This window comes from Cryptomeria japonica, chromosome 5, assembly GCF_030272615.1.
Source record: "Cryptomeria japonica chromosome 5, Sugi_1.0, whole genome shotgun sequence".
Lineage (NCBI taxonomy): Eukaryota > Viridiplantae > Streptophyta > Pinopsida > Cupressales > Cupressaceae > Cryptomeria > Cryptomeria japonica.
Window position 1 is genome coordinate 240,251,993 of NC_081409.1, and position 144,179 is coordinate 240,396,171.

General features: G+C 36.4%; 1 protein-coding gene across 1 annotated transcript; it reads left to right on the forward strand.

Moving 5' to 3' along the window:
• The first annotated feature begins 6,253 nt into the window (after positions 1-6,253).
• LOC131028819 (uncharacterized) lies at positions 6,254-112,199 on the forward strand. Its single transcript, XM_059220539.1, has 3 exons — positions 6,254-6,414; positions 51,918-52,065; positions 111,738-112,199. Exons 1-3 carry the CDS (start codon positions 6,254-6,256, stop codon positions 112,197-112,199), a joined length of 771 nt encoding a protein of 256 aa, XP_059076522.1.
• Positions 112,200-144,179: the final 31,980 nt, after the last annotated feature.

The following is a 144,179-nucleotide window of genomic DNA, read 5'->3' on the forward strand; positions in this document are numbered from 1 at the left end:
TTGGATGAGGTGGGTTTTCCTCGCTACCACTTGGGTTGTTCTCTTCTCACTAGTAGTCCTAATGACCACACGGGAAGACAGGCTCTCTAAAGATTAAACAAAAAGAGCCTATTGCTCAAGACACAAAAGACAATGATTCAATTTTAGTGCACCAATGGAAGTGTTTGCTAGTCTATGAAAACAAGGCACACAATAAAAATCCAAAACCCTAGCCAAGGACCTGCAACAAAGAGTTGTTAGTAGTTTGGGTTGTTTGAAATAATCACCCCTTCCTGCAAACACACAAGTTAGGTAAATTTTAAAACCCAAAATACTTTGTGAAAATAGGGGCCTTCAACCAAACGATTTAGCTTCCGAGGCAAGCTGCACTAATGTTAGCTAGATCTGAAAGTGTTAGTCTAAAAATAAACCAGATCTGAAACCCTAAATGCAAAAATCCGAAAACTGAATCACTAAAATTTCAAAATTTTGAAACAGTAAATACACAGACACCGTTACCCTCAACACAGACACGTCTGGAGCACACAGACGCGATTCTGTGATTCACAGACACGCTTAAAAGTCACAGACGCTCCTTTTAGACACAGACGCGGGTAGAAATAACATAGACGCGTTTCTGGAACACAGACGCGCCTCCCTGGAACCTGCAAAATGAAATATTGACAAAACACAGATGCGGATCCCGTTGTCGCAGACGCGCCTAAAAATCAAAGACGCGTTCCGAAAGTGCGCAGATGCGAAAATACCAAAAATGCTGCCGAAAATGTCCGATCTGCAACTTCAAAAACACAAGATCTGCAACAAGGAGGTTAAATGCAAAGGGACAAGTGTCCCACCGGGCGTGCCAAAATGTGTATGGTGAAAAATGGATAACAATAATAACAATATTGAAAGGCTAAATGAATTCAACCACCAAACCCTAGCCTAACAATCAACAAAGATCCACCATAACATATGAAGATTACCTAAGACAATGCAAATCACATGAAATCAAAAAGATTATACCATTACATGTCCAAGAGGGTTTTGATCTCCATTCTTCCTATCTCCATTGATCTTGCTTGATATATTTGCTCTCAGATTTTATGTGCACAAGAGCTCAACAAAGAACGGAATGTGGTTGTAAGTAGGATCGTAGTGTAGTCAATTGATCAAGTCATTAGCTCATTAGATCATTAGGTCATTAGAATGCTTGATTAGAATGATTGATTAGGAATGAATGATTAGGGTTCCATAATGAAGGAAGCATCTCCTTATATAGAAGACACTATATGAAATGGAGGGATAAGATTGAGAGGTATAAAAAAGGAGGTCGGCTAGGATTAGAGGGTAGGTTGAAGAAATAATAAAATAATGAAAGAGGTAGGTAGTGTAGGAATTAAGAGATGAATGACATGTGTCATGTGTAGAAAAGGTTAATGAGTTAATTAAATAAATAAAGATTTATTTAATTAATAGAAGAAGTGGGATCAATTAAATAAATAAGATATTTATTTAATTTTGGAAGAGGATAATTTAAATAAATAAATGTATTTATTTAAATGAGAAATAAGGCTAGAATCGGATAAATGAATTAATTAAATAAATAAAGATTTATTTAATTAATAGAAGAATTAGGCTTAAATAATTAAATAAATAAAATATTTATTTAATTAGACATGACAATTTTAGGTGTCTACAGATAACATTCCTAAGATTATTGAACCTCATCATAATAAGATATTATCTGCTATCCCTACAACTGATGAAATAAAAAAAAATGTTTTTTCCTTTCAAGGGGATAAGTCTCCGGGCCCGGATGGCCTTCCCATGTTCTTCTTTCAGGAATATTGGCATATTGTTGGGGAAGACACGATCAATGAATTCTTTAGATCCAAAAGAATTCTTAAGGAAATCAATTCTACTTTTATTGCTCTAATTCCTAAGGCAGTTGGAGCTGATTCTATGGGAAAGTGTAGACCAATAAGTCTTTGTAATTCCTTTTACAAGATTATTTCAAAAGTCATGACTTCTAGATTGTTGGTTGTTCTCCCCTTTGTTTCTTTGAGGAGCAAAAAGGATTTGTCCCAGGTAGGCAGATTTTGGATTCTATTATTCTTGTGCATGAGAATATCCACTCTCTTAATGCTACAAACAAAGAGGGATTCTTGATAAAATTGGATCTGGCAAAAGCCTATGATAGATTGGAATGGTAGTTTCTTTTCAGGGTTATGGAGGCCTTTGGATTTGATGAGAAGGTTATTAAAATTACTAGAGAACTGATATCTACTCCAAATTTCTCTATTCTTATAAATGGATCTCCGTCTAGATTTTTTAAATCTTCCAGGGGCCTCAGGAAAGGAGACCCTATCTCTCATATTCTTTTCACTATATTGGTGGAATGTATGAGCAGACTGATTCAAAAGTTGAAAATGAATAAAGCCATCAAAGGGTTGCAACCCTCTTCTGCTAATGTTTCCTGTACACATCAATAGTTTGTTGATAATACAATTTTGATGGGATATTCTTCTGTTGGTGAGGCTGCTGCCTTCAAAGGTGCTCTCAGTTCTTATTCCTTGGCTACTGGACAACAAGTTAATTGGGAGAAATCTGCTATTTATTTCATCAATACCCCAATATTGAGGCTGCAGAGGATTGCTTACGTTATTGGCTATAAGGTGGAGTTGCTCCTCTCTACTTATTTGGGTCTCCCTCTTGGTTTGGATCCTCCAAAATCTTTCTGGAATTCGTTAATTGACAAACTCAACAAAAAATTGGCAAGTTCGAAAGGATCTATGCTATCTCAGGCTGGTAAGCTTCAACTTCTTCACGGTACTCTTTAGAATCTTCCTGTTTATGCTCTTAGCTTGTTTAGTATACTGGTTAAATTTGCTGAAGCTTTAGAAAGAATTCAAAAAATATTTCTTTGGTCAGGGGTAGAAGATAAGAAAAGGATAGCATTGGTTGCTTGGGATAAAGTCTGTAATCCTAAGAGCAATGGGGGATTACGTATTAAAGTTCTCAAAAATTTCAACAGAGCCTTGCTTGCTAAACAGATTTGGAGGGCTTTTGGTATTAAGAAAGATTGGAGTAGGGTGTGGTTTGATAAATATATACATAACCAGCCAATTCATTCTCTTCTCTACTCTGAAGATATCCCTACTAGTTCTTTCATATGGAATAGTATGATCAAATCTATAAAAGTTGCTAAAGCTGGAGTTGGTTGGGTCCTTGGCAAAGGTGATAAAATCAGGTTCTGGGAGGATGTTTGGATTAAAGATGAACCTCTTTTAAACCAGGATTGAAGCCAATTCATTGAAGAATGCAAAAGGATGTATGGTTCTATGGTTTGTAATTATTGGAAGGAGAATAAATGGGTTAGACTTGATGTAGTTTATGCTGGATTTTCACTGCTCCAGCGGGATTTGCTATCCTTTTCTGTTAGTAAAGATTCTGATGATGTGTTCCTATGGAAGAGAAATCCTAGGGGTAATTTCACTGTTGCCTCTGCTTATAAAAAAACTATTACTCAGGCCTGCAACCCAATATGGACTAAAATCTGGAATAGATTCCTCATTCCTAAAGTTAACATGTTTTTTTGGTTTGCAACTCACAACAAGATTCTTACCATTGATAGCTTGGCTCGAAGAGGATTCATGTTTCCTAATAGGTGTGAGTTATGTTAGAAAGAGGCATAATCTATGGATCATTTGTTTATTCATTGTTCTTTTAGCTGGGAAATCTGGAGTAAAGTCTGGATGCAATGGAAAGTTGATTGGGTTATGCACAATAGCCTTAAGAAAGTCATCTTGCAATGGATCTTCCCTACCAAACTTCCTCTCATTAAGACCCTCTGGTCCTTTGTCCTTCCTATGACCTGTTGGTATATCTGGAAGGAGAGAAACAATAGAATTTTCAGGAAGGCTAAGTGTTCTTCTCAGGTGGTTTTTGAAAAGATTTGCAGAGCAATTAAAGAAAACATCAATACCATTCACAAAAACAACATGCAATGTAGCTATTTTAACATGACTGATAATGAGAAAAACATCCTTACTGAATGGAAGCTGACTCACAAGCTCTGTAAATCTGATATAAAGAGCAGGAGAGATAATGTTGTTTGGAGGTTCCCTTTTCATGATTGGATTAGGTGAATTTTGATGGTGCAGCTAAAGGTAATCTTGGGAAGGCTGGAGGGGGAGGAGTCATCATAAATTCTTATGGTTTTTGTGTTGCTGCTATTGCCTCTCCCTTTGGAGTTCAAAACAATCATGTGGCAGAAGCTTTGGCAATGTTAAAATGTCTCCAACTTGCTTAGAGTTTTAAATTTTAAAAAATATGGCTGGAAGGGGACTCTCTCAATATTATTCAGGCTATCAAAGGTATTAGTTCCCCTTCTTGGAACATTTATAATATCATTGATAATGCTAAAAAATTATTAGATGCCTATGATAGTGTGATTATTTACCATACCCTAAGGGAAGGTAATAGGGTAGCTGATTTATTAGCTAATGAGGGGGTTTTTTTAGAGGAGGATACTAAATATATCGGAGAAGTTTCTTGTAAGAAGGGAGTCCGTGAGCAATTATTATTTGATAGAGTCCATGTTACAAGTTAATTTCATTATTATTTTTCTGGGTTCGAATCTCAAAGACAAATATTGGAGTGATGTGGAGTGTCAGTTGATTACCTATTTAAGACATTGTGATAACGAGAACCGGTGTGACGGGCCTAATCATATTAAGTACTGGTTTATATTGAATGTCTTAAAAGACTATTCGAATAACAAGAAAATCACCCTATTTTTCAATTCCAACATCTGAGTTTGATTCGAGTTGTCTTGTTTCTTCAGCATTTGGGTATTTCATGCTCTGTTGAGGGTTTCGACCTAAATAGTCATTACATTATGTGGGGTAATCTTAATCGCAATGAGGCTTCTAGCTGTGATAATTGGAAAAACAAAAGGAAAATATGGTGAAGGTTGCACTGATATGGATTCACTGATTACATGGAAAAACTGCACGAGAGTAAAAAGTCGGTGTCACATGGTTTTGCCAAGGGCTGGAGCAATAATAAAGTCACTCTGTTTGGCCAGACATGGAAGCTAGATGAAGATTTGGTGGTGGAGGTTACAGGATTGCAGAAGGAAGGCACAAAATTTTACAGATACCTCAAGTTCTCAGTGGAAGCTACCAAGAATTTCCCTAAAAATAATGAAGAAAGGGCTTGGCTTGCTAAGAAGGACAATGTGTCCTACTACCTCCCTCACTAGGTAAAATCTTTTTGGTAGAAAATGTGGAGAGTTTTAATGGAATACCTAACTGTTGATGGTAGGTTTTCGAAGGTTTACAATTACCATTTTGTCATCCTAAACCATTTTTGCCATGGCTCAAATATTTCGTTGCCCTTCTATTTAGCTTCTTCCCTTAACGATATCCTGGCCGGCCATGCCAAAAAACCTAAATCCTACCCCATTTCTCACCAACACCTTATTTTGTTAATTTATGAGCGTTTGAAGGGTAAATCTAGGGCTAATAGGGAAGATAATTTGGTGGAGAATGCCCACATTTTTGAGGGTCATGATGGCTCTAATTCTGATGAAGATTCTTCTAATCTTCCTCTGCATAAGAAATTGAGGGTTGGGGATGAAGCTAAAGAAGACATGGGAGAGAATGTTGGTTTAGAGGAGGAACAAGGGAAGGAGGTAGATGAAGAGGCAGAGAATGAGTAGAAGAAATAGGTTGAGGGTGAGGAAGGGAATGAGCAGAGAAAAGAGGATGTTGAAGAACAAGAAGCGAAGAATAACCCTTATGTCTCTGATAGCAGGAATGATGTTCAACACAAAATGGAGGAGGGAAACCCTAGGTCTGTGGGCTCTTCTTTGGTTATGGAGAACATGGACTCCATTCTGAATGCTGCCAGAAATAGTACCCTAGAAATGTTCAGTTTTCAGAAATGGGTAATTGATAACATCTCCAATATTCAGAATAATAAAATTGAGAACTTGATTAAGGATACCAACACTAAAGGTAAAGAGGATGTTTCGGAGGATACTAGTGAGGCAGAGAACGAAGAAGAAATTCTGGACTGATCGAAAAAAGATATGATTAAGGGAGATTTGAAGCATCTTGAAGATGTGGTCAGAATCATCAAAGAAAAGGGAGAGGTTGATAATGAACTTATAATCAACTGGATTACAAAAACTAAGAAGGCCTTGAAGAAATTCATGAATGCTTTGGTTGCTTGTTTGGAGAAGACCAAGCAGAATAAAGAGACGATGATCATTGATGACGTGCCAACCACTAGTTCTGTTCTTCACTCTTCCAGACGCAGAACCCGACAAACTACCAGTGAGCTGGAGTTGAAGACCAAAGACACCCATCAGATGCAGGACCTGAAAGAGGTAGCTAATGCTATGATGATGCTGGTTAAGGATGCGTAAAAGTCTATAAATATTTTCATCTAACATGTAATCTATTTTTAGGTTGCCAGTTTCTCACTGGCCTTTTGCTGTTGTTTTCTCTGTTATTCTTTTGCAACCTTTCTTTCTTTTTCCCATTCTTTCTAGTTTCTCTTATGCTTATCTTCTCGTTATGTAAGAGGGTTTCGGGTCCCTTAAAACCTGATTTTCCTTAATCAAAAACATGTCTTGCTTGTTGGCTCTACAACTACAACTATCCAATCCCTTCATATTAGGAATGTGCCGTAGGAATAACACTACAAAATTTTAAATTAGTAGCCTACATGAATTCCCTTCAAAACTAGTGCCCAAGATGAAGAGGTAACCAAAAGACATCAATCTGTTAGCTAGAGGAGTACATAAAGTAGTTGGGAGGGATATTTTCATTAATGGAGAATAAGTGGATAGGTTAACATATGACCACTATATTTGATGCTAAAAAACCTTCTAATATTTTATTAAAAATGAGACATTCCTTTGTAGACCAACCATATCGCTAGCCTATTTTCTTAGATTTTGATCCCCAAACAATTTTTGAAACTTTGAGCAAGATCTAGAATTATTTCACTAGTTTTCCCCTTCTCATTTGTTGGAGGTAGATTGGGTACTCAAAACTTTGATGGAGGTTCTTGGTTCTTAGTTCATTAGAATGCTATAATGAACTAATTCTCCTTGTATCTCCATTTTGGCTATATTAGCCTTTCCCAAAACTTGTCAAGCACTTCTATTATAGTTTCCTAATTTTTTTTGCCTAGTGGAACTCTTTTAAAATATACTAAGCATGATCTTGAGGGAACTAATGTTTATAGGTCTACTAGAATGGCCATTTTCCAATATCCCACCAAAAAAAAGTTAATATCTCTAGTAATTCTCTAAGAAAGGGTGATGATTTTAGGGAAGAATCTATGTCTAGGGATAGTTAACTAGAGCCTTCTCATCTTCGGTATGAAGGAAATAGTTTTTTAATGAATCAAATGCTTCATATTGTGATTAAGAGGAGGGTATTTTTTAGATTGAAATGAAGGATGTTCTTGAAACTCTTCTATGGGATGGAAAAATCCCTTAACACTTCTCATAATTTCTAGTACATTGGGACTGAAGATACTAATGCCCTGACAATTTAGCCACAATTGTGTGTGTCCTATTCGTGCAAACATCAAAAAAAGTTGAGAATCTAAATTTTACATTGAATGAAATGGAGAATAAGATGAATTTGATGATTAATGTTTATACTAAGGTAATGGATAGGCCTGCTACCACCCTTTTAGTTTTTGAAATCCAAAATTATAAGAAATATGCTAAGGATGAAGATTGGCTATAAAAAAATGAGGAGATATATATTCTCCTCTAGGACGATTGGGGTACTCTTATTTCTTAGTCTAGTTAATGTGATTATTGTTTTTACTATGCTCTCCTATAACATTGGTCCTTTTTGTTAATGTATTGATTAAGTGTTATATTTAGCCTATGTTGGGCTATTTTTGCTATGCCCTTTGGGCTCTATTTGTATAGGGCTCAATACCCCAATTTTTTTTTAGATTAATAAAAATAATTTGTTTTGACATTTGGAATCTTGTCAAGAAATTCAATGTTATTGGAAACCATATCAAATACTTGTCACATACACAACTCTTAGTGCTTGTTTAGAACTAAATGCTCATTAGGAAATGAAAGTAATTTTAAAACCATTACAAAATTTTCATGCACAATAGTTCCTACTCTAAGACAGTTCATTTGTTTTTTTTAATTGTGTAATTCAATAGAGAAGAGGAACATGTTGGGGCTTTTGGACTTTGGGTTTTGATATTAATTTTGAACCTTTGAATTTTTAAAAGATTCATTGATATTGGGTTACGAGATACAATTGAGACTTGGAACCTAAGCTTCCAAATCTAAAAGGGAGTTTGAGGTTTCCATAGGAATATGGAGGTCAAGGGTGCAAAGGAAATTGGAACTAGAACCTAACATTCTAGGTTCCAATTAAGGCATGAAGTATGAAAGGGATCAATATTCTTTACATGTCAAGGAGTGGAATTCAAACAGAAATAGGGATCTAGAACATGAATTTATTGGTTCCTTTTAGAACTCAATTTTAAAAAGAACCAACGGAAAATACTTTTAAGGAGAAAGAAAGGGGTGGTGATAGGGAGGACTCTAGATTGCTTGAGGTAGCTTGACTCACTCCAAGGCCTTTTTCCTAGCCTAACCCAAGAATACTCCTCTCTATTCCCCTATTTCACTCTAGGTCCTCACTACCGAGGGTTGTTACTCTGCTCTTTGTGAATTCACTTTCATAAATCCACCAACTCACTATCCCACTCAATCTAACTAGACACCTTGCAGGGTTTACTCCACCATTAATTATACCTACAACTTCTCCTAAGTTGTTTTCTCCTCATGTTTGGATCTTCTCTTCCTTTGATCCCATCTTCCCCTGGTCTAAGGATAATAGCCTAGACTCCGGTCTACCCTGCAAGTGATTCCTCTTGGTCACTGATACCTAGTCGGGCTATCATCAAGATCGCCTAGGGCTAGTCTATTGAAACGACTGACGCCATTCCCCGGTCTGCTACAAATAAAACTCTACTGTACATGGTTGGCTCTTCTTGACAACCTCCAATGGTCGTGTGAATCCCATGATGGAGAATCAAGATAAAGCCATGTTATAACTACTTGTCACCAGCAGAAAACAAGAACAGAAAGACAACTTTATCTACAGAGCCGAGCTTGACATGACTTCAAAATTGGAACTCACAAAACATAGAAAAGTAACATCTACTCTATCACACTGGCATTTAAAGATTTAAGCCATTATTTACAGTTTACAAACACAAATTGAACTCTGAGAAAAGAAACCAAAAAATGATCTTCACATTGCTATTCAAAAGAAGTTTGTTCCTATGGAATCAACACATCCGACAATCCCAATCCAACCTCCTTCTAACCTCTTTACAAAATTCCCATTGGGTCTTTTATAGCCTCATAAACATGTCTTGAATCATCCCTAATAGACGAGATTCAACATGACAATTTGGTTTCTGACTGTAACTGACTTTGTATTTCCATTAGGTCATCGGGATAGCATCAAAACATTCACTCCGATGACCGATGATAGTTTACAAAGTGCACATTTCCTCATCAGGTTATCAGTGTAGCATCAAACACCTCTTGCCGATGGACGATGGTGTGCTACTAACAGAATGTGTCCTTATTGGGTTATCGGTGTAGCTCTAAACATGTTATGCCAATAGTCGAACGCATTCTCCAAACGGTATGCTTTTCCATCAGGTTATCAGGGTAGCTCTAAACATGTTGGACCGATAGCCAATGGTGCACTCCAAACCGTATGCCTTCCTATTGGGTCATCAGGTTAGCATCAAACATCTCTTGCTGATACTCAATGGCTCCACTCCAAACTCACTCCACTCACTCCAATCCGCTGGCGACCTCATCAGGTTATTGGGGTAGGTAGAAAACAATCCCGCCGATAGTCGATGGGTCCACTCCGGTATTATGCATACTCATCGGGGCATCGGTATAGGGTAAAACTAGTTGTTCCGATGGCTAGTGGTTGCGCTCCACATGCTGGTGGTGTCATCAGGGTAAGTCTCACCGAAAACATGAATTTTTTAAAAGAAAACAAAAATTCACTCCAAGATCCCTATAAACAACCTAATGGACTTGAACCAGTCCTTATGCCAAAATTGAAAAGGGTATTTGCTCACCCATAGGTGCTCCTGCACTAGGTGGAAGGAGATTTTAAGTCTAGGGAAGATCCTAAAGTCCACAAGGAATTGAAATTTAATTTATATATAATGAATGAAGGGAATAGAGAAAATGGAAGTAGAAACCCAACAATATATGCAAAATTCTTATTGGGACCTAAATTCCAAAATGGAAGTGAGTAGGATTTGGTATGTGTGATAGGGTTAAATACAAAAAAATTGAAGAATAAAAAGGTAAGGACAAGACACATGAAAATGAGGTTCCAACATTTCATCTAGTTGGGTACACATGTACCTCTTAATCAAAATCTAGAGCTCAAGGAGTAGACCATAAAATTCAACTCAAAAAAATGTAAATAAGGCATAGGATCAAGACATTAACGCATGAACATGGCCAACATGGTTCAAGACAACGTAGGAAAACTTCAAGAAAAAGATTAAAATATAGCTTTGTGTAAGAATTGGCTTAAAAGCCACCTAATAATGCAAATGAATGAAGGAAAGCAAAAACAAAAATCATATATGAGATAAATAAACTGTATTCAACTCAAGAGAACACAAATAATACAATGAATGAGAATGGCCATGTATGAGAGCAATGGGTGAGTATATATAGGACTTACCACCCAAGAGACTAAAAACACTACCAATGCGGGATAAAGTGAAAAATTCCCTAAGTAAACTTAATTAAGTGTGAAGAGAGCTATTATGGAGAACTAGCTAATAAATAACTAGATGGAAAAATAACCCTATTCACGCTAACACCCCCCCCCTTGAGTGCAACTTAGCGAGAAATATAGACAAAAAAGAAAAGATGGGTCTTGACAACTAGGCTCAATGAGGTACCCATGTACAAAAAATCTTCTCAAACAAAAAAGGAAGGAGAAAACCAAGTGGGAAAAAAATCTCCCCAAGAGAAGAGGAAAATACAAAAAAATCTCAAAGAATAATGTGAAGGATAATACCCCATGTGATTAAAAACATCCTCATTCCGTGAGAGAAGTTGAGATGAATCACAAGAAGCCAAAACTGTAGCAACACAAACATCATCAAGAGTAACAGTAGATGTGATCTTGGTGAAAGGGAACTTAGCAATTTTTATTTATTTTTGTTGAGTTTGTTTCCAGGATGTTGGAATCATGTGTTTAGTTTTGTAATAAGGCCAAGAGGCCATAGATTGTGTGCTCAAATTATTGTAAGGGCCCTAAGAGTCTTTGTTTGGCCAATGTTGGCATGTGAGCTCTTAAGGGTGTTAGGTAGAGCACTTAATAAGATAAGTTGTTTTGGGTTAATGTAGGTTGTTTGATATTATTTTGAAATTTTTAAGGTCATATGAGTCATTTGAAAGTGACCAAGTTTGGGTTTGAGCAAAGTTTCTCACATATGCAACAAATTGCAAAAGTTGCAAAAGTTGCTCATAGCAACTTTGCAACATTTTCATACTCCAACGGTTAGTTGGTTGACACAATCAGTTGTGAGCATTTGTAACTACTCCAAGGCTAGTATTTGTTGAAGGTGGTTGAAGATCTAAAGGTAAACAAACAAGTTTTGGTTTCCCATCTGGTGTGTTCTACCAAGTTTTTCTTGTTCTTCACAAGTTTATATGACTTGTACGGATCGAGAATCACAAAATAGGGACATGGATTATTATTCTAGTGTCTTACTTTCATTTCTTTTTTTTATTTGGAGTCTTGAAGTGTTGTAGTTTGTGAATAAACTCCATTTTGTTGCAAGCAGGTCCAAGGGCCCTAAAAACCAAGGTTTTTGGAGCAAAGTGGCTCCAACCTAACATTCCACGGTGGATTTACACTCTGAAACCTTGTGGAATGTTAGGTTGCAATATATTCTATGTTTCCCTTTTGTTTTTGAGATAGGGGAAGCCAAATCAAAGATTTGCCACCATACCCTAAGCTTGGCACGTTGAGTTGGCAAGCGTTAGGAATAATAGATAACAGGCCCTAATTGGGTGAATCTGGTGGGTGGAGATGAAGTATGATTGGAGGGGAATTCCATATGGACGCACAAACCCCAAAATATCATCAATTCACTCAGGCAATCAGATTGGTGGAGTTTTGATCAATCTCTATTTTTAAGGCCTCGAAAGGGGCAATTAGGCCTAGTTAACCAATAAGGGTTAGAGATGTTAGCAACCAAACCCACCTCCAGTTTTGAAATATTGTATGTAAACTCCAAAAGGGTGTCTATAATGAAAACGAGTTCATATGTTTGTTCAGGAAGTTTAATCAGTGAATGAAGAATACCTCGCTGAGTGGGCTACTAGAACCAGTTAGGCCTAAAAGTGCAGTTTGTTTGTAAAACACCAAATCAGTAAGTGTCAAATGCTCCTAAGTAAGGAATAGGGTTGGGAATCCATCCAAAGTCATCCATCCTAATGTTCATAGTATGGGTAATGAAGATCATGTGGTAGAGGGGTTGAACTCTTAGGTTGAGTGTGAAAGAGTCTGGGAGAACAAGGTCTCTGAAGCAAGAAAATTGAACTCACAAACAACAAGAGCTTATCCTAGCCTAAGGACCTTGGGAAGGTCAAAGAGGGTAATTCTTGTAGAACCTTGGAGGGTGTGAGGTTTAGAATCATTGGATGGTTCTTGTGTATCTTGCAGGAGATACTTAGACAAGGTAGCACAAACCGGTGAGAGACAATTCACTCTACATCAGATTGGTATTAGAACCAATTGATTGAACAAAGTGGTGTATGTCAGAACTAGAGGTAGAGTCAGAAGTGAGCAACATGCCACCAAAGGTAATAAGCCAAGAGGCCATCAAGAAGTTGTTTCAAGACATGCTTAGTGAAGCCCGGGAGCAAGAAACCAAGAAAGGCAAGGGTAAGGTCACTGGATGGGGTGATGAAACTAATGATGAAGATGCATATGTGATAGGGGTCATAACAGAAAAGAAGGAGTTGGACAAAGATCAACATATCTTCTTGGATGCCCTCAAGTCACTCTTTAAAGACAACATAGAAGGTTTACCTATCTACAATGGAAGCCTAAATGGCGAAGAGTTATTGTATTGGATAGAAGCCTTGCACAATCATTTTGAATACAAGGAAGTTGCAGAAGAAAAGAGGGTCAATTTGGCCAAGTCAAGATTGAAGGGATCAGCCCTAGTGTGGTGGAACATGATGCAAGAAGAAAGAGAACAAATCAGGATAAAGAAGATCATCTCTTGGGAGAGAATGAAGATTAGGATTAAAACTCAATTCTTTCCTATAGATTATGAGGTGAAGATGCACAAGAAGTTGCAGAATTTGAAAAAAAGAGATATGGATGTGAGTACTTATACAAAGGAGTTCAACAAACTTACCCTAAGATCTAGGAAGCAAGAGGAATAAGTGGAGAAGGTTGCAAGGTACTTAAATGGCCTTAGACAAAACATTCAAGATGAGATCACCATGATAGCACCTGACATAATATATAAATGCTTTCAGTTAGCCTTGAGGGTAAAAGATAAGATCAAAAGGAAAGGTGAACATAATCAAAGGGGCAGAGGTGGAAGAGGTTATAGAGGAAGAGGCACCTTTGGAAGGGGCCATATTCCTAGCAATAATGATGAAGGAAATCAATCAGAGAATGGTGGTGATAAATAACTATAGAGGCAGATTTTAGAGACAACTCTAGAGGGAGAAATAACTATAGAAGAAGATTTGGCAATTCAGGAAGAGGAACCACAGTCTTCACTGGTAAATGCTACCATTGTCATCAAGTGGGGCATACCATGAGACAGTGTCCTAAAAAGACTTCAAGCTCTCACATGGGAGACAAGAGAACTCAGTTGGTGCAAGAAGAGGATTGTCAAAGTGTTACCTCACCAATTAGTAAGGCAAGACCGGTCCTAGAGGTAGAGAACCTGATGCTAAGAAGGTTCTTGTTGAAGGTACCACAATCCAAAGAACCTACACAAAGGAAGAAACTTTTCAAAACCACCTACAGATCTCATGGTGAGATTTGTAAAGTTATAGTAGATTCAAGGTCTACTAAGAACATTGTAGTAGTTGAGATGGTATAAAAACTAAAATTGAAAAGGCTGCCACATACCACCCCCTATAAGGTATCTTGGTTGAGTAAGGGTCAACATGTGCTTGTAGATGAGAAATATTGGGTAGAATTTGAAATTGGAGATTACAAGGATAGTGTGCTATGTGACATATTACCCATGGATGCATGTCACTTACTGTTAGGATGACCTTGGCAGTATGATGTCAAAGCCATACATGATGGGGAGAATAATTCCTATGTTATCGCCAAGGAGGGTAGAAAGTTTGAAATGGATCCCTTGATTGATCAAGGAGAAGAAAGACATATTGGATCAAGTGTTATGTTTCTTAGTGGGAAATAGTTCTTGAGATTGTTGAAACATGAAGGGAACCGAGCATGTGGTCTCGTAGTGAAACCCAAAGAAGAGACAAAGACTAAAACCAAACTGGTGATACCGCAAGAGGTGCAGACCTTACTAGACCGGTACACAGATATAGTTGTCAATGAGATACCAGATGCCTTACCCCCTATAAGAGATGTTAACCATCAGATAGACCTCATACCTGGTTCAACTTTTCCAAACAAAGTTGCTTACAAAATGACACCTACTCAAAATGAGGAAATAGCAAAGCAAGTGCAGGAATTGCTAGATAAGGGGTTGATAAAGAAGAGTTTAATTCCATGCACAATGCCTACTATTTTGGCACCTAAGAAAGATGGTAAGTGGAGGATGTGCATTGATTCAAGCACCATAAATAAAATTACAATTAGATATCGGTTTCCAATGCCAAGGATTGAGGATCTAATGGAATACCTAGGTGGAGCTTGCTACTTTTCTAAGGTGGATTTGAAATCAGGCTATCATCAAATTAGGATCAAACCTGGTGATGAATGGAAGACAACCTTTAAAACATATGAGGGGCTATATGAATGGTTGGTGATGCCCTTTGGGCTCACAAATGCACCTAGCACCTTCATGAGACTCATGAATGAAGTTCTTGCAGAGTTCATTGGTAAGTTTGCCATTGTTTATCTTGATGACATTATGATTTTTAGCAGGTCAAAGGAGGAGCATATCAAACATCTGAATCAATTTTTGAGGAAGATACATCAAGAAAAGTTGATGATCAACTTGGATAAATGTGAGTTTTTAAAAAATGAATTGGTGTATCTTGGTTTTGTAGTTTCTCAAGGTTGTTTAAAAATGGATCCATCAAAAGTGGAAGCAATAGTAAATTGGCCTACTCCTAAGTCAATAGGAGATGTAAGAAGTTTCCAAGGTTTAGCTTATTTTTATAGGAAATTCATTAGAGGTTTTAGCCATGTGTGTGCACCTATCTTGAACACCATCAAAGGTGGGATAAAATGTTAGTTTAAGTGGACTAGTACAACAGACAAGTGGTTTGAATTGTTAAAACAAAAGGTAGCAGAACTCCCTTATCTTAGGCTTCTTGATTTCAATCATCTCTTCATTGTGGAATGTGATGCTAGCAAGTTGGCTTTAGGGGCCATTTTGAGCCAAGAAGGTCACCCAGTTGCATTTTTCTCTGAGAAGCTCAATGAAGCAAAACAAAAGTATTCTACCTATGATCTAGAGTTATATGCCATGGTGCAAGCACTCAAGAAGTAGCGACATTATTTGTTACCTAAAGAGTTCATATTCTACACTGATAATCATACACTTAGTTTTTTGAATGGGCAAGAGAAATTGAATCAAAGACATCTCAAGTGGGTTGAGTATTTGCAGGCCTACACCTTTGCCATCAAACACAAGAAAGGAGTCATTAATAAGGTAGCATTTGCCTTAAGTAGAAGGGTTCTAACCATTCAAGAAGTACAACTACAAAGTGTGCGGTTAAATGACCTTAAATATCTCTACCAAGGTGACAAAGATTTTGGTGAAGCATATGATGTTTTCTCAAAGTTTGCTAATGCTTGTCATGTTGCCTATTCTAATTTTATGTTGTAGGAAATCTTGTTGTTTAAAGGACACCTACTTTTCATACCACAGTGCTCTATGAGAGACAATATCATCAAGGAGAAGCATCAAGGCAGTCTAAGTGGACATTTTGCTCTTGACAAGACCTTAGAGCAGGTTGGCAGGTTCTACCATTGGCCTAAACTATAGTTAGATGTTAGGAGGTTTGTGGAGCAATGTGCTATTTGTCAAAGGGATAAGGGTACTTCCAACAATGCAGGTTTATATCATCCTCTATCCATACCAACAAGGCCATGGGAGTGTGTGAGTATGGACTTTGTTCTTGGTTTACCTAGAACTCCAAGAGGATATGACAGTGTCTATGTCATAGTGGATAGATTCGGCAAGATTGTAGACTTTGTGCCTTGCAAATTTACTAATGATGCCTCCTACATAGCAATGTTGTTCTTCAAAGAGATTGTAAGGATCCATGGTTTACCACTTAGTATTGTGAGTGATAGAGATACAAAATTTGTGAGCCACTTTTGGCAAACCTTGATGAAGAAACTTGGTACTAGCCTTTATTTTTCATCTGCATACCATCCACAATCTGATGGTCAAACTAAAGTAGTAAATAGGTCCTTGGGTAATTTACTGAGATGTCTCATCAAATAGCATGGTCAAGTTTGGGATCTAGTATTGGGACAAATAGAGTATGCCTACAATGACTTTGTCAATAGAAGCATAGGCTAGAGTCCATTTGAGATTGTATATGGGTGTCATCCAAGGGTTATTTTAGAACTTAGAGACCTCAGGTCTATGGACCATAGGAGTGCTCAAGGTGAAAACTATGTAGAGAATATGAAGGAGATCCATGAACAAGTCAAGAAAACATTGTAGCAGAATAATGAGAAGTACAAGACACAAGCAGACAAAACAAGAAGAGAAGTACACTACAAGATAGGTGATCTGGTTATGGCCTATCTAAGAAAGGAAAGACTTCCTAAGGGACAACCTAGTAAACTGTGCATAAAGAAGATTGGACTTCTTAAGGTTGTGCATAAGTTTGGCAACAATGCCTATGAGGTAGAACTATCACCAAACTTGGGAATATCGCCAATATTTAATGTATGTGATTTTTTCCAGTATAAAGGAACTCAATTAGCTGTAAACCAAGAAGAGACTACTGCTACTAAAGAAGTAGATTGGATACAAGACCTGCCTCCAAGCCAACCGGTGACATTGGACTGCATTTTGGACTCCAAGGTTGTCAAAAGGACTAAGAAAGGAGTCTACAAAGACTACTTGGTTAAATGGACCGGTCTCCCTGAATCTGAAGCTACATGGATGTCTGAAGGAGATATACTGAAGCATGGAACCACTGTTCAATCCCTATCAACTCAAGGGACTTGAGTTTTTCTTACCCCGGGAGTATGGTGTAGGGGTACTTAACAGTTTTTATTTATTTTTATTGAGTTTGTTTCCAAGATGTTGGAATCATGTGTTTAGTTTTGTAATAAGGCCAAGAGGCCATAGAGTGTGTGCTCAAATGATTGTAAGGGCCCTAAGAGTCTTTGTTTGGCCAATGTTGGCATGTGAGCTCTTAAGGGTGCCAGGTAGAGCACTTAATAGGATAAGTTGTTTTTAGGTTAATGTAGGTTGGTTGATGTTGTTTTGAAATTGTTAAGGTCATATGCACCATTTGAAAGTGACAAAGTCTGGGTTTGAGCAAAGTTGCTCACCTATGCAACAAATTGCAAAAGTTTCTCATAGCAACTTTGCAACATTTTCATACTCCAATGGTTAGTTGGTTGACACAATCAGTTGTGAGAATTTGTAACTACTCCAAGGCTAGTATAAGGCTCGGAAATACCGATGATAATAAGTTCTTGAAGATGGTTGAAGATTTGAAGGCAAATAAATAAGTTTTGGTTTCCCATCTGGTGTGTTCTACCGAGTTTTTCCTGTTCTTTGCAAGTTTGTGTGACCTGTATGGATCGAGCATCCCAAAACAAGGACATAGATTATTATTTTGGTGTCTTACTTTCATTTTGTTTTTGATTTAGAGTCTTGAAGTGTTGTGGTTTGTGAATAAACTCCATTTTGTTGCAAGCGGGTCCAAGAGCCCTAAAAACTAGGGTTTTGAGAGCAAAATGGCTCCAACCTTATGTTCCATGGTGAATTTCCACTCTGAAACCTTGTGGATTCATAAGTTACAATGTATTCTATGTTTCCTTTTTGGTTTTGAGACAGGGGAACCCAAATCAAAGATTTGCCACCATACCCTAAGCTTGGCATGTTGGGTTGGCAAGTGTTAGGAATCATGGATAACATGCCCTAATTGGGTGAATGCGGTGGGTGGATATGAAGTTTGATTGGAGGGGAATTCCTTGTGGAAGCACATATCCCAAACTATCATCAATTCACTCAGGCAATCAAACCGGTGAAGGAGTTTTGATCAATCCCTATTTTTTAGGCCTAGAAAGTGGCAATTAGGCCTAGTTAACTGGTAAGGGTTAGAGATGTTAGCGACCAAAAACACCTCCGAGTTTGAGATATTGTATGTAAAATCCAAAAGGGTGTCTGGAATGACAAAGAGTTCATAGGGTTGTTTAGGAAGTTTGACCAGTGGATGCAGAATACCTCGTCGAGTGGGCTATTTGAACTAGTTAGGCCTAAAAGTGCAATTTGTTTATAAAACACCAAACTGGTAAGTGTCAAAAGCTCTTGATTAAGGAATAGGGTTGGGAATCCATCCTAATGTGTGTAGTGTGGGGAATAAAGATCCTATGTTAGAGGGGTTGAACTCTCAAGTTGAGTGTGAAAGAGTGTGGGAAAACAAGGTCTCTGAAGCAAGAAAACAAAACTCACAAAACAACAAGAACTTATCCTAGCCTAAGGACCTTGGGAAGGTCATAGAGGGTAAGTCTTGTAGACCCTTGGATGGTGTGAGGTGTAGAATCATTGGATGTTTCTTATGTAGCTTGGAGGAGATACTTAGACAAGGTAGTATAAACTAGTGAGAGACAAATCACTCTACATCAGATCTCAATAGGAGGAGATGAAATGAAAGGCTCTAGAATTGGAACACGTGAGAATACCCAAGTTGAACTAACCAAAGTTCTCCTCAATATTTGAATCCACACTACAAGTGTGATCATCATTTGAAGAATCAAAGTCATCAATAGGAACACAATCTAAGAAGGAGTACAACCAAGATGTATGATCTACCACCCCAATAGAAATGATCATGCCACTCTCCAAGTCTTTTATGATGACTGAATCAAGAGTGAACTCCACAGTCTTCCTTGCTAGACCATGAGTGATTTGATATATGGAAAGAAGATTGTTTGTCAAGTGAGGTATGCACAACAAATCATTAAGCCATCTCCAATATCAATAGATACCATCCAAATTGCATTCATATATGTGTGATTGCCCATCAAAATAGGTGGTGTACGTTAGGAAATAGGAAATCATCACAAAACATTATAAATACTAATCTATCTCAATCACGAAAACTAAAATGCAATGATCTATCCTAAAACACACTCAATAGAGATATGAAAGTAAAACATTCAAAATATAAATATTATGCAAACCATATGCAGATCTGAATGCTTCTTCATGCGGCTCCATTGTTCTTCTTTCTTCTCCAAATAGATTTGTTTGTGGATCTCACCTTCAAGTGCATACACCTAATTGTGAAAGCAAGATTGACATTGACACAAGAATACTCGAAGCGTAAATTCAATAGTCTGATTAGGGATTATTAGGGTTTTGATTGAAGAAATTCATCCAATTTATAGACAAATTGGAGAGATGAACAAATTAGCATGATAGTGATTCAAATGGAAATTCAAATCAAGAATAGCAAAATTATGACACGTCTATGACAAATTGCTATGCAAGGATTTATGACAATTTATGACAATTTCTATGTCAAGAATTTATTGATTGTCAATTATGACAAATTATGACAAATTTCTATGTCATTCCCATGAATTTAGGAGAGAAATAGGAGGAAATTGAAATTAAGAATTTAGAAAATTAGAAAATTAGAAAAAGAGGAATAATTAGAAATTAAGAATTTAGGAAAATGAAAATTAGAAATTAGGAATTAGGTAAATTAATTAATAATTTGTCATTTATTAATTAATTCACAAAGAGGAATAATTAGCCAATTAAATGAACATTTAATTGCAATGAGAAGACTTAGGATAAATAAATAATTTATTAATCCTAGAGGAAGAAATGACAAACAAGGTTAAATGATTAAATCACAAAACCCTAGAAGATAAATTAGGTCTTGATGAAAGATAATTGACTCGATCATGATTTGATTTTGGATTGATAAATGACCAATGTGATAAATGATTTGATTGAGAAAATGCGCCAATTGACGAGGAACAATGACAAATTGATCCAAATTGACATAATTGAGACAAACAACGATCAATGACAAATCGGTCGCAAAATGACAAGATCGAACAAGAGGAAAAGAATCGATGACAAAATAGATTGCAAAACGACAATATTGAAAATGACCACGATCAATGATGAATCGATCGCAAAATGACAAGATCGAACATGACAACGACCGATGACAAATCAATCGTTAAAACGACAAGATTGAAAATGATAAGGATTGATGATAAATCGACAAGATTGATAAGAGTACAAGGATCGATGACAAATTGATCGCAAGATTGACAGGAGGACAAAACCCTAATTAGGATTGACGATGTCCAAAATGATGACAAATAAGCACGCATATTGATGCAATAGGATAAGATCGATTAAAATCATGACTGGATAGTGTTGTTGACAAGACCAAATTCGAGAGCGAGACGAATGAAGAATGTAGAAGAATGACTCGATGTTCGCAAATGATAAAGACCAAGTGCGAATCATAGGAGAAATGTTAATGCGATGCAAAAACCTAAAATGAGGCAATGCACAAATGTTAAAGTATGACTCCGCAAGCGTTGACCATTTTTAGGTGTCTACAGGTGGCATGTTGCAAGGGTCAAATGATGAGAACATAGACTGCGAAGATTCTATATGATGAGAAGCTCCTGAATCTAGAAGCCATTACCCTAAATCATGACTTGTAGTACCATAAATAGCTTGTCCTTTATTCTTACTTGTCCCAAAAGTGTAACTCTTTTATTAATCAAATTTCATTTGTTTGAAAGAAGAAACCGGAGTAGACATTCTAAAAGGAAAACTAATTCTATTCTTCTCAAAGATGCTTCAATTCATCAATGTCCTTATAACAATAGTGTTCTTCATGTCCTTTCTTCTTGCAATATGCACAAGTAGGCTTCACCTTCTTAGATGATTCCCTTTTCAAATAGGATGTAGAATCTCCTTGTTAAATAGAGGCATAGGTATCCATTTTGGGGGAAAATTATGCACGTGCTTGATCCTTTTATGGTTTCTCCTTAGACTTATCTTGTTTCTTGTCAGGATTCTCTAACTCTTTCTATCCCTTTGACTAACTAGCCAATAAACCCTGAGACTAAGATGGCTTTAAGAGACCTATGGATAGAAGTGTGCCTTTCTCTTGCATCAATCATTCAGAAAAAGAAGCAAAAGAAAGCATTGTATAAGAAAAGCAAATAGTCAATCTATGAGTATGAAAACTAGAAACAAAAGCAACCTATTCAAGTCCAAGTTTGTCAAGAGTACTTAAGACAAGCTGAATGTCCTTTTTCTCTATACCACATTCTCTACATTATGCTCTCAAATAATTAACTTTTTTTACAAACTCTTTGATGTTCTCAAAAGACCTAGGATCAATTGCCATTAGCTAATTATCAAGTTGGTATCCCCTAACTTAATCAGTTGTCCCATACACAGTTTTTTAATTTGTCCCATGCATCAAGTGAATTATTACAACCATCAAGTTGAAACATTATATGAAGGGACACTAAGCTCATAAGACAACCTCAATATTTTGTTTGCTCAATCATCTAGACCATTTTATCCTTAGCATGTATGGGTTCACTTATCTTTTGTTCAACATATGATGCACAACCTTGTTGCATTAAGAGGTTCCATGCATTTTTTTGCCAAGTGTTGTAGTTATATGGTGTTAGCAACCGAAACTTATCATTACCCATTTGTGAAAGGAAAGGAAAGCACAAGCATAAACAAAAACACAATCACAATAGGAGTGATCCTTGAATTACTCAATCAAGAAGGCCCCCTAAAGTAGAAAGATTTGGCACTTTATAAGTAGTGCGATTACAATGGCCACTAGCTATAGAAAGCTAAGTGGAGTTGATTTTAATGCCTTTACAAGTTCTCACAAAATGAGATATATTGATATTACAGGTTTAGGTACTAAACCAGTTGAAATAAACAACACTACTATGAAGTACTAAAAAAAAATTGCACTTTCAAACAAAGAATCGTCTCGATTTGAGGTTGTACACAAAAGATATGGCAAAACAATTTTACCATTAGCAATCTAACAACTTGTGGCACAAAAATTGAGATGGTTGTATAGAAATTTGTCACAAAATTTGGCAAAAAAATTGAGGTGATCATAAAAAAATTTGGCATAGAAATTGATGCAATCATTTAGAAATCTAGCACAGAAATCAAGACAATCATAAAAACATTTTGCATGGAAATCAAGGCAACCATACAAAAAATCTAGTAAAAACAAAAAACTAAAAAAAACTCCAAAAAATTTTGATCTCTGATTTTTTTAAAAATTATATGAAAATAGGGGTTTTTGGGCTTTTTGGATGTAATGGTGCAATCTATTTTGCCTCAAAAGTGCCTCAATTTTTAACAACCCACAAATATCTTTAGGAAGCTTAAAAAATCTTGCAACAAGCAAACCAACACAAGAATCCCCTAGAAATTATTATTTTCTCCACACTTTTCTATTTCTCCAATTCAATAGAATAACATACTCTTGTGCTTTGAAAAACAACAACCCTACACTCAGATTTGTTAAAACAATGCTAATCCACAACTCATAACTGCTCTAATGCTATGTAAGATTTGGCTGAAAAGCCACTCAAGAATGAAAATGAATGAAGGAAAGAAAAAACAAAAATCAACTATGAACTAATTAAATTGTATTCAACTCAAGAGAATGCAAAGCATGCAATGAATGAGAATACCCATATGAGAGCAATGGGTGAGTATATATAGGACTTACCACCCAAGAGACAAAAAACACTACCAATATGGGATAAAGTGAAAAAGTCCCTAAATAAACTTAACTAAGTGTGAAGAGAGTTATTGTGGAGAATTATCTAATAAAGAACTAGATTGATAAAGAACCCTATTCACACTAACAATTTGAACTCAACTGTCAAAATGAAGAAATTGTATTGTTAAGGAGAAATAGTGTATTATATATCGATCTCACAAAAACAACTCTATGAGGTCTCCATTAAGGATTCTAAGGTAAAATATGGTTTGACCACATCCACCAAGAATATGATAGGGGAAAACCTAGATGACATCAAATTTTCATGTTTTCTCTTATCTTCAGATCTAGAATTTTGCATGAGGACAAGATCCCTAATTTGAATCTCTCTTTTGATAACCCTATTATCAAAGAGATATTTCATTTTTGTTTCCTTAACAAACTTCTCTCATGGGCCATCCTTTTTGTTTCTTCAACATTTATCAACTCATTCACTCTTTGGAAAATGGCACTTTCTTCTTTCCCTTCATCTATCACAGTAGTTTATAGATTGATAATTCAAATTTTATTGACAATTTTGCCTGCAACTAAATAATAAATAATAACTCAAATGGACTCTGACTAGTAGAATTTATGTAAGTTATTCTATCTACCCAAATACAAATATTAGTTTATCATCCCATATTTTACGATTTGCATCCAAAGTTTTCTTGATAATATTCATGTGCTTTTCTTACTAGACTCAATCATCCATTTTCCTATGAATGATAAGGGGATGAAAGTGTTAATGATATCTAGTATTGAGAGTATATATCAACAAAATTATGAGACCTAAAACACATAGAATCATTAGTAATTATTATTGAGCATGCCAAACTTGGTTTAGAAAATCAACCACTGCTTTTGATATAGCATTTTTGGAATCAAGGAACACTAAGAGGGCCCAGGGTGAATCAGTGTTCTGCAATCTTTAACATTATAAATCTGATTCTTCAACCATCTAATGCAAATTAACAAAAGAAAGATGTAAAAACATATGACAAGCATCCACAACACCACAATGCTAGATTTATATGTGGAAAATCCAGTTAAGGGAAAAACCATAGTGGAAACACACCCACAATGAGATAATACCCTGTTAGGAGTAGGTGAAATATTACAATGGGAATGCACATGCATTCAAGCACACTACCTAGAGCTCACTGCTCAAAATTACAATAAGGGCTACAACCCGAAAGGCTCACTACCTTACAAAAGGATTACAAAAGGTACAAGAAGGTTTGAACTATTGAATATTATCAACAAATGCCTGAGTATAGTTCTGGATAAGCACAAAACACATATTCTTACTTTGCTCTACTACTCTACTCTGTTCTAATATTTTGCATCATACCAGAGCACAAATATTTCAACCGTGCACGTGAAACTACACACAGTTGCTCATACTCACTTTCCACATAATCATCGATATAAAAAATGATCAAATCAATCAGTCTTATATATCCGTAGCATCAATTTAAGTTTGTTTCATGTCGGCTCAAAAACCGCATAACACACAAATGAAACGTGTTACCCAAAGTTGGCTCAATCTGATCCAAAACAACCAAGCGAACCAAAATAAATTGTCCACACAGTTCCCACATGTCGTCTCAACATCGTCAAACATGCAAACAACTGCCAAAATCACTCTGCATGACCCACACAACGAATATTCACATGTTACTGCTGATAACCACTGTTCTAGCAAAAAAAATTGACTACGGGATCTTCCAATTCACTTAATACTCAACATTGGAGGCCATACACCTGGAATAAGGTCATTTACACATCCATAATGCATCTTTGAGATCTGTAAAGAAAAATACACAGTACAAATGATCCGCTAACCAACAAAATGTATACTATATCAGATACATTGTTCTTCTCACCGGACCTCAAACAATCTCCCGATATGAATGAATTATGACTTGCAGATAGAATATTTGACACTAGTTTCCATCAATGATAACATTTAAACATCAATGTAGTGTCTCTTGCCAACAATCTCCCCCTTTGGCATTGATGGCAACACTTAGTGAAAAATGACTAAGTGTCGTACCAAAACCAAGATATATACATTGCAACCAAAAATCTGATTACCAGACTCCAAAAATCAACACTCCCTCTAAGATCACAATTCTTCACTCCTCTTCTCTCCCCCTTTGACATCAATGGAAAAGGTAGGATACCGAAAACCAAAAATCCAAGCCAAAAATGCTATTTACATATACACAATCCTCTTATACTCACAAAAATTTGAAGATGTCTGCAAAAGAATTCTTCAATGAATTTAGGCGGTTATCCCAACCTTTTTTTAGGCTCTCCAAAACATTTATAATCCCACTGAACAAGTATGCAAGTGCCTCTATCAACTTGAGATCTGTTGTCTCCTTGGATTTCATGGCACTTTGTGTATTTTCAAGACCACTAATCATGATATCCAACTTGGGAGTAATGAGACTCCTAAGTTCACAGACTCTGCCAATTATTTTCTCTTTTTTCCAGACTCAAACTCCTGATTTTATCCAGCAAAGATATCACTTGGTCTTTGTGACTGCTCAAGGAGACTAATAAAGGATCAAATGATTAAGACATCTGTGCAAGTTGATCATCATGCTCTTTAGCCTTTTTCTCAATATCCATAGTGAATTTAGATAATAATAAACATGACTTATATATATTTCCTCCTTCAGATAGACTATCCTGAATGCCCTTTACACACGTATCTAGAGTGACTCTGTCATCGATATTCATCTTCTTCAATGTCTGAAGCCTTTTTGCATTAAACTCATTTTGGACCTTCTCTTTAGCAGATTTTTCAAAGAATTGAAAGTGACTATCCACGGGGTTAATTAATCTTTTCAATTTCCCGGATGGAGTATCTGATGAGTCCTTCTGAAATGATGGAATGAGTTTCTCTAGTACATCAGACACCATATTAAGAAACTCACCATCCTCTGTGTGGGATTTAAGAAAGTCCTCACTGGCTTTCACTTGAGCAAATGCTACCAACTTGAGAGCCTAGATAGGGGACAAAGAAGCTAGGTTGATGGGGCCTTGTGTGAATTATGGATCCTCTACATGGATCTACTTCCCCTTTACTGATTTCTTAGTGTCTCTTTCCTCAACTTCAACCTCAACCTTGACCTCTACCTATTCCACTTCAACATTCTTCTCTGCATATGCTTCCTTTTCAAGAACCAGAGGGTTATCAATCATGTCCTTACCCTCATATGCTTTTCTTGCATCCTCTCCACCTTTGTCAACTGCATCTTTAGATCTAACTTATTCCAGATCAACAGTCTGGACATCTGGGGCACAAGTCTCATTCATCTGCACTTCCGAATTAGTGTCACCTTGTTCTTTTGCCTGATTTACTTCATATCGATTATTTGATAAAACTTTTGTCAAAATATTTTATGTTTCCTTAGAAACTTCATCAATTTTACTAAACATGATCTTGTTTACTCTGTGCTTACTTTTGAATTCATTCTTGGCTAACTGAAGTAATATGTCTATCTCTTCCTTAGAAATAACTGAATGGATATTAACTAATACATATTCTTTCAAGTTCTCATCTTCCTTATTTGTTATTTGTCTTCTAGCATCCAAAAAGTCATACAAGCTCTTGGGTATGACTGTCATTGATTCAATTAGAGCTTTTCTATATACATTTTATTATTCTACGGTTGCTTCCTCTAGAGTTCTTTTACCGGATTCATCAAAAATTTCATACCACTCTGATAGTGGCTTTAGATTACCATTCCTAACACCTTCATTAACAATCTCACTCAAGGTTACTTTTCAAGGATATGGGAGGCTTAACTTCGAGTTTACCTTTCCTTAGAGCCTCATCAAGTTTAGATTTAGATTTCTTACCAGATTTAGATCCACCAGATGGCTTCTACTTAGAGATCTTGGTGACCTTAGCAACTTTTGTTTTGACTTCCTTGACTACTTCATTTGACTTTGTCTCCTCTTTATCAACAAGAATCAATAATTGGGCTTGTCATTGCTTCCTCTTTCCTTCACCAGATAGTTTAGGTGAATTAACATGTTTCTGACCACTGGAGGAGGGTACAGAGCTCTTTGGTTGCTTTGGCTTAGGAACATGGGCTTCCCATTTAGCCTTCTTAGACTTGACTACATCTTCTTTCAGAATGATTTTCTCTCTAGCTCTCTGGACTGCCTCTTTGGTGATCCCCATGCTTTCTGCCAGCTTCTCTACCTCCTTCCTCACCTTCTTTTAAATATCTAGCTTCTTGAACTTAGAGTGTAAGTCCAAGCTCTTCTACTTGTATGTTCCAAACCTTTCTTCAGTAGATTCCATCGATTTTCTTAGTAAGTGTTGAGCATATGCATCAAGAATGTGTCCTTCCACCTCATACCCCATGGGCATGATCCATGATGTTTTGGGCTCCACAACTTCCATAAAATAGATTGTATTTTCATACTTCTCCAGTATCTCCTTAGGAGTTCTCTCCCTGCTCCACATCATGCTCTTGAAAGTCTTGAAGTATCCCCAAAGAATACCATTCCGGACTGTAGAATCTTTGAGGCCATGAAGTGTTTCATTTATTTGTACTGTCACTGGCTTGTCATAGGCCCACTCAACTTTTCCAACTCCTGGAATCTCATTCATGAAGTAGAAGTACAAACATATGATCAAGGTTCCAAATTTAAATACATGTTTCTTATCCAGTTTGATCTTCTTCAAATTGCTTAATATCTCACTCCGGAGCAACTCACATAAATCATATTTCTTATCTTCCTTCAACATCTAATAACAATCATAGATGGTTGTATCGGATACTAAATTATCCCAACTAGAGTGATATATCTTATATCCCATCACCATATATGCAAATCTGACATCATACTCAACAATATCACTGATTGTGATTCACCTTTTATCAAATTGTGAACCAGTAGCTTCTGCTACCATTTGATTCTTCACATTCCTCAAGGCAGACACCTCACTGACTGAGCTAAAACATGTTACCCCCTTCATTGCACTCTCAGTAATATTGTAGGGTTTTTCAAGCCATACGAACTCATCATGCATTCTACTCAGAATGTCTTCTACCCATTCAGGCCCATCGAACACCAAAATTTTTATGAATTACGTGAAAACCTTCTTCTCAATTGACTTAAATTCAGGCTTCAGGATTCCCATTACTTCAATCATGTGTTGAGTGTATAATTTCATCATTTGGGCACTCCTGAGATCCTTAATGTTATAGTGGATGTAAGCCCTAATATCCTCCACATGCAATAGTTCGAAGGAATTGATGAAAATGCACCACTTGGATCATCCTCCATTGACTTATACAGATGCTTCTTGAAATTAGTCCTTGCCCTATCAGTGATATCTACCACCAACGAGGTCGCAATACCAGAAGATGCCATATCTGAAATTTTAAGATCCAAACTAAAAAAGTGTTAGCCGATAATACCTTTCAACCAAATGCAAGATCGTGCGACAAATCCTCTTCTCACTCTGAATTTTTGGAAATTTTGCTTCATTGTGCTCTTCTGCTCTTTTGCTTTGAATGCAAAGTGAGAAATGAAAGGTTGATTTTATTTTTATCCTCCACATACCTAGCCTCTAGGTATAATAAATTCACTTAACCCTAACATTTTTGGATGCCCTGCATTCACATAGTTCTCCCAAAAGATCATCTACGGATCATCAAGTCTGATAAGAAACTTTCAGAAATCCATCTATGACCATCACACATATCTTTGCAACCTGCTGGAACCAAGTATAGATCTCCAACAAGGGGTTTGTAAGCTTATCATGAAAACCTCCCCCTAAGGCCAAATTCCTTAGCTTAGTTATAGGATGAGGTTCCAAAATCAAAATCAAGTGCGGACTCATTTACTGCATTATCATCGCTCTTCTTAACCCAAGTCTTCTTCATTTGATCTCTGATCTCTTCAACTTTTTCTTTCCCCTTCTCATCTTCCTTCACATTCTTGTTCTTGTCTTTCAGACCTCTCCTATTCATATTTTTGCTTTTGTAGTACTTTTGAATGTGACCAGATTTGTTGCAAGCATAGCAAACAACATTTCCTTGCATAGGTCTGAAGTTCATCTGATTTTCTCTTGATCTGAATTGATTAACAATATGTCCAAACCTACCACATGCATAACATCTGACATTTATTCTATTTTGAAGGTTATTCAACACACTTCTTCATATATTTTCCTTATGACCATACTTATTGCATTTGAAACATTGACTGGTAAAAGTGGACCATTATCGTTCATCCTATTTCTGTATTGACTAGCCATACGACCAAATTTATTACAAACAAAATAGTTACCATTGAACTTATGAGCATTAGGTTCCCTTATCGAAGGCTTTCTTGAGTTGTTCTTTTATTGTGCTGATTTGGAGCTTTCACCTTTCTCAAATACAAGACCTTGAGTGTCATTAGGATTCTTTTGACTTGCAAGCATCTCATCTAGTCTAGCTGAGTTGATCTGGAATTTTTCCTTGTACTCATTTGCAACTTCAAGGTCAAACTTAAGAAGTAGGACCTTCTTTCCAAAATCTTCCTCATGTTCTCTAGCATCTTGAAGGTCACTCATCAGTTGACCATTCTCATTCTCAAGTCTGCAACATTCTTCAATTTTGAATTTCAAGGACTAGGCAAGCTTTTCCTCATTCTTCTTCCTTTCTTCAATTTCCCTTGTTAGTTTCATCACAATGGCTTACATCTCATTCTTTTGAACTGCATTGTCTCAGACAAGCTTCTCACATTCTTTTGTCTTTTCCTTCAGGGCTTCATCATCCATTCTTAGACTCTCTTTCTACCTAAGTTGATCAACAAGCTCCTTTCTCTTTTCCTTGGACTTATTCAATTTCTCCTTTAATGTCCGAATGAAATTTTTGGTATCCTTAAAATTTGTTTTTAATTCATGGACTTTGGCTTTGGACTGATCAAGATCATCAAGTGCAACATGTAGTTGTTGTCTAAGACCACTATAATCTATTAAAACACCTTCCCAAATCTCCCTCAAGTTGTTATGCTCCTTCCAAGGAACTAGGATTTGATACCAATTGTTGGAATCAAAGAACACTAAGAAGGGGGTAGGTGAATCGGTGTTATACATTCTTTAACATTATAAATCCGATTCTTCAACCCATCTAATGCAAATTACCAAAAGAAAGATGTAAAAATCTAAGACGAGCATCCGCAACACCACAACACTAGATTTATACATGGAAAACCCGATTAAGGGAAAAACCACGATGGGAACATACCCATAATGAGATAATACCCTGTTAGGAGTAGGTGAAATATTACAATGAGAATGCACATGCATTCAGGCACACCTCCTAGAGTTCATTGCTCAAAATTACAATAAGGGCTACAACCCGGAAGGCTCACTTCCTTACAAAAGGATTACGAAAGGTATAAGAAGGTTTGAAGTATTGAATAGCGTCAACAAATGCCTGAGTATAGTTCTGATTAAGCACAAAACACATATTCTTACTCTTCTCTGCTACTCTACTCTGTTATGATATTCTGCATTATACCGAAGCACAAAAAAATCAACCAAACACGTGAAAATGCACACAATTGCTCATTTACACTTTCTACATAATCATTGATATCAATAATTATTAAATCAATTAGTCTTATATATTTGCAACATCAATTTAGGTTTGTTTCATGTCAGCCCAAAAACCACATAACACACAAATGAAACGTGTTACCCAAAGTCGGCTCAATCCAATCCAAAACAACCAAGTGGACCAAAATAAATTGTCCACACGCTTCCCACATGTCGACTCAACATCCCTGAACACACAAAAAACCACAAAAATCACTCTACATGATCCACACAATGAATCTTCACACGTTACTATTGATAACCATTGGTCTAGCAAAAAAACCTGTCTATCGAATCATCCAATTCAATCAATACTCAACACTGGAGGCCATAAACCTATAATAAGGTAATTTCACATCCACAATGCATCTCTAAGATCCGCAAAGAAAAATACATAGTACAAATGATCTGCTAACCAACAAACTGTACACTCTACCGGATACACTGTTCTTCTCACCAGACCTCAAACAATCTTTGGGTATGAATTAATTATGACTTGCGGATATAATATCTGATACTAGTTGCCATCAATGACAACATCTGAACATCAATGTAGTGTCTCTTGCCAGCATAGTATATCTTGTAGGGATTTCTTTGACCCATTTGGTGAAATAATCAGTGGACACAAATATATACTTGTATCTATGCTAGGATTCTATGCTATATTACCTATAAATTATATACCTCACTACTACAATGGAGCCTCCATTGAAATGATATTAATGGGTTAGTATGCTTGAAAGTTTTAGCTTGCCAAAAAATCCTTGATAAGCATTACATTTTTTTTCAAATTTGGCCATATCTTTAAATAAAGTTGGCCACCAATAACCTACACTCAAGATCTTCTGAGTGCTTTATCTTGACATAAAATTTCCTCCACCCATCGTTTGATGACATTCCTATATAACCCTTATATATTGCTCCTCACCTAAACAACTTAGGATCAGTACACCATCTAGGCTTCTCCATATTAAATGATCCTCAAGAAACACATACCTTTGAGCATCTAGATTCAATTTACTCTTTTTTTAATCACTCAAATTTGGTAGAAAAATTAAGTTATCTAAATAAAATATAATTTCATCATACCAAGGATAGTCTTTAAATTGACATGAAATAAAAGATAGACTAGATTTCGTTAGATGAACCTCAAATATGTCTAAATTTACATCAATTATTAATTCAACTAGACCCAAAATTCTAATCAACATTGTTGTTTTCACCTCCATGTCATACTCCTAGATATTGTTTACCTGCCTACTTATATTGGTTGATGCCTACTATTGCATGAAGATATCTCAAACTTTTATATGTGGCATAAAAGTGGTGATCATGGCTCCCACAAGATAAGGTTTGAAAGTTTTCAATACCTTAAGAAGTGCATATTCATGCTTTTCCTTTATATAATAGTTTAATTTAACACCTCGTATGGAGTAAAAAAAGATGTTGGTTGTTCATAACTTTCATCATTTTTTTTACAGCACAACATCAATAATAGAGTAGAGAGGTAAAAGAGAAAAGATAAAAAGATCTTAAGTAATACAAGATTGCAAACACCAATTCCTTTTCAATCCATCCTTGATTTCTAAGGAACCACTTGATTCTTTGTACCAACTAGATGAATATCCTTTCATTAGAATGTTGGAGATGGCCTTTATTTTTTCTTTAAAGTTAGGAACAAACATACTAACAAAAATTATATGCCTAAAGAATAATTGGATTGTCTTAACTATTTTGGGATGTGGGATAAGATCAATGATCTTAAAACATTCTAGATCAATTTCACCCCTTCCTTGGATAAATATATCTAATAGGATTCTCTTCTTCTACACCTAATATGCATTTGTTGGAATTAAAATAAATCTCATACCCTAGTCATCTCTATAAGATCAAATCCACGTTATTGCTCTTACAATTCCAACCCTTGAAGCAAGTATTCAAGTTATCTATGTAGATAACCATTATGTCATTTATCAAGCCAACAAAGCCTACATTCATGGTTCATTGAAATATTGTCACTTAAGAAATTGATGCAATGATGGAACTATTATAATATGATTTTATTTTTTAAAGAGATACTCTTTTCCATCTTCACCTTTTTCCATCATGTGTTTCCAGTCATTGATATGACTCTTCAAGTGGCCAGTCCAATTTAGGAACTAATAAATCTATTGATCATCATTGAAGACCTACCAATTGTAAACATTATTGAGAATTATAGGCTTTGTAATAATTTTAAAACAATATCTATATTGTGGAACTGACAAGGATGTATCAAATATCGAGCTAACACAAGAGGACATAAACTACCTCATTCTTTGTTCTTTCATGATGTCAAAATTATTAAACATATTAATGGTATTCACAAATTACACTCCTATATATATCCAATATTTTATCTTTAGGAGTGTATGTGTCTCTAACCTGAGGCATCAATAATTTTGAATCACCATGGAATCTCATGCATTTGATCCCATATTTATTAGGCATGTTTAAGCCAAGCAACAAAGCCTCATATTCAACTATTTTATTGGTGTATTGAAAGTTCAATATAAATGTGAACTTATAATTTGTGTCATCAAGTAACACCAATACATAGGTTACACTATTTTCATCCCTCAAACAGGCACCATGAAAATATATGTTCCACATGAAATTATGTCTTAGATATTGATGTGGAGGAAAAAAATTAAGGTCTACTTGTTTTTCAAACTCATTACCATATCCAATGCACCAATATGGCTAAATAATAAAGTAACAAACCTCGTTCTTTGATTGATCCTGGTTCTCTACTATATTTCACATTTTATTTCACTTTTTACGTAATTGGAATTCCCTTTTGTGCAATGGTATATTATCATAATACAAGTCAATCTCAATTCCAAAACCAATTTAGGCTAACCATTTCCTATACAACAGCATGCCCCATTTGGGTGGACAATAAATAGTGATAATTTCCATTGAATATTTTTTACCAAGTATGTAGCAAGTTGCACTTTAACTTTATTAACTAATCCAATCATATTAAACTCATGAGAATCCATAGAAAAAAAATTGCCATAAGATTTTGAAACTTGCAAGCATCGCATAGATAGATGCTCTAGAATCTAGCATATAATCATGTAGCAACCCATAATTTATTAGTAAGGAGGTGTTAAAAGGATCAATTATCTACTTGTTATTTGTATAAATAATGCCAAAGTAGATATTAGGGGCCTCTTAGACATTATATTCATTTTCACACTCACTTGATTGACCAAAGATAGTAGGAGCACTACATATTATTTCTCTATGTTCATGGATCTTCATGAATTCCCCAATGGAAACTTGAACCTTGACTTGACTAAATTCTTGATCCATGTCAATTGGTTTATATGTTGGAAAGAGGGTGGATGGTGGAATAGTCACACCAAACATATCAAGGATGGAAGGTACTACTTGGTCACAAGAAAATAGTTTGCTTAATATCTAGTTAATGTTGATCTCTTTTAATCACTCTTTGTTTCTCTTTTATTGCTTACTTAGCATGAGTTTTCTTGGCATTATTTCCAAAAACCTTTGTGTTCTCCATATTGCTGGTTCGGTTATTTGAAGTGATGAATCTTATTTTTTTGTGGTGACTTTATTGCATTTCTATTTGTATTATATTATATTCTATTATTCTTTTTCTTTGCTTGACCTACATTTTCAGTTTGTATAGCTATAACAACAACACCTCCAACTTGATTGTTAACACCTACTTGCATTTTTTGCAATGGGTATTCATGACTCTAAACTTGCAATAATAATAATTCAATGAGAGATATCTTCAACAAAAGGTTTATCCCTCTTATACCATCATTGCATCAATTTCTTAGGTTGATTAATGTATTTGTTTGGTAGCAAATATGGAATATGATGGCTATCATGATCATACTATAATAGTTCCTCTTTCTCATATACATTGTGTTGATTTGCGTTGTCATCTTCATAATAGTCATGTGTACCTTTCTTTTTTTGGAATTATTTCTCGTCTTCAAGTGTCATAGAAAAACTACAATTTTGTGGACATGAGTAAAATGCTATATGTCACATTGAAATGAAACATGCTAAATATTCACGTGATCCTTCCTTAAGGGATTGGAGGTGTGTCACTCTAGCATCATTGGTTTTCATTTCTAGAGACCATTTTATTATCATTTGGTCCATTTTTTTCAACCCAATCATAATTTAAGGTTTGTTATGCAATGTTTAAGCTTCTTTGAGGTGAGTGACAATAGTATTTGAAGGTATACCTTCTCATATTTTACAACCTATGATGGTGAAAAATGGGATTGGGTAGTTTAGGACCGAATCCCACTTTCATCCATACATTGGAATACAAAATAGCCTAAGGAAGTGATTCACTTAGACTGCCTCTTGTGAAAGTGTCAATGGACACTTTTAGGGTTTCTATTCCTTCACTAATATGAAAGGGAATGAGTCAAATGTGAGGGAATGACAAACTAGGATAAAGGAATGAATGAAAAGAACTAGAACAACAGAAATAATAGTCTGATACAAAGATGAAACTAAAACACAAAGTACAGATCTAGAAAGGGAAATTTGATGTGCACCTGATATTGAAAACTAAGCCTGATCTGACTAGACAAGACTATTGGGTGCTCTATTATTGTATTGAGCTAAAAACTACAAGTCTACAAATTGAGCCGATTTGGACCCTGTCTGCCAAAATTTGTACTTGATTGGGGGGGACTAGGGCGTTGGGCAGTCTGGTCTTAAGGAATAGGGCATTGGGTGCTTTGATCCTTGATATTCAAGCCTTGGTTCTACAAATTGGTATGTGATAGTTGACTGATACTTCTTGGAAGTTTTCCACTCTAGTGGAAACTTGTACGTGTACCTGTAATCTAAAAAAGGTTTGTTTGTGGCTATATAGGGTTTTTCCTTAGTCAAACCCATTGTTTTGGTGATTTCCACCTCCAGAAATAGCCAATAATATATTGAAAATTCTGTGCGCCCTAGAATGTCATGTATTTGTAAGATTCCTATGAGCTAAAATGTGAACTAGAGCTCTACCCTATGTTTTGAGTAACAACCCTAAATGAATGTAATGTAAATGCTTCAATCACAAATGCAATGTAGATCTAAAGCAATAATTTAAATCTGAAAAATGAATGTTACGTAGATCTGAAACTCACATAGAGATATGAAAATAACATGAAACCATACCAAACCCTAAGGGAGAGGTACACACCAATCAATAGTTGGCGATCTCCTTATTATTCTTCAATATATCCTAAGCTTGCTTGAATGACAAAAAAGGTTGATGAAGGCTTGATGAATGATGAATTTTATGATTGTAGACTCCACATAAACATGTACCTTCACCTCACACAAGGATCTCCTTCAATTCCTAGAGTTGGATCCTCAAATGAGGAAAAGAAAAGGTTATATCGATGAAACCCTAACTTTAATTTTGATAATAGGCCAAATAAGAATTGATAAAAATTGACACAAAGAAGGATTTAAACATTATAATACCACCAAAATAATCTCCCAAAATTTAGGGAGAAAAAGACCAGACCAAAATCGTGGACCTATCGGTCCAGTCGACATAATTCCAAAATTCTAGGGATGTAAGATATCATGATTATAAAGTCAAATCCAACATGGTAGATCAATCCAAGGTGTTTATATATGCGAAAATATGCCTTGAAGATGAGAATTGGGACTTTATTAGGATTAATTAAAATAAAATAAAAAAGGGTTCACTTAGGGTTAAGGACCCAATTTTATAATATGTGAATTGATGAGGGAGGACTTAAGATTTAATTAAATGCTTAAAGGAACCTTGAAAATGCAAAATACAATGGAACACACTAAGGTTGGTGCTAACTTAAGCCTTGAAAATGGACAACCCTGATTAGGGGTGTACAATTTATGATGCTACACAACCTTATATGATAGATCCTTCATTGCCTGAATTAGTTTGTCCAATTTATTCTCAACAGTGAGAGATTTACCAATAGTACCTGCACAAATTCTCTAAAGTTTTAGATAATCTCTTTTAACACCTTTACTAGATGGTCTCATGTTATTCTCTATATTTCTATCTATAATATAATATTTCTTTAATGCTTTATTGTTCTTATTAAGTAAGAGATAGCTATGTTGGCAGTTGTTGTCATTGATGACTAAGTGTTTTTATTGATGTCAACCCTTAGCTTGTGTGGCGTCATTGATAATATGGTGATTGTTGTCACATGGTGCAATTGTGCGCATTTCTATAATGGAGATTGTTGGAGTAGTTGTCATTGATGACTAGGTGTTGTCATTGGTGATATGTTGATGATGAGATTTATGGTATATGTTATTGAAGAGTATTGTAGTTAATATGTTATAGATTAATGTGTTAGGTGCTAATAAGGTGTTGTGGATTCAAATGAATGTGTAGATAGTTGATGATTGAAGGTGTATCTTGTTGTGGATGTTCACCTTCTTAGTGTTGATGTTTATACTTGGTATGATATTGTTGATGATGTTTATACTTGGTATGATGTTGTTGAAGATACTATTATGATGATACCATATTTAGATGAGGATTAGAAGCATTAAGTTGAGGATTAAAAGTATTAAGATAAGGATTGAAAGTATGATGATAAAATGGATATGTTGTTGATCGTGTCTTTCTTGTTGCTCTTGAGTGATCAAATTAAATGTTTCTACAAAGTGTTCTGGCCTTGAGAAGTTGAAAAAGTGTGTGAGTGTAAGAAAGTATGTCAAGGACAGTCTATCTGCATTCATCCATATTTTTTTCTATGTGTTGGATATGGTTGGTCATTTCTGTTGCTAGGATATGTTGTTGTCATTGATGTCAAAATATTCCTGTGATTTATTCCGGTGTGATTGGGAAGATTTTCTGATCCGGTTTTGTAGTGTTTGGTTTGCTTATCACTATTTTGCAGAGGTTGATATTTCCTCTGGTATATTATGGTGTGATCAGATTCGATGCTGAGCTTTTGGGATATTGTTTTGGTTGATCTTATGTATCTTCATTTCGGTTGGTTCATGGTTTGGTGCTCCACAAGTTATCTTTCTTCGCGAAAATTGTTGATTGGTTGTGTTCTTGAGCTTCTGGATGTTGACAGATGAAGATTTGAAAAATGGTGTTGGTGCAACTGTTCCAGATGATTCTAACATGCTTCCTAGTGTTTCCTAGTTGCATCTTATTTGTTTTGGTGATCCACATTGATCATTGTGTGAGTTCTTGGTGGTTTTCATCAACCGGTGATGATTTGTGTGTTATGTGGTATTTCTGGTGGTGTAGCATGTTGCGGTTGATCTTGGCATGATTTTCAGTGGATTTGATCATTTGGGAATTTGAATTAGGACCATGCTATGTTATGTAAATCATTATATTGGTCTGATGGTCGATCTTTGTATTGTGTGATGTAATCTTGTAATTGAAGGTTGAGGGTTTAGCCAACTTTGTTATCAAGAAGGTTGATGAATTATATATGTAGGTGATATAGTCATGTAGTTTGGGTGTCGATGTTGTGTCTACATTATCAGAGAGAGGTTTGTGTGAGAACACGTGATTTATCATTTGGTGTTGCAGGGAAGACATTTATGCTTAACAAAAACTATAATCAGGCATTTGAAGATGTTATTCTTTCAGTTCATTTCTTTTGGATTGTCTAGTCTGAATCTTATTGTAAGTCAGTGAGACTTCCTTGAGGGTTGTAGCCTTCTGGGAAAATATCTTTTGAGCAGTGAGCTCTAGGAAGTGTGCTTGAATGTATGTGCATTCCCCATTGTAATATTTTCACATACTACTGTAGAGTATCATCTTACTATGGGTAGGTTCCCATCGTGGTTCTCCCTTAACCGAGTTTTCCACATTAAAATCTTGGTGTTGTGTGTTGTGCTGTTAATTTGCTTATCTATCTTATTGCTGCAGTTTATCAGATATGTGTCTTCTAGTTAAGTTTTTTATTCCAGTAAAGACTGATTCACACCCCCCTCTCCGACTTCCTTTTTGGTTGTTGCTAACAATTGGTATCAGAGCTAGATCCTCTAGTAGAAGCTTAACCGCTTGAGGAGATCCGGGATGGCAGCTCAAGGTGTAATCTTTAAGAAGGATAGTCTAAGATTTGATGGAAGTAACTATGCTATATGGAAGGACCGGATGGAAGTGCACTTGAAATGTCTTGGTGAAGATTATTAGAAGATCACAAAGAATGTCTATGTGTTACTACTTATCAGATTGCCATTAGTTTTATGTCAAAGGTATACTATATACTCTAGTCGGTTATCTATTACTGAAATATTCAGTCGGTATGTACAGTGTAGTCGGTTACAGAAGAAAGCAGTCACAGAATGCAGTATACACCAAGCTGTCTACCTAGTATCTTTACATTTCTACCGAGTAGCAAGATGACACACCGAGTTGATTTACACCGAGTGAAACGTGTTACCAGATTCATTGAACCTGGACATGCACATGAAAATGTGTTACAAGATCGAGGCACATCTAACCGATATCACATTGGAAATTGCACTTAAAGATTGTGTATGATTTTGAGGTTATCTAACCAATGAAATATTTTGCATGCTTATTCATTCAATAAATCGTGTTTGTAAGATCGAAGCAATGAATTGGATCACCGTCATAAGAGATCTATTTATACAACATGAGTTAAGAGTTAAAAGGTGTGTGCATGAGTGTGAGAAGACTGTTACAGAGACACAGAGGTCACCGAGAAGGTTTTTAGAGAATAGTCAAAGAACAGAGTAAACAGAAGGGTTTATCGAGTTACTACATGGGTTACCAAGGTATGCTATAAGCAAGGTAACTTATTCTGAGCACATAGAATCTGCTATAACATTCCAGATGTAAAGTTGTAGATATTTGTAATGATTTTATTGTAATATTGTGAAGTTGTAAGAGAAACCTTTAATAGGGTAAAAGACTCTAATCAAGTCTATAAATTGTAAAGCCTCTAACCAGGTGCAACATTTAGATGAAGTGTTGTAAAATCCTTTAGCAAGGTAGATCTAACAGATCTTGTTACTCCTAACAGGGTATGCTATCAGAAATAGCTAAACATGTAGCTCTAATCGAGCACTCTTTATTATTGCAGTAGTGAAGTTGTGGGTGCCATCCCCACTGCAGTTTTTCTCTCTAACCAAGAGTTTCTGCGTAACCAAAATATATGTGTTATGGTGTGAATCATGTATGATTGTTATCTATTAGTTTTAGTTTTATATTATGTTACTCCACTATTTAGTTTATGCATAATAGTAAAGATATTGTTGAAGAAATGTGTTGAAGTACTAATTCACCCCTCCCCTCTCAGTACATTAGCTTTCCATATTGGGCCTAACAATTGGTATCAGAGCTCAAATCTTGGAAAAGGGTTTAACTACCTAAAGAGAAAGATCTTATCAATGGAAGGCTATAAACAATCTCGGAGGATTGTGTATCTACAAGAAGAGATGGATCATGCGAATCAAGTGATTGCAGACATGCAAAGGCAAATGCAAAAATCTCTGAAAGTGAGAAGAAGATTATCTGATGATTTGCAGGACTCTCAAGAGTTAGTGGAACAAATTGAGACATCATCTGAGAACAGTATATCTAAAGAGATTGAAGAAATGATTGGAGTATTGAAAGAAAAGAACATAGCACTGGTTGATCAACTAAAAGCAATGAAAATAGAACATGAACATTTCAGCACACAGATGACTGAAAATCTAGATGCATTAAGAACAGCTAAGGATAAAGTAAGAGATCTAGAAAGAGAGAAACAACAACTTGAAGTCTTAGTATCTGATAAGAATGATGAAATCACAAGGTTGACTGGAATTCAAGAAAACCTATCAGATCAACTAGGCTATGCACATCATGAAGCAATTTTGAAGAATGATGAGAATGAAGAATTGAAACTTGAAGTATCAAAGTTAACCGATGAACTTGAAATAGAGAAGAAATCCAAAGAAACACTAAAGAAGAGTTATGAAGCATCAAAGATGTTGGATGAGCAACTGAATGCAAGAAGACCCACAACAGATGCAGGACTTGGTTACAAAGGAAAAGACTCTACCGAGAAAGGAATTCATACTACCGAGAGAGGAGAATCATCAAAGAAAGCTGGAAACAAGAATAACATCAAAAGAAAGAAGCCTATTTGCAACTCCTGTGGAAATCAAGGTCACACTGCTAACATATGCCAAATCAGAAAAGGTAAGCAACCGAATGCCACTAAGTCCAATGATTATTGTTACAATTGCAATAAATATGGTCACACATCTAATCAATGTAGGACAAAGTCTGTTAACAATTATTAGAAGGCAAAACTCAAAGGGTTTTGTAAGAACTGTAATAGAGATGGACATAGTACCGAGAAGTGCTGGTTTAAACAAAAGAGCTATATGTGGTATACACATTGAGCAAATGCTAGAGGTTACCGAACTCACACAGATCCTTACCAACAGTATTCTACAGTACCATGGGATTACAATACAAGGATATGGTGTGAATGTTGTGGAAGATATGGACATATTAGTGCTAACTATTTTATACGGTTTGGGATGTACAACCAAAGATCATGGATAAATCCTGGTATGGCACGTTTTCATTGTCACAAAGTGGGACACTTAGCTGGAGATTGCAGAGATCAACCTAGAAAAGACACTGAAGAAATAAAAGAAAAATTAAAGATGATTTGGAAAAAGAAGGAAATTGTGTCAAATGGAGAAAGCACCTTACCTACCAAGTTAGGTGCACCTATTCCAAATTAATCGGTAAAGTTATGAAGGGACTACATTCTTTGAAGGTTAAAATATTAACAGTTCCTATTCAATTATGTACTAAATTCAAAATCTGCATAGTTAAGATGTATTAGTAAGCTTGAAACTCTATCAAAGTCTTTTGAAGCATTTAACAGGAAACTTGTCAAGTCAGTGAATACAGGAAGCCTGTCAAGTTGGTAAATGAAGGAAGTTTGGTTACTCGATTAAAACGAAAAAAAGGAGATTAAATTGGTTGAAGAGGAACCGAGTGCATTTAATTTTTTTTTTTTGACCTAACCTGCACGAAGCCCGATAAGGTATTTTGTGTACTTAAAAGCATTTTTGCGGTCATTTACACTTACCAAGTTTTCAAGAAAGCAGAGCAAGAGATTCAAAGGTGATCAAACCTCCTACAAAGAAAATTCAAGGTATTTACATCAAATCTCAACACATTGTTAAGCTGGTTTACTGAGCGTATCTAGTTGCCATTATCTGCTAAGTATAAAGCGTCTGTCGTTTGAAATCCTGAAACCCTAAGGACTCTTTGTTAGTTTTTTATCTGAAATCTTCAAATGGTGCCCAAGATCCAAGATCCCATAGTTGTCAAGAATGTAGAGAAGCCCTCACTAAAATACTCTTTGACTCCCAAAGTCGCTTCTGAACCGGATGACAAAACTGCCTTTTCACTTATCCCAGATAGAGTGTTACTAGTCGAAGATGTGAGATTCTTCACCAAATGTCGTGTTGAAGAACTCGGTCATGTTGAAATCAGAGACACCTATGATGAGCTATGTACTGATGGTATATTGAACAACAAGTATGAGCACATCAAAGTCAAGGGATTAACTAAATCCCTAACCTATCCTCATGTGTTCAAACCCTAGTGGGTCAAGATTGTTCTGAGTAGAGTTCACGATGATTTCATGTGGCTAGAAGAACAACCATTTAAGATTACCAAGGAAATCATTCATCTGATTACCGGTTACCCTATCTATGATCATGCCCAAGCCCAGAAGATGATATCACAGAAGGAATTGATCAGTTTAACCAGAGTGGAATCTGATTGTAGAGGATTGAAATTGAATAATGTCACAGATGAAGAACTAAAGTTTGCCATTATAGTAATGGGCTACTATTTCTTCCAATCAGCAAGGGAAAACAGTGTTCCCTGTGTAGCAGTAGACTTGGCTTACAAAATTGTGAAAAAGGGAATGAAAATTGACCTATGCGAGGTATTGCTGAAGAACCTATTTGAAAATCTAAACACCATTAGGAAGCCGAAGAAGAACAACTCGGCTAATACTCTAAAATTTGGATCACTACTAGTATGCATGTTCTTCTACTTTGAAAAATTCTTTCCATCAGTCGGTAAAGTTGTTTGGGAGCTACACCTGCCTATCACCCATCGGATTAATGACTTCATTAAGAAGTTAGGTGATAATTTCAATAATATCATGGATGATTACTTCAGTAAATTCCAAGAGAAAATGCATAACAGATATAGGATTCCACCCCAGCTAGTAGAGAAATACAAAAATGATACATATTTTGAAATTGACACCGATTACTATTATGTGAATGCTGTGGAACCAAGGACTCAATCTTTCTCACCAATGGGTTACGAGATTGATTTTGACATCGTAAAATAGCAAATTGATCCATTTCTTACATTGCCAAGACATGCTACCGAGCTGAGGTATGGTACCTATGAGGAAGTAAAAGAAAAGGTAAAGATGAATATTGTAGTACCCAAAGCTACAAGAAAGGCAACAAAGATGATTAAGGCATTGTCTGAGAAATTCAGAGAAGACTCTTCCTCTACACCTATCAAAGGCACCATTGCCATTACCGAAGAGGAATTTGAAGCCCAAGAGGCAGCTATAACATTGAGCACTGAATTGCCTAAGGGTAAAGTATTAAAGAGAAAGAAACAAGACACATCAAAAGTCTCACCAACTCCACCTCCAGTAAAGCAACCTAACACTAGAGCATCTGCAGCTTCACTGAGTAAGAAAACAAAGAGTGTTACTGTTCCCAAGGTAACAAAGACATACAAGAAATCTACTCGGAGACTCATTTTGGCAAAAGAGTCTAGTGATACCGAATCATAAGATGCAAGCAAATTTTAGATTGTCAAGAGCAAGAAGATAAATGTACATAGTGTTGAAAACTTTTGTTCTAATCTGAAAGAATATGGAGGATTTGGAGGATTTAGATATGCTAAGTATGAAACCAGGAACAATGATGAAAAGAGACAAATTGAAGAAGCTGTCATCTGCACACTTTTAAAGTTCTGGTTAGCTCCATTGGAACTAGCTAAGTCACTTCCAAATGAACTATATCTGCATATTGATAATAGGTGGAAGTATGCAATGGACTCAGAGAAACAAATCAGAGAAAGAAGTCTAGTCCATCTCTTTCCTGATATGTTAGTAGCTAAAATAAAGGAACATTTGACAACCTACAATTCAAAGTTTCTTGTCAAACAGAGAGCCTTAAAACTGATGAATGGGCTATATATTGATGAAGAAAATGAGATAAAAGCAAAGTGGCAAGAAATCTTTAAAATCAAGGATTCCGGTGAGCAAGCTACAGTTGAAATCATTGATGTCATTGAGCAAGGTCCTGATGCTACCAAACAAGACCCTGCTGACACCATTCAAATAGATGAAGATGTCATGGATTCAGAGGCCCCGGACCAGGAAATGATAGAAGGCACTGCATATGCAAAACTTGTATCTAGTGAATCAGTCTTGGAACAAGTTCAGCCTTATCCACTGGTCAAGCAACCTGTCTCAACCAAAACTCCTCAGGATACAGATCAAGGCACTGAAGGGCACAAATCTGCAACAGGAGAAGGTACTACTCAAGAACAAACATCTCAAGCACCTTCTGGCACTAAGAATGTTGCAACTGAGACACCAAGTACTGAGACACTGAAGGACTCTACAGAGGCTAAAGGAACCAATCAAAGTGTTGCCTCTACTGAGCAACCTACTGAGGGTAACCAAGCCTCACAAGCAATTGTCTTAGTTCTATTGGTGAAAGGTAAAGAAAAGAAAGTGAAGAAGCATAGTTTTAAAGTTGATTTGTCAAAACCAATAGTGTTGCCTAATATAGACATAGCAAAATTAAAGGGGCAAGCACTCATTGATTTCGGTGAACTGTGCAAAGCAAAGGCCGAACAAGAGGAGCAAATGGCCATTCAAAAGAAAAAGAAAGTACTTCAGAAGGTAAAAGCACTCCTAATAGATATGCTACCTGAAGCTACAGTATCAACTGATGCAGCCATCCACATTCAACTGGATGAACTCCCAACAAAGATAGAGACATTTGGAGTAGATGCATTAGAGTATTTGAGCAATTTGAAAGACAAAGAGCTCACTGCCAAAATGATAGAAGATGTACAAAAAGCTATAGCTATTGGTAAAGTTAAACTTGTCAAATTTATTGCTGAGTTGACTCCTCAACTCAAGCACATTCATTATTTATTTTAGAAACTCTGCACATTTTCTTTATTCATTAAAGACATTAAGAATAAAATAGAGGTGATTGAGAAAGAGATCATCGATCCCTCAAATAAGTTGACCATCGATCCATATTCAATTCAGAATTTTTATACAAAGCTTCAACAACTCATGGCTCAACAATTGGACTTGAGAAATGACGAACACAAGATCAGGATGGACATAATGACACTTCAGACATTATTCCTTCCACATCTTTTATTAGTCCAAGAACAGATCAACCGAGCCACATACTTATCTACTACTCAAGAGGGAAGCACTCTAGATGGCTTAATATCACTATTGGTTGATATTCAAGCACAAAATTCTTTAATGGACAATGTAAAGGATGCACTCTCTGTCGCTCTCACCGACGCCCAGACCAAGTACAAATCCATTTTTGATCAGTTACCGCCACCGAATAGAAATTAAGTTTTTGATGTTTGTCAAAAAGGGGGAGTGATACCATATATTTGGGGAGTGATACAGTTTTGATACAGTATTGAGAGAATGATATAGTTTTCAGAGTATAGTATACAGCGGGAGTATACCGAGCAGAATAACCTGAGTATCCAAGAGCCGTATATAGAACAGTAAACAAAACACACAAGAACAGATCACCAAGCATGCAAAATCAGAGTTATGTACAGTATATCGACAAAGGGAGTATATCTGATATATTATTTTATTGACTATTGTATATACTATCAGTATAGTCATTTTGCAAGTATATAGATTATTGAGTTATAACTTTGAAAGTAGTTTTTTTTTTGTCAAACATCTCAACTAATGTCAAAAGGGGAGATTGTTACTACTTATTAGATTGCCATTAGTTTTATGTCAAAGTTATACTATATACTCTAGTCAGTTATCTATTACTGAAATATTCAGTTGGTATGTACAGTCTAGTCGGTTACAGAAGAAAGCAGTCACAGAATGCAGTATACACCGAGCTGTCTACTGAGTATTTTTACATGTCTACCGAGCAGCAAGATGACACACCGAGTTTATTTACATTGAGTGAAACGTGTTACTAGATTCATTGAACCTGGACATGCACATGAAAATGTGTTACAAGATTGAGGCACATCTAACTGTTATCACATTGGAAATTGCACTTAAAGATTGTGTATGATTTTGAGGTTATCTAATCAATGAAATATTTTGCATGGTTATTCATTCAATAAATCGTGTTTGTAAGATCAAAGCAATGAATTGGATCACCGTCATAAGAGATCTATTTATACAACATGAGTTAAGAGTTAAAAGGTGTGTGCATGAGTGTGAGAAGACTGTTACAGAGACACAGAGGTCACCGAGAAGGTTTTTAGAGAACAATCGAAGAACAAAGTAAACAGAAGGGTTTACCGAGTTACTACATGGGTTACCGAGGTATGCTATAAGCAAGGTAACTTATTCTGAGCACATAGAATCTACTATAACATTCCAGATGTAAAGTTGCAGATATTTGTAATGATTTTATTGTAATATTGTGAAGTTGTAAGAGAAACCTTTAACAGGGTAAAAGACTCTAATCAAGTCTATAAATTGTAAAGCCTCTAACCAGGTGCAACATTTAGATGAAGTGTTGTAAAATCCTTTAGCAAGGTAGATCTAATAGATCTTGTTACTCCTAACAGGGTATGCTATCAGAAATAGCTAAACATGTAGCTCTAATCGAGCACTCTTTATTATTGCAGTAGTGAAGTTGTGGGTGCCATCCCTGCCGTAGTTTTTCTCTCTAACCAAGAGTTTCTATGTAACCAAAATATATGTGTTATGGAGTGAATCATGTATGATTGTTATCTATTAGTTTTAGTTTTATATTATGTTACTGCACTATTCGGTTTATGCATAATAGTAAAGATATTGTTGAAGAAATGTGTTAAAGTACTGATTCACCCCTCCCCTCTCAGTACATTAGCTTTCCATATTGGGCCTAACACTATGTTGTTCCTCAGAATGGACCATCTACTCCTAATGAGTTCAAGGAAGAAGAACATAATATTAGTCTGAAGGAAGCATTGCTTAGTGCCCTGATTGATTCTAAGATGACAAATGTAATGGGTTTTCAGATTGCTAGGTAAAGCTTGAGGTGTTGTATGAAGGTGATAAACAAGTGAAGGTTTCTAAGTTGCAGAGTTTAAAAGGAAAGTATGAGACATTTAAGATGGGAGATGATGAGAACATACACTCTTTTATGGCTAAGGTGAATTACCTTGTCCTAGGTATTAGATGTGTCGGTGGAACCATTGAGGAAGATGAAATTGTTACTAAGCTGTTCAAATATTTGCCTTCTGCCTATAAGCATAAGGTTGCTGCTATTGATGAGATCTAGAGTGTGACTACAGTGACAAGAGATATGTTGGCTGGAAAGCTTGCTGCATTTGAGCTGAGTGAATTTAGAGAATCGCATGGAAAGTGTAAGACAATATTTAGAGTATCTCTATCTATATTCGGTAAGTAGAAGTATGATCCTGATGAGTGCAAAATATCCAGATATGAAAGAGAGAGAAGAGAGATGGAAGAGCAAGAAAGGGAGCTAGATGAACTTGAAGCACTGATTGCCTGAAGATTGCCTAAATGTGTTAGTAAGTATGATGGAAACTTGACTTTGAAATGTTTCTCTTGTAACAAGATAGGACATTTTGCTTCTAGATGCTCGGAGAGAATGACTAAGTATGACAAACATGATAAGTTTGATAAGCATGATAGGAATGATAGATATTGGAAGCATGAGAAGTATGATAAGCCTTATAAGTCTAACCAAAAGTTTAGAAATCAAAAGAATTGTTATTATGTTGTTGATGAAGGTATTACAAATGAAGAATCTGAAGGAGATGAGCTGCTAAAGTTGAAGAGAAAAATGAATGGGTGTGTTGGCATGTTGGCATAACTGATGGAGATGATGGTGTACCGATAAAGGACTGTTGGTGATGATATAATTATGATATGATGCTTGATGATCAACTATTTTTGTTTCCATTGATGGAAACTATATTTGTTTATGCTTGGTATGTCATCTAAGTCTATCGGTTAAGTCTAACTAATAATGGATTGAATTGAATTGAGTTGGAAAGCAAAACTGCCAAGTGACAGTGAACCAGTAAGTAGGAACAAAGAAGGAGATGGTTGCGGTAGTGATCCGTATTGAGTCAAGTGTTGCGGTTTGGAATGTGTGCTTATGACATCATAGTGAGTCTATGACATGAACCACATCTTGTTTGGAGAACCGTAAGTCATGTTTGTAATTGATTGTTGTATAATCAACTAGGGTTTGAGAACCGGTAACAAGATCTTTGACCGATGATGATTTATGGTTTGGCGGTGATTCTTTTAATATTCATAAGTTGATGATGACGTGTCAGAATCCGTGTGAAGAGATAAGATGTTGTTTTGGCGTGTACAAGGATCAAATTTCTTGGGAAACAGCGAAGTGCTTAGCAAAGTGTGTTAAGGGTTTGACGGCTTATCAAATCGATGTGCGATGATGAGTTATGATAATCCAATTGCTATAATTGTCTTGTAATTTGTTGTAATGATCTATATGATGATCTGTAATGATTTGTAATCATATGATATGATCTATGATGTAGATTCATTGTAGGTTAGAGTTTGGTAACTGAACTAATTGTAAAATGTATTTAGGTTGAGTTTGAGAAGGTGAAGTGTGTCGGTGATCAGAGAAGTGTGTGTGCCGAACCAGATTGAGATGTTTGCATGAGAGAAGCAGATTGGAGCTAACGAGGATCTGTTATAACAAGCTATGAAGTGTTGAGTCCAAAGCATTTATCTATTGTTTCCTAATAGTTGCAACAACATTAAAATCCCTTAACCGGACAAGTCCTAACAGGCCTGATCTTGTAAATCCCTTCACCGGGTGGCTCATTAATTTGAGTTTAAATCTTCCAATGAGGTTGCTCCTAACAAAGCTAAGTTGTAAAATCCCTTGATTGGGTGACTCTTAATAGGGTCTTCTCTTAACCAGGCATTATTGTAAAGCTCCTAACAAGGTGCATTCTGAAAGAGTGCATAGTTTGTGGGTACCAATTCCCACCGTGGTTTTTCCCATTTGGGTTTCCACATGAAAAATCCTTGTGTTCATGTTGTGGATAGGTTGTTAAGTTGTTGATTTGATGTATTTACTATATTTTCTTAATGATGAACACTTAAGTTGCTACCAGTAATGTTTTGGTAAATCTGATTTGGAGATTGTTTGATCAACTACCAATATTGGTTATGAACTATTTTTGGTGAAGTTTTTTCAGATTGATGAAAGTTTGTAATTTATTGTTATCACTGATTCACCCCCCCTCTCAGTGTTAACCAGATCTTCGTATTAACAATTGGTATCAGAGCATTAGGTCTTCTTTGTGCAGAATCTTAACCACTTGAGGAAAAGATCAGAGGAAGATGATGAAGAAAGATGGTCCCAAATTCACTAAGGACAACTGTAGAATATGGAGTGATAGAATGAACATATATATCAAAGGTATGGGTGCTCAGTTTTGGCAGCATGTTATTACTTAGTATGTACCTGCTAAGAGTCCTCTGTCTATAGATCAGTTGAAGGAGCAACAAGAAAAAATTCAAGCACTAGAAGCCATAGTAAGTACACTGGCTGATACTGAATATATTGATGTCCATGGTCTAGAGACTGCTTTTGAAGTTTGGGAGAAGTTATAATTAATCTATGGTGGTGATAAGAATGTTCAAAAGGCTAAATAAGAGAGTCTTAGAGGAATTTTTGATGATATGAGAATGTTGGAAGGAGAAAATATTACTCAGTATGGACAGAGGATTAAAGAAGTTGTCGGTGGAATCAAAAGTGTTGTTGGTACTATAGAAGAAGACATTGTTGTGAGTAAGATGCTTAGAACTCTATTCCCTGCCTATGCCATCAGAGTGTTTGTTATTCAAGAGGCGAGGTCAGTTACTAAGGATAAGGTTACTGTTGATTCTTTGATTGGTAAGCTCACTACTTTTGAGTTAAATAGTTTTGATAATAGTGTACCTAAGACAAAATCTGCTTTTAAAGCCTGTATCTAGTGTACTGGTGAGAAAAGGAAAAAATGTTTGTCAAAGTCATGAATGCAAGTCAAATTATCATGGCGGTAGTAAAGCTGATGTGGATGATGAAGGTAATTTGATGGAATTTGAAGCTATGTTGGCCGAAAGACTTCCTAGAGGCCCTGATAAGTACAAAGGTAAGTTGCCTCTCAAATGTTTCTCTTGTAACAAGATAAGACATATTGTTGCACACTGTCTTAGTAATGATCAAAGGGAAAAGTTTAGAAAATATCAGGGAAAAGGAAAGAAACAATGTTATGTTGCAGTTGATGAAGGTGCTACTGATGAGGAATCTGAGGATGAATACGATTAGGAGATTGTTTTTGTTGTTGTTAAGGAATATTTTTCTGATAAGAAGGCTTTAGTACCTCACATTGACAATAGTGATGAATGGATTATTGATAGTGGTTGCTCACACCACATGACTGGTGATAAGAGAAAGTTTATTTTTCTTAAAGAATTTGATGGCGGTGTATTAAGATTTGGAAACAATTCACCTTGTATGCTTAAAGGTAAAGGTTCTATCTCTTTGAATGGTACACATAATGTTGATGATGTATTTTGGGTTGAAGTTTTAAAACATAACTTGTTGACTGTTTGTAAGTTGAATGACAAAGGTTATCATCTTGAGTTTAAGAGTGGAGTTTGCAGGACCTTAGGATGCAAAGGAGAACTGATTGCTACTTGTAAGAAAACTAAAGGTAACTTATTCCATCTGAATGCTAATGTGAACAATTTTTTGGTTGCTAGGGTTGAAGATAGCTGGTTTTGGCATAGAAGGTTTTGTCATGTGAACTTCGATAATTTGATTAAAGTCATCAAATCTAGTATGGTGAGACGTATGCCACAACTTGTTAAACCAGATAATGTGTTGTGTAAAGAATGTCAGTTGGCTAAGATGTCTACATCTTCTTTTAAGAGAAAATCTTTTTCTTCTGAGCATATTCTAGATTTGGTGCACACTGGCTTATGTGGTCCTATCAGGACTAGAAGTTTTTATGGTGATAAGTATTTTATGATATTTACTAATGATTTTTCTAGAATGATGTGGGTTACTTTTCTAAAGGAAAAGTCAGACGCTTTCAACAAAATCAAGGCATTCAAGGCCTTAGTAGAAAAGGAAACCGGTAAAAAATCTTAAATGCCTGAGATTTGACTGGGGTGGAGAGTTTACATCAGATGAGTTTGTGAGATATTGTGATGAAAATGGAATAAAGAGGTAGTTATCTGCTCCAAGGGCACTACAATGGAATGAAATTGCAGAAAGAAGAAATAGAACCATTGTTGAAGCAAGAAGGACCATGCTGATATAGGGAGATGTACCAAAGATGTTTTAGAGAGAAGCAATCAGTATTGTTGATTACACATTGAACCGGGTATTGGTGAAGAAAGGTAATAACAAAAAACCTTATGAGTTATGGTATGGTAGAACTCCTAATGTTAGTTACTTCAAAGTTTTTGGCAACAAATGTTTTATAAAAAGAGATGATTATACTGGTAAATTTGATGCGAAGAGTGATAAAGGAATATTTCTTGGCTACTCCATTAAGAGAAAAGATTTCGAGTGTTACAACAAAAGGACAAAGAAGATTGTGGAGAGTGTGAATGTAAAAGTTGATGAATTTCTTGATAAAACTAATGATACCAGGAAATCTGATCCAGCAGACGATGAACAAAAACCTATGTTTATTGAATTGGATGTACAGAAAGATGTTGAGCAGAACAATGTAGATGAAGATGCTCAACCGATAGATGAAGAAGATGAAGAACAAGAAGAAGTTATTGCACTAAAACAGGTAATTCCTAGGTATGTAAGGTTAAATCATTATGAAGACCAGATAATAGGTGAAAAGAATGCTAGAGTGTAGACTAGAAGGAAAATTAGAGAAATCTCTTGTCTGATTTCCACAGTTGAACCGAAGACAGCTAAAGAATCCCTTAAGGATGATGACAGGTTAAATGCAATGAATGAAGAACTTGATTAGATTGAGAAAAACAACACTTGGTCACTTATTCCTAGTCCCGATGATAAAAATGTGATTGGTACAAAATGGGTATTTAGAAACAAGTTGAATGAAGATGGAGAAGTTGTTAGAAACAAGGCAAGACTAGTATGCAAAGGGTATGCACAAGAAGAAGTGAAGATTATGGAGAGACCTTTATACTAGTTGCTAGGCTTGGAAGTGTTAGGACCTTTATACCTAGTTACATTTGAAAGAGGAGAGGAGAATTCACTAGATTCAACCTTCAAAGATGAAGATTGAATTTTGAATGAAATGGGAATGATAAGTTGATCCCCTCTTCCTTATTTAAAATGGAAAGGAATTGATTGAATCGTGTAGTGCAAAAGTGACAAAGAACTGATTATAATGTAAGATTGGAACATGGGATGAAGCTGTGCACCTAGATCTAGCAGTAATATGTCGAGACAAAGTTGCCTTGCAAATTTGAGGAAAAGTTGCTCGGATCATGGCCGAAACGTACATAGTCCTCCAAAAAATCCACAAAATGAAAGGGGCTTTCCCGCCTCTACAAATGGAGCCTGAATCTGAAAGCACAGCTACACACTTGGAACCTACACATAGAAAAGAGAGGAAAATGGGTTGGGATTGCGGGTTTGTGGTGCAGAGAACCTTCTACTACACCTCTATTTCAAGCACATGAAGGTGTCTACATGTTCATTTTTGATGTAATAATGGGTCGGATCAATGATCACCCTTGATGTAATTGAGTGCCTATTCGTATGGTCAATAATCTCTTAAGTGAACATATAAACCTAGAGGTCTATTAGGCCATGAAGGCTTGGAATCTGGATTTTCAATATTGGTGTATCTAGGATGTTGTCTTAGGTGTTTGGAGTCTAAAAATGACAAATAATGACCTTGGATGTGTTTCCATAAGGTCTAAGGGTTAATAACCAATGTTGTCCTAAGTTACAAAATGTTGCATTTGTTGTCAAGCAACTTTTCAAAGTTGTCGGTAGGATGCCAACTACCCGTCCAACAGTCCTAACTATTCAAAAGTTGGTTATGGACATTGGAAAAGGTTTACATATTCTTGGACAGCCATGGGAAAGAGAGAGTAGAGAGTAGAAAGTTTTGTAAAGTTTGGTGGAGAAAGTGAATAGAACAAGTCTGATTTTGCCATAACAGTGACATTTTTCTGTATTGCCCGTACAGGGTGTGAGATCTACTGATGAAATTTTGATTTTATTAGGAAGAGCCCTAAAATACCTTTCCAATGCACTTGGTCTGACCTCTTGAAGTTAATTTTAGAGGAAGCTATAAGCGTTTTACCCTCTGCAGGTCTGAAACCCTCCATTTTCAAGGGTTACAATACAAATGGGACCCTAACTTGCAATCTACTCATTGGGATTCGATGGCCATTAGTAGAATGCAAGTTAGGGGCATGTATTTTGAGATTCTAGAGGGGTGAGGTCAAAGGAGTTGGTTGGCAACCTTACCACCAAGCCCTAGTCTAAACTGTTGAGGGTTTAGATTAGATTAGATGAGTATCATTGAGAATACTCTGAACAATGATGAGATGATGAGTTGAATTGATGTAATTGGAGTATTTGGACATAAAAGAAACCTCTTGAAGAGTTGTAACCTTCCTATGATCCCATTCTCATATACCTCCTTTGTAAAACTGGTCTAACTTAATCAGTTAGGCCTGTGACCCAAGTAGGTGTTGAAGAGTGCAGGAATAGGGTGGAATTCCAATCTTTTGAAATATAATAGTAATCCCAAAAGGGTGTCTGAAACATAAATTTGTTTAGGGTTTTATTTAGTATTATTGGGAGGAAAATCCAAAAAGATAGTGAAAGAGGGATACTAACCGGTAGGCATGTCTAAGCCTCAAAAGCCAATATTTGCCTTGTGCTCCAAAGTATCATTGTGGAAGAGCTTAATAGGTCTTAGGAAGTGTGTAGAATTGTTTTGTCATCCCTTGTTAGGGGTAAGAGTTTGATTTCACACTTGAGGTGTGGTTGTAGCCTTGAGAGAGACTCAAGGGATAGAAGACCAAGGTGTGTAGGTGGGTTTATCACCCTACTGCTGCCAACCTCTGCATCAGGTGGTATCAGAGAAACAAAAGAGCCTTGGGAAGAATAATCAATGGAATATGCAATAGAGAATAGTGAGGAGATTCCCACTAGACCCATGACAAACATGGAGTTGGCCAAGATAGTGAGGGAGTAGGCGGCCAAGAATAAAAAGATGGAGGAGGAGATAGAAAGGTTGAAGAAAGACCAGGCAGGAAAGGGAGTTGCATCAACATCTAATGGAGAAGGAGAAGAGGAAGAAGAGAGACTATTGATGCCGGCAGATCAAAGGCAATTTGTTGAAGCCCTTAATAGGGTAGGAAGAAGAGACAATAGAGAAGAACTACCTACATTATCTGGAAAGATGAATCCAAAAGAGTGTATGGATTGGATAGAAGCAATGATCAATTATTTTGAATGTGAAGAGATACCTAAAAACAAAAGGGTAAAGGTGGCTAAATCCAAAATGAAAGGCCCAACTCTTAGTTGGTGGAGTGTTCTACAAAATCAAAGAGATGAAGAAGGAAAGAGACCTATGACCTCATGGAAGAAGATGGAGATAGAGATCAAAAGGCAGTTTGTACCTAAGGACTATGAGATAATCTTACACAAGAGATTACAAAATCTAAGGCAAAGGGATTTGGATGTCAGTACTTATACTGAGGAGTTCCACAGGATGACCTTCAAAGCAAAGATGCCAGAGAGTGATATACAAAAGCTAGCAAGGTACATGAATGGTCTAAAGTTCCGTATTCAAGATGAACTCAGTTTGTTCAACCCTAAATCAGTGCACAAGTGTTTTCAGATGGCACTTAGGATTGAGGAGAAGCAAAAAAAGAGAGGAGAACACAATAATAGAGGAAAGGGTGCAGGTTTCAGAGGAAAAGGTAGATTCAATGGAAGAGGATCATCTCCTAAACCCCAAGGAGAGTCTAGCCATCAGGAATAAGAGGGAGAATCAGGGAATAGAGGTAGCTTTAGAGGAAGGAGGGGAAATGGTAGAGGAAGATTCAGTGGAAGACGACCTAGTGTCTTCACTGGTAGGTGTTTTTCATGCACCCAAGTTGGGCATCAGTCATTTAGATGTCCTGAGAAGCTAAGCAATGGTAGCCAAGGAGGTGATAGGAGAGAACATTTAATAAATGAAGAAGATAGTCAAAGAATGACCTCCTACCACACATAAAATTCAAAGTCTGTAGATCCGGAGCAAAGAGAACTCTTGATGATCAATAAGACCATCTTGAAAGTGCCAACCATCAAAGAACCACCTCAGAGGAAATCTCTTTTCAGAACCTCTTGTAAGGTACAAGGCAAGGTATGCAAAGTCAATGTGGACTCAGAGTCCACAGATAACATAGCTTTTGCTAAAATGGTTACTAAGCTTAAATTGCAAAGAATACCCCATTCCCATCCCTATAAAGTGTCTTGGTTGAACAAAGGTCAACAAGCCTTGATTAGTGAGCAAGTTTGGATAGAATTTTCAATAGGTGAATACAGAGATAGGGTGTTGTGTGATGTAGTATAAATGGATGTTTTTCATCTGCTACTAGGAAGGCCTTGGCAATATGATGTAGATGCTAGGCATGAGGGAAGGAAGAATGTTTACACCCTCACCAATAATGGGGTGAACTTCACTATGACACCTCTTCCAGATGACAGTAAGGATAAGCACATTGTGACTAGTGTCATGCTAGTGGATGAGAGGGAATTCATGAAGGGTTTGAAGAAGAAGGATAGTCCTTGTTTTGCCTTAGTTGTCAAGCCTAAGATTGAACCTAAGAAGCAGCCTAAGAGCCAAGAGATAGAAAGGAGAGTAGGTCATAAAGAGGTTTAAAATCTGCTAAACCAGTATAAGGGGATAGTTGCAGACAGTACCACAAATTCCTTACCCCCTCAAAGGGAAATCAGTCATTGTATTGACCTCATACTAGGTGCTAAACTACCCAATAAGGCAACATACAATCTTACCCGTGAACAAAATGTAGAAGTTGCAAGACAAATCCAAGAATTGGTTGAGAAAGGGTTCATTAGGAAGAGCATAAGTCCTTGTGCAGTCCCTGTAGTACTAGCTCCTAAGAAAGAAGGAACATGGAGGTTGTGTACCGACTCTAGGGCCATCAATAAGATAACAATCAGATATAGATTCCTAATGTCAAGAATGGAGGACTTGATAGATTGTCTAGGAGGGGCCAAGTACTATTCCAAAATTGATTTGAAAATCATCAAATAAGGATCAAAGATGGAGACCAATGGAAGACAACTTTTAAGACCAATGAAGGCCTATTTGAGTGGATGGTAATGCCATTTGGACTTTACAATGCCCCTAATACATTCATGAGACTCATGAATGAGGTTCTTAAGCCCTTCATCAATCATTTTGTAGTAGTGTATCTAGATGATATATTGATTTTTAGTAAAGATAGGAATGAACATCTAACACACTTGGATTTGGTGTTGCAAAGGTTACATGAGGAGCAGTTGAAGATCAATTTGGATAAATGTGTCTTCTTGTAGGAATAACTAGTGTTCCTTGGGTTTGTGATCTCTCAGGGAAATTTGAAAATGGATCCATCTAAGGTGGAGGCAATCGTAAACTGGCCAACCCCTCAATCAACAAGTGAGGTAAAAGGTTTCCATGGGTTAGCAAGTTTTTATAGAAAGTTTATTAAGAATTTTAGTGGGGTTAGTACACCAATGATAGAAACCATAAAAGGTGGAAGGAAATGTCAATTTGTCTGGACTAAGGAAGCTAGATCTTTTGAGTTTTTGAAAACTAAGATTTCAGAGCAACCTATTTTAGTACTCCCTGACTTTCATAAGGTTTTCACTATTGAGTGTGATGCATCAAAGAAGGCCATAGGAGGAGTCTTGAGTCAGGAAGGTAGGCCAGTGGCAATTTTCCAGTGAGAAACTAAATGAGGCAAAGTAAAATTATTCTACATATGACCTCGAGATGTATGCTATGGTGCAAGCTCTTAGGAAGTGGAGACATTATCTCTTACCTAAGGATTTTATTGTATATACTGACAACCATGCTCTAAGTTTTTTGAACAGGCAGGAGAAACTAAATCACTGACATATGAAGTGGATGGAGTATCTCCAAGCTTACACTCTCACTTGTTGGTATTTTGATGATGTTTAGTTGTGATTGTCATTGATGGACACACACTTATTTGATGTATGAGTTATTCTCAACCGATAGTTGTTCCAACTGGTATTGTATGTCATTAAATGTATATTCTTTGTTTGTTGAAGACTATCAGTGTTTTGCAAAAGATGCTTACCGGTCAAAGCATGACCGAAGACCCCAAGTGGTATGAAGACCTCAAGCAGAATGAATACCCTGAGCGACAGTTAATATTTTAATCGGAACACTATGTTCCACTTTTCCAGTCTTTATTTTCTAACCAGTAATTGGTATATTGTGTTAAACTAGTATAATTTTAATGTGTGATGAGTTATCATCCACTGACACTTTGGCGGTGTTTCTGTGTCGTGTTACCAAATGTGTCTAGATGCACTATACCTAGGAAATTGTAGCCTAATCTTATTGGATAGACATGAAATTAGGTTCCTATATGAGGACATCATGTCTAGGGTTTTAAAGTTGTTGATGTGTGCGAGTGTTGGAGAGAAGATTAGGTCTGTGCGAGAAAAGGTATCTCACCACAGAGATTGAGAGTGCAAAATATAGAAGAATGAAGTAATGCTGGAATGCATTAATAGGGAGTTGTCAAGGATCTAATCAAGCGTTCTGTGCTACTATCTAGATCATTCACTTGTTGATTACTAATATCTTCGACAAGTCTGAAACACTGGGTAGGCCCAGTGAAGCCTATTGTAAATCCTCTAACAAGGTGGTTCACAGTTGTGGATCTGAAATCCTCTAATAGAGTAGTATTTAACATGACTTATCTCCTAACAGAAATTTGGATTCCTAACAGGATCTGTTCTGGTGAAGAATGTTGTAAGGCCTTAACCGTTCTGACCTTAACCGATGTAGTTACTATTCTGTAGATAGTTGACTTGTGAGTTTTACTCACCATGGTTTTTCCCATTTGGGTTTCCATGTCAAAACATCTTGTGTTATGATGATTGCTCTGTTAGGAATCCCACAGATACTGAGAGGGGAGGGTGAATCAGTATCTAACCGGTGAGTAGAATTTCTTGAATTAAAACATGCAAATATTATAATAGTGTACTGGTATGCAAGAAATAATGCAATAAACATAATTAAGAACATCCACATGAAAAGCACACCATAACACAAGGTTTTAATGAGGAAACCCGATGTGGAAAAAACCTCAGTGGGATTTGTGACCCACAATATTCATTCACTAGCCAATAAGAGAATATTACTTACAATAGGGGCCTGCACATGCAGGAAGGCCAACTACCTAGAGCTCACTACTCAATGGGAAGTCTCACTAACTTACAATGAGGATTATACAAATCCAATATCTTGTACTGCTTTACAATAGCATATATAATGCCTGATCCAGTACCGGTTGCTGCTCTGCTTCTTACATAAACCCTTAGCCTATATTTCACATAATAGGTCTGCCTAATATTTTTCCTTTTGTGCTTTCTCACATATTACAAATGTCTACAATGATCTCTTTTATATATAAAAGTCATTTTAAAATTTGCCAAGTTAGCTTACAAAGTTTTTACAATAATAAACAAAATATAATATAACAAAATCCTGTCAGCCTCTGTGCTATTATACTTCTTTTCTTTGTGTCGGTGCCGGTGTCCTAAGTGCCGGTGTAGAGTGTGATCTGCTGATGTTGGTATAATGCCTTTGCCGGTGCCATAGGATTGTAAGGTTGCCATCAATGACAAAACCTTCAATCACATACAATGTCTCATTGGAGTGTGCATATGCCAACAATCTCCCCCTTTGGCATTGATGGCAACACTCATGAGAAATTTCAAAAGTGTATCCAAAAATGTGAAGTCCAAAAAATGTTACCAAAAATGTGTGTGCTCCTCCTGAGCATATGATTCCTGTGATATTGAATTTTCTCATCCCACTACTCCCCCTTTGGCATCAATGACAAAGGTTGTCAAGATGTCAGTAGAGTTTGTAGTTTCAACCTTGTAACTGGGTGGTTACAATTTGAAAAAGATCTCCCAAAATCAAGTTTATACTGTCCATAAACTTCTTGCTATCCTTTATTGTTGTCTCTATTCTCTTCACTGTACCGGTGAGATGCTGCAAATGCTCTGCCGATGTTTTCTGTCCCTGTATTAGTGCTTCAGATACTTCCTTCCGTAGTGATGCTAGATAGTCCAATCTTGGACTTAGTTTTAATCTCAAATGTTTTGCCTTATTCACTATTCTTTCTATCTCTCTTTCCAATTTAAGTAAATCTTCTTCAAAATTTGTTATCTTCTCCTCAAAAACTGATAGTGTATCAGGTGAGTTAACAAAATTATTTGCAAGTTTATTAATCTCATCTTGTACCTTGCTCATCTTTTTGTCTATATCCACAGTCAAAAAGTTTGTCTTATAGGTGTCTTTGTATAGAGTTTTGTACTCTTTCAATAAATTACCCAATTCCGATAGAAGTGTGTCAAAATCTCTGTTACACTTCTTTATTTGCTCATCAAAGAATTTCTATTTTTCAATTTCTACTTTATCCTTTAATGACTCTTCCTTTATTTTCTCAATGTTTTCTGTAATATATTTACACAGTGTATCAAGTTGTCCTAAAGAATATTTATTGTCTATATTACAGTTAGGAGCAATTACCTTCAAAATTGGTATGGTATCATTAATTGCCTTGTAAGCTTGTGAGCTGCAGTCTGTTATCTTTTTGATTGAATCTAATAGTACCTCAGTCACATTAGTTGATTTGTAGCCTGATGATGAACCAAAATTCTGAGTACCATTAGTGGAAGTAACCAAGCTTGTATTGACCTCTAGTAGGTCTGTTTGTGTCTGCATTTCTTTAAGCAATGGTTTTTCTATTTCTCCAGTTGCCGGTGGCACTATTTCCTTATGTTCATGTTGTTGTTGTTGTTGTTCCTGCTCCGGAGCCTTTTGTTATGTTTGTTGCATTGTCTCAGTCTGAGTCCCTACCTTTTGCTCTTTGTCTTCTACTGGTTTCTCCTATGTGTTTTCAGTTTTCTCATCTACTGGAGGCTCACTAGCCATGTTAGTCTTATCAGCTGTATCTTTGTCTACCACTACGTTGATATTTTGAGTATCAACATCCATAGTACATAAGACTTCAGGATTAGGATTACGATCCTCTATATCCATACTCTCAGCTGTCGGTTTATCTTCTATAGCTGTTGTTTTTACCAGTGGAGTAATCAAAGGAGGTGGGGGTAAGTTGTCTCTAACCTTGATACTAGGTGGTCCACCAACTTTACCTTTACCCTTGTCTCTATCTTTCTGATAAACTTTTATGGGTTTGGGGTTCCTATATTCTTCTTGTTTTTCTTTTCAACTAGGAATATATCCCATCCATTTTTAGTTTCCTCAGTCACCTCATTAACTCTTCCAACCATTAAAGCAATGTGTCGATGTGTAGTAGAAAATACTTACCGGTTGGCTTGAGCAATTAGGTCATCAATTTCTTTGGGTGAATTTACCGGATAAACAACAAGTAGCTTTTCAATCTTTATTTTCTTGTCCAGTTCTATTACTGCTTGTCTTCTTGCTTCCAGTCTCTTAAATAGTTTATCTGGAATTTCATTTACTACTTCCATCAAAAACATCTTATACATATCCATATGCAATATAACACTATTTTCAACTTGTTCTTTTTCATCAGCTGTTAAAGTGTCATATATTTTCTCTATATTTTTCAATTTACCTTCCTCTGTAATTTCATTCAGCAGTATATCAAGAGGGGCCAAGTCTTTGTTTGTCCTCTTCTTCTTTTTGGGTGTCAGTTTCTTCTTCTTTGGTGTAGCCTTTCTTACCAAAGATCTCACTACTTCTTGTTTTTGTCTTGTTCTCTTGGGTGAGGGTGTGGTTACCGGTGAGGGATCTCTTTTCCTTACAACTCTTTTGAAAGTTGCAGACATGTCACTCCATGAAGAAGTACCTACCGGTGATAGGTGAGTTTCAGGTTGTGGAGCTGCTAACTCATCCTTTGTTATACCGGTTTTCTTCAACACATCTTCTTTGATGGCCTTTGCTTGTCTGGAACCTTTCCTTACAACTGTCTCAACTTTTTTCACTCTTTTCTTTGATTGTATTTGGCTTTCAATAGTTTCTGCACTACCAAATATTTCTTCCTTAGGTTCTCTGGGGGCTTCTAGAAATTCTTTAGCATATGTTTCAATTATATGATCATCTGTTTCATAGCCCATCTCAGTTACCCAAACTGTCCTAGGGATGACTGCTTCCATCCAGATTTTGTCCTTCTTGATTACAAAGCATATTTCATCTTTGTATTTGTTGACAATCTTTTGTGATAACCTGATTCTTTTCTTCATTTTGGCTTTTAATGCTTGAAAGAAGTCATGAATATTGCTTTCCTTGTTTTCTCCCATGTTATTGAATAGTTCTGTTAACTATTTACCTACAAGTATATCATATCCAAGTTCTTTGTAGCCTATATCGGGAACCTATTTGGTTATATGTAGCATCAGACATACTAACAGATTTCCAAACCTGAAAGTTCCTTTCTTGTCCTTCTTAATCTTTCCAAGGTTGTCAATTAATTCATCCTTTAACCACTCACATATATCAATCTTTGCATTATCTGTGACCATATCATAAGCACTCTTAATGCATAAACTTGAAACTGAATTGAGTCTATTTGTATGGGTAGCTTTATACCCTAATTGTTACTACTTATCAAATTTCCATTAGTTTTTATATTCAAAGTCATACTATATACTCTAGTCGGTTAACACTACCGAATCATGCAGTCGATATACACAGAGAAGTCAGTATGCACAATCTAGTCGGTTAAAGAGGAAAGTAGTCATAGAATGCAGTACACACCGACCTATCTATCGAGTATCTTTTCATGTCTACCGAGCAGCAAAGATGACACACCGAGTTGATATACACTGAGTGAAACGTGTTACCAGATACATTGAACCTGGACATGCATATGAAAACATGTTACAAGATCGAGGCACATCTAACCGTTATCACATTGGAAATTGCACTAGAAGATTGTGTATGATTATGAGATCAATCTAACCAATGAAATATTTTGTATAGTTATTCATTCGATAAATCATGTTTGTAAGATCGAAGCAATGAATTAGATCATCGTCTTAAGAGATCTATTTATACAACATGAGTTAAGGGTGTATGGATGTGTGTAAGAAGACTGTTACAGAGACACAGTGGTTACCGAGAAGGTTTTCAGAGAACGGTCGAAGAACAGAGTAAATAGAAGGGTTTATCGAGTTACTATATGGGTTACCGAGGTATGCTATAAGTAAGGTAATCTATTCTGGGTACATAGAATCTGCTATAACATTTCAGATGTAAAGTTGCAGATATTTGTAATGATTTTATTGTAATATTGTGAAGTTGAAAGAGAAACCTTTAATAGGGTAAAAGACTCTAATCAAGTCTATAAATTGTAAAGCCTCTAACCAAGTGCTGCATTCAGATTAAATGTTGTAAAATCCTTTAGCAAGGTAGATCTAACAGATCTTGTTACTCCTAACAGGGTAAGCTATCAAAAATAGCTAAAATGTAGCTCTAACCAAGCACTCTTTATTATTGTAGTAGTGAAGTTGTGGGTGCCATCCCCACTACAGTTTTTCTCTCTAACCAAGAGTTTCTTGCATAACCAAAATATATGTGTTATGGAGTGAATCATGTATGATTGTTATCTATTTGTTTTAACTTTATTTTATATTACTGCACTATTTTGTTTATTCATAACAGTAAAGTCATTATTGAAGAAAAGTTTTGGAGTACTGATTCACCCCTCCCCTCTCAGTAAATTAGCTTTCCATATTGGGCCTAACACTAATATCATGCTGATAAATCTCACATTAATGTCTGTTACATCATTAACTCTTAGGGACCTTTTGTCGAATGTTGCACCAGTTAGGTTTGTAACTAGGTCATTGGATACCTTCTTGGTTTTATCTAGCCTTTTACCGGTGGTCGGTAACCCTGTGATAGCTTTCACAGCTTCCTTAGTGATTTTGTGGACTACATCTTGTTAGGGATCCCACAGATACTGAGAGGGGGGGGGCGTGAATCAGTATCTAACCGATAATTAGTATTTCTTAACTTAAAACATGTAGAACATAATATAACAGTGTACCGGTATGCAAGAAATAATGCAATAAATAGAATCAAGAACATCCACATGAAAAGCACACCATAACACAAGATGTTAACGAGGAAACCTGGTGTGGGAAAAACCTCGGTGGGATTTGTGACCCACAATATTCACTCACTGGCCAATAAGAGAATATTACTTACAATAGGGGCCTGCACATGTAGGAAGGCCAACTGCCTAGAGCTCGTTGCTCAATGGGAAGTCTCACTGACTTACAATAGGGATTATACAAATCCAATATCTTGTACTGCTTTACAATAGCATCTTCAATGCCAGATTCAGTACCGGTTCCTGCTTTGTTCTTTACATATACCTCTTGACCTATATTTCACATAATAGGTCTACCTAATATTATCATATATGCTTCTACTCATCTATATCAAATTTCTACAATGTTCTCTTTTATATATGAGTCATTTTACAATTTGCCAAGTCGGCTTACACATTTTTACAATAATAAACAAAATATAATATAACAAAATCCTATCGGCCTCTATGCCAGTATACTTCCTTTCTTTTGTGTCGGTGTTGGTGTCCTGAGTGCCGGTGTATAGTGTGATTTGCTGATGCCGGTATAATGCCTTTTTCAGTGTCATAAGATTGCAAGGTTTCCATCAATGACAAAACCTTCAATCACATACAATGTCTCATTGGAGTGTGCATATGCCAACACATCTAACCAGAAAAATTCACCATGTACCCTGCTTAAGACTATCCTAATCACATCCTTGGGGAATTCAAGTATGCTAAGGATCTCTGTAAATCCTAGGGTTTCAATGATCTTGTGTTCATCTTTTACATTGCCAGTTTTATCACATATCACAGTTTTAAACATGGTCTTAATCTCTTCATCTCCTAGTTCCTCAATGTTGCAGTGGATGTACATTCTGGGGTCTTTAGCATAAACAACTCCCTTGGGAATTTGAGAAAAAGCACCTAAGGTATCATCTTTCTTTGCTACCTCGGGAACTAACTGAAATACCAGCCTAGGTCTTTTTATTACTTTGACAATAGTAGGGTTTGCTATATATTCAATTGCAGAGATGGATGCCATGATTAAATACCTTTCACTACCTTTAGGATGGATGATTGCTTGGAGTGTTCTTGCCTCTTGCTCGAAATGCCTTAGCTCGAAATCTTCGCTCTCTTCATAGGTTTGAAATCTCATTGAAATGGAATGGAGCCAAGACCTTAATTTTATAGTGTCTTTTTGCCATCTACCACATTAAATGCATGTCGATTAAGTATTCTCTTAACATTGTTTGTTGGTAAAAAGTAATTTTCAACTTCTTATCTCTAACTGAGGGAATAATAGCACATGTGTCATTAGATTGTCAAACCCTCAATTAAAATTTCTTCAATTAGATGAAGAGCTTCCTGTCGGTGGTGCATTGCTCTGTCCTGCCGGTGAAACATCACTATGTCCTTCCGGTGAAGCATTAATTTGTTCTATTGGTGAAGCATTGATTTGTTCTACCGGTGGAGGAGTATTCCCAATATTTAGATCAGCTTTTCTAATCCATTGTTTTGAGAATTCTTGCTTAACCTCTTCAATTTTTTCTTTACCTTTCAAGATAGAACTTTTGTTGTCTACCGGTGTTCCTTTACTTCTAAAGAATTTTGCAATATGCCCAATCTTGTTACATGCATAACAAGTTACATTATTCTTTTGAATAGCTTTCCCATAACCTATGCCGGTTTGTGTTTTGCATTTATTAGATAAATGTCCAAATCTTCCACAAACATTATATCTCACATTCATTCTGCAATTTTCAAAGTTGTGACCAACTTTGTTGCATTTAGAACATTGACCGGTGGGTGTGTTGATATTCTGATAATTTCTAGATCTACATTGATTTTCTCTATGACCATACTTATTACAGTTAAATCATTTTCCATTGAATTTATAAGCATTAGGTTGTCTTACCGATTTGTTGTGATCCTGAGTATTTGCAGTACTGGAGCTTTCACCAATTTCAAAGCCAATTCCAGAAGTGTCACCTTTAGGTTTTTGATTCTTCAGCAAGGTGCCAAGTTCCTCTGAGCTTTTCTTGAATTTTTCTTTATGTTGATTTGCAGTTTCTAGTTCTCTTTCTAAGACTTCTTTTTGTCTCATTAGTTCATTTGAGTCATTCTGAGTATGCATCAGATCTGTCTTCAACATGTCATTTTCATAGCTAAGTCTTGTGTTGTCATTTGCTGCATCACTTAGTCTTCTGGTCAATTCTTCTTCCTATCCTCAATGTCATTGCAAAATCTCATAGTCATATCCTGCATCTCATTCTTTGTTGTCATGTTCTCTTGTTTCAACTTGCTTATCATATCATTAAGTGATTCCTTTTCATCATTCTCATTTTGCAATTTTTCACAAAGTTCTCCCCTCTTATTTCTTGCAATAGTAAGATTTTCTTGAAGTGCCTGAATGATATTCTGAGCTGCCCTTAAATCATCTTCTAGTTTGATATTTTTCAATTTCTTTGCATCATAGTCTGAAAGAGCTCCTTCAAGTTGCTTCATCAGATTCTCCATCTTTATCGGTGTCAAGATCTTCCTCAAGCTATTAGGCTTCTAAAAATATAGGACCAGGCTCTGATACCAATTGTTAGGAATCCCACAGATACTGAGAGGGGGGGGTGAATCAGTATCTAATCGGTGAGTAGAATTTCTTGAATTAAAACATGCAGAACATATTATAATAGTGTACCGGTATGCAAGAAATAATGCAATAAACAGAATTAAGAACATCCACATGAAAAGCGCACCATAACACAAGGTTTTAACGAGGAAACCTGGTGTGGGAAAAACCTTGGTGGGATTTGTGACCCACAATATTCACTCACTGGCCAATAAGAGAATATTACTTACAATAGGGGCCTGCAAATGCAGAAAGGCCAACTGCCTAGAGCTCACTGCTCAATGGGAAGTCTCACTGACTTACAATGAGAATTATACAAATCCAATATCTTGTACTACTTTACAATAGCATCGATAATGCCTGATCCAGTACCGGTTGCTGCTCTGCTTCTTACATAAACCCTTAGCCTATATTTCAGATAATAGGTCTACCTAATATTTTTCCTTTTGTGCTTTCTTACATATTACAAATGTCTACAATGATCTCTTTTATATATAAGAGTCATTTTACAATTTGCCAAGTCAGCTTACAAAGTTTTTACAATAATAAACAAAATATAATATAACAAAATCCCGTCGGCCTCTATGTCGACATACTTCTTTTCTTTGTGCTGGTGTCGGTGTCCCGAGTGCCGGTGTAGAGTGTGATTTGCTGATGCCGGTATAATGCCTTTGCCGATGCCATAGGATTGTAAGGTTGCCATCAATGACAAAACCTTCAATCACATACAATGTCTCATTGGAGTGTGCATATGCCAACATGTTCTGCTATGGGTGAATGCTTTATTTGCTATTTGTCTTGTTTGTGTTTTAATTGGTTTATTGTTTAAGTTATTGGGTATACTAATTCACCCCCCGTCTTAGTATTCATCATCACTATCCTATATAAGAAAGGAATAACTAATAAAGTTGTCGATGCACTTAGTAGAAGGAACTTAGCAATCCAAGAGATTCAATTGGAAAGCATGTGAATCAATGCCTTAAAAGACATGTATCAAGGGGATGAAGATTTCAAAGAGGCCTATGAGGTTTGTAAGGACATGAATGATACGTATCATACTAATTTTTCTAATTATATTCTCCAAGAAGGTTTACTTTTCAAGGGCAGTCAGCTTTGTATTCCTAATTGCTCCATGAGGGAAAATATTGTAAAGGAAAAACATTGTGGGGGTTTGTCACGACACTTTGGACTTGATAAGACACTTGAATTGTTTAGGATATTCTACCTTTGGCCTAGGATGCAGTGAGATGTGAGAAAGTATATGACAGAGTGTGTGGTATGCCAAAGGGCAAAGGGGACAAATTCAAATGCAGGTCTATATACTCCATTACCCATCCCTACAAAACCTTGGGATTCAATTAGCATGGACTTTGTCTTAGGTCTTCCTAGGTCTAAATCAAGATATGACAATATATATGTTGTTGTGGACAGGTTTTCAAAAATGGCACACTTTTTGCCTTGCAAAGTTACACATGATGCTTCCAATATTGCAGGTTTGTTCTTCAAGGAGATAGTTAGACTTCATGGGTTACCCTTAAGCATTATATCAGAACAGGATCCTAAGTTTGTAGGACATTTTTGGAGGAGTTTGTGGCATAGGTTGGGGACAAACTTGTCCTTCTCTTCTGCTTATCACCCTCAATCTGATGGAGAGACAAAGGTGATTAATAGATCCCTTGGTAATTTGTTGAGATGTTTGACTAAGGACCATGGGACCACTTGGGATACTATTCTTCCACAAGCAGAGTTCTCATATAATGACCCTGTGAATAGAAGTATAGGATTGAGTCCTTTTTAAATTGTATATGGGACCCATCCTAGAGGTGTTCATGAGCTCCAAGAAATGCAGAATATTGAAAGGAAGAGTGCTCAAGCGGATGATTTTGCTGAAGTGATGAGGGACATACATCAACAAGTCTGGATAGATTGATACAAACCGCTTAAAAGTATAAGAAAGAAGAAGATGTCACAAAGAGAGATGTTCAGTTCAAGGTGGGAGAAACGGTGATGATTCATCTCCAAAAAGAAAGACTCCCTAAGGAGAAGTACACCAAGCTACTCATAAAAAAGATAGGTCCTTTCAAAGTCCTCAAGAGATGTGGGGTAAATGCATACAAGATAGATCTACCCCTTGATGTTGGTCTATCCCCTATATTCAATGTATCTGATATATATGCATATAAATGTTTTGTGGATGATGTTTCTATTGCAGGTCCATCTGATTCTTCTAGTCCAACTATGTTGGAAGGACTTTCTCCCCCTCTCAAACCTGAGATTGAGTGCATTTTGGATCAAAAGGTTAGCAAGCGAACAATGAGGAAGACTTACTTGGAGTACCTAGTCAAATGGAAGAATCAATCTTTAGATAATGCTACCTAGATGACTTATGAGGCCATTGAGAAGACTGAAACTAGATTTGCAGACATCCCAACTCAAGGGACTTGAGTTCTTTTGGGCCCAAGAGTATGGTGCAGAGCACCTTCTACTACACCTCTATTTCAAGAACATGGTGGTGTCTACATGTTCATTTGTGATGTAATAATGGGTTGGATCAATGATTACCCTTGATGTAATTGAGTGCCTATTTGTATGGTCAATAATCTCTTAGGTGAACATATAAACCTAGAGGTCTCTTAGGCCATGAAGGCTTGGAATTTGGATTTTCAATGTTGGTTTGTCTAGGATGTTGTCTTAGGTGTTTGGAGTCTAAAAATGACAAATAATGACCTTGGATGTGTTTCCATAAGGTCTAAGGGTTAATAACCAATGTTGTCCTAAGTTGCAAAATGTTGCATTTGTTGTCAAGCAGCTTTTCAAAGTTGCCGGTAGGATGCCAACTACCTCTCCAATGGTCATAACTATTCAAAAGTTGGTTATGGACATTCGAAAAGGTTTACATATGCTTGGACAACTATGGGAAAGAGAGAGTAGAGAGTAGAAAGTTTTGTAAAGTTTGGTGGAGAAAGTGAATAGAGCAAGTCTGATTTTGCCATAACAGTGACATTTTTCCGTACTTTTCATACAGGGTGTGAGATCTACTGATGAAATTTTGATTTGATTAGGAAGAGCCCTAAAATACCTTTCCAATGAATTTGGTATGACCTCTTGAAGTGAAGTTTAGAGGAAGTTATAAGTATTTTACCCTCTGCAGGTCTGAAACCCTCCATTTTCAAGGGTTACAATGCAAATGAGACCCTAACTTGCAATCTACTCATTGAGATCTGATGGCCATTGGTAGAATGCAAGTTAGGGGCATGCATTTTGAGATTCTAGGGGGGCGAGGTCAGAGGAGTTGGTTGGTAACCTTACCACCAAGCCCTAGTCTGAACTGTTGAGGGTTTAAATTAGATTAGATGAGTTTTATTGAGCATACTCTGAACAATGATGAGATGATGAGTTGAATTGATGGAATTGGAGTATTTGGACATAAAATAAACCTCTTGAAGAGTTGGAACCTTCTTGTGATCCCATTCTCATATACCTCCTTTGTAAAACTAGTCTAACTTGATCAATTAGGCCTCTGAGCCAAGTAGGTGTTGAAGAGTGCAGGAATAGGGTGGAATTCCAATCTTTTGGAATCTGATAGTAATCCCAAAAGGGTATCTAAAACCTAAATTTATTTAGGGTGTTGTTTGGTATTATTTTGAGGAAAATCCAAAAAGATAGTGAAAGAGGGCTACTAACTTGTAGGCCTGCCCAAGCCTCAAAAGCCAATATTTGCCTTGTGCTCCAAAGTATCATTGTGGAAGAACTTAATAGGTCTTAGGAAGTGTGTAGAAGTGTTGAGGCATCCCTTGTTAGGGGTAAGATTCTGATTTCACACTTGAGGTGTGGTTGTAGCCTTGAGAGAGACTCAAGGGATAGAAGACCAAGGTGTGTAGGTGGGTTTATCACCCTACTACTGCCAACCTCTGCATCAGGTTGCCTTTAGGCCAAACCCCAATTTTGGAATTAACCAAGTAATAAAAGAAAGTACTTGCAAGTAGATGTAAATGAAAGACTAAAATATTGTAAATCACCTTAAGGGAGGTTGTGGTAGCAATGTTGATAGAAATGCTTGTGTGGAATTGAATGTTGGAATCAATCTCCTTTTCAATGGTTGAATCCTTGACTTGAATGCAATACCTAGCCTTGAAGGGACACTTGAGAATACTCAATGCTGGAAAAGAATGCGTGAATGCTTGAATGCTTTTGAATTCTTGATCGCTTGTAAAACATGACCTTATCAAAATTCCACCTTATGCAAATGAGAGGACAAATGCCCCTTAAATACATGTTCGTGGATTTGATTTTCGTCACAAGCTGACATCGGGGGAGTTTCCCACCCAATGGACAACCACCAATGCAACCCTAGGAAGGGTCCTGCCCCAAAATAGGGCAGGGATAGGGGCGCCACACCTCTGTCCTACCCCTTTCTCCAGGGGAGAGTGCGGACAGGGTGATGCAGAGGCCAAGAAAGAAGTTGTTTCTGAGGGTTGAGAAGTCTTTGGTCTCTGATTAAGCTAGAGGATTCGATATCATGTGCATGAGGACCCTAATGCAATAAAAAATTGCTAAGGTTGCAATTTTATGACACTAAAGCTACTTGCATTTGCAGATTTTAAAGGTTTCAAAGTCTATCAAATGTATGTAAAGTTAGCATTTTTGAACGATATTCTTGAAGAAGAGGTGTATATTGAACAACCAGATGGGTTTGCATTGTCAGAAGATAAGGATATGGTATGCAAACTACATAAGGCATTATATGGATTGAAGCAAGCACCAAGGGCATGGTTTGAAAGAATTCATGCACATCTGATAAAGATAGGATCTCAGAGAACCAATGAGGACAACAATATTTTTTTGAAGATTGAAGGAGATAAGATGTTGATTGTAGAAGTATTTGTTGATGACATCATATTTGGAGGAAATGATGATATGAGTTTGACTTTTGCAGATGAGATGGAGAAAGAATTTGAGATGTCTCTTATAGGTGACAAAAAATTTAATTGGATTGCAGGTCCAACAGCTGAAAGATAGAATTTGTATATGTCAGTCTAAGTATGTGAAGGAAGTGTTAAAGACCTTTGGAATGGAAGACTGTAAACCGGTTGGAACACCTATGGTTATCAATTGCAGATTGTCAAAAGAAGATGATTCATCCTCAGTGGATGAGAAGGAATATAGGTTCATGATTGGAAAATTTCACTATGTTGTTCATAGTAGACCAGATATTGCCCATGCAGTTGGTTTGGTAGCAAGAATTCAAAAGACCCCTAAGGAGACATTTATGACAACGGTGAAGAGGATATTCAGATATCTTAGAGGGACTATTTATTATGGATTATGGTATCCATACATAGACAATTTTTGTTTGCAAGTATTTACTGATGTTGATTGGGCATGGAATGTAGTTTATAGGAAGAGCACAACCAGTGGTGTATTCTTTCTAGGTGGTAGACTGGTATCTTGGACCAGTACGAAACAAACTTGTATTTCTCAGTCTACAACAGAAGCAGAATATGTGGCTACATCAATGAATTGTACACAAGCTATATGGATGAGATATGTCTTGGAAGGATTCAAGCAAGTTATGATAGAACGAATGATCATACATTGTGATAACACTAGTGCTATAAACTTATCCAAGAACCCGATACTTCATTCAAGGAATAAACATATTGAGTTGAAGTATCACTTTTTGAGAGAAAGAGTGTAGGAAAAGAAAGTGAGATTGGAGCATGTGTCAAGTAAAGAGAAGTTGGAAGATATATTCACTAAGCCATTACCTAAGGCTAAATTTGAATATCTCAGAGGTAAGTTAGGGGTTATACCCCTACCCAAGGTCAACTAAGAAGGTGTGGAAGCATCAATCCAGTGAGCTCATTGAATATCTTTCATTGCGGATTGATGAGAATTGGGCTACTCCTTAGAGGGAGAAGCTGAGATGATGACAAAAGATTCCTTTGAACCTTTGGCATTTTTGTCAAAGGGGGAGAAGAGATATGATAGGAGGAGAAGTACAATAAAGAGCAAAGGAGAAGAACTTATGGCCGGACAATGATGTACAATAGACATAACATGTTTCATGATGAGGTTTCAGTGTTGCAGTTTTTGGTGTTGCCATCAATGCCAAAGGGGGAAATTGTTGGCATGTTGGCATAATCGATGGAGATGATGGTGTACCAGTAAAGGACTGTTGGTGATGATATAATTATGATATGATGCTTGATGATCAGTTATTTGTGTTATCATTGATGGAAACCATATTTGTCTATGTTTATTTATGCTTGGTATGTCATCTAAGTCTACTGGTTAAGTCTAAGTGGTAATGGATTGAATTGAATTGAGTTGGAAAGCAAAATTACCAAGTGACAGTGAATTGGTAAGAAGGAACAAAGAAGGAGATGACTGCGGTAGTGAAATGTGTTGAGTCAGGCGTTGCGGTTTGGAATGTATGCTTATGACATTATAGTGAGTCTATGACATGAACTGCATCATGTTTGGAGAACCATAAGCCATGTTTATAATTGACTGTTGTATAATCAGCTAGGGTTTGAAAACTGATAACAAGATCTTTGATTGGTGATGATTTATGGTTTGGCAGTGATTCTTTTCATGTTCATAAGTTGATGATGACGTGTTAGAATCTATGTGAAGAGATGAGATGTTGTTTTGGCATGTACAAGGATCAAATTTCTTGGGAAGAAGAGAAGTACTTAACAGGATGTGTTAAGGGTTTGACAGCTTATCAGATCAATTTGCAGTGATGAGTTATGATCATTCAATGGTTGTAATTGTCTTGTAATTTGTTGTAATGATCTGATATGATCTATGATGTAGATTCATTGAAGGTTAGGGTTTGGTAACTGACCTAAGTGTAAAATGTATTTAGGTTGAGTTTGAGAAGTTTAAGTGTGTCGGTGATCATAGAAATGTGTGTGCTGAACTAGATTGAGATGTTTGCATGAGAGAAGCATATTGGAGCTGACAAGGATCTATTATAGAAAGCTATGAAGTGTTGAGTCCAGATCATTTATCTGTTGTTTCCTAATAGTTGCAACAACATTAAAATCCCTTAACCAGGCAAGTCCTAACAGGCCTGATCTTGTAAATCCCTTCACTGGGGGAATTGTTGTAAAGCTCCTAACCGAGCTAGGCTTCTAACAGGGCACATTCTGAAAGAGTGCATATTTTGTGGGTACCAATTCCCACTGTGGTTTTTCCCATTTGGATTTCCACGTGAAAAATCCTTATGTTCATGTTGTGGATAGATTGTTAAGTTGTTCATTTGATGTCTTTAATATATTTTCTTAATGATGAACACTTAAGTTTCTACCAGTAATGTTTTGGTAAATCTGATTTGGAGATTGTTTGATTAGCTATCGGTACTGGTTATGAACTATTTTTGGTGAAGTGTTTTCAGATTGATGAAAGTTTGCAGTTTATTGTTTATCACTAATTCACCCCCCATCCTCTCAGTGTTAACTAGATCCTCACATTAACAGGGTGATTGACAGTGGGTGTTCACATCATATGACTGGTGATAAAATCAAATTTGTAAGCATGGAAAGATATGATGGTGGAATAGTCAGATTTGGAGAAGACAAAGGTTGTGTGATTTGTGGGAGAGGTTATATTTCTTTTGATGGTAAGCATAACACTGATGATGTCTTGTATGTTGAAGGTTTGAAGCATAATCTTTTAAGTGTTGGATAGATGGTTGATAAAGGTTATGATCTACAATTCAAGGATGGTAAATGCAAGATCTTGAATGCCTCAAGTATAGAGATTGCATCTGGGACTAAGACTGAAGGTAACATTTTTCATTTGAATGCTGGTGAGAAAATTGTTTGATTGGTTATATTGATGAGAGTTGGTTATGGCATAGTAAAATGTGTCATGTAAATTTTGATTCAATGATTAAGATATGTTCTACACGTTGTTAGAGATTTGCCTAAGATTGTCAAGCCTACTAATCCGATATGTAAGGAATGCCAGTTGGGTAAGCAAACAAGAATTTCTTTCAAGAGCAAACAATATACATTTGATGGGTTGCTAGATCTTGTGCATACTGACCTATGTGGACCTACAAATGTTAGAAGTGTGCAAGGTGATAGATATTTTATGCTGCTAATTGATGATTATTCTAGGATGATGTGGGTTGTCTTTTTGAAGGAGAAATCAAAAGCATTTGATAAATTCAAGATATTTGAAGCTAAGGTTGAGACTGAATCTAGATTAAAGGTGAAGTGTCTAAGATTTGATAGAGGTGGATAATTTTGTTCTAGTGAGTTCAACTCATTATGTGAGATGCATGGAATTAGAAGACAGGTATCTGCTCCTAGAACCCCTTAGCAAAATGGAGTTTGTTGGCATTGAAGTTGTCATTGATGTGAACATGTGTGTGTGCATGACTGAGTTAATGGAGTAGCAGAGAGACATGCAGGATACCCACTAGATAAAGATGTAGCAGGCATGCAGAGTTTATTGATGTCATCAGTTAAGTAGTTGAATTGGCTATAGTGATGCAGGATGATGAGGGTTCAAAGAAAGATCAGATAGGTTGCAGATGAAGTAGAAGAGATCACACAATGCCATATGATGTGTCTATGAAGTTCCTGTTTGGATGTCTTGAAGCTGGAGTTGTGAAAACAACAAATCCTGTATATTGGCAAGACCCCACTATATTATATCGATCACATTATGGTATGATAAATAAACATTAGAAATGACCAGATCAGGATAGCTATATTGATCAAAGTGTTGTGTTGTTGCAGTGATCATATCGTGATAACTTATACCAATAGTTGTTGTGTAAGTAATATCTTCTTAGATGGTAGTACTAGAATAGCTAGGCCAATACTAAGTCGTGTGGAGGAATTTGCTATCAACATAAGTCATGTTGATGCCAGGTAGTATGCAATCTATATTGTGTTTGTGTCAAAATGGGATAGCAATGTCAAGCCACTTATCGGGTTAGCTAACAAAGGCGACATAATGATTTTGTGTTATGTCAATAGATTAAACTACTTTGACATCGTTGTGTCGGAATAGTCATGCCAACCAGGAGACTGAGGATACCTATCATAGTTACTATTGAAGGTGGAATAGCGAATTTCTACTGTGTTGATAGACCAAGCTATGTCGATAGAGGTGTATGAAGATAAGTCGCATTGGTAAGTTCATCAGAATAACATATGTCGATATGGAAGAGGTCATTGGAGTTTGGTGTCGGAGTATCTATGCTGATGCAGGTTCAAGTTGAGTCATCAGAATAAGGTTGTTTTGACGGGTTAGTATCTAAATGTTAATCCGATAATGTTAACTATTTCGATGGGTGTGTGCTTTTGGATAACTATGTTGATAAAGGGTAAACTGATTTTGTTTCATCGGAATGACTTGTTCGGTCATTCTGACCAGTTTTCCTATGCCAATAGTAATTGTCATCCTGGTAAGTGTTGTTTTGGCATGAAGTTTTTCAATTTGGAGTAGCCTATGCCGATGAAGTTTGCCATTGTGGAGTTATGAGTTCGGAATACTTATGCCAATATTGAGAAGGTAACAATATGTCTTCAGTATAACTTTATTTGTCAATTTAGCATGTTCTGCCTATGTTGATAGTGATGACTATTCTGGTATGTGGTCATTTGGTTTGGAGGCTTTTCGTTTGGGATAGCCAATGGTGATATGTGAAATCAAAGAAGGATGTATATCAGGATATGTTTTCCCAATGAAATAGAGAAAGCTAGAGACCAACGACATCATAAGGTCATCAGAATATTGTGAAGGCAGAGTAGAGGCAAGTAGTCATCCGGATAGTTAAAACTATTCTGATAGCAAGTGAGCAATGCGACTTCTAGATTACTATGGCGATGAACATGAGGAAAGAAGAATTCAATTGACAGAGTACATCAACATAGGTGTTTATACTCAACCCAATGTGTTTGCAGAGCATGCCACCATGCAGCTCGATAGCCCACATAAGCTTTGACAATGTCTGACCTGACGACATGGCCTGTACGGAGTGAATTAGAGGACAACTGTTGAAAAGATGAAAGAGTATTTTTACCGATAGAATTGAAGCTTGTGATAGACTCTACGGCCATATCTGCAAGATGATAGACTCAGAGGTCCATGAGGATGCTGATTATGATTGACATAGTGATTTGGACAAAGAACATGAAGACATGTGGCTTCCAAGGGTCACAGAACAAATCTGATTTGCACAAGTCGATGATGGTGGACTTCAATATGGTAGTTGCTTGATCCAATCAATGCAGAGGTCAAAAAAGGATGAAGAATGGATTAATGGAGGATCAACAATAGTTGGTTGATGGGATCAAGAATATAAACATGCAAGAGATCAAATCTTATGGACAAGCGATGAGATCGGATAGGTAGGTGAAGCAACTAATCTTGCAGGGTTGTATGGACAGGTAGCTGAGCAGACAGAGAATGAAATCTTGCAGATACACAAATGACCATGCAGAGAAAGGATAGATATGAGGCAGTTGAGTTGGTAGAGCTATGAGGACAAGTAGCAGGGCGGGCAGAGTAGAACATAGAGATGATGCAACACGTGCAACGGCTACGATGACGATCATGATCAAGTCCTTCCAATTGAATCTTGTAGATCGAGGCCTCAGGTTCAAATCTGATGAAGAATATGGCTTGGCATGACTGGGAATTTGAGTGACTTGCTAGAAAGAGGTAAATTGACTAAGTAAACAACTTGTAAGCAACATTGGAATTTGTATAGATTGTAGGGCAGTGAATGTGATCTAATTGGCGTAGTTGGCTCCCAGTGAGTGAGTGAGAGAGAGAGAGAGAGAGAGAGAGAGAGAGAGAGAGAGAGAGAGAGAGAGAAGTTGAAGAAATAAGAAGGAGAGAATAGAGAATGTGTGGATGTTTGTGTGTGTAGTGTTGTTGATTTAGAGGAGGTAGGTTTCCGCCAAGAACAAAAGTTGCAGAAACAGAACAAAGAGGGCAACAAGCAGAAACAAAGAAAGGCAAAGAACACAAAGTTGTTTGTCGAGAAGAAAACAAAGAGCAAAGTGCAGAGAACCAGAGTTGAGATACACATAAAATTGAGAGCAGAGATTGAAGCCTAAGATCAGAGAGCATAAACAAGTGAGTTCAATCTCAAGAGAAGCATACTTGTGAGTTACAAAACCTCATTTGCAACAAGGTGTTTAAAGTGTATTAAACATATGTTTATTGTAATCTCTGAGTGGGTGTTCAGAGCTAGGGGTTGGTGCTCCTTGGTTTTGTACCCTAAACCTAGAGGTTGGTGCCCACAAACTTCAGGGGTTGGTGCTCCTTTGGGTTGGTTCCCATAAAATTTGTCACTGGTGTTTTTATTATGAGGTCGGATTGGAGCAGTAGCCTTCAACAACATTTCTCATAGAGGTTTTTCCCCACTGTGGGTTTTCCTCATATATTCATATGTTATGGTATGCCTCTTATGTGTGTGTTAATCTATTTAATATCTCTGCTCATAGTCTTGGATTGAAGTTATTAATACTTAGATATTTTAGAAGGTAAATTTTTTTATTGATCACCACTGATTCACCCCCCTCTCAGTGGTCCATTGTGTTCCAACAAAGTTGTTGAGAGGAAGAACAAAACTATTTTGGATGTTGCAAGGACTATGCTGATTGAAGGAAATGTTCTGAAGATTTACTGGAGAGAAGCCATTAGCACTATTGTTTATACATTCAACAGAGTTCACATCAAATGAGATATCAGTAAGACCCCTTATGAGCTTTGGTTTGGGCATGTTCCTACTGTGAGATATTTCAGAGTATTTGGTAGCAAATGTTATATAAAAAGATATGAGGATATAGGTACGTTTGATGCTAGAAGTGATGAAGGTATTTTCTTGGGATATTCAACAAAGAGCGAGGCCTACCAATGTTATAACAAGAGACTGGGAAAGATAGTTGAAAGTACAAATGTGAAGGTGGATGAGAACCTTGGGAAGGATATTAGAGCATACAGTTATGATGATGGTCAACATGTTATTTTGACTCCTATTCAGCCTAAAGAACCTAAGAAGAATGATCAAGTAGAGATTGTGAATCCGGATGTTGATAGTGAAGGAGTGCAGAAACTTGAAAATCAGAACAGACAGAAGACTCTAAGGTATGTAATGTCACTACTTATCAAATTGCCATTAGTTTCATATCCAAAGTCATACTATATTCTAGTCGGTTAGTATTACAGAATCATGTAGTCGGTACACACAGAGAAGTCGGTATGAATAGTCTAGTTGGTTACAGAAGAAAGCAGTCACAGAATGCAGTATTCACCGAGCTGTTTATCGAGTAAAGTTTCATGGCTACTGAGTGGTAAAGTTAACTCACCGAGTGAAACGTTTTACCAGATACATTGAACCTGGACATGCACATGAAAATGTGTTACAAGATCAAGGCACATCTAACCGTTTTTGCATTGAAAATTGCATTAGGCGATTGTGTATGATTACAAGGTCAATCTAATGAGATATTTTGTTTAGTCATTCATTCAAAGAATCTTTTTGTAAGATTGAAGCAATGAATTAAATCACCACTGTAAGAGATCTATTTATACAACATGATTCTAGGGTTAGAAAAAGGGAATGTGTGTGTGTATGCATGAAGGAAGACTGTTACAGAGACACAAAGAAGTCACCGAGAAGGTTATCAGTGAACAGTCAAAGAACAAAGTAAATAGAAGGGTTTACCGATTTCATTATGGGTTACCGAGGTATGCTACAAGCTAGGTAATCTTATTCAGAGCACATAGAATCTGCTTTAGCATTTCAGATGTAAAGTTGTAGATATTTGTAATGATTTTATTGTAAAATTTAAAGTTGTAAGAGAAACCTTTAATAGGGTAAAAGACTCTAACCAAGTCTATAAATTGTAAATCCTTTAACTAGGTGCAACATTTATATAGTGTTGTAAAATCCTTTAGTAAGGTAGATCTAACTGATCTTGATACTCCTAACAGGGTAAGCTATCAAAAATAGCTAAATGTATCTCTAACCGAGCATTCTTTATTATTGCAATAGTGAAGTTGTGGGTGCCATCCCCACCGCAGTTTTTCTCTCTAACCAAGAGTTTCTGCGTGACCAAAATATATGTGTTATGGAGTGAATCATGTATGATTGTTATTTGTTGATTTTAGTTTTATTTTATGTTACTGCACTATTTTGTTTATGCATAACAGTAAGGTTATTATCAAAGAAAAGTTTTGGAGTACTGATTCACCCCTCCCCTCTTAGTACATCAGCTTTCCATATTGGGCCTAACAATTGGTATCAGAGCTTGAATCTTGGAAAAGGGTTTAACTACCTAAAGAGAAAGATCTTAGCAATGGAAGGCTACAAACAATCTCAGAGGATTGTGCATCTTCAAGAAGAGCTGGATAATGCAAATCAAGTGATTGCAGACATGCAAAGGCAAATGCAAAAATCTCTGAAAGTAAGGAGAAGATTATCTGATGACTTGTAGGATTCTCAAGAGCTAGTGGAACAAATCTAGACATCATCTGAGAACAGTATATCTGAAGAGACTGAAGAAATGATTGGAATGTTGAAAGAAAAGAACAAAGCATTGTCTGATCAACTAAAAGCAATGAAAAGAGAACATGAACATTTCAGTACACAGATGACTGAAAATCTAGATGCATTAAGGATAGCTAAGGATAAAGCAAGAGATTTACAAAGAGAGAAACAACAACTTGAAGCTCTAGTATCTGATAAGGATGATGAAATCATAAGGTTAATTGGTATTCAACAAAATATGATAGATCAACTAGGTTATGCACATCATGAAGCAATTCTAAAGAATGATGAAAATCAATCATTGAAACTTGAAGTATCAAGGTTGACTGGTGAACTTGAAACTGAGAAGAAATCCAAAGAATCATTGGAGAAAAGTTATGAAGCATCAAAGATGTTGGATGAGCAACTGAATACAAGAAGACTCTACAAAGATGGAGGACTCGATTACAAAGGAAAAGAATCAACCAAGAAAGGAATTCATACCATTGAGAGAGGAGAATCATCAAAACAAGTTGGAAAAAGGAATAACATCAAAAGGAAGAAGCCTATTTGCTACTACTGTGGAAATCAAGGTCATACTACCAACATATGTCAGATCAGAAAAGGTAAGCAATTAAATATCTCTAAGTCCAATGGATATTGTTCCAATTGCAATAAATATGGTCACACACCTAATCAATGTAGGAAAAAGTTTGTTAACAACTATCAGAAGGCAAAATTCAAAGGGTTTTGTAAAAACTGCAATAGATATGGACATAGTACCAAGAAGTGTTGGTTTAAGAAAAAGAACTACATGAAGTATCCACATCGAGCAAACACTGGAGGTTACCGAACTCACACTGATCCTTACCGACAATATGCAGTAGTACCATGGGATTACAATACAAGGATATGGTGCGAATGTTGTGGAAGATATGGACATATAATTGCCAATTGTTTTATAAGATTTGAAATGAACAACTAGAGATCATGGAGAAATCCTAGTATGGCATGTTTTCATTGTCACAAAGCTGGACATTTAGCTGGAGATTGCAAAGATCAACCGAGAAGAGACACTGAAGAGATAAAAGAAAAATTCAAGATGATTTGGAAAAAGAAAGAAATTATGTCTGATGAAGAAAGCACCTTACCTACCAAGTTAGGTGCACCTATTTCAAATTAGTCAAGGAAAGGTATGAAGGGACTGCATTCTTTAAAAGTTAAATCATAGCAGTTCCTATTATATTATGTACAAAATTCAAAATCTGCGTAGTTAAGATGCAATTAGTCAGTTTATATACTATACAGGAAACCTATCAAGTTGGTGTATACAGGAAACCTGTCAAGTCGGTTAATAAAGAAAAGCTAGGTACTTGGTGAAAACAAAAAAAAAGAGTAAATTAGTAAAAGGTGAACCGAGTGCATTTAATATCTTGACCTAACTTGCACGGAGCCCGATAAGGTATTTTTGAGTACTTAAAAGTGTTTTCGCAGCCATTTTCATTCACCCAAGTTTTCAAGAAGCGGAGCAGAGCGAATCAAAGCGATCAAACTTCATTCAGAGTGAATTTCGAGGTATTTACATCAATCTATTCACATTGTTAAGCTGGTTTCCAATCTAGTCAAATTGCTATTGTCTACCGAGTGTGAAGCGTCAGTCGTTTGTAAACCCTAAGGATAACTTGTCAAATCTTACCCGAAATCTACCATGGTGCCCAAGATCCAAGACCCTGTAGTTGTCCAAAATGTGGAGAATCCCTCACTGAAATATTCTCTAACTCCTAAAGTTGCCTTAGAACCGGATGATAAAACTGCATTTTCACTCATCCCGGATCGAGTCTTGTTAGTGGAAGATGTCAGATTCTTTACCAAATGCCATGTTGAGGAACTCAGTCATGTAGAGATTAGTGACACATATGATGAACTGTGCACTGATGGCAAACTGGATAGCAAATTTGAGCATATCAAAATCAAGGGATTAACTAAAGCCCTAGTCTATCCCCGTGTGTTCAAACCCTAGTGGGTTAAGTTTGTACTGAGTAGAGTACACGATGATTTCATGTGGCTACAAGAGCAACCGTTCAAGATCATGAAGGAAGTCATTCACCTGATCACCGGATATCCCATCTATGATCATGCTCGTGCACAGAAAATGATATCACAAAAGGAGCTAATCAGTCTAACTGGAGTAGAATTTGATTACGGAGGTCTAAAATTGAATAATGTCATTGATGCTGAACTAAAATTTGCAATCAGAGTTATTGGTTACTGTTTCTTCCAATCTGCAAGGGAAAACAGTGTACCATGTGTTGTAGTGGACCTGGCCTACAAAATAGTTAAGAAGGGAATGAAAGTAGACTTATGTGAAGTGCTACTAAAGAACTTGTTTGAGAACCTGAACGCAATAAGGAAGCCGAAGAAGAACAACTCGGCAAACACAATAAAGTTCGGTTCACTACTTGTATGTATGTTTTTCTAGTTTGAGAAGTTCTTTCCCTTAGTCGGTAAAGTAGTATGGGAGCTACACCGACCTATCACCCATCAGATCAATGACTACATCAAGAAGTTAGGAGATAACTTTAATGATATCATGGATGATTACTTCAGAAAATTCCAAGAGAAAATGCACAACAGGTACAGGATCCCACCATAGCTGGTCGAAAAATACAAGGACAATATATGTTTTGAAGTCAACATTGATTATTGCTATGTAAATGTTGTCGAACCAAGGACTCAATCATTGCAACCAATGGGTTATGAGATTGATTATGATATTACACAACAACAAATTGATGCCTATCTATCATTGCCAAGGCATGCAACTGAACTAAGGTATGGAACCTATGAAGAGGTGAAGGAGAAAGTAAAAATGAGCATTGTAGTTCCTAAGGCTACAAGAAAAGCTACAAAGATGATAAAGGCTTTATCTGAGAAATTCAGAGAAGAATCCTCCTCTACACCTATCAAAGGCAATCTTGCCATTACCGAAGAGGAATCAGAAGCATAAGAGGCTGCAATAACATTAAGCACAGAGTTGTCAAAGGGTAAAGTTCTGAAAAGAAAGAAATAGGACATTACAAAGGCCCTACTGACTCCACCAACAAAGAGACCCAACACCAGAGCATCAACTGCATCACTGAGTAAGAAACAAAAGACTGTTGCCGCTCCCAAGGTAACCAAAACTTATAAGAAATCTACTCGGAGACTCATTTTGGCAAAAGAGTTGAGTGATACAGAGTCTGATGATGCAAACAAATTCCAGATTGTGAAAAGCAAAAAGGTAAACATTCACAGTGTTGAAAATTTTTGTGCCAATCTTAAAGAATACGGTGGATTTGCAGGATTCAGATATGTTAAGTATGAGACTAGGAATAATGATGAGAAACGACAAATTGAAGAAGTTGTCATATGTACACTTCTGAAGTTTCGGTTAGCACCATTAGAACTAGCAAAGTCACTTCCGAGTGAACTCTACTCACACATTGATAACATATGGAAATATGCAATGGATTCAGAGAGACAAATAAGAGAAAGAAGTCTAGTCCATCTATTTTCTGACATGACCATAGCTGAAATCAAGGAGCATCTGACCACATACAATTCAAAATTTCTTGTGAAACAAAGAGCCTTAAAATTGATGAATGGGTTATACATTGATGTGGAGAATGAGACTAAAGCCAAGTGGTAGGAGATCTTCAAACAAAAGGATGTCAGTGAACAATCTCAAATTGAAACTGTTGATGTCATCGAGCAAGATCCAGATATCACCGAGCAAGGTCCAGACCTGGTTGACACTATACAAATTGATGAAGATGTAATGGATGAAGTAGCACCGGAGCAAGAAATGATTGAAGGCACCACTTATGCAAAACTTGTCTCTAGTGAATCTGTCTTAGAACAAGTTCAGCCTTATCTGTCGGTGAAGCCATGAGTCTCAACCGAAGCTCCCAAGGACACCATGCAAGCTACCGAAGGCAACAAATTTGAAGCTACAGGAGATGCAAGTAACATATCTGGAGCTGCAGGTGATACAACCAAAGATCAGACGTCTCAAGCACAGACAAGCACTGCAACTATTACAACTGAGACCCCTAGCACTGAGCTACCCAAAAACACTGCAACGACTATAGGAATAGACCAAAGTGTTGCATCTATTGAGCAACCTACCGAGGGTCAGCAAGCCTCACAAGAACTTGTCTTAGTGCCACAGACCAAAGGAAAAGAAAAGAAGGTGAGAAAGCATGGTTTTAAATTTGACTTATCTAAACCGATCGTGTTGCCCAATGTAGACATTTCCAAATTGAAAGGGCAAGCACTCATTGAATTCAGTGAACTATGCAAAGCAAACGCCGAACAAGAGAAGCAACTAGCCATACAGAAAAAGAATAAAGTACTTCAGAAGGTTAGGACACTACTCACAGAAATGCTACCATCAACAACATTGTCAACCGATGCAGCCATCCATATTCAGTTGGATGAACTCCTCAATCAGATTGAAACATCTGGAGTTGATGCATCTGAGTACTTAAGCAAGCTCAAGGATAAAGAGCTTACAACAAAAATGATAGAGGAAGTACAAAAATCAATTGCTGTTGGCAAGGTAAAACTTGTCAAATTCATTACTAAGTTGTCCCCTCAACTCAAGCACATTCTTTATTTATTCCAGAAATTGTCTACATTTTCTTTATTTATTAAAGATATCAAAAATAAAACTGATGCAATTGAGAAAGAGATCACTGATCTCTCATCTAAGTTGACCATTGAGCCTAATTCAGTTCAGAACTTTTACAAAAAGCTACAACAGCTCATGGCTCAACAGTTAGAACTAAGGAATGAAGAGCATAAAATTAGGATGGATATAATGACCCTTCAAACATTATTCCTTCCTCATCTCTCATCAGTACAGGAACAACTCAACCGAGATACACGCTTATCAACTACACAAGAGGGAAGCACTCTTGATGGCTTGATATCACTATTATTTGATATTCAAGCACAAAACTCATTAATGGAAAGTGTCAAGGACTCGCTCTCAGTCACCCTCACCGACGCTCGGACCAAGTATAAGACTATTTTTGATGAGTTACCGCTTCCAGATGGAAATTAAGTTTTTAATGTTTGTCAAAAAGGGGGAGTAATATTATGATACTACAAAGAGGAAAGCCCAGCAAAGGGGGAGTAATTCTACATTTGGAGAGTAATATAGTTTTGTTAACACAATTTTGAGTATTGTATACAAGGGGAGTATACTGAGCAGAATATACAGAGCATTCAGAGCACACAAGTACATAATAGAACCAAACATGCAAAATTCAGAGTTATATACAGAATAATGATAAGGGGAGTATATCTGCATATACTATTTTTTTGACTATTGTATATATTGTCAAGTATATATTTTTTGAGTTATGACTTTGTAAGTAGTTTTTGTCAAACATCTCAACTAATGTCAAAAGGGGAGATTGTTACTACTTATCAAATTGCCATTAGTTTCATATCCAAAGTCATACTATATTCTAGTCGGTTAGTATTACCGAATCACGCAGTCGGTACACATAGAGAAGTCGGTATGAACAGTCTAGTTGGTTACAGAAGAAAGCAGTCACAGAACACAGTATTCACCGAGTTGTTTACCGAGTAAAGTTTCATGGCTACTGAGTGGTAAAGTTAACTCACTGAGTGAAACGTTTTACCAGATACATTGAACCTGGACATGCACATGAAAACGTGTTACAAGATCGAGGCACATCTAACCATTTTTGCATTGGAAATTGCATTAGGAGATTGTGTATGATTACAAGGTCAATCTAACCAATGAGATATTTTGTTTAGTCATTCATTCGAAGAATCTATTTGTAAGATTGAAGCAATGAATTAAATCACCACTGTAAGAGATCTATTTATACAACATGATTCTAGGGTTAGAAAAAGGGAATGTGTGTGTGTATGCATGAAGGAAGACTGTTACAGAGACACAGAGAGTTCACCGAGAAGGTTATCAATGAACAGTCAAAGAACAGAGTAAACAGAAGGGTTTACCGAGTTTCATTATGGGTTATCGAGGTATGCTACAAGCTAGGTAATCTTATTCAGAGCACATAGAATCTGCTTTAGCATTTTAGATGTAAAGTTGCAGATATTTGTAATGATTTTATTGTAAAATTTAAAGTTGTAAGAGAAACCTTTAACAGGGTAAAAGACTCTAACCAAGTCTATAAATTGTAAATCCTTTAACCAGGTGCAACATTTATATAGTGTTATAAAATTCTTTAGTAAGGTAGATCTAACTGATCTTGATACTCCTAACAGGGTAAGCTATCACAAATAGCTAAATGTAGCTCTAACCGAGCATTCTTTATTATTGCAGTAGTGAAGTTGTGGGTGCCATCCCCACCGTAGTTTTTCTCTCTAACCAAGAGTTTCTGTGTGACCAAAATATATGTGTTATGGAGTGAATCATGTATGATTGTTATCTGTTGCTTTTAGTTTTATTTTATGTTATTGCACTATTCTGTTTATGCATAACAGTAAGGTTATTATCAAAGAAAAGTTTTGGAGTATTGATTCACCCCTCCCCTCTCAGTACATCAACTTTCCATGTTGGGCCTAACATGTAAGATTGAATCGTTCTAAAAATCAAATTATTTCTGATAAGAATAAAGGTGTAATGACTAGAAGAAGGTTAGTTGCTGAAGAAGTATGTTTGATTTCTAAAGTTGAACCTAAAGATGTTGTTGAAGCTTGTAAAGATGAAAGTTGGATGAGAACTATGGAAGAAGAAATAGATCAGATTGAAAATAATAAAACTTGGGAACTTGTGCCTAGACCTAAGGATAAGAATGTTATTGGTACTAAATGGGTATTCAGAAATAAATTGAATGAAGTCGGTGAAGTTATCATAAATAAAGTTAGACTGGTCTACAAAGGGAATTCACAACAAGAAGGGATTGACTATAAGTGGATGTTTGCTCTAGTTGCCAGACTTAAAGGTGTTAGACTGTTGCTTGCTTATGCTTCTTAGAAAGACTTCAAGGTATATCATATGGATGTCAAATCTATCTTTTTGAATGGTGATCTTGAGGAAAAAGTTTACATTGAACAACCTGATAGATTTTCACTGTCAGATGATGGGGAAATGGTATGCAAATTGAAGAAATCTCTTTATGGATTGCAACAAGATCCTAGAGCCTAGTATGCTAGACTAGATAAATACTTGTTGAAATTGGGATTTAGTAAAGGTGTCGCTGACAACAATTTGTACTTTAAGATAGAAAATGATAACATCCTGGTTGTTGAAGTATTTTTTGATGATATTATCTTTGGTGGTGGTGATAAATTGAGCATGAATTTTCTTGATGATATGCAGAAAGAATCTGAGATGTCTATGATTGGTGAAATGGAATTTTTCTTAGGTTTGTAGATTGCACATACTAGAAAAGGTATATTCATATCTCAAAATAAGTATGTGAAGGAATTGTTGAAGAAGTTTGGATTAGATGACTCATAACCGGTTGGAACTCCTATGGTGACTTGTTGTAAATTGTCTAAAAATGATGAATCTTTGAAAGCTAATCAGAGTTTGTACAGATCTATGGTTGGTGGACTGCAATATCTTACACAGACTAGACCAAACATTATGCGTGATTTGTGCATGGCTACTAGATATCAAGTTGATCCGAAAGAGAGTCATGTTACTGTTGTTAAGAGGATATTCAGATACTTGAAGGGAACTGTGGACTATGGATTATGGTATCCTAGGAATGATGATTTTATGCTTTATGCCTATACTGATGCAAATTGGGCTACTGACGTTGATGACCTGAAGAACACTATTGGTGGAGCATTCTTTTTGGGTAATAAATTGGTTTCATGGGCTAGCAAGAAACAAGATGCAATGTCCTTATCTACTGCTGAAGCTGAGTACATTGTTGCTGCTAGTAATTGCACTCAGGTGGTTTGGATGAAGCAAATGTTGAAAGATATCAAAGTTATTCATGATGAGCATACTGCTATATATTGTGATAGTTCTAGTGCTATCAACATGTTAAAGAATCTGGCGCAACATTCAAAGACTAAACATGTGTCAATCAAATATCATTACTTGAGAGAGAAAGTCAGTGAAGAGAAGGTGAAGTTGGAGTATGTATCTACAAAGGAACAAATAGCTGATATTTTCACTAAATATTTGCCTGCAGATATATTTGTCTATTTGAGAGACAAGTTAGGGGTATCCACCCCTCCTGATGAGAACTAGATGCATTAAGTTGCATCGATCTGGTGGATTTTAGAGCTTTATCTTTTTATCTAGATTGATTAGTTGATGTTGCTCCTCTGCTAGAGTAGTCTATGTTTTGGGGAGAGAGATTTATGTTTTCTTTTTTTGATCTTTGGCATTGTTGCCAAAGGGGGAGATAGATCATGTGAAAAACCGCTTTATCCGCCATGATCTTAGGGGGAGTTTGCTAGTGATATCTTCTTTCTTTGCATTGACTTTTTTTCACATTCATATGTTTCCATCAATGCCAAAGGGGGAGATTGTTGGATTCGTTGGTCATTGTTGCTGCTAGGATATGTTGTTGTCATTGATGTCAACATATTCCTATGATTTATTCCAAAATGACTGGGAAGATTTTCTGATACGGTTGTTGGATATGGTTGGTCATTGTTGCTACAAGGATATGTTATTTTCATTGATGTCAACATATTCCTATGATTTATTCTAGAATGATTGGGAAGATTTTCTGATCCGGTTTTGTAGTGTTTGGTTTGTTGTTCACTATTTTGTAGAGGTTGATATTTCCTCTGGTATATTCTGGTGTGATCTGATCCGGTGCTCAACTTTTGGGATATTGTTTTGGTTGATCTTGTGTATCTTCAATTCAGTTGGTTCATGATTTGGTTCTCTACAAGTTATCTTTCTTCATGACAGTTGTTGATTGGTTGTGTTCTTGAGCTTCTAGACGTTGATAGATGAAGATTTGAAATGGTGTTGGTGCAACTGTTCCAAATGATTCTAACGTGCTTGCTGGTGTTTCCTAGTTGTGTCCTATTTTTTTTGGTGATCTACATTGATCGTTGTGCGAGTTCTTGGTGTTTTTCATCAACTGGTGATGATTTACGTGTTATGCGGTATTTCTGGTGGTGCAACATGTTGCGGTTGATCTTGGTGTGATTTCCGATGGACTTGATCCTTTGGGAATTTTAATTAGGACCATGATATGCTAGGTAAATCATTATACTGGTCTGGTGGTCGATATTTCTATCGTGTGATTTAATCTTGTAATTGAGGGTTGAGGGTTTAGTCGGCCTTGTTATTAAGGTTGATGAATTGTACATATAGGTGATATAGTCATGTAGTTTGGATGTCAATGTTGTGTCTCCATTATTAGAGAGAGATTTGTGAGTGAATAAGTGATTTATCATTCGATGTTGAGTTTATGGTGAGACTGGTGTTGCAGGGCAGACATCTATGCTTAACCGGAACTGTAATCAGGCATTTGAAGATGCTATTCTTTCAGTTCATTTCTTCCAGATTGTAGCTTGAATCTTATTGTTAGTCAGTGAGACTTCCCTGAGGGTTGTAGCCTTCTAGGCAAATATCTTTTGAGTAGTGAGCTCTAGGTAGTGTGCCTGAATGCATGTGCATTCCCCATTGTAATATTTTCACATACTATTGCAGAGTATCATCTTACTATGGGTAGGTTCCCGCCGTGGTTTTTCCCTTAACCGAGTTTTCCACATCAAATTCTTAGTGTTGTGTGTTGTGCTGTTAATTTTCTTATCTGTCTTATTGCTTCAGTTTATCAAATTTGTGTCTTGTGGTTAAGTTTGTCATTCCAGTAAAGACTGATTCACCCCCCCTCTCAGTCTTCCTTCTTGGTTGTTGCTAACACTATGGTATCACAATTTGGGATTTTATGTCAGTGCTCTATGGAAGTTATACTCTTATATTTTCAAGTTCCTAGTGTTGCAACTCATGTTTCTATTTAAGGAAGTATGTTGTTATTTTGATGGTTGATTGGGATTGGAATGGAGAGTGCTTCACATTGAACCACATTGATGTTTTTGTTGCTGCATCTTGGAAAAGATGCTTATAATGTTTGTGAAATGTCCCAATTCAAATTTGGTGCAGGGCACCCAAGACATATCTCAGACTCTTGAAGATCAATAGGTTGTAGTAAGAGGTTAACAGGGTGTAATAATGGTGTTGATCCTTTGGATCCACCTAATAATGTTTTTTTGGTCCAACTTGTAAGGCTAAGAGTCCCAAAGGTACCTTAAGATAATCCTGGGTCTCATTAGACCAATAGGACCTTAGAATAGGATGTCATAGGTGTTTTGATGTTTTTTAAGTAAATAAATGACTTTAGAATAGATCCTAAACATGTTTGCATCTTTGAGGATGCAAATTTCCAAAAGTTACAAAATTGTCAAAAATGTTGTCAAGAACTTTTGCAATATTGCTCTGAGAAGTTACATTTTGGTTCCAACCATCATAACCATTCAAAAATGTGGTTAGAGTAATTGGGAAGGGTCTATGTAAGCATTTCAATCCTTCCATGTTAATTTTAGAGTGATTGGATGATACTTTTGGTGGAAAATTAAATGAAAAGCACTGAATTTCCTAAGCAATTTTCTTTTTATGAGATAGTACAGTCCAGTACGGATTGCTAGACCAAAACTCTGGGCATGGAATGTTAGTAAATTGAATAACCTCTTATTTTCCTATGTTTAGAGTTGACTTGGTGACCAGAGTAGAGGTTTAATCTTCATTCTGTTCAGACTAGTCTAGAAACCCTTAATTTTAGGGTTAGTACAGAGATGGAGCCCTAACATGTCTTTTCTGTAGTCGAATCTCACGACTACTTGGAAAATGCAAGTTAGGGGAGTGTATAGTAAGACCCTAAAGACTCAATACTGGAGGAGTTTGTTTGTTGCGTCAACCACCAAGTCCTAGGCTAAATATCTCTATGTATTTAGCCTAAGCAATGAGACCATTATGTGGACAGTCAGCCAAACAAGCAAGGTGACTAGTTTGATAGTGGATCCTATTCATTTGGAGGTAGAAGAACCTAACCAAAGTGTTTTATTGGTTCTATGCACCCATTCCTTGATATTTACTTTGTTAACCAAGCCTAATTAGGCGTATTAGGTCTGTGAACATAGTAAGGGTTAGGGTATGCTAGAGTAAGCTCAATTCATGCAACTTTGGGATCTTTTGTAAGTCCAAAAAGGGTATACAAAACAATGATTTGTTTGTCTAATCCTTTGGAATTTTTGCAAGTTATTTCCCATAAACTGGCTAAAGAGACCTACTAGGATCCTCTAGCCCTATAAGGGTTCTTAACCTTGTGGAACTCCCAAAACCCCATTTGTGGTTGATTGTCCTTATATTAGACATAACTAAGCTATCCCAATCATCAGATAGAGGATTTGTAGACCGGAGGTCAAGTTTCCATATTTTGGTCAAATTTAGGGAAAGTGTCCCTAAATCCCAATCTTGGTTGGAGTTGTGTAAGGTCCCTAGAACCTATGGAAGAAGTGTGGGGTGTGAAAAAAAACTTAGGAGATCAGTGCTTCCATCGAGGAAGCCATTAGACCACCTAGGAGTGAGAAATCAATCTTTGGGTGTATAAACCAAGAAGTATGCCCATTAGTACATTTTTTGTTGTGTACTCTGCATCAAGTGGTATTAAAGAATCATAAGAACCTTGGGAAAGATAAAGAAATGTAAGACACAACAAAGAATAGTGAGGAGATTCCCACTAGATCCATGAAAAACATGGAGTTGGCCAAGATAGTGAGAGAGCAGGTGGCCAAGAATAAAAAGATGGAGGAAGAGATAGAGAAGTTGAAGAGAGAACAAGCAGGCAAAGAAGTTGCATCAAGCTCTGATGAAGAAGGAGAAGAGGAAGTAGAGAGACAAGAGATGTCGGTAGACCAAAGACAATTTGTTGAAGCCCTTAATAGAATGGGAAGAAGAGACAATAGAACAGAACTACCTACATTCTCTGGGAAAATGAATCCAAAAAAATGTATGGATTGGATAGAGGCAATGGTGAATTATTTTGAATGTGAGGAGGAACCTGATAACCAAAGGGTGAAGGTAGTAAATAAAAAATGAAGGGTCCAACTCTTAGTTGGTGGAACTTCCTGCAAAATGAAAGAGATGAAGAAGGAAAGAAGCCTATAACTTCATGGAAAAAGATGGTGGTAGAGATCAAAAGATAATTTGTACCAGAGGACTATGAGATCATCTTACACAAGAGATTATAAAACCTAAGGAAAACGGATTTGGATATCTGTACCTACATTGAGGAGTTTCACCGGATGACACTCAAGGCAAAGATACCAGAAAGTGAGACACAAAAACTAACAAGGTACATGAATGACCTTAAGTTCAACATTCAAGATGAACTAAGTTTGTTTAATCTAGAATCAGTGCACAAGTGTTATCAAATGGCACTTATAATTGAGGAGAAGAAAAAGAGGAGAGGATAACATAATAATAGAGGAAGGGGTGCAAATTTCAGAGGTAAGGTCAGATTGAATGGTAGGGGACCATATCCTAAACCCCAAGGAGAGTCCAATCATCAATAACATGAAGGAGAATCAGGGAACAAAGGTAACTTTAGAGGAAGAAGGGGGAATGGCAGAGGAAGATTTGGTGGAAGAGGACCTAAGTGTCTTCACCGGTAGGTGTTTTTCATACAACCAAGTTGGGCATCAATCATTTAGGTGTCCAGAGAAGCTAAGCAATAGCAGCCAAGGAGGTGATAGAAGAGCACATCTAATACAAGAAGAAGATATTCAAAGTATGACCTCCTACCACACATATACCTCAAAGTCTGCAGATCCGAAGCAAGGAGAACTCTTGATGATTAATAGGACCCTCTTGAAGATACCAACCACCAAAGAACCCCCTCAGAGGAAATCTCTTTACAACACCTCTTGCAAGGTACAAGGCAAGGTATGTAAAGTCATTGTGGATTCAAGGTCCACAAATAACATAGATTCTATTGAAATGGTTACTAAACTTAACTTGCAAATATTACCTCATCCCCATCCCTATAAGGTGTCTTGGTTGAACAAAGGTCAACAAACCTTGATTAGTGAACAAGTTTGGGTAGAGTTTTCAATAGGTGAATACAAGGATAGAGTGTTGTGTTATGTGGTAGAAATGGATGCTTATCATTTGTTACTTGGTAGGCCTTGGCAATATGATGTAGATTCTAGGCATGAAGGTAGGAAGAATATTTATACCATCACCAAAAATGGAGAGAACTTCACCATGACGCCTCTCCCGGATGACAGTAAGGATAAGCATATTGTGACTAGTTTCATGCTAGTAGATGAGAAGGAGTTCATGAAGGTCTTAAAGGACGAAGATACCACTTGCTTTGCAATAATTGTGAAGCCTAAGGATGAACCTAAGAAGAATCCTAAGAGTCAAGAGGCAAGGAGGAAAGTAGGCCCTAGGGAGGTTTAAGATCTGCTAGATAAGTATAAGGGAATAGTTGCAGACAATACCACAAATACTTTACCTCCTCAAAGGGAAATCAGTCATTGTGCTGATCTTATACTAGGTTCTACATTTCCTAACAAGGCAGCCTACAAACTGGCCCTTGAGAAAAATGCAGAAGTTGCAAGACAGATCCAAGAATTGCTAGACAAAGGGTTCATTAGGAAGAGTATAAATCCATGTGCAGTCCCAACAATGCTAGCCCCCAAGAAGGAAGGAACATGGAGGTTGTGTACAAATTCTAAATTTATTAATAGGATAACAATAAGATATAAATTCCCAATGCCAAGAATAGAGGACTTGATGGATTGTCTAGGAGGGGCCAAGTACTATTCCAAGATAGACTTGAAAAGTGGTTATCACCAAATTAGGATCAGAGATGGAGACCAATGAAAGACAACATTTAAAACCAATGAAGGCTTATTTGAGTAGATGGTAATGCCATTTGGGCTTTCCAATGCTCCGAGTACATTTATGAGGTTAATGAATGAGGTTCTTAAGCCTTTTATCAATCATTTTGTAGTGGTATACTTGGATGATATACTGATTTTCAGTAAAGATATAAATGAACATCTAATGCACTTGGATTTGGTGTTGAAGAGGTTGCATGAGGAGCAGCTGAAGATCAAATTGGAAAAATGTGTTTTCTTGATGGAAGAACTAGTGTTCCTTGGGTTTGTTATTTCCAAAGGTAATCTAAGAATGGATCCATCTAAGGTGGAGGTCATCCTCAATTGGCCGAGACCTAGGTCTACAAGTGAGGTAAAAAGTTTTCATAGCTTAGCAAGATTTTATAGAAAGTTTATTAATAATTTCAGTGGGGTTAGTGCACCTATGATAGATACCATCAAAGAAGGAAGGAAGTGTCAATTTGCTTGGAATGATGAAGCTAATGAATCTTTTGAGATCTTGAAAACAAAAATTGCAGAGTAGCCCATCTTAATCCTCCTTGATTTTCATAAAGTCTTCACTATTGAGTGTGATGCATCTAACAAGGCTATAGGAGGAGTCTTGAGTCAGGAGGGTAGGCCTGTGGCCTTTTTCAGTGAAAAGTTAAATGAGGCAAAACAAAAATATTCAACCTATGATCTAGAGATGTATGCTTTGGTACAATCTCTTAGGAAGTGGAGACATTATTTATTGCCTATGGAATTTTTTGTATATACTGACAACCATTCTCTAATATTTTTGAATAGGCAGGAGAAACTAAATCATAGGCACATGAAGTGGATGGAGTACCTTCAAGCTTTCACATTCACTATCAAGCATAAGAAAGGAGTGACAAATAAAGTTGTAGATGCTCTTAGTAGGAGAAAATTGATCATCCAAGAATTTCAATTGGATAGCATGGGGATTCAATCCATGAAGGACATGTATGATGGTGATGAAGATTTCAAAGAGGCATATCAAGTTTGCAAGGAAATGGGAAACAAGTATCACATTGAGTTTTCTGAATTTATTTTGCAAGAAGGTCTATTTGATGCAGAGCCCTTCTTGTATCTTTTCCAACACTTCAAGATGTATGACACTAACTCCTCAAAACACCAATAGGATCCTACAAAGCAAGGCTCTACAATCTTAGTTCCAACTTCTCATTTCACTCCAAGATTCATACTACTCAAATTGGGTAACTTGCTCCACAATGCATCATGAAGCCTCCTAAGGTTCTTGACCTTCAAAAAACCTATTTTGGATCATACAACACTCACATGGACCAGACCAAACACTGGTTTCAAGGATTTAACCCAATTCCCTATGATACCTTCACAATTAGGCCTATTTGCTTGTAGCCCTTGGAGATGGGTAATGGGACCTTAAGTCCAAAATTTTCCAAACACCATGCAAACAAATCACCAATTCAGATACCCTTTATGGTCTTACACAATCCCCCAAAAGGAGAAGTCAAGATCTGACAAGGAAAGGTCTGAACCTGGTGATGACCTACTATCCTAAAGGGCTAATTAGGCCTCCATTTGTGAAGCAACTATATCAAACTGGACACACCTTACAACTTCAACCAAATGAGCATTTCGGGAACTATAAACCATTATATATTCCAGGGTTACACATCTAGAATCATCACCAATTGTCTTTTAGGGTAACTATTGCAGTCTAAGGGCTAGGTAGCCACATAGAGATGTCTACCTAGAGCCTAATCAAACACACATCTCCCTTGCTCATCCTGCATAATGCTTTTGGAATCATAGATTACATAGGCCACACTTTCATTCCACCCACTTCCATGAAACTTAGATGGACAGGTTGCAAGTTATGGCCATGGAAAGGCAAAACCCTAGGTAAACCCTGGTTTTTTGGGTACCTACAAAAAAACTTAGATATATGGAGCAAAACAAATGATCAAGACCTCAAATCAAGACCAAATCATTGGTAACTCATTTCACCAACAAAATCACAATATTGGGGATTGGTCCCAATCCGTACAACTCCGTATCTCATGCCAAAACTTCACAACTACAGGAAAAACTCATAATTTCTTATTGTTTGCAATCATAAAATATTTCTTTGTATAGTCTCTCTTGGGAATTGTGTCCTTAAGGTATTTATACCCCTCTACAACTTCTCTCAACTGAAAACAAGAGGTTAGAGCTATTAGAGGAGTTAGACCAACAAGAATTCAAAAATTTGCACTAAAGTTACTCATGACAACTTTTGACAAAGTTGTCAAAAATGTCATTTCTTGCACCCAAATGACTTGGGTCATGACTAACACCTCCAAACACCCCAGAAGCACATAAAACAACTAAAACCACTAAGACAAACATATCCTAAGCATACTTTGTCCCCTTTTTTCCAAAAGTCCTAATTTGCTTATCAAGATGCCAAAATAGGAGTTTGGCTCACAAGATGGGGTCCTTTATTACAAACACAAAATGCATGATTGAAACACAATGAAAACATCCTAAGATATGTTTAAGGTCTTATCCTTCCTCCTCTGAGCCTGAATGATCATGTTGAAGGGGTACCCTTGCACCCCTGTTATTTAAGGGGAGTCAGCTTTGTGTTCCAAAGGGATCTATAAAGGAAAACATCATAAAGGAAAAGCACTGTGGAAGTTTGGTTGGGCACGTTGGGTTTGATAAGACCCTTGAAATCGTTAGAAGATTATATTTTTGGCCAAGGATGCTAACAGATGTCAAGAGGTATGTAGAGGGTTGTTTGATTTTTCAAAAGGCTAAAGAGAAAACATCTAATGAGGATTGTATACACCTCTCCCAATCCCTACTAAACCATGGGATTCAATGAGTATGGATTTTGTAATGGGACTCCCAAAGAATAAAGTAGGATATGATAGTATATATGTTGTTGTAGATAGATTTTCCAAAATGGCACATTTTTTGCCTTGTAAAACCATAAATGATGCCTCTCACATTGCAGGTATATTCTTTAAGGAGATTGTCAGACTCCATGGGCTACCATTGTCCATTATCTCAGATAGGGATTCTAAATTCATAGGGCATTTTTGGAGAACACTGGGGAAAAGGCTAGCTACAAACCTGTCATTCTCATCCACCTACCATCCTTAGTCAGATGGTCAAACAGAGGTAGTTAATAGGTCACTTGGTAATCTTTTGAGGTGTTTGACAAAAGACCATGAAGACACTTGGGATGTCATCTTGCCTCAAGCAAAGTTTTCATATAATGACTCAGTCAACAGGAGTACTGGTCTAACTCCTTTTCAGATTTTCTATAGAACACACCCAAGGGGTGTCTTGGAATTAAGAGATGTTCAAGATCTGAACAAGAGGAGTGCCCAAGCAGAGGACTTTGTAGAGGTCATGAAAGATATCCATGAGTAGCTAAGAGCCAAACTGAAACATACCTCTGAGAAGTACAAAATAAATGCAGATAGGAAAAGAAGAGAGTTGGAATATCAAGTGGGAGATATGGTCATAATTCATCTTAAAAAAAAGAGATTGTCTAAAGAGAAGTATACTAAATTGATGATGAAGAAAATTGGTCCTTCCAAGATCCTCAAGAAATATGGAAACAATGCTTATCAAATTGACTTGCCCTCTGATATAGGTTTATCTCCTATCTTTAATTTTTTTGACATATATGCCTACAAGAATGTTGTGAATGATGTTGGTGATACAGGTCCTGTTGATCCACCCACTCCTGATATGATGGCAGATGTCCTTTCTCAACCTACACCGAAGATTGAATACATTGCAGATAAAAGAGTTAGCAAACAAACAAGGAGATAGACATATTATGAATTCCTTGTCAAATAGAAGGGAAAACCTTTGGAAGATGCCACATGGATGACCGAGGAGGCCATTAAGCTAACTGGAGCTACACTTTCTGACATACCAACTCAAGGGACTTGAGTTTTTTTGACATGGGGAGTATGGTGCAGGGAACCCAAGACATATCTCAGACTCTTGAAGATCACTAGGTTGTAGTAAGAGTTTAAAAGGGTGTAATCATTGTGTTGATCCTTTGGATCCACCTAATAATGATTTTTTGGTCCAACTTAAGGCTAAGAGTCCCAAAGGTACCTTAAGGCAACCTTGGGTCTCGTTAGACCAATAGGACCTTAGAATAGGATGTCATAGGTGTTTTGATGTTGTTTTAGTAAATAAATGACTTTAGAATAGATCCTAAACATGTTTGAAACTTGGAGGGTGCAAATTGCCAAAAGTTGCAAAATTGTGAAAAATGTTGTCAACAACTTTTGCAATATTGCTCCAAGAAGTTGCATTTTGGTTCCAATAGTCATAACCATTCAAAAATATGGTTAGAGTCATTGGAAAGGGTTTATTTAAGAATGTGAAGGTTAGAGCAATTGGATGATACTTTTGGTGGAAAATTGAATGAAAAGCACTGAATTTCCTGAGCAATTTTCTTTTTCTGAGATAGTACGGTCCAGTACTGATTTCCAAACCAAAACTCTAGGCATGAAATGTTAGTAAATTGAATCACCTCTTATTTTCCTATGTTTGGAGTTCACTTGGTGACCATATTAGATTTTTTGTCTTCATTCTGTTCAAACTAGTCTAGAAACCCTTAATTTCAGGGTTAGTGCAGAGATGGAGCCCTAACTTGTCTTTTCTATAGTGGAATCTCATGGCCACTTGGAAAATGCAAGTTAGGGGAGTGTATAGTAAGACCCTAAAGACTCAAGAATGGAGGAGTTTTTTTTGCCTCAACCACCAAGTGCTAGACTAAATATCTCTATGTATTTAGCCTAAGTAATGAGACCATTGTGTGGACAGTCAACCAAACAAGAAAGGTGACCAATTTGATATTGGATCTTGTTCATTTGGAGGTAGGAGAACCTAACCAAAGTGTTTTATTGGTTCTATGCACCCATTCCTTGATACTTACTTCACTAACCAAGCCTAATTAGGTATGTGAACATAGTAAGGGTTAGGGTATGCTGGAGTAGGCTCAATTCCTGCAACTTTGGGATCTTTTGTAAATCAAAAAAGGGTATCCAAAATAGTGATTTGTTTGTCTAGTCCTTTGGAATTTTTGCAAGTTGTTGCCCATAAACCGGCTAAAGAGACCTACCAAGATCCTCTAGCCCTATAAGGGTTCTTAACCTTGTGGAAGTCCCAGAACCCCATTTGTGGTTGATTGTCCTTATATTAGACATAACTAAGCTATCCCAGTCATCAAATAGAGGATTTGTAGACCAGAGGTCAAGTTTCCATATTTTGGTCAAATTTAGGGAAAGTGTCCCTAAAGACCCAATCTTGGTTGGAGTTGTGTATGGTCCCTAGAACCTATGGAAGAAGTGTGGGGTGTGAAACACATTTAGGAGATCATTCCTTACATCCAGGAATCCACTGGACCACCTAGGAGTGAGAAATCAATCTTTGGGTGTATAAACCAGGAAGTAGGCCCATTAGTACATTTCTTGTTGTGTACTCTGCATCAAAATTTTAGGTCATGAAGTGTCCCACAAGTGTGTTTATCAATGTATTACATCATGACTATACTTCTTAGCATTCTGATAATGAAGAACTTTGTATCATTTTGGTTTTTCTAGCTTGTATTGGCTTGATAGTATAGAAAGATCATGAAAATAGACAAAATACATGCCTATCATCCTCCCTAATTTAATCTCTGCTTATCCCAAAGTAGACATAAGTAATTGATTTCTTCCCAATGTCAATTCCCTAAAATTAGAATGGGTTGTTATACCCAGATGTTGTGTAACTGGGTTCTAATAGAACCCATTGTCTTTGTCAATCCAACACCATCTAGGCTCCTCAATTTCGTCACTACATTGCTCCACCTATCTCCAATTTGGTCTTGGCCATAAAATTAATAATGGTTGAAAGAGGAGTGGCATCCATTTAAGCTCTTGACTATTGCCTAGTTGAATAGACCATTTTGCCCTTTTGATAGCTACATGATAGTTATATAGGAAATATGCTTCCCTCTTCTTGAGTTCATCTATAAGTTTATGTTATCTTTGTGCTAGAAATACTTACACACCTCTCCCCATTCCATGTGCCATTTTTTCATGCATGGTATAAACTTTCCCCCTATTGTCAGTAATTGTTGTCGAACAACAATTTTTCTTGTTAATAACACCTAGACATTAAGAATGGTATCTACATTGCTATATTCTTCTCTAAGGACCAAGGTAGCGGTCTTTTCAATCTATTTGCAGTTGATCATTTGTTTCCCTCTATTCTCTTTATCTTTCACATAAGATCAAAATGCTCTTATTTGGACATATTTAATATACAAATGAAGGTTCCACTCAACATTATAAGGAATGAAAAGATTATGCGGATAAAACTCACACAATGTGTTTTTCAAATCTAGGGAAAATGATTGAATAATATTGAAAATCTATCTAAGGGTGATCAGATAAAAAGTTAGATCCAAATACATCTGCATAAATTGGAAATTCAATAATTTCTTCCTAAGAAATAATGTATAGACTTGTGCTAGAGGTTTCCAGTTAATGATTTGTGGGACCATAGTAGTCATGGTGTCTACCTTACCTCTTAATCTGACAATCTCAGTTTCTTTCTCTTGTATCTTCCCTTTTAATTTCAATTGTAATTGTGCTTTCTCATCCATCAAATTTTTTTCCTATAGTTGTAGCTACTTAACTTTCTTCCATAATATCAATTCAATGGTGGGCCAGGATATTATGGGGGAAACATGAGGAAATTCAACACTATGGGCAATTTCTATAACTTGTTTAGTGACTCTATTAGACTCTTCATTCACAATTTGTTCGATCACTATTTCCAACTCTTTGGTAGCCGTTTCTACCAATCAATCCAAATTGGTGTCCTCTTGCTCAATTTCATCTTCTTCCTCAACTGCCTTCATGTCCTCTTCATATTCATCCACATAGTGCACCTATGTTTCTTTTATTTCTTCCTCCCAATATACCACATCTTGCACTTTAATTTCTTCCATCACCACTTCTTGTCCTTCACCTTGGGGTTGTGTAGCTTCTACTGAAGCCTCTACATCTTCTTCTGGTTAATATGTTATAGGTTTGTCAAATGATTCAAGATTGGTCTTAGAAGAGGCTTCTTCCCTTATTATGATGAGTGTTCTTCTTTGGAACAAATACTCCCATTCAATATTAGTTTCAAAATTAATTTCCAAAACCGTCTCGATTTTTGTTTTACCCCTTTTAGCACCCCCTTTTGTTTTCAACCTATAACACTTTCTTGGTGCTTTGGCTATGGTTTTATGATTTTTCCTTTTCTTTTCTTCTACCTCCATGGCAGATGACAAATCTTGTTTAGTAAATTTGAACACAATAGATGGTTATTTATCTAGAACAATAGTGGTGGTAATGGCTTTTTCTTTTTGGATTACTGGTCATTTCTTTTCACTAGAGAAATGTGGTTTCTTCTCAAACACATCAGATGTAGGGGAGACTCCGGTTTCCTTTTTTCCTTACCAACAATGGATTGTTATTTTGATACTTTTTGTTTTGATACAAACCCCTCATCCTATTTACTCTTTTTACTTATTGAGGATTTTGATTTCTTTTTTGAAGGAGGAGGGACATATTTTTCTTTTGGTTCCTTCCTCTTCCCAAGGGATTTCTTTTCCTTTGCTAGGTTTAGTAGCGGGGGTTTTATCTTTGTGTTTTTCTTTCTTTTATTTTTTTGGGGTCTTTTCATTTACTCTTACTCTATTTTCTTTTTAAATGTTTCTCAATCTCCTTAGTTTTAACTGCAAACATGACTTTCTGGGCTAATTTTTTACCTTTGATCTTGGATGTAGGAGTCTTTTCAGGCACTATTGCTTCACTTTTAGAGAGTTCAGACTCAAGGTTTCCAGATTCATTGGAGGTATCTTCCTCATTAGTGGAACTAGACTTCTCCTAATCAGTCTCACTTAATTGTCTAAAAATTTCCACCCTTTTCATAGTTTTTCCTCTAACCTTGAAATGTTTTACCCCTAGGACCTAGGTTTAAATGCATAACTCTTCAATTTTATAAATTTTTCCCAACTCATGTGTAGTAAATATATGCTCAAAAACCTTTCAACAAGTAGAGTAATAAAAAATGTTCATACAATGATGCGTCCTTACCATTTTGAACCTTGGCCGCTATTTTGGTAAGAAAGAGTGCCAAACAATCTAGGACATTAACCAGTTTCCCATGGCACATGTGGCTTAGGAGCTTGAAGTGATGCAAATATAGTAATAACATTTTCCCTTGACATGTAAAATATCTAATAATATGGGTAGCTACAACTACCCATTTTGGTGGAAGATATCTATCATTTTAGTTCCTTAACTAGAAACATACAACGAGCCATCCTCATGCCTAGTAGATTCAACCCTTTTAGCCATAAAATCATCGTGTTTAGGGTAATCCTCACCTTCCATTGATATACCAGTAATTTTTGCAATTATCTTCATTGTGGCATCCACTTGTAGTCCATGTATTGTTGCTACATTGTCCTATAGAGTCTAGGCAAACTATAGTACAACTTCATTGTTATGTTTTGTTAGCTTATGGAAATATGCCAACCATCTTGCATTTTCCAACTCCTCACTGCATTCTTATCATTATCTACCAATGTATGATCTCAAAGATCCTTTCTAATAGTATCCCCTCCCATTTCTCCATATCGCTTGAAATTCCACTAATTTTTCCTTTTTGGAGTATTGTTTGTGCTTTTTCTTTTCAAAAACCCCCATTTCCAATAGTTTTTCCAACTCAAACCTCTATTTTTTAAAGATAATTACTCGACTACCCAGCTATTACCCAACACTATTCTAAATTACTTTTAAAAAATTGCAAACGTAGGCTAAGATTATGGAAAAATATAGATGATAAAAAAGAGGAATGACAAGATATGACAGCGGTATCGAATTTGGATAGTACTTCACCGCATTAATTAGGAGTGATGATGATTTGAAAAAGATTTAAATGATGCATTTAACTAGTTTGTAACCATAGCAACCAACTTTTCCAAAAATTCAAAATGATAAATATCTCCCCAACTTAAAATAAGAAAATTTTAATCACATGCAAAAGGACAAGGTAAAGGGATTGAGTTAATAATGAGTACAAAAATATGCATAAATAAATCAAATAAAATATAATAAGTAAAATTATTATATGCAGTGCATGAAATTGGAACTAGTTAGATCATGTGATGAGAATGCATACAAAATAAGATTACCAAATTGTTGGAAACTTCTATGATGTGACTTCAACTATGTTGGCGATCTGTTTTGCATGCGAAGTTCAATCTAATACAAGAGGTCATGTCAAGTTATGGTGAGCCATCAAAAAGGTGAATAATAAATATTGTTGACGATGTATGTGCGACACGGTAAGTAAGTATTGAGTAAGGTGGAACTAAATAGAGTGTACGAGCAGAGTGAAGTGTGTGAGCGAACTAAAGTGTGTAGGCTAACTAATTTGTATGTTGGATATTGTTAATAAGTTTGATGGGATGATGTGTTGCCATTGATGTCAACATATTCCTATGTGTTTTCTAAAGTTGCAATCAGATTAAATGAGTTGGTTTGGCCAGTTTGTTGTACATGTGTTGTTACGGATTAAAGGGTTTTGAGATAAGTATCTCTAGTTAATTCAACTATAGTTTTAGAGGTCTGCATGATTATTTGATCGCGTTATGAGATTCGGTATTGCAGTTGGTTTCTCAATTGTTTGTGTTCATCATTGTTCTGGATTTTTCTTCACATTGCAATTTCTTGTTTTGTAGATTTGGCAGAGTGTTTGGGACGTTCATATGTGTCCTCAATTCAGATGGTTTTTTTAGACAACTTAGATAACCAAAGGACAACTAAGAGGGGGCAGTGAATCCATTGTCAACAGATTACAGAAGTTTAAGAATTCAAAACCTTATTACCGAAACACATAAACTCAATATCGGAATGCATAAACCAAATACCGAAATAACTGATACAACAATTAAACATAAACATAAATCACAAAACAATTACCATCCATCCAGAACACATGACACCAAGATTTGTACGTGGAAAAACCACTGTGGGAAGCCTACCCACAGTCAGATAATACTTCTGCAATAAGTATGTGATTAAAAAATGAGGGGCTTGCACATGCAGGAAGGCCAACAGCCTAGAGCGCACTACTCATCACAAAAGGAGCCTCACTGACTACAAAATAAATCCATACTACAATCTAAAAAGAAGAGTGAACTGCAAAGATAGCATCTCCTATGCTTGAGTATAGTTCTAGTTAAGCTCAATACCATAGGTCTTAAACCTCTCTTACCAACCCAATTCGATCACCTATGATTGACCAAAACTTGTGCATATGATTACAATATTATTCGCACACAGATAATCACATAACCATCCCATAACCATAATCCTATATGATCTACAAAGAGATCTTACATCAATTTTATACCAACCCGTGACCTAAACAATTAGGTCGGCCACCTATAAGATAATACAATAAATTCATAACATAAATTTACAATCTAATGATCAACCAAGTCGGCCTAAGACCGAAACAACATAATCTAATCAATGAATCCATTTGGTAACGCATCGGGATCACCCATCAACACAATACATAAACCGGTCCATAACCTAGTAGAATAAGATAGCATTAGGTTTGGTCCTAAATGTAACACCACCAATCAACAGGAACATGAAGAAGATAAAAAATAACATACCGAAAGCCATCTAGAAGTCATGCCAACACCACTTATCATGTGCATCAAAAGATCTTCAACAAAGCTCTGCCAGTAAAACCCTTACCAATGACCAAAAGGCTGACTAGAAGAAATGATAGTATATGAGTCATCAAATCTCAAACTAGCTGATTGTGATACGCATCTGAATAGCATGAATGACATATCAAAATCAATTCCACAAACCAAAGCATATCAGATCAATATCATAATCCAACCACTCTACCAGAACCAATCGAAAATCAGTTAACAATCAAAACAGCTGGTGTTGCCATCAATGAGAAAACATCAATGCAACACACAATCAATTCCTCCAAATTGCCAACAATCTCCCCCTTTAGCATTCATGGCAACACTAGATGTGAAAAACATCTAAGTGCCAAGAAATGCTAAACAAGTCTCCATGTATGGAAGACTACCAACAATCTCCCACAAAATGATATAGCAATGAAGCTTTGAACCAAACTCCCCTAATGAATATATCTCTCCCTTATGTTTTTCACAAGAATAACTCTCCCCTTTGACATCAATGCCAAAGATCCACCATAAATATCAAAGAAAAATCATAAATCCTCTCATTCGTATAGCTGACTGCTCCCCTTGAGTAGTAGCACCACCACATCAATCCAGAATGACTAATAGCTTTGATAATGCATATCAGACTGATGCCAATCAGCATAACTTGGGTCTTTACCAAAGGGGAAGAGACCCCCAATCTATCTCTGAAGTACACAAATGATTCTTTAGGAAAAGGTTTAGTGAAGATGTCTGCAATCTACTCTTTAGTGTTCACATAAACCAGTCTAACTTCATTTTCTTCCACCTTCTCCTTCAAAAAGTTATACTTGATAGATATGTGCTTTGTCTTAGAATGAAATACCAGATTCTTTGATATATCAATAGCAACAGAGTTATCACTATGAATAACTACCAGTTAATTACAATCCATCTTTATATTCGTCAACATTTTCTTCATCCATAGAACTTGTGTACAGTTAGTAGCAACAACAACATACTCAGCTTCGACATTAGATAAAGAGGTACATGACTGCTTTTGTTGATCCATGAAACAAGTTTCTTTCCAAGAAAGAAAGCTCCACCAGATGTTCTCTTCCGGTCACCAACATCTCCAACCCAATATGCATATGTATATCCATATAATGTAAAGTCATCATTTTTAGGATACCACAAACCATATTCAGTTGTTCCTTGCAAATACCTGAAAAATCCTTTTCACCGCACTCTCATGATTCTCTCTAGGATCACTCTGATATCTTGATACAATACAAACTGCATTCATTATATCCAGTCTAGTTTGAGTTAGATATAAAAAACCTCCAATCATAGACTTGTACCTTGTAGAATTTACCGGTGCAGATGCATCTTTCTTTGTCAATTTCTCACTTATAACCATCGGAGTACCAACTAGTTTAGAATTTTCCAACCCAAATTTCTTCAACATCTCTCTAGCATACTTAGTTTGACAGATGAAAATAACTTTATTAGTTTGAGTAATCTGTAAACCTAAGAAAAAATTCATCTCCCCAATCATAGACATCTCAAATTCATTCTTCATATTGTTATAGAATTCCATACACAACTTATCTTCACCTCCAAAAATGATATCATCAACAAAGACTTCAATAAGCAATATGTCATCATCAATGATCTTATAATATAAATTATTATCAGCATTACCTTTAGAGAAACCAAGCTTCAAAAGATATTTATATAGTCTTGCATACCAAGCTCTAGGGGCTTGTTTCAATCCATTTAAAGCTTTCTTTAACTTGCAAGCCATGTTGTTTGTCATCTGAAAGAGAAAATCCATCAGCTTTCTCACTATAAACTTCCTCTTCAAGATCTCCATTCATAAATGTACACTTAACATCCATCTGATAAACCTTGTAGTTCTTATGTAGAATATCCTTTACAAACCAATCTAACTTTATTCCTCACAATGTGTCCATCTTCATTCAATTTATTCCTAAAAACCCATTTAGTTCCAATAACATTCTTATTTTTAGGCCGAGGAACTAAAGTCCATGTGTTATTATTTTTTATCTGATCTAATTCTTCTTCCTTAGCTTCCATCCAACATTCATCTTTACAAGCTTCAATTACTAATTTCGGTTCAACTTGAGAAATTAAACATACCTCATCATCTGCCAATATTCTTCTTGTCATCACTCATTTGTTTTTGTCTCCAATGATTTGATCTTCTGAATGATTCAACCTTACATACCTAGGAGTCTTCTGATTTTTTGTTCCTCTGCCCTGATTTTCAGTCACTGTTGAATTTTTTGATACTGTCGGAGTAACTAGCTCAACATTTTATTCTAGTGTAGGTGCTACCAGTTCAATTATGATCATTTCCACTTCCGATTCTCTCATAAGTTCTGATTTTCTTTCCCATTTGATATTTTTTACATACCAGATTATAGGGCTTTATAATCTTAGCTATATCTCTAACTACCTTAGTAGAACCGATCTTCACAAAAAAATTCACATGACAAGACCTCTTATGCCATAGCCAACTCTCATCAATTTGTGAAATCAAACAAGTCTTCTCATCGGAGTTCACATGAAAGATGTTACCTTTAGTCTGTGTACCGATTGCAATCTCCAATCCAGATCTGTTGATAATCTTGCATTTTCCATCCTTGAACTGTAACTAAAATCCCTTATCCACCAACTATCCTACACTCAAAATATTATGCCTGAAACCTTCAACATAATAAACATTATCATTGTTATGCTTACCATTGTTGGCATTATACACTCAGATGAGAATAGTTGATGTTGTCATTGATGGCAACCAACTGGTATTATGGTTCACAGGTTACATCGGCAACACAGACATCATCTACCGACATCGACAGATACAACAAATATTATTCTTACCGGCACCCAGTCTACACCAGTAGAAGTTCCTACCAGCACTCTGAGCCAACATGAAAATTATATTATTTTGTATTGTAAATTATATTGTATAAGCCAACATGATGTATTGTTTAGACTCATATATGTATGAGATCTTATAGGACATTTTGTAAGTATCTAGATGGAATGTAATTAGGTAATGCAAGTAGAATATGAGAGCGAATATCTGTATATGCATTTTGATGAAATAATTTTCATGAGCGAATAAGAGAAGAGCAGAGTGAAGAAAGGTTTATGGCAGAGGTATTTGATAGAGCTTAAACCGGTACTGAATTCAGCATTGCAGATGTTATTTTGAGCAGCACATTGTCATTGGATTTAATCATCTAATGTTGTAGTTAGTGTGACTCCTTTTGTGATTGAGCAGTGAGCTCTAGGTTGTTGGCCTTCCTGCATGTGTAGGCCCCTATTGTATCAGTAATATTTATTCATATTGGTCAGTGAGTAAATATTGTGGGTCACAAATTCCACCGAGGTTTTTCCCCTACTGGGTTTTCTCACCAAAATATGTTGTGTTATGGTGTGCATTGATGATGTATCTCTTATTTCTCTTTATTGGTTTATTACTTGTTTATCGATACATTAATTTTGGTTATAAAGTTGCAAACAAGTTTAAATCTTTGGCTAACTGGTTAGACATTGATTCACCGCCCTCCCCCCCTCTCAGTGTCTTTGGGACTGATCTAATATCTAACAATTGGTATCAGAGCCTAGTCCTCTATTTAGAGAATCCTATCAGCTTGAGAAAGATTTTGAAACTAGTACCAATGGAAAGCTTGAGACAATAGTTGGAAGGAGCTCTTGAATATTTTGATGCAGAAAAATTGAAGAATATCAAACTGGAAGATGAAATCAGAACTGCTCGGGAATTTATCAAAGCACTTCAAAATAACTTGGTTATAGCAAAGAACAAGAGAAAATAATTACATGTGCAATTGCAAAATCAAGATGATGAAGAAAAAGAAACTCTTAGAGACATTGCAGATAAATTGAGACAAGAGAACAATAACATGAAGAATGAGATGCAAGATTTAACCATGAGACTATGTAAGGATATTGAAGATAGAAAGAGGAATGAAAAAGATTTGGTGAGAAGACTTAATGAAAGATTTGACGAATCTCAAAGGCTTAGTTATGAAAATTATATGCTTAAAAATGATTTAATTCACATGCAACATGATAGAGAGGAACTTTTGAGACAAGTTAGGACTTTGGAAAGTGAGTTGATCACTGCAAATGAATACAAAGAAAAATTCAAGAAAAGTTCAGATAAACTTGATGATATGCTGAAAAGTCAGAAACCTGATGGAGAAACAATTGGACTTGGATTTGAACATGGAGAAAGCTTCGGGACTATAAACAATCATGGTCACAACAAACTGGTAAGACAACCTAATGCTTATAAATTTAATGGAAAATGTTTTAATTGCAACAAATTTGGTCATAGAGCAAATCAGTGCAAATTTAGAAATAATCAAAATACAAACTTACGCATCAGTCAATGTTCCAAATGCAATAAAAATGGTCATAACTCAAACAATTGCAGAATGAATGTGAAATGCTAGTGGTAGATTTGGACATTTATCTAATCAATGCAAAACTCAAATCGGTCAAGGTTATGGAAAGGCTATTCAGAGAAACAATGTAACTTGTTATGCATGTAACAAGATTGGGCATATTGCAAAATTTTGTAGAAGCAAGACTATACCAGTGAACAATAAAGGATCTAATAACAAAGGCAAAGAGGAGGTGACTGAAATCAAGAAAGAATTTTCAAAACAATGGATTAAGAAGAGAGATCAGAGAAGTGATGAATCTATCACTGCACCGACAGAACAAGGTAATCCTGCACCGGCAGGTGATTCTTCATCCAACTAAGGAATAATCCTTAGGGGTAAGGCAACAAATTGAAAACCATGCATTTATCCTCAGTTGATGGTAAAAAGTTATATTTCTTCTTTACCGACATATATGTGGAGTTTTTCACTTCACTGACGAGCATTTATTGGGGTTGTAAGCAAATTTTTGGTTATAAAGGTATTGTAACCTCTCATTTCAATTCACCAAGCATCCAAGCATTTAAAGAGAGCGAAATTGAGCAAAGGCGTTCTAAAGGCAAAGCAACAAAGGTCTTTTTAGGGCATTCAAGGATTTCACAGTTAAAGGTATTTATCTTTCGCAATGGCATCTTCATCTTCTGTTCCTGAATTCGTAGAAAACGCTACCATAGTGGAAAACATTAAGCGACCTAGAATGTTTTCAAGATCATTCCTAAGATAGAAAAACATGATGATTCTATTGGTGCATTTTCCAAAATCCCGAAGGGAGTCACATTCACTAAAGACCCTAGGGCATACATACATTGCAACATAGAAAGTTTAGGTTTTGAAGATTTGATGAACATGTACATGAATGTGATTACTGACAAGGATGGGATAGTGAAACTAGAACATAAGGTAGTTGAGGATTTAGGTTTCATAGACATCCTCCATATGCCAAAATTCTCAGATGAAGCCGTCTGATATGTCCTTAGCAGGGTTCACAAAGAATTTATGTGGTTGGACTCAATATTTAAGATTACCAAGGAAGCTATTAGAGATGTTATTGATTTACCCTCCACCGATACTAGACCTGACAAGAAGAAGAAAATCCCTAACAGGGAAGTTATGAGCTTAATCGGCGCTACATATGACAACTGGTCACTTAGGGTTAATGACCTAAAGGATAAAAATGTTAAATTTGCTAGCATGATAATTGGATATAAAGTTGGTCACACAAATAGGTTGAATTTTGTGTCAAGTTCATGCATTCACAGTGCACATGAGATGATTATAAACAAAGCAAAAATTGATATTTGTGAATGGTTGAAGGATGAGTTGCTAGAAATTTTGGATAAGATAAAAGGTGACAAGAAAGGAACATTCAAATTTGGAAATTTGTTAGTATGTTTAATGCTTTACTTTTCAAAAGAGATCCTCGACATAGGTCATAAGGATTTTTCCTATGATATTTCTGTTGGAAAACAAATAAAGGAGAAAATCACCGGTATGGGAGCTAACAGTGATGAGTTGGTTAAAAACTACTTCAAGAATTTCCAAACCAGAATGAAACAGAGAGAAAGGATTTCCCAAAGCATTGTAGATAAATATGATAAACAAATATACTTTGTAATAAAGAGAGATGAAATCTAAATGGAAGTAGTTACACCCATAACTATATGGATCACTACAATGGGATATGAGGTGGACTCTCACATCTTGGACTCATATGCAAAAATACTCCTAGATGCACCACTAGAGCCAACAGAGGAAATATTTGGCAATGCTAAAACCATTTAGAGTGGTGTAGCTATGATGAAGGAGAGGAAGAAAAGGGATAAGTTCATGAAAGATGCTTCAAAAATGGCAAAAGATGTTACATAAGGGTTAATGAATCTTAGTGGTATGGCTGCTAGTGTGAAAGAAAGCCAGTCAGAACAAATACTGGTAGCTCATGTTTCCTCGGTTGTTACTTCTTCTGAGACAGAAAGTGATAAAGATGTTGAATTTAAGAGAGTTGAAAGAAAGAAAAGAAAACCTTCACTGACACCTGCTCCATCTCCAAAGAAGTCAAGGACACAAACAAAGAAGCAACAGGCTGTAAGAGAGCCTAGTGATCTGAAGAAGAAGGTAACCCCAAAGAAGAAACAAGAACCTAAGGCACCGAATACCCTTACACCGAAGGAATTGATAAATGAAATTACACAAGAAGGTAACCATAGTAATGTAAACAAACTTTATCATTCTTTCAAGGAATCAGATAAAAACACTATAGAGGAAAGTATTTTTCTTGCACCTTGAGGTTGTAGATGATCTGCCTAATGATTTGTATTTGAGGTTAGAAGCTAAAAGAATGTCGGTAATCGAACTAGATAAGAAATTAAAAGTTGAAGCATTGTTGGCGGTTCACCCAGTCAATTCTCGGCAGGAAATTGATGAATTGATTGCAGAAGCCAACCGGTTAATTTTTGTAAGTGGTCACTGACAGGTTAGGCTTATGGCATGCCGAGTGAAAGAAATAGCAGAAGAAACAACAGACAAATGGGATATATTTTTTGTGGAAAGAGAAAAGAAAGAAGAAAAAGATAGACAAAAAATGGATGTCTTTTGCAAAGGTATATCAGAAGGATAAAGATAAAGGTAAAATTGGTAGTGTACCTGATATAAAGATCAAGGATAACCTTCCTCCACCAGCACAAGACACCCCACCAATAACTACAGAGGCACCGGTACAAACTGACAGTCAACCGAAAGAGAAGGTAGAGGAAATAACACAAGATAACACTAATCCAGAATCTAAAATTCTTTTTACCATGAATGTGGATACACAGGACTTCAACATTGTCATGGATAAAGAGACTCTAGAGGTTAAGACAACTGATGGTACAAATATTGGAATCTCTGAGTCAGCGGTCAACACTGTTGACTCTCAAAACATTGAGAAACCAACTGAAGTTGAGAAACCAGATACCACCCCAGATGCTACTCAGTCTAACATTGAGAAACCGGTAGAAGCAGAAGCAGAGATAAAAGCACAAACTGAAACTGGAAAAGAACAAGAACAAAGTATAGCTGAACCTGCAGACAGCAAAGCAGAAAAAAAGAATGATAGTAAGGTTGAAAACAAAGTTGAAAGACAAAATGAGAAAAAGGAAGAAACAGTGGAAAAGGAAAAGGTCAAAGATGAAAGCAAGATAGTTGAAGTGATTAAGGAAATTGGGCAAGTATCAGAAGAAAAGAAAGTTATCACAGAGTCGGGACTTCCACCATGGATTTTAGGCCTACAAATGTAACAAATGTACTTTTGGATTCCATAAAGAGGATCACAGATTGCAATGCCTTAGCATTTAAGGCCATTGATGATACCTTACCTATTTTGAAAATGATTGCATCGACATGTAAGATAGATCATATTGATGGATCTTTACGTAAATTAGACACATTGTCCAAATTCATTGCTTCAAATATTCTAACTATAGATAATATTAATGAAGAGATTGTTAAGAAAAGGGTAAATAAGGAGAAAAGTGAATTCTTTGATAAGACTATCAAGGATTGTATTGAGCATATTGATTCCTTACTACTAGCACTTAATTCCACCATTTTGGAATATAAAGAATTGTACAAGGAAGCATGCAAGCATCACAACCTAACAGAAGACATTGATGAGGAGATAAAAGAAGCACAAAAAGAGATTGATGATATAGCAGACAACATGATAGGTTCTTCGAAACTTACCTCAGTTTTTGAGCAAGAAATGGCAGTTTTTGAAGAGAAGGCAAGGATAAGGATGAAGGCCCAAGAACTGAAAAACAAACTTGGTCCTAGATTGGACAACTTGATAACTTAGTGGGTTGAGTTGTCCAAAGCAAAAATTCAAGGAGAAAGATCACCGGAACAACAGATGCATTATCTGACCGGTATGATCCAGCAGACTAAAACCACTATCTCTAACAACACTAAATTCATGCAGAGTCTAAATCTGATTTTGGCAGATATCTTTCAAATTGTACATAACCAGATACAAGCTATGAGGTAGAATTTAAATTCTTTGATTCCTTTTGATATCCTTTGTCATTGATGTCAAAGGGGGAGTAGTGGTGTGGAGAAAAATGTACAGAAGAGAGCATTTGCTCAGGGGGAGCACTCCTATTTTTGGACTTTATTTTTAGATAACACTTTTTTGGATTTTTCTCATGAGTGTTGCCATTAATGCCAAAGGGGGATATTGTTGGCATTCTACACTCAGATGAGAATAGTTGATGTTGTCATTGATGGTAACCAACTGGTATTATGGTTCATAGGTTACACCGACAACACAAACATCATCTACAGACACCGACAGATACAACAAAGATTATTCTTACCGGCACCCAGTCTACACCGATAAAAGATCCTACTGGCACTCCGAGCCGACATGGAAATTATATTGTTTTGTATTGTAAATTATATTGTATAAGCCAGCATGATGTATTGTAAAGACTCATATATGTATGAGATCTTATAGGACATTTTGTAAGTATCTAGATGGAATGTAATTAGGTAATGCAAGTAGAATATGAGAGCGAATATCTGTATATGCATTTTGATGAAATAATTTTGATGAGCAAATAAGAGCAGAGTAGAGCGACGAGAGGTTTATGGCAGAGGTATTTGACAGAGCTTAAACCGGTACTGAATCCAGCATTGCAGATGCTATTTTGAGCAGTACACTGTCATTGGATTTAATAATCCAATTTTGTAGTCAGTGTGACTCCTTTTGTGATTGAGCAGTGAGCTCTAGGTTGTTGGCCTTCCTTCATGTGTAGGCCCCTATTGTATCAGTAATATTTATTCATATTGGCCAGTGAGTAAATATTGTGGGTCACAAATCCCACCGAGGTTTTTCCCCTGTCGGGTTTCCTCGCCAAAATATCCTATGTTATGGTGTGCATTGATGATGTCTCTTTTGTTTCTCTTTATTGGTTTATTACTTGTTTACTGGTACATTAATTTTGGTTATAAAGTTGCAAACAAGTTTAAATCTTTGGTTAACCAGTTAGACACTGATTCACCCCCCCTCTCCGTGTCTTTGGGACTAATCTAATATCTAACAACCATCCAATGATATTGTTCCTCTTGCCTTAATCATGCATGCTTTGTCATCTCCAAATCTAACCATACCACCATCAAATACTTGCAAAGATAATAACTTCCTTTTATCTCCAGTCATATCATGTGAACATCCACTGTCAATCACCCATTCATCCTTGTCTTCAATTTTAGCAACAAGGGCCTTCTCTTCAGGTATCAGATCATCTTCCTTGATATCCAAAAAAACTCATTCCTTTCCATTGTCAGATTCACTAGCTGAATCTTGTGTCGATTCATCATTAGAATCAGTCACACCTTCCTCATCCGCATAGTAACATGATTTTTCTTTGTTTCTCATGTACTTATGCTTGTTTTGATAATCATGGTTAGGCCTAAAATATCTTCTACCTCTTTCTTCAAATTTTAAATTCCTTTCAGGACATCTAGATGCAAAATGACCTATCTTATTACATGCAAAGCATTTAAAAGGTGATTTTCCTTCATACTTACTTCCTGTCAGTCCTTTAGGTACTCTTCTAGCAAATAAGGCTTCAATTTGCTCAAACTCTTCATCTTCTTTCTTCATATCCTCTAGTTACTTCACATATAAATATTTCCAATCACTCTTGCTGGTAGATGATGTAGATGCATGAAAAGTAGATTTAGATTTTACAACTCCAGAAGGTCCAAATTCCTCAAGTTCAAAAGCAGATAACTTCCCAACCAAGGTATCCCTATTAATAGAGGTGTTTGCCATAGTTCTCAGTTAATTAATTGCAGTAGCCTTCATCTTATAAGCTGGTGGTAAATCTCTTAGTACTTTAGAAACTATTTAATCTTTGCTCAAAGATCCACCACAACATTGATTTCCCAAAACAAACTCATTAACTCTCTCCATAAAAGAAGTAATCCTTTCATCTTCTTTCATCTTCAGGTTCTCATACCTCACCCGGTAACCATCAAGTTTAGCAACTTTAACAGTAGGTTCACCTTCATTCAGAGTCTCCAATTTGTCTCATATAGCCTTTGCAGTTGATTTTTCAGTTAGTCTCATTATTTGCTGATCAAAAAGTGCACACAAAAGGGCTTCTCTAGCTCTACAATCATTCTTTGTTAGGTCCTCGGAAGGACAACTGAGAGGGGGGTGAATCAGTTGTGAACCATTTGTCAATAAATTGTAATCCAAATGCAAGTTATTCCAATTTAAACTTAATGCCGGTAAACCAAACTTAAGTGTCGGTAAAACATATTAGCAGATATAGCAATACTGGTATAACTTAATGCATAAAACATAAAGAGAAACAACATCCACAACACATAAAATAGATATTTTGACATGGAAACCTGGTAAGGGAAAAACCATTGTAGGAAATCTTACCCACAATCAGATGATACTACTACAGATAGTATGTGTATACAAAATGGGGTCTTCACATGCAGAAAGGCCAACTGCCTAGAGCTCACTACTCAATCACAAATAGGAGTCACACTGACTACACAATTGGATGGTTAAATCCAATGATAATGTACTGCTCAAAATAGCATCTCCAGTAGTGGATTCAGTACCGGTTAATCTTTGAACATGAGTGTCAAAACACCTTCATAACCTTCCTTCAACCTTTGAATAATGTCTTTGTGATTCGCACAAGGATCTGCTTAATTTCGCTCTTCAATATTCGAACACACTCATCATTATGATCTTCAATAAGACATTACAATCATTTATACAAAAACCTAAGACCAAATGAATAGGTCGGCTCACTAAAGATATTAAAATTAAATCAATTACAAATAAGTCTTGATGTGATGCAACATGTTGGCTCAATGCATTTACCAATCAATAAACAATCTCCATAACGTGTCGTACTGATCTGGAATAGATAATCTGCCGGTAAAGGCAAATTTGTCAACCTGATTAGACCAATAAGAAAAACACCAAAACCAAAATTTCAATCCATGTCTTCGACATAACCACATGATCTCCAGATGATAACAAGTCATCATTATTGTCGGTGAACAATATAACCTGCTGGTGAGCACATACCGGTGACTGTGCATAAGTCACTAACCATATACCGGTGAACATAATGTAAACCTCCAAGAAGACAAGTGTTGACATCAATGACAAAACCAATGCAACACATGACAAAGTCATCCATAATACCAACAATCTCCCCCTTTGGAATTGATGGCAACACTAGATGGAAAAACATCTAAGTGCCAAAAACAGTAAACCAATCAATCTCCCAAAGATAGATCAATACAAAGTTTTGAAACAAAAACAAAAACAAAAATACATGTATCCAAAGAGTATATCTCTCCCTCAATAGATAATGTTTCCCTCAAGAAATAATGTTTTTCCATAGATATCTCTCCCCCTTTGACATCAAATGCCAAAGCAATTAAGAATTCAAACTTAACATTCAACCAACTTCTCCCCCTGAGAAGTAGCTCTCCTCCATCAAAGCCGGAAAAAGATTTTTTTGTTTAGTCCCTGTCGGTTTGATGCCAATCTTCAACATCTAAGTCTCTGTCAGTGGGGAAATTACCCCAAGTTTCTCTCTGAGATATTCAAAAGTTTCCTTAGGCAAAGGCTTTGTAAAGATATCTACAATTTTCTCTTTAGTATTCACATAGACCAATTTCACTCATTTGCTTCAACATTCTCTTTCAAAAAATTATACTTAATAGAAACATGCTTTTTCTTAGAGTGAAATACTAGATTATTTGATATGTCAATTGATGTTGAGTTATCACAATAAATGATTATTGGTTCTTTGCATTTTATCTTTATATCCTTCAACATTTGCTTGATCCATAATACCTGAGTAAAATTAGTTGTTGCTGCAACATATTCCGATTCTGCTATTGATAATGATGTACAAGTTTGCTTCTTAGTTATCCATGAAATCAATCTACTACCAAGAAAGAATGCACCGCCACTGGTACTCTTTCTGTCATCTACATCACCTGCCCAATTTGCATCAGTGTATGCACATAAATCAAAATTTTCATCTTTAGGATACAATAAACCAAGATTTGTTGTTCCTTGTAGGTACCAAAAAATCCTTTTAACTGTTGATTCATGATTTTCTTTAGGATTGCTCTGAAATCTTGAAACAATACATATTGCATTCATTATATCAAGTCTTGTTTGTGTTAAATACAGTAAACCTCAAATCATAGATTTGTACCTTATCGGATTAATAGGAGTTGAATCATCCTTCAATGTCAATTTATTAGTTGTAGTCATAGGAGTACTTACCGGTTTGGAATTCTCTAAACCAAATTTCTTCAAAAGCTCCTTCAAGTACTTAGTTTGACATATGAGTATACCTTTATCTGTTTGTGAAATATGAAAACCTAAAAAGAATTTTATCTCTCCAATCATAGACATTTTAAATTCATTTTGCATCTGATTAGCAAAGTCCTTACACAATCCATCTTCACCTCCAAAAATGATATCATCTACAAAGACTTCAATAACCAAAATATCATCATTGGTAACTTTGTAATACAAATTGTTGTCAACATTACTTTTTGTGTAACCAAGATTCAAAAGATATTTATCCAATCTAGCATACCAAGCTCTAGGAGCTTGCTTCAATCCATGTAAGGCTTTCCTTAACCTACAAACCATATCGTTATTACCTATTAAAGAAAATCCATCAGGCTATTCAATGTAAACTTCCTCCTTAAGATCTCCTTTCAGAAATGCACATTTTACATCCATTTGATCAACTTTATAGTGCTTATGAGCTGCAAATGCAAGAAATAGTCTAATTGCCTCAATTATGGCTATCGGTGCAAAGGTTTCATTATAATAAATTCCTTCTTTTTGTGAATAACCTTTACAAACTAATCTTGCTTTGTTTCTGATTACTTCTCCATCTTCATTAAGTTTATTCCTATATATCCATTTAATTTCAATTACATTTTTGTCTTTAGGCCGGGGAACCAATGTCCAAGTATTATTCTTTTCAATTTGTTCTAATTCATCTTCCATTGCTTTTATCCAATTTTCATCCTTACATGCTTCAATAACAGATGTTGGTTCAATTTGAGAAATTAAACATACCTCTTCATTTACTAGTCTTCCTCTAGTCATAACACCTTGATTCTTGTTTCCAATTATCTGATTCTTTGAGTGATTCAATCTTACATACCTGGGTTTGTTCTGATTAACATTCATAGGTTGTTGTTCTTCAGTCACTATTGAGTTTTCTGATGATGCCAGTGTGACTGGGTCTTCATTCTGTACTGGTGCAATCTGTGTCGGTTGATCTATAATCATTTCAACTGTCGGTTCAACAGATCTTGAATCTCCTCTAAAGTGTTTATCTATCTTCACATTAGTACTCTCAATGATTTTCTATAACCTTTTATTATAACATCTATATGCCTTTCTTTTAGAAGAATAACCAAGAAATATTCCTTCATCAGTTCTAGGATCAAATTTGTCAATATACTCATCTCTTCTAATATAACATTTGCTTCCAAATATTCTAAAGTACTTAGGAGTAGGAATATGACCAAACCATAGTTCATAAGGGGTCTTACCGGTTTCACTTTTGATGTCAACTCTGTTGAAAGTATAAACCGTTGTATTCACTGCTTCTCTCCAGTACACATGAGGTAGATTTGCTTCCATTAACATAGTTCTTGCTGCATCCAGAATAGTTTTGTTCTTTCTTTCCACAACTCCATTCTACTAGGGTGTCTGGGGTGCTGATAGTTGTCTTTTGATTCCATTCACTTCACAAAATGCATTAAATTCTCTAGATGTAAATTCTCCTCCTTGATCTGATCTTAAACATTTGATTTTTTGCCGGTTTCATTCTCTACCATTGCCTTGAATATCTTGAATCTTCCAAAAGCTTCTGATTTCTCTTTGAGAAAAGTAACCCAACACATTCTAAAATAATCATCAATTATTAGCATAAAGTATCTATCACCTTATAGACTTCTTGTTCTTGTTGGACCACATAAATTAGTATGAATTAAATCAAGAATATTATTGGATTTCTCGGTAATGCTCTTAAATGTTGTTCTAACTTGCTTTCCCATTTGACATTTCTTACATACCGGATTATGAGGTTTCACAATCTTAGGTAAATCCCTTACTGCCTTAGTTGAATTGATTGTTACAATGCAATCAAAATTCACATGACAAAGTCTTTTATCCCATAACCAACTTTCATCATTGTGTGCAATTAAACATGTCTTATCACTAGTATTCAAGTGAAAGATATTACCTTTAGTCTAATTATTGGTTGCAATCTCCAATCCAGTTCTGTTTATGATTTTGCATTTTCCATTCTTGAACTGTAACTGAAATCATTTTTCAACTAACTGACCAACACTCAAAAGATTATGCTTTAAACCTTCTACATAATAAACATTGTTAGTATTATGCTTACCATCCAAAGATATAGTGTCTTTTCCTTTGAATTGACAAGCTTTATCATCTGCAAACCTTACTAGACCTCCATGAATTTCTTGAAATGATAAGAATTTTCTTTTATCACCAATTATATGATGCGAGCATCCACTATCTATAATCCATTCATCCTTTTCTTCAATTTTTGTTGCTAGTGCCTACTCTACCGGTTTGACAATAGGTGTCGGTTGATCTTCTTTTATTGCAACAAAAGCCCATCTTCTATCTGTTGGATCTTCATCTGCATAGTAACATGACTTATCTCTGTTTTACTTGAATCTATATCTCTAATATTCAGGGTTAGGCTTATATGATCTTTTTGCTTCCTCCCTTAGTCTTGCATGTCTATCAGGACATCTAGGTGCTATATGACCAACTTTATTGCAGTTAAAACATTTGAAAGGTGCTTTACCTTCATACTTACTTCCTACTGGACCTTTAGGCATCTTCCTTGCAAATAGTGCTTCAAGTTCTTCAAGTTCTTCATTTTCTCTCCTCATATCTTCAAGTTCTTTTGCATAAAGTGTTTTCCAATTTGTTTTGTCAGATGATGATGATGCTGATGATGATGATGCTTTGAAAGCTAAATCAGTTTTTATAGCAGCAACAAGACCAAACTCCTCAAGTTCAAATGCTGAAAGTTTTCCAACCAAAGTATCTCTAGAAACTGAAGTATTAGGCATTGTTCTCATTTCATTAATAGCAGTTACTTTCATTTTGTAAGCCAGTGGAAAAGCTCTTAAAAAATTAGACACAATTTCATATTCACTTAAGGATCCTCCACAACATTGTATTCCTAAAACAATTTCATTAACTATTTCCATAAATGCGAAGATTCTTTCATCTTCTTCCATTTTCAAATTTTCATACCTGACCCGGTAACATTCTAGTTTTGCAATTTTGACAGTGGTATCTCCTTCATTCAGTGTCTCTAGCTTATCCCAAATAGATTTAGCAGTAGATCGGTGTGATAATCCCATGATTTGCTGATCTGATAATGTGCTCAAAAGTTTTTCTCTTTCTTTGCAATCATTGTCCATGTCCTTAGCCAATGTTGGTGGATGAGGTTGATTCGGAATAGAGCAACATAGCCATTCTTTGTAACATCCCATATATCTCTTCCAATGCAGTTCAAATGTTTTCCATTTTGATCTTCCATATTCCATAGTTTGTTTCATCAAGATTCAGATTGTCCTTCCTGAAAATATTTGTTGCCATAGGATCTCCTCAAGTTGTTAGGCTTCTGTAAAAGAGAACTCAGCACTGATGCCAATTGTTAGGTCCCGGGAAGGACAATTGAGAGGGGGGGATGAATCAGTTGTGAACCAGTTGTCAATAAATTGTAATCCAAATGCAAGTTATTACAATTTAAACTTAATGATGGTAAACCAAACTTAAGTGCCGGTAAAAAAGATTAGCAGATATAGCATACCGATATAAATTAATGCATAAAACATAAAGAAAAACAACATCCACAACACATAACACAAAGATTTTGACGTGGAAACCCAGTAAGGGAAAAACCACGATGGGAAACCTTACCCACAATCAAATGATACAACTGCAGATAGTATGTGTATACAAAATGGGGTTTGCACATGCAGAAAGGCCAACTGCCTAGATCTCACTGCTCAATCACAAATAGGAGTCACAGTGACTACACAATTGGATGGTTAAATCCAATGATAATGTACTACTCAAAATAGCATCTCCAATGTTGGATTCAGTACCGGTTAAGCTCTGAACATGAGTGTCAAAATACCTTCATAACCTTCTTTCAACCTTCGAATAATGTTTTTGTGATTAGCACAAGGCTCTGCTTAATTTCTCTCTTTAATATTTGAACACACTCATCATTATGATCTTCAATAAAATCTTACAATCATTTATACAAAACCTAAGACCGAATGAATAGGTCGGCTCACTAAAGATATTACAATTAAATAAAAAACAATTAAGTCTTGATGTGATACAACATGTCGGCTCAATGCATTTACCAATCAATAAACAATCTCCATAATGTGTTGTGCTGATCTAGAATAGATAACATGTATCAGTCCATAACCTAGACCTATTTGCTAGTAAAGGCAAATCTGTCAACCCGATTAGACCAATAAGAAAAACACCAAAACCAAACTTCCAATCCATGTCTTCGACATAACCACATGATCTCGAGATGATAACAAGTCATCATTGTTGCTGGTGAATAATATAACCTGCTGGTGAACACATACCAGTGATTGTGCATAAGTCACTAACCATATACCGGTGAACATAATGTAAACCTCCAAGAAGACAAGTGTTGACATCAATGACAAACCAATGCAACACATGACAAAGTCATCCATAATACCAACATTCTCAAGCTCCTTATCCAGGCCTGTCGAAGGAGGATTGCCAGATGCCAGATTAAAAGGTATTACTCCTTTCTTAGTGATCTCCCAAATTTCTTTTCCAAGACATCTTAGATGATTCTCCATCTGAATCTTCTATACCCTATACTTTGTTCCATCAAGCCTAGGAATTTCTCTCTAGAAAATAGTTACAGATGTATTTGATGAACTTGAACTGTTAGATGCCATAGGATCTTCCTCAAGTGGTTAAGCTTCTGCAGAGAGTACCAAGCTCTGATACCAATTGTTAGACAACTCAGATAACCAGAGGACAACTAAGAGGTGGGGTAGAATCAATTGTCAACAAATTACAGAACTTAAAGCATTCAAATCCTTATTACCAAAACACATAAACTCAATACCGGAATACATAAACCAAATACCAGAATAACTAATATAGCAATTAAACATAAACATAAATCACAGAATAGTTGCCATCCATCAAGAACACATGACACCAATATTTGTAAGTAGAAAACCCAATAAAGGGAAAAATCACGATAGGAAGCCTACCAACAGTCAGATAATACTTATGCAGTAAGTATGTGATTACAAAATGAGGGGCCTGCACATGCAGGAAGGCCAACAGCCTAGAGTGCACTGCTCATCACAAAAGGAGCCTCACTAACTACAAAATAAATCCAGACTACAATCCGAAAAGAAGAGTGAACTACAAAGATAGCATCTCCTATGCCTGAGTACAGTTCCAGTTAAGCTCAGTACCAGAGGTCTTAAACCTCTCTTACCAACCCAATTCGATCACCTATGATCGACCAAAACTCCTACATATGATTACAACATTCTTCACACATAGATAATCACATAACCATCCCATAACCATAATCCCATGATCTACAAAGAGATCTTACATCATTTTTATACCAACCTGGGATCTAAACAATTAGGTCGGCCACCTAAAAGATAATACAATAAATTCATAGCATAAACCCACAATCCAATGATCAACCAAGTCGGCCTAAGATCGAAACAACATAATCCAATCAATGAATCCATTTGGTAACGCATCGGGATCACCCATCAACACATTACATAAACCGGTCCATAACCTAGCAGAATAAGATAGCATTAGGTTCAGTCCTAAATGCAACACCACCAATCAATAGGAACATGAACAAGATAACCAACAACATCCCAAAAGCCATCTAGAAGTTTCACCAACACCACTTATCATGTGCATCAAAATATCTTCAACAAAGCATTGTGGGTAAAACCCTTACTGGTGACCTAAAGGCTTACTAGAACAAATGATAGTATCTTAGTCATCAAATCCCGAACCAACTGATCATGATATGCATCTGAATAACATGAATGACAAATCAAAATCACCTCCACATACCGAAGCATACCAGATCAATATTATAATCCAACCACTCTATTGGAACCAACCAGAAACCGGTAAACAACCAAAACAGTCGATGTTTCCATCAATGACAAAACATCAATGCAACACATAATCAATTCGTCCAAATTGCCAATAGGTTCATGATTTGGAGGTCCGCAAGTGAATCTTTCAGTTTGACAATCATTATAATTGATGTTCTTGAGGTTCGATAAAATGATGATGAAGATTCTAGTAAGTGGTGATGTTGTGCTTGTTGATGTGGTAATTCATGATGCTTGCGGATGTTTCTAGATAGGGTCCTATTCATGTTGATGGTCTGCATTGATCGTTTTGTCTGTTGTGGATGATTTCTCTGATATGTTAGTGTTATGCAATGTTCTTGGTCGACCGGATGATTAAAGCATGTTGTAGATATTTGAGGCATAATTTGTGGAGGTGTTTCTTGTTCGAGGTGTTGGGTTAGGTCCATACTATGTCTTAGCTAACATTTTTTTGGTCTATATGTTATGTTTTAGCGTGTATGGTTATATTCTTATAATTTGTGATGAGTGTTGAGCCGCCCTTGAAATATAGGTTGATAATTTATATAAATATATGTAATGATCATATGAGAGATGTATTTGTGTGTTATTTGCAAGTGTATCTAAATGTGTGTGATCGGATAAGTGTGCAAACAAGTGTTTTGATCTTTCGGAAGTGTGAAGAAGTGTGGTAGAGTAGATCAAACTGTGCTTAACCAGAACTGTAACCAAGCATGAGGAGATGCTACTTTCTCAGTTCATGATCTTCCGGATGTAATCCAAATGTTTCTATAAGACAGTGAGTCTTCCTTAGGGTTGTATCCCTTCTTGCTATGTGTTTTGAGCAGTGACCTCAATGCAATGTGCCTAAATGCATGTACATACCTCATTGTAATATTTTATATACAGGGTATCATCTCATTGTGGGTAGGTTCCCACCACGGTTTTTCCCTTAACCAAGTTTTTTCGCATAAAAAATATTGGTGTTATGTGTGTCATTGATGTGGTGTTGATTTATGCTTTCACTTTTTATTATTAGATTTGAAATTGTGTTTGAGTTAAGTAGAGTTTGTGAGAAAATTGATTCACCCCCCCCCTCTCAGTTTGTTGCATTGTTTCCAACAATTGGTATCAGAGCTAGATCCTCTGAAAGAAGCTTGACCGCTTGAGGTGATCCGGGATGGCAACCTATGCTTACAAGAAGGATATTTCAAGATTTGATGGAACAAATTACACTGTCTAGAAAAAATGGATGGAGTTTCACTTGAGATGCATCGGTGAAGATTATTGGAAGATTACTAAGAATGTGTATTATGTTCCTTCAGATGGTCCTACAACTCCGGATTAGATAAAGGAATTTGAATTCAATATTAGAGCTAAGGAAGAATTGTTGAGCACCCTAACTGATTCTGAGATGACTAATGTTATGGATCTACAGACTTCTCATGAGATCTGGAAGAAGTTGGAGACCTTGTATGATGATGACAGCCATGTGAAAGTTGCTAAGTTGTAGAGCTTGAAGGGAAAGTATGAAATGTTGAAGATGGGTGAAGATGAGAATATTACCTCCTTTATCCAAAAAGTGAATGAACTTGTGTTGAATATTAGATGTGTTAGTGGAGTATTGGAAGAATCAAAGATTATACCTAAAGTGTTGAGATCTTTGCCTCCTTCTTGCAAGCACAAAGTTGCTACTATTGAGGAGATCCAGACTATGACAAATGTGACTAGAGAAATGTTGATTGGAAAGCTTGATGCCTTTAAGTTGAGAAAATTTGGTGAATCTCTTCCTAAGTTAGAATCTGCATTCAAAGCTATTATTTTCGGGAAGCAAAAATATGATCTGGGAGAAAGTTCTACAAAATTGTCCAGATATGAGAAGGAGATTAGAGAACTTGAAGAAGAAGAAAGAGAGCTTGAGGAGCTTGAAGCCCTGATTGCCAGAAGATTGTCAAAGGGAGCCGGTAAGTATGAGGGAAAATTGCCTCTTAAATATTTTTCATGTAATAAGATAGGACATTTTGCCTCAAGGTGTCTGGAAAGAGTTCTTAAGTCCAATCCATACAAGCCTAAATATTAGAAGAATGTTATTATGTTGTTGATGAAGGTGCGACAGATGATGAATCCGATAAAGGAAATTCAGGAGATGAATGGGTGTTTATTGCTATCAAGGAAGATGATTCTATGACTACTGATTCTACTAGATGGATTAATGAGGAGAAAGCTTTGGCTGATAAATTTGAAGAAAAAGATGAATGGGTTATTGACAGTGGTTGCTCTCATCATATGACAGGTGATAAGAGTAAGATTGTATGGAAACGTATGATGGTGGTGTAGTAATATTTGGAGATGACAAAGCTGGTGTAGTGTCATAAAATTGCGACCCTTGCAATTTTTGACTACATTAGGGTCCTCACATTAGTGAATCGAATCCCCAAGCCTGATCGAAGACCTGAGACTTGCTCAATCCCTAAAAACTACCCTTTTTCTACCCTTTGCACTTCCCAGAACCTGTTTTATGTCCTGGATAAGGGCAACACCCCCTAGGACAGAGGCATGGCACCCCTGTCCCTGCCCTATCTTGGAGCCCTCTCATTCAAACTATGCATTGAGCTTTGCACTTTCAGTGGGAAAACTTCCCCTATGTTGGCCTATGATGAAAAATCAGTCTATTAACCTTAATTGATGAATATATAAGTCACATTTTCCCTCCCATTTTCATAAGAGAACAACAAGTCTTCATAAGTTACAAGTTCAAGCAATCAAGATTTCCTTTCAAGCATTGAGCATTCTCAAGTCTCCCTTCAAGGCTAGTTGTTGCATTCAAGGATTCAACCATTGAAGAGGAGATCCCTTTCAACATTCAATTTCACACAAGCAATTCTATCTACATTTCTATTACAACCTCCCTTGAGGTGAATTACATTTCAGTCTTTCATTTACATTTACTTCCAAGTACTTTCTTTCATCATTTCGTTAATTCCAAAACTGGGGTTTGACCTAAAGGCAAACCCCCAATCCCAACCCCTTTTCCTCTCTTTTTTGTGTGTAGGTTGCAGGTGCACTATTGTATTTGAAAATTTGGACTCCATTTGCAGAGGCGGAAAAACCCTTTTCATTTCGTGGATTTTTCGAAGGACCATTTGCACTTTCAACATGGTCCCAACAAATTTTCCTCAAATTCACAGGGTGACTTCGTCTCAACATATTATAACCAGATCTTGGTGCATATCTTCATCCCATGCTTCTATCTCAAGTTATAATCAGTTCTTTGCTAATTTTACACTTAGTCCCAAAATACATAATTCAACCATTACTCATTCTAAAAGAGGGGTCAACTTGTCATTTCACACCATTATCAATTCATTTAGTATTCAATCTCTCTCCTCAAAGATTGGATCTAGTGAATTTTCCCCCTCTTTTAAATGTAATGTACGTGAGGTGATTGAAGGGAAATCCGTAGTGAAACTTTCATCTCTTCTTGCAGGGAAGAAAAGCTTTCTTCTTGATCTCTCCATCATTCATTTTTCACCCCATTATATTTTGGTGAACCCGATATCTTGCATGCTTTATTCTGAAAATCATTGCATATTTTTCATTTACAAGTTTAATTTTTCTGCAAACTTAGTGGTTAATTCATTCAAAACCCTAGTTTTTAAAAATTCGAATTGAACTTGTGCTTTGTAAAAATTGCTTGCTATTGTCTTAAATCTGAAAATTGTCTTGTTTGTCAAATTCAATTTCTTCATTGTCTTGTTCAATTTGCAAATCAAATTCATAATATTAAGTGGTTAATTGTCAAAACCCTAATTTTGAAAAATAATATTCAACTTGTGCAAAAATTGAATTTCCATTTAATTTTCAGATTTGTGACTGTTTTCAGAATTATCCTCTTTCTTAAAATTCAAATTTTCAATTTCCCTCATTTTTCAAAATTCAAAATTTCAAAAATTAAGTGGTTAGGTCCTAAAACCCTAATTTTTAAATTTAATTAGATTTTGTGCAAATTTCAATCAATTTTAATCAATTCAATTTTCTAAGCATATTTCAAGGTGTCCCTATCCATTAGATTTGACCCTTTTCAAATTTGCCATTCAATTCCTCATTTTTTTCACAACCCTAATAGGGTCCTATTTTCACATTCAAACCTTAATTTTGTCTATCTAGAGATCGTAAAATCCACCAATTTTGGGGGGTTAGCTTTAAAATCATCATAGCTTTCATCCCTGAAAATTTTGAAAAAAGTTGGTCGAACCGTGTGCACTTTCAACACGGTCCTCGATTTTTTTCCTGAAATTTTGGGAGACTGTTATGACTGTATTTAATAGCTTGAATCCAGAAGATTGGCTGATTTTGTCGATTTTAGATCTCTCTAAAATCAAAAATACCTTCCAAATTCAACATTTCAAATTTCAAGAAAACTTTTAAAATTAAATGGTTAATTATAATCTGCCCTGATTTTAAAAATTTTGATTTTGTCAATTTTAAGATTAAGTGGTATCCCCTTGGCCCTAATTTTGAAATTTCAATTACTATTTTTGGAAATTGTGTCATTTTCCTCTTTCAACAAAGTTCAAAATAGTTTAATCATTATTTTCTCAAATTTTGCATTATTCAATTTTGTAAACTTCGTTCCCATAATTCTAAATTCAAATTCAAATTTCAAATTTCCCTCTAGTGCATGAATTTTACCACTATTAGTCCTACCTATACTATCCTCATTACACAAAGCATTAGAATTAAGGCTTCCCAAGGTTTAATTATTGAGGAGATGGAGCTTAATTTGGGTAAATTCTTTAATGAGGATAATGCTAATTCTTCCCATCCTAATCATGTCCCTATCTATCCCATTGATGAACCCCATGATGAAGAAGAAGCTTTGACTAGAGTTTCCATAGATCAACTTTCAAAATTGGATAATCAATTTGATAACTTTCAACAATGGATGTCCCAAGAATACCCTAATTGTGAATCTCTTCCATTAATTGAATGCCTTAAATGCATGACTCAAAGTGATAAGAATGGAATTGATATATTGTGTGGCATTACTCATATTTTTTATTCCAATTTCATTCCTATAAAGAGTTGTGTCGAAACCCTAGGTTATTCACAACCTCCTACACAAGTCAATCCTTCTATTCCTTTGACTACTCCTATGACTAGTGTTCCTACTTTTACTTCAAACATCATGGCTTCAACTCAAAATGTCATTCCTACAACGATTAGTCATGAGAGTAATCTCTCTTCTCCATTTAATCATTCATATTTACCTATGTCTTCAATAAGCATTCCTATTATCCCTCAACCAATCAATGTGACACAAGGGGGTAATTCTTTCAACAATTTTATTCCTCCTTTAAGTGTCCCTTTTCCTACTCAATCATCACCTATGCCTACTTATTATAATGTCCCACCACCTTATTCTCAATCAATGCCTTCCTTCAATAACATCACACCACCTTCTCAATCAACCATGTACAACATCAATACTTCTACCAAAGCGACCATTAATAATCTTGCTCAAACCGTGTCTTTCTTGCAAAAACAAATTGCTTCCATGAGTCAATCCAAGTTTATTGTGCCCATGTTCAATGTTGCGAGCCCACTTTCTCTTGATGTTGTTAAAGTTGTGCCACCTAAGGATGTTGAGGTCCCTCAATTGGAACTCTATAATGGAAAAGGTGATCCTCTAACACATGTCAAAACATGTCAAACCTTGTGTACTGATTTTGCTTATGATCAAAGATTTCTTGCAAAATTGTTTACAAGAACTCTAAGAGATAAGGTTTTACAATGGTATTGTTCTTTTCCTTCTAATTCTATCACTTCTTTTCAACAATTAGCAAATGCTTTCATTCAACAATTTCAAAACAACATTGGTCCTAAAATTACTTTGACTGATTTAATGCAGTGTAAACAAGATGTTAAAGAAAAAGTGACTGATTTCATTGGTAGATACAAGCATTTGTGTGCTCAAATTTATTTTCTTGTTAGGGAAAAGCTTCTTTTGTCTGAGTTTACTTTCTTTTCGCAGTTGTGTGCAACACTCCACAATTATAAACTGGTTGTGAGTCAAATGGAGCAATCTACTGCTATGGCTCTGAGTGATAAGGGGGAGAGTGTTCAACAACCGTTTGCGAAGTTCAAACCAACAAAAGGCTTCATCAAGTTCAATGATAAAATCAACAACAACAATGTGAATGCTACAACAGGTATGCCTCCTATTTCTAAATTTTTCAAAAGAGAAAGACAATTTACTCCTTTGAATGAATCTTTACATAGTATTATGTCTCAGTTGTTACAAATAAATGTTATCAAAATTCCTCCTATAAAACCAGTTGATTCGTCTAAGCTTGCATCCCCTTATTTTGATAACAATTCCTTTTGTCAATTTCATCATCAACCTGGTCATGATACTGAGAAATGTTTTGCATTGAAAAGTAAGATTTAAGATTTGATTTATAATAATACTATATCTGTGGTAGGTGTGAATGATAAGGGAAACAAATTAGTAGCTCCTCCTAATCAAAATCTTAATATTTTTACTGATCCTTTGCCTTCTCATACCTCTAATGTGATATAGACTGAACATTCCTCTTTTTCTCTTAATGACTTCACCTCTAAGACTCTGAATTTGGTGAACATGGTAGAGAAACAAGTGACACCTAAGGATCCTTCTATCACATTTGACCCTAGTGAGACTATTAGAGCACCCAATGGCCCTTTATACATAGTTGCAAAGCTTAAGGATATATTGTTGGCAATGGACACTCAATTGGTTGGTTTCAATATGTTGTCATTGCTGGAAACATGGCAACTTGTTTCGGCTTCATATTTTGGTTCAGTTGTCTACTAGCAGGCACTTCACAGACATTTTACCGGCACCGACAAGTTGGATAGATTTCTTTGGGTACCAGCAATGCAGGCCGACATGGTTTAGAATCAAGTTATCGGTATTGGAGGTCGACATCATTTGGAGATCCAACACCGGCAATTGTTTTTGATATTCATGTATTTATGTTATCTATCCGACATGTATATTCATATTGTAATTATCTTTGTAAGACAACATAAGGCATGATGATTTGTAAAGGGTATATAGGTTAGTTGATTAGATCATTTTGAAATATGGATTGATTGGAGAATATAATAATGTTATGTAATGCGAAATATATGAGAGAGATCATGTATGTGAGGATATTTATGTAAAGGGGTATTCTGGTAAAGGGTTTAGGGTTTCAGACCGGAACAGACAGAGCTTAACCAAAATTGTATTCAGGCATAGAAGATGTTATCTTTGTAGTTCAATCATTTCTCTGGATTGTTGTCTAGATTTATATGTAGTCACTGAGGCTCCTTTTGTTATTGAGCAGTGTGCTCTAGGCTATAAGCCTTCCTGCAAGTGTAGGCTCCTATATTTTGTAATATCTCTTCATATGGCTAGTGGATTGATGTTGTGGGTCATATATCCCACCATGGTTTCTCCTCTTTGAGGTTTTTCACGTATAATTTTGTGTTATGGTATTTATTTATGTGATTGGCTTATTGGTTGCTTTACTTCTTTCAATTCTATATGTACCAATATACTGGTTGGTGTATGCATATTTTAATAAGATTAATATTGATCATTCTGGTAGAACACTGATTTACCCCCCTCCCCTCTTAGTGTTCTTGGATACCAACAATTGGTATCAGAGCATTGTGCCTCAGAGGAAGTTTAACAACTTGAGGAAGATCCTGAATCCAGAATCCATGGATATGAGTTTGGAGAAGCAACTTAAGGTGGCACTTGAAGATTATGATGCTGAAAGGATGAAGAACTTGAAGCTACAAGATGAATTGAATTCTTCTCAGGAATTCATTCTTGTCCTACAGGAGAGACTGTCATTTGTTCAGGCTAGGAGGAAGGAACTTTTGTAGAATAAGGATAATGATGAGAATGATGCACTTAATGAGAGATGTCTAAAGCTGAGTCAGGAGAACATGGTTATGAGGAATGAAATGCAAGCTATAACTATGAGGATGTCTAAAGAGATTGAGGACCGGAAGAAAAAGGAAGAAAATATTGTTGTATCTCTGAAGAACAAATTTGAAGAATGTGGAAGGCTGGTTCGTGAGAATGATATGTTGAGAACTGATTTAGTACAATCCCAGAGTAATGAACAAGATCTTGAGAGACAAATGATAATTCTAAGGGATGATCTGACTATTGCAAGTGAATATAAAGAAAAATTCAAAATTAGTTCAGCACAGCTGGATGAGTTATTGAAGAGACAAAGGTAGAATGGAGATTCCAGTGGACTTTGATTTACACAAGGACGGAGTTCTGGTACTACAAATGAAGATAAAAACCATAAGGCACCGGTAAGGAATTTTAATGCTTATAAATTTAATGGTAGATGCTTTATTTGTAATAAATTTGGTCACATGGCTAGGCAATGTAGAAATAGAACAAATCAGGACCCTGATTCTACTCCTGGTCAATGTTCTAAATGTAATAAGTATTGATGCAGAGCATCATGAAAACATCAATCAAATAACCATTATCAAATCTTCTACATATATATCAATCCATAATTATTGTAGATCCATATATCATTCATTAAAACTGAATCATTTAAACCCTTCATCTATTCATTTCTTGCAAATGAAAACCAAGAATTTGTCCAAACTATGAAATTTACTCTATTCTAGTCATGAAATTATAGTCATGAATAGTCATTAATAACTCTTAAAATATTTATCAGCCAGACAATCTCTCCAGTCAGATTCTAGGAATGCTAGTTACAAAACTTTCCTTAAAATTATAGAGAGATCCAACGGTGAAATCCAAATTTATGATGTTTGTTCCAAAACTGGTCGTTGTGAATCAGGGTTTTGGGTAGTTCCAAACGGTTTTCACCAAAACTCTCATAACTTTCTCAAAAATGCATGAAATAAACTCAAACCAAAAGAAATGGAAAGATTATTCAACATACTACATTATCATGATATAAATACACTTTTTTCCAGGCTGTACATGGCCATACCAGGCCTGGAAACAAGAGGAAAAACTTCCAAGATCACAAAACAAGAGATTGAAAACAATGAAAATATGATACCCAAATGTTTCCAATGCTTTCCAATTCCTGCTCCAAATTTTACATCCTCTTATGAATGACCATTATAGAGGTTTTATAGACTTTTAATCTTCACATGGAAGTTACAACTGCCCAACTTCCTCTTATAACCATAAATTTCCCATTTTGGTCTTTTTACAACTTTTGAAAAGTTGCATTTTACAACTTTTACAACTTTTGACTCAAATGACTTTAAACCTTCAAAACATATTAGGATGGAATAATAAAGTATTTTTGTCACCATTTTATCCTTCCAAGGATATTTTATACAAAAATACTAAATGACTAATTCAAGACCTTATTAGGACAACTTGGACAACTCATTACAATGGGCTCTTGTAGCCTTACATATTGATTCATATTGACTCAAAATGACATTACAAATGAAAATGTAATTGAATATACTTATGAATTGATCTTTATCCTCTTATAGACTCCTTTTGTGCTTTTGTGTTAGGTACTCTTGCACCAAGTATGGTCATAAGACAGAAGATTGCAGAATGAATGTTATGCATCTGAAAAATTTGGACATATGGATAATCAGTGTAAGTCAAGCAATTACACCGGTTTTAGCAAAGCAATTAAAAAGAACAATGTTATATTTTATGCATGTAATGAGGTTGGACATATTGCTAAGTTCTGTAGAAGTAGAAATCCATCGGTTGGTAATGGAGGATCAAATGAGAAAGGAAAAGAGAAGGTTAATGAAATCCGGCAAGATCATACCCAGAGATGGGTCAGGAAGACAAAAGAACAAATAGCAGATGGAAATGCACCGGTTGCTCAACTGGCAGAGGAGGTTGCTCTTGCACCGATAGGAAGCTCATATGGTAACTAAGGTAGATGCCTTAGGGGTAGGCAAATTCATGAAGATATTGTATATGCCCCAGGAAGAGGTTCTGAAAGATGTTCCAAACATTGGAGATGCTTATCTAGCATGGAGATGTTTGATCAAGATCTGGTATCTTCCACTAGAAGTCATTAATATCAATGATGAATTAAGGTTTCTTGGAGAATAAAAGATCGAATTCACTTCATTTCTGATCACTCTGTATTCAAAGTGATTCAGAGCGATTCAGAGGAAGTCTAAGGCAATTCTGAGCAATCGATATCATCTTGAGCAATTTCACCAACGATCGAAAGAGGTCTTTAGAGTTTTTCACCGACAGCTACTTCACAGGTATTTATCTTCAATCATGGAAACAGGATCATCATCTATACCTATGTTTGTTGCAAATCTAATTGTTGTTGATGTCAAGGACCATTTGTTGACGTGTATTTTGTACACCATCATACACAGAATAAAATACCTAAAGGCATCTTATCCTCTCTTGAATAAAGTCTCTAACTGCTGAAGATTCGCATGAAGGATCAGTTAGGATGACTCCAATGTTCTGGTTAGTAGGGTCTCTACGTGTGGATAAGCACCAGCGGTATGATGTGATTTGTTGTGTCCTCAAGGGGCCTTACACTCCGAAAGTCTTACTAAACTAAAGAAGGTTTCAAAAAATAACAAAAGGATAGGGTTTGCAAGAGGTCTAATCTAGTCTAACCCTAAGAATGACTTCATGTGGACAAGACTTGGCAAGATTCTACCAACTTCAATTTCGCCATAAAATAACAACTTAATTGAAATTGGTGCGATCTTCTAAGGTAACGAAATGATTTTCAATGCATCAAAGATCAAAGACACTACCACGAAGGTACATATCCAAGATACAATAATGATTGAAGGTTAAGTGATTCAAATATCTCCAGTTGACCACGCAAGGCGTTCCTACAATCAGCAAGAAGCTAGTGGTATGGAAAGCGAATCCTACCAAAGATCAAGTCTCACACTATGTCCTTCGAATTAACACACTACTTTGATTGAGCATGATTCAAGTAAATTGAACAACCATGAAGATAACGAAGAAAGTTGCAACAAAACACCATAACTTCAATATTTCATTGATTTCAAAGTCATCATATACAACAATTGTTTGAATTCCTTTCCTCAAACTCAATCTTGCTACAAAAGTAAAATTGCTTCTAAACTCTAATCTCTCTAATACATCAAACTTTCTCTCTAATCTCTTAACTATCTCTCTTACAAATGAAATGAAAATGAGGGTATAAATAGCATCCTCAATTACAATGAATGGTCCAGATTGAAAGTAGATCAACGGTCAAGATCATGACACCTAAACCCTAATTAGGGTCTGTTACAAATGGCCTCCCTTTTACTGAACAATATTAAATGCATAGCCAATTATAAATTTGGCACGAAAATCTAGGAGACATAGACCAATGACAATTAGGGTGCCATGTCATCTATAACAACCTCTCATCTAGAATATTATTCCCTTTCCAATGCTCCTTTTTAGCATATGCAATGAATCTTGATACGATTCCCTCGATCTCAGCAATTGGAATCTCAGGAAGATTCTTCATTCTTTCTTCCAAGTGGATGACCTGATCAAATGCATCTAGAAGAGCTGCGTCCCATGTAAGTTCAAGTTCTTTAGTCTTTTCAATCAGGAGCATGGTAGCAAACATCTAGTCCTGTTGCTCATCTGTGATATTGACGTCCTTGCAAAAGATGATCTTGATCCTATCCTCCAATTCTTGCAAATCCACATCTGTCTCAACTTCGATCCTCCTGCCAAGAATGGTACGTAGTACCTCAAATACTCTATCCTGGATTGGGTTGATCACCTCCTCAACATGACTGCACCTAGTACTGATGTCCTCAAAGAGAACTTCCTTCATCTGGAGTAAGGTTGACCACTGAATTAAACTGTGAGGTCCTCCATCCATAATCTTTTCCTGCGCTAAGACCTTCCTCGATGTTTTTCTAATTACTTTCAAGACAGGAATGATAATGTCCTTGGTATGAGCAAAAGCGGCTACCGTTATCATCAAATTGTGGATGATCTCAAGAACCTGAATAGCCCTATGAATAGTCTTCATCATCCTTGTTGCAAATTCTAAGGCAACTGTATGAGATTTATCCATCCAAGTACTCATACGCTGGACCATACTCCTGAATCTCTCTGTCGCACCAATAGATTGAAGGGGAAGTGCCTGTATGGGTGATCTTGCTGGATCCTGACGTCCTAAAGGCTGATTGAGATGGCTGAAATATGTTCTCCATGCACCGACCTCTCTCTCGAGCTTTCTACTCTTCTCCATTTCTTCTCTAAGCTTGTCCTTCAATGCCTCAAAGGAATCGGTGGCATCATCTAGTGTCTGCTTGGCTATGGATGGACCTAGCTCAAATGTCTCTATATCATATTCCTCTGCTAAGATCTCACCTTCATACTTGTCTACTGCCGGTGTAGCTATCTGCAATTTTCTGGATCCAGTCTCATCTCTAATCATCTTGGACATCTTGGTAGCCTTTCTCTTCTCTGTCACTTCCTGGGAATGTCCTACAAGGCTCTCTAAATCAATCACATTGTCCTCGTCCTCGATCACAATCACCTTTGTTAATCTTTCCTTCAACCAATCTGGAATGGCTGATCTTGTCTCTTTGACCTAAATCTCCTTATCCAATATTTCTTCTTCTCTGTGAGGAGATGTTACCTCGTCATTGTTCTTGTCTTCATGTAGCTCATAATCTTGGAGAGATCCACTTGGCGACCCTTGAGGTACATGTCCTTCTTTATCATTCTGAACCATGGACTCCATAGACTCTTCCACTTCAAGTGTCCTTTTCTCTTGTCGAGAAGAAGTACCGGATGAACGATCTCGGCTGGCCTCTTGTTTCTTCTTGGAAGATTCTCTCTTTCCAGGTCTCTCTTTCCTCTTCGAGCCTCTTGGATGGAGATTGCCTTCACTTGCACTTCGAAGGTTGCCTTCATTTGCAGTTCTGGGATTAGGATTACCTTCGCTTACACTAGCTCCACCTTCGGCTGGCTTCTCTTCCAAAGTGAAAGTCATAGCTATGCCTTGCTCTCTCAACTTCTGATGCTGCACATCAACCCATCTGCGAGTACAAGACAAGACTGGAGCCATCAAAGCATCTAGATCCACGACCTCGGGCTCATTCCAATCTAACCTTACTGATTTGCTTTCTTGATCATAGGATGACTGGAGATGTCTGCCACTGTCCTAAGCTTGGTCGGCCACTCTGTAAATCTTGCATTTCCTGATGAAATCCAAAGGCAATCTAGAATGCATCTTCCTTTTTACTTCAAGATCATCCAAGAGATTCATCATAAAATCTTCTATCTGGAACTCATGCTTAAACTTCCTACCGACTGTCTCCTCTATATATCCATGTGGATCAAAGCTTTCCCTCAAAGCAAAGAATAAAAAAGAATACGAAGCTAACTCCTTCTCTGCGTCATCCATGGCTAAAGCATTAGGACATACCTCAACTGAATTGCCCAATATGATAGGTACCGGAACTCCATTTCCATGTCTGTGTCTGAATGCCTTCGCATAAGCTGCCAACTGTCTTGTTACCTCAAGTAACACAATTCTGTCTGTCGGATATCTTGGCAACATGTATGGAGGTGAAGGACATCCATGAACTCTGATATAAGTAAACTTCAGAAATTGGATAAACCAAGCACCGTACCTCTTTACTAGTTCCTGTGCATCCCGAGATAATCTGTTGTGAATCCCGCCTTGCAACGTCCTTGTGATGTTCATAGTGAAGGTATCATTAACTAACCTGTAGTTGCTTCCTGGCGGATGATGCAAGTGGACATAGGAATCACAAACTCTGACCTTGCCGGGTCCTCTTCCAATCACTCCTCTGTGAGGTAGTCCTGCGTACTCGAAGCTCCTGATCAAGGCATAGATGACGTATGAACTCATGTGGAAGGATTTGGTAGCTTTGAGTCTCCTCAACTGTACGTCCAAGCAATGGCTAATCATTCTAGCCCAATGAATTGTTCCTTTACCCTGAACTATCACCTGGATGAAGTAGAACATCCATTTTTCAAAATAAAAAGCTTGAGGTGCACCTGTGACTCGGTTGAGCATTGTAATCAAATCTCTGTACTCCTCCTGGAAATCAATCCTGTGTGGTGTGTTCGGTACCTTACTCAGGCGAGGATGACTCTTGAGTAACCAGTTCTTGTTAATGATGCTTAGGCAAGCATCGGGATCATCTTCATACATTGACCTGGCTCCTTCTATGCTCTTGTAGACCATATCTCTGTGCTCTAGAAGATGGAAAGCCTCACTTATAGCTTCCTCTGAAAGATAAGCTAAAGTGTTTCCTTCCTTGGACACGATCGTTCTGGATTGAGGATCATAATGACGAGCACACTCGATCATCAACTCATGACACTGTACTGCTGGAGGGAAGCCGGCCGCCTTAATGATGCCACTTTCAATTATCCTCCAGGCGACAGGTGATGGCTTGCCAATGTAAGGGACATCTCGAAATTTCTTCATGCTGAAGTTGCCCAAGTTAGTATCTCCAATGTTGCTCCACTTCGACACGATCTTGGTCTCCACTTCTTCGGTCTTTTGATCTTCCTTCATGAGAGCTGGACGACTGGTGGATGCTCCCACCTTAGGGGCCGCCATACCTACACAACATTTCACAATAAGTAACTAGATATTGCAATGCATAACATAGATTAGAGAGTAAATTTTAGGAAACCTCATGATAAGTCTTTAAGTTATCATTTCCTAAAAAACGATTGAGTTACTTGGAATTCAAAATTTCAAAATTCAAAATTTAAGCTATGACGATCAACATTCAAAATTAAAACAATAAAACCATATCGCCATACCTCACTTGAGAGCTAACTCTAGAATGCAAAACAAATGGATTCGCCTAGGCAAAATTGATATTAGATGGCTTTAACGTGATCTTCTCTTCAAAATAGCAACTTCGCCACCTTTGGGATGTCCTTGACGTGATCTTCAATGTCCTTGGCAAGTTCGCTCAAATGGAAACTAAGGTTCGCATGTACTCTCCTTTTGATAATGCTTCGCACCACTATGCTAAATTCTCACTCTCTAAACACAATTCGCACTTCTCCTTTGAATGGAATTTCGCATCTTGTAATTGTCTTCTCCAAATCGCATGCAAAGGGATGATTGAATGATGATGTGAAAATGAAATCTTTCACCTCCCTTTTATAAGCGCTCACCTCTCACAATTACCTTAGGCCGACTTGATAAAAATGAGGTAATTAAAACAATTTTTAAATAAATAAAAAGGCCGACCTTTCAATCCAAGCGCTTCATTTGATTTTTAATTAATTAATAATTAATTAATTAATTAATTGCCATCATTTTTTAATTAACAAATTCGATTTTTTACAAGGCCAAAATAATTAATTAATATTTTGCGCTATATTTTAAATGCTATTTTAATTGAATTTTCAAACTTTATCGATTTTAGCATTTAAATAAATTCAACAAATGCTTGTTAGCGCCAAAATTTGAAGAAGTGGGAAGATTCAAACCTCACGCTCTGGTCCCTGACTGAGGGACAGGAGCGAAATCTCAATTTAGCCTGGATTCTTGCACTTTTGACGTTCAACATCTCTACCTTTATGTTGAAATTGGCATTTTTTGTAAGGGATTTCGAACTTGAGTGACTTGACCTTGCAAATGAGTGCCTCTTGAGGTGATATCGCCCTGGTCCCTTGGAGAGGGACAAGAGCGAACTTGTATTTATTCCTTGGTCTTTACCTTCTAAGTTGCCAATTTGTATCGCAAGGCAAGTAACAACTTTATTCTTTCATTCCACGCATAGTTTACTTGTCTTTTACAAGGCAAATTTGATATTTGAGTGTTTTTTCACCCTGGTCCCTTGGTGAGGGACAGGAGCGAACTTTGAATCCTAGCCCAAATTTGTCACCTTTTAACGTTCACTTCTTTTGTATCGCCTTCCAAATGATGTTTTAAACCTTTTGCAACTTTGCTTTGACATGACCTTCGAAGGATAACAAGTATTTTAGCAAATATCGCCCTGGTCCCTTGGTGAGGGACAGGAGCGATCCTGGTGTTTCTCTCCTTGATCTTGCTTCCTTAATCACCAATCCTCCTTATAAGGCGAAAAATAACATCACTTCTTCATTCTTCGCTTGTTTCACTTGACTTCTACAAGGAATATAGATGTTTGGAGGATTATTGCCCTGGTCCCTTGGTGAGGGACAGGAGCGATCTCCATGTTCTAGTCAAAACTCGCCATCTTTCAACCTTTGTTCTTCGTTCATTGCTTCCAAATGACGATCTTGATCCTGTGCGCCCTTGCTTTGACATGCTTTTGAAGGAAAATGAAGGATTTAATGAAAATCGCTCTGGTCTTTGCCTGAAGGACAGGAGCGATATAGCTTCCTTGTTCAAATTGGTATTCATTTGATGTTTAAAACCTTTGTATATCATCTTCAAAAGACACCTTGGACCTTTTATCATCTCGCATAACCTTGACTTAACGTGATTTTTGAGATATTTGGCCAATATAGTCAATATCGCTCTGGTCCCTGCCTGAGGGACAGGAGCGAACTTCAAGGTTTTGAGCTTGTCTTTGCTTCTATTGACTTGTAATTACTTTTGTTTATGGTGAAAATGGATAACAATAATAACAATATTGAAAGGCTAAATGAATCCAACCACTAAACCCTAGCCTAACAATAACAAAGATCCACCATAACATATGAAGATTACCTAAGACAATGCAAATAACTCAAAATCACAAAGATTATACCATCACATGTCCAATAGGGTTTTGATCTCCATTCTTCCTATCTCCATTGATCTTGCTTGATATACTTGCTCTCAGATTTTTATATGCACAAGAGCTCAACAAAGAACGAAATGTGGTTGCAAGTGGAATTGTAGTGTAGCCAAGTACTCCAAAATCAGTCATTAGGGTTTGTCATTAGGATATGTCATTAGGGTTTGACAATGAAGAAAGCATCTCCTTAAATAGAAGACACAATAAGAAATGGAGGGTTAAGATTGAGAGGTGTAAAAAGAGAGGTCGGCTAGGATTAGAGGGTAGGTAGAGGAAATAATAAAATAATGAAAGAGGTAGGTAGTGTATGAATTAAGAGATGAATGACATGTGTCATGTGTAGAAAAAGATAATGAATTAATTAAATAAATAAAGATTTATTTAATTAATAGAAGAAGTGAGATAATTAAATAAATAAAATATTTATTTAATTTAGGAAAGGGATAATTTAAATAAATAAATGTATTTATTTAAATGAGAAATAAGGCTAGAAGAGGATAAATGAATTAATTAAATAAATAAAAATTTATTTAATTAATAGAAGAATTAGGCTTAGATAATTAAACAAATAAAATATTTATTTAATTAGACATGACAATTTTGAGTGTCTACAACTTTCATAATGTAAGATGAAGTCCCTTGATCCTTCCTAATCACTTAATACTTGATAAACTTTTGAAATCTAGGCCTTCATGAGGATTTCGCTCTGGTCCCTTCCTGAGGGACAGGAGCGAACTTGAACATTTGATGCAAATCTTTCAATACTGGCGACCTTTGATGCTTTGTTCTTCATTGAGATGCCTTAAAACGTCCTTACCACCCTTTACATTGACTTGGAGAGGTTTGAACTTAGCGGAAAGGAAACATAATCATCATATCGCCCTGGTCCCTGACTGAGGGACAGGAGCGATCTTGCTCTTGTAGGCTTCATCTCACTTTGCAAACTTCAAAAATTATCTTCAATGGTCTTGTAATGCTCCGTTTTATTCACCTTTGGCTTGGAAATCATTCAAACTTGGCAAGAAATTTGTCTAAGGTAAAAATCGCTCTGGTCCCTGACTGAGGGACAGGAGCGAACTTGGGCATTTGGGTCCCTTTTAGATGTTTGGTAATCTTCAATTTGTCTTCAACGAGTTCAATTTACCTCCTTTCTTGCCTTCAAACATAAAACTTGCTTGATCATTGCCTGAGACATGCCTTATGAAGAATTTCGCTCTGGTCCCTGGGAGAGGGACGGGAGCTACAATGGATTTCGCCCTGGTCCCTGACTGAGGGACAGGAGCGATCTTGGCATTCTAGTCCACTTTTCTTCATGTTTGGCCTTCAAATTATATTCAACTGGTAAAATGCATCTCCTTGGACCTCTCCAAATCATCAAGTTGTTAAAATCCTGCAAGGACGAGGTGATGTTTGATTTTAAGCTCCGGTCCTTCACTGAGGGACAGGAGCGATTTTGCTTCCTGAGGCATTTCCGTGTTCACGAAATTATTCAATTTATATTCAACGGAAAGATCACGCCTTTCTTTACCACTTCCATTCGAAAAATCATCTTGATCCTGCGGAGATAGTAAGATTTTTGAAAACGAGCTCCGGTCCTTCACTGAGGGACAGGAGCGATTTTGCTCCTACAGGCCAAAATATCAAGATTTCACAAGTTTAATCACTTCACAAGGCAAAAACAAATCATTCCCCATGCCGAGGATCAAATATCAAAAAACTCAAAATTTAGGTCAAAATTACTCAATTGAATAAAATCACATTTTCGTCATCAACACTTAGACAAATTAAGACTCGGCACTCAAAATTCCAATTGAAAATAGACCACTCTGGCAAATTCATTTCATTCAAAATTGCATCCTACAAAAGGAAGCTTAAAAAGCTCTCAAGACTGACTGGATTCTGGCCTGAAAAGATCGAAAAGGAAACCCTAAGGCTTGACCCTAAATCCAGACAACTGACAAACTACCAAAATCCTAAAAAAAAAAAAACGAAAGGCGAGCGAAAAAACGAGCAAAAAGAGGGGGTCCCCATTTTAAATGGGGCGATGTGTGAAATGGTCACAACACCATCCTAGGACTATTTTCAAGTGATATCTGCATGTTGCTACCCTAGACAATTTGGTTGGCACTTTTTCTCGTGTCATGGAAGGAGTCGTGTACATAAGAGCTTACATTCGCTGTCATATTGAGGATTTTGGAATGACTGATATTAAGAGCATGTACATGAATGAGCTAATGGGAGATTCTGGAAAGATTAAGCCCGAATACCAGCATATTGTGGATTTAGGGTTTACCGGCATTTTGGATATTTTGGAATTTGAAGATGAGATTGTTTGGTATGTTTTAAGCAGAGTGCATGGAGATTTTATCTAGTTGGATAGACCATATAAGATTACAAAGGAGGCCATCAGAGCAATCACCAGTTTACTGCAAGTTGAACAACATCCAAAGAAGAAAGTTTCAAATGATCAGGTCAACAAGATTACCGGTGCAACATCAAGTAAGCAATCAATGAGGATTAGCACTACCACTGACACAGATATCAGATTCAAAAGCATGGTCACCGGTTACAAGATAACACAATCAAACTGATTGTATTTTGTTTCTAACTCCTGCATTTATATAGCTCATAAAATGATGAGGGAGAATGAGAAGTTAGATCTATGTGGTTGGATGTTGGATGAATTGTTGATTAACCTAGGAAAGATTAAAGAAGAAAAGAAAGAACATTCTCGTATGGTAACTTAATTGTTTATTTAATGCTATTTTTCATCAATGAGACTCCCAAGTTTGGGAAGAGAAAATCGACATTCGATACCCCAATAGGGAGGCAATTAAAACAATCTATTGCTACATTGGGTAGTCAGAGAGATGACAAAGTGTGGCGTTACTTTAAAGCATTTCAAAAGGATATGAATTCTAGGATGAGGGTTCCTAAGCACATTGTTGAGAAGTACTCGACCGACATATGCTTCATGGTCATGAAAGATGAAACTTTGATGGAAGTTGTGAGGCTTCGAAAGATTTGGATTGAGGAAATGGGTTATGAAGTTGATGCACGGATTCTTGATCCTTATGCACAAATGCTAATTGAGGCACCTATTGATGAATCTATAAAAACCTTTGGCACTACTAGGCAGAAGAAGTAAGAGGTTGAAACTGAGTTCAACCGGAAGAAGGGAGAGAAGTAGGAAGGAAAGGCAAGTAAATTTGTTGAAAAATTTTCACAGGATATAAAAGCATTGATTGATGTTGTTCCGGAGAAAGGCAGGAAGAGAAAAGAACTAGAAATATTCATTGAGCCTATTGTAGAAGAATATGTATCTGATGATGACACACCCTTGGCATTCAAAAGGGTATTAACGAAGAAAACTAAAGAGACCAAGGTAGAAGCTAAGAAGCAACCGGTTAGGAAAGTTACCATCAAGGTACCAGCATAGAAAAGAGCACCAAAAGAAACACCTTCAACCCCATCCAGTACTGGAAGGAAAAAGAAGAAGGATTGCATTGATATTGCAATTGAATCTGGTAATGTAACTATTATTCCACCAAAGACTTGTGCAGAGTTAGTTGATGAAATTAATAAAGATGGTATGTTAAAGAATGTGCAGTTTTGTTATGAACATTTAGATAATGATGAACAAAGAGAAGTAGAGGAATCAGTTTTGTTGTATTTGGGTATATATAAGAAAGCCTTGTTAGAAATTGAAGACCAATACCAACACAGTTGTATGCCATTTTAAATGCTAGGAGATAATCAGCAATGCAAGAGGACAGACACATAAAGATTCAAGAGTTGTTATATGTTTGTGTTTCTATTGCTCTAGAGGAGATGGACAAGACATTTGAGGTTGCAAGTAGGAAAATCTTTAACAGCAAGCATAGAATAATCAGTCTTATGTTAGGTAGAGTAAATGAGATAATCAAGGAGACCCACAAGGCATGGGTTAAGTTCTTTGAAGAAAACCGTGGTTTTTATACTTCACTAGAACCCAAGATAGATACTGCAGACATCCCAATTGAAGGGAAAGGTAAAGGTAAAGGCAAAGGTATTATGTGTACTTCACCCTCAATTTTGAAAAACATTAAGATAGTGAATATTCAGCCCCTAGTAGATACAAATGTACAGGCAAATATTGAGATATTGGTAGATACAGAGAGTGTAAAGGT

Coding starts and splice junctions, on each gene's coding strand:
- LOC131028819 (XM_059220539.1), top strand. CDS start 6,254: ATGATCATTGATGACGTGCCAACCACTAGTTCTGTTCTTCACTCTTCC. Junction 6,415..51,917: donor ATGATGCTGGTTAAGGATGC/GTAAAAGTCTAT, acceptor TAATGATACCAG/GAAATCTGATCCAGCAGACG. Junction 52,066..111,737: donor AAGTTATTGCACTAAAACAG/GTAATTCCTAGG, acceptor GTGGATACACAG/GACTTCAACATTGTCATGGA.